The sequence below is a fragment of the Varroa jacobsoni genome, unplaced genomic scaffold, assembly GCF_002532875.2.
Source record: "Varroa jacobsoni isolate VJ856 unplaced genomic scaffold, vjacob_1.0 scaffold_1111, whole genome shotgun sequence".
In the NCBI taxonomy this organism is placed as follows: Eukaryota; Metazoa; Arthropoda; class Arachnida; order Mesostigmata; family Varroidae; genus Varroa; species Varroa jacobsoni.
Window position 1 is genome coordinate 97,262 of NW_019214013.1, and position 144,179 is coordinate 241,440.

The window sequence follows — 144,179 nt, forward strand, 5'->3', positions numbered from 1 at the left end:
ATTAGTTGGCAAGATAGAATGTAAATCATACCAGTAATTTCAAATCATAAAATGAGTAAACATATTCACCCGATGACTATTCCAGTGCTAAATATCCTTAGGACGCAGGTCAATCAATGCCTGTGTTTTGGATCCTAACCAGAATCCATTAGTAATCATTCAATTCCAAAAAAAGAATAGGCAGACTATGGCAGCACCGTCTTCTTCGACGGTCGTAACTTCTTTCCTCGACGGCCGATATTTTTCAGATAGTTTGTTGTCACTTGGACGTAAATTAGGACATCTTTGAAATGCATTAACGTAGCTTCCTCGCTCAAGGATGCATTATAATTCAACTCAATCTCCCTTCGATCCTCGATCTCACCTGAAAATTGGTAGGGCTTTTTTCAGTATGTCATTTGGTGGAACTTACAAGGCTTGGCTACACCGTTGACACCGATACCGCTATAGTCACCGTAACTTGTTCCCGATACACGTTCAAATTAGGTTATTAATCAATTATAACGTTTTCTTTCACGCTTGACGGCAGTCGACTCGTCGTTACGTTATAATTATTTGGGGCAACTCTACATATAGTTAGCCTTTTCACGTTCATCCCCCACACGCCTTCAACCCCTCACACAGCCTGTTTCCAGGGCTTCATTTCCAAATACCGTTATAGTTCACCCTATTGTCGTCATCGGGGAGAAAGGATAAGTGCACAGCGCCGCTCGCTGCTGCAGTCGCCATCGCTGCTGCTGCTACTGTTGGTGCTTTTGCATCGTGCATTGCACGACTGTTCGACGCCGTGTACGACTGATAGGGACTGACTGCAGTCATCTTGCGCTCCTGCTCGACGTAACTCGCCGCTCAATGCCCGCCTGTCCCAGTTCTCGACCGGCTGCGCACGGACGCATGCAAAAGCACTCTTTCCACTCTGTTAGATGCAGCTTGTTCTCTCTGCGTACCGCCATCTCTGGCATGGCCGCCACGTCTAGCAGACTAATCGCATTACATGGTTCGTGCACAATGGCACGCCAGTCTACCCCAATCCAGTAGCTAGCTTATGAAAAAGCGACGCCGTCGTGCTACGCCGCCCGCTTTCTCGCCGATGACGTGCGTTGCCCTTCGGACGCAGTCAGCTCAAGTGGACTGCGGCAGACGGCCGAGAACCTCTGTGTCCTAGAATACATACACAGATCGTATATGCGACGAAGAGAGAAAAAACAGGATAGCCACTACTGTTACAGACATAGAACGATACAGGCAGCCGAACAGCGTCGCTTTCACATGCACTCAAAGGCTCAACCCTCGAAAGCCTCCGGAACCATCTTCTCTTGACGGTTTCTTCATAAGAAAGCAAGCGCAAGGAAGTCGACCTTAGTCAACATTTTGCCTCATGTGTCCGGTCGTTTTAGTAAACGTCATGCGATGAAGTTTACGATGAAACGGAGTGTCATTGTACGACGCACGGCACCCCTTTGAAGGCGGCTCATAGCCAGATCCGCCGAAAGCAGCTGTGGAGGGAGGAGCTGAAATAACCGCTGAAGCCGAGATGGAATCCGATAAGGAAGAGAAGAACATATGTAGCAATGATCGGTGGCCATCCTAATCCTGTTACTTTCTTCTCTAGTGTAGGCGCCGTTGACTTCGCGATTCACAGAAGTAGTTACCTCGTTTTTCCTTAACTTCGAGGATGGTGCAACAGAAAGGAGCAGGTATTAGCCATTTGAATAAAATTCAGGATTCTTAAAATATGAGCTACATGCAATTCATAAAAGTTTACGTTGCCGTAGAAGCCTCTTCTGCTACGTGTAGCAAAAGTTTATGCTCCGTGTAGGCTTGAACAATCCTGTAGTCGTGATCTTCGCTACTACCGGGATTAGGACTAGTAACAATTTCGAAAGGAAACGCCTATTGTTACTTCTTGAATGTACGTCATTCAGAAGCGATTCAAAAGTCCATATCACAATGTTTAGAGCGTACGTCAGTGTATAGTAAATAAAGCCTGTATTATTTGCATTTTATGCCATTTATGTAACAACGGTGTCATTAACAAGCACGTTATTGAAATACTTAGAAATATGTGAGTTTTTCTTTTGTCTATAGCGCACCCCTGGGCGGCATTGAGTTTGTTGAATTGTATGTGCAGTCAAAATAATTTCGAAGCAATCCTATATTTTTTTCACACTCCTATATTTTCTACGATGGTAGAATCGACGCACGCAGTCTTACTGCTTGTCCTTCACATGTTAAAACGATTCATTGATAGCGGTCGTATAGTGTGTAGTCGATATCGAAGATCCGAAAAATTCCTGAAACGAATGCTATATAAGATAATCAAAACATGGGTCAACATCAATAGTATCGCTTATATATGGTACACGAAGTGTGCGACGAGATATAGTTTGGTTACCCCCCAACCTATGAAAAGCCTAACAATACACAATGACCAAATGGGTCTTGCCAAGCAAAGCTAGAAAAGTATAAATGGCCATCAAACAGCGACCAACATCGCTGTAATACATCTTCTCTCTTTTATGTGCGACACTTATTTCAGCTGTATATATTGGCTAAACTCTTCCCCCACCAAAACGCGAGTCAATTGAGACGGCAAAGAAGTCGTTTAATAATATTTGCCCAGCCGTATCGCTGCGTGTGAGAACGGGCAGGAAAATGCTGCGTGTCTATGGTCGGCATGCAGTTTGTCGGCTATTCGGGGGGATATATGGGGTGTAGGGATAGGTGGAAAGCAGTCGGACTCCGCTGGTGAACAAAGGATGGAAAGAGAGGAAAATGAGGAAAGGAAGTGGGTGCTCCAGGGCTTGAAGCGGCACTCGGTCCAGCCGTACGCCCGTGAAAAGTTGGCGGTGGCAACAAGAAAGGAAAAGTTTGGCTTGCCTTGCGAATCCCCGATACGCCTTCCCCTAACCCCTACCGCCCCCAACCGGGCTGCCAGCCGGCCAGTCCGCTGGCTTCGATGCGGCGCGCCAGTCATTCAAAGTTGTTCAAGGGATTCCCCAAGGCACCAAATTGTTTCTCCTGTCGCGAACGTTCCTCGGGTGCGGCGCATTCTTGCTTTGCCCACACTGTATTTGTCCAAGCGAGTTTGAAGTCCCTTTCGCCAGCACCAGAGCTGACATTCCGCTTAGCCTGCCGGCCCGCAGGCGGGCAGCACGGCCGCTAAGACGCTGGGTCCACAAAGCGACTCAATTTGTCTCGGTTTACTAAAGCACCACCAAGACAAGCAGAACGAGGACGACGAGCAGGAGGAGGACAACGGAGGAGGTGGAGAACGAGTTGCCTTGTCGTATGTCGTCCTTAGCTTCTGGCCTCGGCCGTAGCATGAGCAAAGAGTCGGGCGGGTTCTATATAAACCAACTGTTCGAAAAGGTCTTTCCCGATTTTCAGCTGTGCCTATTTTTTCATACTGAAAAGGGCATCTACCATCCTCCTACATATATTCCATCTCCTACAACAAGTATGGCATTTCTTTTCTACGTTACTAGTAGAAGGAAGCGAAGAGGAAAGATAGTTACAAACTGCTGGAACGAAAATCGTGGAGGATATCTAAGCTATAGCTATCAGCTAAGAGTGGTCCATTATGTTGAGCTAGAAACAAACTGCGAAAACATTTACATTGATATCTGAACTAGGTTACTCTTCAAATATGCAAAAATGGTCGAGCAGTTTGCACTCTTCTAGGCAATCGAAGTAATACGAGTGATTTATTCAGTAAACACTGACAGAACAATTGGCAATGTTTATTATGCCGCAGATTCAATGAACTTTTCAACCCAAACTGTACATTCGATTCTTTAGACCAGCAGCCTTCGGTTTAGCCCAACAAATCTTATAGGTGACTCCCATCTGATAGCCACTTGGCGAAACAGAGCAGAGAAAATAAAAAAAAAATATGAAAGAATTGTATTTTATAGGCTCCATGATATTACTAGACATTATGTACCGATTTTTGTTTTGGCCATATTGTCGGCAATAGAGCAAACGTGTGGTAGACGGTCGAATGTGTCTCACGAATCGAGAGGTCTCTATCGTCAACGGGTTATATCGTATAGCTAAATGTCCGTAAGTAAACGACGTTGCTTTCGGATGCATTCCTAACGATCTTCATTTCCTAGACCTGGGTGCTTCACAATGTAATTCATTTGTTTCAGCATCGAACATAAAGCTTTTCTAGGCGTCGGTGTCTCCCGTTCCATCAGCCATATAATCAGTATCAGCTAAGTCACGTCTTCGTTTCTGAAGAAATAGCTGATTTGACAGAGGCAAAATTTGCCCACGCAAATAGTCAGAGAAGTGATGAAGTACAATTCCCTAACTTCGGGTGTGGATAGTGTTTGTGAGATCAAAGCGTACAGATGGGCTGCTGAAAAAACAGGAAGTGACCAACCCAATGGTCTATAGATCATCCGTGAATAGTTAATCCACATAAGTCGGCGGACAGAGTTATGAAGTTCAGTGCCGTAACAAGAAAGTTATCGTTAGCATTCTAAGTGATTGTTTGGCCTTGTTGAATTTATCCGAAATATTTTATATTTAATTATAATATAATAAACAGCTTGATGCTCTATCGACCAGAATGCTAAGCGATCGTAAATATGTTAAAATACTCGAAAATTTAGACTTTCTTGAAAATACGTAGAGTTTGTGGCATCGTATGCTAGCCAGTGACGACAATGAATTTCTACAAAGATTTTCTCAATAAGAGATGATAGCGTATTTAAAAAAAAGGTCTTACTTTTTCCCAATTTTTTTTATGAAATATGAAATCAGTCAGAGCCGCTTCTGTTGCTTTCCTAAAATGGAAAAATATTATAGTTATAGAAAAAAGAATTGCACTGATTTAGTCGTAAATTTTCTGAAGTTTGTAACGCAATAGGCTAGGACGCTAATTAACGAACTTCAGGTCAAGGTTGTTAAGTGGCACAAAGTTAGAAAACAGTTTGTATCCCTGTCACTAAGAGGATCAGCTTTCTTGGTATCCAGTAATTTGCTGCATCAAAGTATTAGGCAGGCTATTATTATTCGCAAAGCAAAATTAGAAACAAATACGGGAAAGGGATATGCGGGGCCTCTAACTACTATTCAGATCCATACGACGATATGTTTAGTTAGAACGTAAAAAAGCAATAAACTTTAAGTAATTAGTTGGCTTGCGTCATTAACTAACTTAGATATAAGGTTTATACAACAGTCGATAATGTCAGCGTGTTTTTTTTTTCTCGTAACAAAGTTACCTCGTATTTTTCGCCTAGTTCGAAATAGTGCTATATGCTTATTTTGAAATTCCTATTCAAGAAGCGCCTTCTACTGTCCTATAGCTGGCCTAATAGCTGGTATACAATTAGCGACTGCTGTCGTGGTTTGTTAAAATTTACCAAATGTCTCATTTTTCAGCAGTGCTTATAATAATCAAACAGACACTATATTCACTCGACTGTGTATACGGACGAACAAGCAGACAGCTTTGGTACTAACGCCAAGGCGCAAAGCTGTTTCTGGCGTAAACAATGCCGGTGGTTGTAGCTAACTGTAACTGAAACTATTGCCGCGATCCGTTCGACAGTAGTGTTCGGATCTGAAATAAGCTACAAACAATTCACTGTGATTTATTTATTAGTTATGCGTAACAACTATGGATAAGTTTCCGTAGATTGCAGCCTCCCAGCAGCGATTCCTGGAATCAGCCGAACGTCGCTGGCGAGGACCCTACGCCGAATCTGCCCTAGCTAATTAAACCGCTGCTTATAAACGTCGGCTGTCTGCATTAAGAGATCAAGTCTGCTGTTGTTCTATACAGATCCACTTTAATTATCGAGTATTGTCGTAGTTCGTTCATACGTTTATACGTTCTTCATATGCTAGTAGGTTTTTTTTTCAGTAGAAAAGCTGCTAGGCAGGAATTGCGTACATAAGGCTAGTTCAGCCGCAAGAGTTGCGGTAATATCTTCTTATTAGAAAACGTATTCTTGTCCGACGGCGTAACTGCTAAGCAAACTGTTTCTACGAATACTTCGGACCATTTAGGAAGCCTTTTTTTAGTGACCAGCGATTGTTTAGAGGTCATAGCGCGACCCTTTCATTTTACGCAGGATATACGGTAGGTACGATACATTGGACGCACGAAAAGGTTACGGATCAAGGGGAAAACAGAAACTGCAGAGAAAAACAATCACAAGCTGTACAGTCGTAAGTTACTGCAACGGCACACTGCTGTTTCAACGGTTTTAAAGACGTAACTCTGAATCTGATTGATCGCATTCGTGGCACGAAATGCTGAGCGGGGGAATGGAGGTATATTATACGAACGTTGCCAGGTCATCCGGTTGATTCATTTAAAGAAATAAACACTGGTGAATCTAATTGACGTGGACTTTTTCGTTGTACATCGGGGCCTGTTTACATGTTCCCTTTTTTTATTTATGTGCGCCTGCTAGTGAACTTCGTTTCTCTCCCTTTGCATATGATTGCGTTCTTTGGCTGTGTATGTAAAGTTTTGCTTACGCATTACACTATATGCGCCAATAAGACGGTTGGTGTCCTTAAAGTGTTGTTTTGGATTATCTTAGGTGAACTCGGCTTCATCTTCAAGTTTAAGGACAAATGTTGACTCTTAGCGATGCGCATACGTTACCAGGGCTGCGACGTTTCCTACAAGGATTAGCGATGTGATGTACATACCCGGGTCTATAAAGTGCATTAACTCTCAGATTGGGCCATGGATATCATTTGGTAAAGGCATGCTTGCTGTGTGCCTAGGTTTATAGGCGAGAATAGAGGGACATTTAGTTAATGCCTTCAGATAACGCCCTGTGTAATGATGACACGCATAGTGGTAATTGGCAGTAGCGGGACTGGGTCGTAAAAGTACTTAAGTGGACGCTTTAATTGGTAATTATAAGACACTAAGACGGATCGACTTGTTTCGGCCGGTTAGAAAACGCAAGCTAGTATAGGCTGTAGCCGAGCGTCAGCGTATTGCACTAGACGCTAGCGGATCTTTTATTTAATCCACGTTTCCTATGTAATAGATAGCCAGCTTTAGTGAAAGCCATTTTGCCTATCGTTTCTCGACTGTCTGCGCAGGGAGCAAGCAACAATATGCATAAGAAGTATACAGGGCCAGTCATCGCTGCAAAGCGCCGTCCAGTGACGTTCATTCAAATAGAACAACTAGATCTTCAGAAAGATCACTCTCTTACGACGACAGGCTGATTGAGAGGCAAGGATATTTTGACATTGCCCTTCTTAGCCTTCATTGATTTGCGACCGAGCATGTGGCCAGTGTGGCTGATAAAAATGGAAGGCTAAAGCTATTGGGTGAACGCTTACTACCGCTATACAACTGTAGCTAGAGGTAAATATTTAGCATTGCTAGATTGGTGAGCTAGATATGCTGCGGTTTCAGTTGGCTATATTTACACGAAGGACGATATATTCACAAAAAATCCATTTGTATTATTATATTACTGCATGCTATTGAAGACTGATATATTTCGTCATACTGTGTTATTAGTATGACGAAATACACCAGTCATACATATTAATATATAATAAGGCAGAACGTATGCAACGGGCTAAAATACTATTTCTTTGATACAGTTTCTGATCGAAATCAGCCTGCCTACTGATCCGCCTTGCATCAGGTCGCCTCGATACGTACCTCTGTGGATGAAACTTTGTGTTTTGCGGATCAACCAACAGTTGCTTTTAGAAAATCGAATTAGAATAGTACAATTAATGTAGAGGATATTAAAGAAGAAAGAAAAAAAAAAGCAGCTAATATGAGGAAGAGTCAACACAATTCCTGTTGCTTAGGGTGACGAGAAAACGCCAGGAATATAAGATAATTATTTCGAACCCAATATGTTTCTATATGAATATAATAGCAGAATATCTCCGCTGGTTAAATGCGACTTGCTTCAAAAATGATGCCGCAAAAATCTCGGAAGCAAGCGCGCAAAAGGTCGAGAAAGGTAAAGACATCGCGTTACATACAAAATGTAATTCTAGGATCCCGAAAGGTCTACCACAGAACGATCGGTCTTTCACATCTAGCAAAAGGAAGTGGGGCTTGAGGAGATCATTTTTGCATTCACCATGATCTATAATACTCGAAGCAGCTGCAGAACCGAGTGACAGCTTAACGGAAGCATTAGGCTGGCTACAAATGCTCGCTGAAAAAATAATCATGTATTTTGAAAAAATCCAAACGACTCTGCTTGTATAAAAGTGTCTTTCGGCCATCTTTGTAACTCGGTGGTGCTATGAGTGATGATACGCTTCATGCCATTCCATAAAGTTAACTGCAACCGATCTCAAATGATTATTTGTTTAGCCCGTTTAGATAATCATAGAAACGAAACGAAGAATCGACTGGGAGACAAAAGGGGTTTGAAGTCATTCATCATAAGGTGCGGTCATTGTTAGAGGAAAACCGCCCCTACTTCACGAAGAGTATGTTTGTAACGTAACGACCAACCAAATTTTTTCATACTGGTATTATATTAAATGGTTTCGTGCTCAGTATATAAATACCCTGTTAGTTGGCAAAATCTTGCTAGCCCCTATGTTATTACAAACTGGATTGTGTTTGTAGCTTTATCATCGTAAGTGCTAAATGATAAAGGATGTGAGGGAGAAAATAGTTTATAATGGCGCCACTTTTAAATTAACAAATATAACACAGGTTAGATAATGATAGTATCTATAAAATTTCAAGTATAATGCTTAAATACGCCACGGACGTAACGTCTAATAAATATATATATATATATAAACACATATGTAAACATGGGAACTTCGATTTACAGGGGGAGTTAAAAGAACTTATACCTACACGAACAGATGCACGGGTGTATAGGCGTACCGTTGATGAATGTCTACCTCAATTCAATTTCGGTCAGGTTGTATAGTTTACATGTGTACCTTGTAAATAGTTCCTTCTAAATTTTTCCTTGCACTGGCCACTTCGTATTTACTCAGAGTCCAATTCGACGTACACTTTATTGGAATACATAGAAAATGTATGAATAGAAATACCGAAATCTTTCCGAAGCCGTGCCTTATGAAATGGGACCAGACAGCGTGCGTCATCAAAGATCAGAACTTGGATTTTAGAATGTTCTCGCTGCTAACGTGAGCGTTTGAAGAAGGCCGCAGAATGAGCCGGTGTTGAAAGCAGGTATCTGCTCGAATGACACCTAATGGGTAGTTTATTTCTATCAATAGCTGAACTGTAACCTAGAACAAAAAGAATTGCCATGAGTCTATCTTGAATGAAGTTACGCGGCCCCAAGCTGTCGTAACGTTTGAGCTGAGCTAGTGACAGTTACTCAAGTTTAATTCCTAGATAGTCACCAGGGGGTTAACACTTTAGAAGTTGTCAAAAACTGCACAACTTAAATCATATTATAAGGTTTTGTATACTTTCTATCTTTTATTTGCACAATCTTATTTTAGTCAGTTTACCATTAGGTCACACTTTAGCAAACTGAGCTAGACATTGTCGCCCTAAAATAACCTCAAAGTCACCGTTACTCTCAATCGCCTTACTGATCTGCATTAATCATCATAAATGCTCTGCATAGGCTCCATCTCGCGGGCTTGATGGGAACCGCGATTTCCATAATATATGTTTGCTATAGCTTTTATGAACTGAGCGGAACCTCAGCTCGTCGGTTTTCTCGGCCGGTTCACAACTCGGCCACACCGATATCCCTTGTGAATATTAATTATTTTTGTAGCCCAAAATCCAGCTCTTCTCAGGCTGTGCGGTCCTTACCTAGACATCCCACTGCTCGATCGTAAACTAAACTTTTCATCCGTTGGAAAACTCTACTGACGTTACCTTGTACCTAAGCACTTAGCCCTAATTACGGGGTAGATTTTCTATAGACGTCGAAATTTAAAATCTAACATATTAGTAAATTATTCCTAGGGTGCCGCTTCCGTAAGATTTTAGACTTCAATATACTATCAGCCGAGTATTTTGAGCTACGTAGCAAGTGAAAAGGACGGAAACCCCCTATTACCCCTTCTAAGTCACGTTATATGTCTGCGAGGCGAACGTGGAGAGCGCTCCGGCTAAATAGGTTTAACCACTGGTTCTAGTGAGTCATATGAACTACAATCACTGGCCAAATGAACCTATGTTCGAATAACGGGAGTAATATATAGACGGGTACGCTCTGCGACCATGGATGCAAGCGGCAAAACGTTCTTAATTTGCATACGCACGGATATATCAAAAGGACATCATAACAGATCCTTGGTATTCTATTTTAGTATTCTGCTTTTATCAAATGGACCTACCAAATTATTTGCCGTATTCAATTTTCAAGACTGTGCACATCAGACTGTTTCACAATTGCTTCGATATAGGAACGCTGCATGATGCCGTAACTTAGATTTAGTTTGGCCAAACTCGACGACAATTTTTCTTTATCTAACTTGAAGTGACTTTCTGTACTAGCAGAAGGAACTTACCCCTTGACTTGGCTGTTGAGTAATGAGATATCAGGCCATCAATACGATGTGTTAAAAAAAAGTATCGAATATGAGACTAAATTATGTGATTTCGAGTAGTTCGTGATAGACTTTAAGTAAAACACTCATTGTCGGTATGAACTGTGAAAAATTTAAATAGGACAATATGAATTTTTATTACGCCAATGTTTATTAATTAGTTCTGTTTCTACTCGCAATACTGGATACTTGTAAATATCTGAAGGCAGATAGGAGTACACATAATGAGGAGTTCCATTAGGTGTCCGTGGTCCAATTGTCCATTAAGGGGCCATTTAATCCCTGATTCAATTAACGCTGAATGTAATTACCAATCGTGATATGTAAATCACTCCCAAGTAAACGACTTTGAATGGCCCAAAAGTAACTCAAAGTCTACGATAGAGAAGTCCTAATAGGACTTCTCCTTTTTGTTAGTTGTTTTTAACAGGGTTTCGACACTCACGATATGCGTTGTTGCGACACTGGTGTATGACACATTTCTCGTACAACAGGAACATTGAAGGAGATACTGAATATTTTACGTTAATCAGTGCTCGTAGCATTTATAAGAAAACTGATTGCTTCAATAATCGAATGGAAATCTCTATAAACACAAATGATGACAACGATGGATTAGTAGTAATGCGTGTCTTGAAACATTCGATGCGGTAGGATACACCGGGATTTTCAATTATCTGCAATCCCCACGGCATATCGTTTACAATTGTTCATTAAACTAGAAGTTATCATCCAACAAACAATCTCGCTCACAGTAAACATGACTGTAAAAGTTCGACTGGATGTGGTCCTATCATAGCCACATCCCGCTCAAGTTGAATTCGTCAAAGTTTATCCAATGCAGACAAGTACTGTTATGTAACCTTATAGAACCTAGTTCCTCGAATCAGGCAAGTGCAAACGAAAGCAACGCCTTAGAAAGCCAAGGGTTTTGTCCGCTACGTCGCGAAAACGAGTAAATTAAGAAGACTGCAATAATGTGCTAAACGGTTCCTGATAGTATCCTGACGAGGTTCAGCCTGATCAGGCCCATAATAGCCACATATATATATTTGTATATACACAGAGGTTAGCCATATTCTCGTTGAGCAATTGAAATTTCTTACGCTAGTTTAAGAAAAACTGTAACATTCTATGGTTTTATTAGACATTACAATTTTGATCATTTTCCGGTAACATAAATCAGCTTACCTTGAGAGGTCAGCTTATTCAGCTTTTAGGCTCGTCAGAAACAGGAAGACCAAGAACCCGTGAAGAAAAAAAATGCCTGATGTCAGGGTAACACATTCGTTGGGCCGCACCTTGCAGTTCACGTGTCCTTTCAGCTGTTTTTCGCTGAAGTGCTTTAAGGCACAAGGTTCAGTAAATTTTCGAGCCTAACTCCATAGTAGATTTTTAAAGGGTAATTCGAGTACCATGTTCGGTGAGACTTGATATAAATATTTGCCAAATTTTATTTTCTATTGGTACGTAGTTTGAGAGCAATTTAGCGTTTTTTTTTTTTAATCAAAAGTATATACTATATCTATATTCGGAATATTACACCGTTACCGAAGTTACCATCAGAAACGAAGATGTCCAATGAATCGAAATTAACTTGGCCAATGATCGCAACATTTTCCTTAATTATGCATTGTTAAAAGAGTCGTCCTCTTGCGACTCCAACTGGTGGGACAAGGCTCCAAAGGTCAAACTTTTCCTCCTACAACATTAAAAAATGGCAGTTGAATTAACTTGGCCTCATTTCCTTTTTCTGCCTTCATCGTCTGTGAACAATTGGCGCGTGATTTGTGAGTAGTTGCTTTTAAACAAACATTACCACCATAAAGACCAGTAGAATCACTCGGACTTACGGAGGGAAGTGTCTTAGAATATCAGCCGCTTTGCCACGTAGGGGAACGTTGCCATTGTGAACCCCCATTTCCGCTTTTGTCGTATCGCTGTATGCCACTTCGATATGGATTACAAGGTAATTTTTTAAGCTTTCGAGGATATGACGCAAAAAGTCTCATTACGAGTAGCCCAACGACTTTGTAATAGGCCCTCCATGAAGCCCACTCGCAGCAAAGCTGGTTTCTGTCTCCTTGATGTCACACGTTTAACGTACACTTATTGAGGGATATGTACACAATGACATGTAGCGTTTATATTTATCATATTGTTGATTATATGTACTCCGTATAGATGATAATAGTGTGAACGTAAATATGGAGTAATTCAAAGACTAATCCTTTCGATTTTTTGACAGGACTTCTTTTTCTATTCTCCTTGCAGAAGAGTACAAAAAAAATCTGATAATCTATGGTGGCTTGTTACACAAGTAGCTGAGACTGCCCTTGATTTCAAAGAAAATCCGTTAAAATCTTTTGCGATTCAACTTTTCCCACGATTATAAGTAGACCTAAGAGACCAGGCGATGCGAGTAAAAACAAAAAATGTCTTTTAGCATTCGCAGAACCCTGCCTAAATTTCAACTGCATATGCTAAGGATATACGAAGGCACCCATTGAGAAAAAGACCTCATCGAGCCTCAAAGTACAAAGTTTTTGTAAATAAAACAGGAAGAAGATATTGCCGAAAGAAACCGCCTGCAAAACGGTTTCGCGGCAAATAGGGAGGCAAAAGGCGAACAGAAGAAAAGGCTCAAGCGTACACACAAAGTACAGTTGTAGAATGTGAACGTGTTAGCTTTAAAGGTCTAACCCTGTGAAACCACTCAATATTACCGAAATATATACAATACAAGAACTTTATCTATATGTATCTTGGTATTGGCTTATAACCACAGGCGTTCTGCTAATTATACTTGGAAAGCACGAACGTTTAAAGAAGATCTGAAGCAGTCCAACAATTTAAACCGAAGTTATTGCCAAAACGTGTTTGAGATTTTATGATTTAGCAAAGCATATGACCCCCATTTCTCGTCGAAAATCATATTCATACTGAGATTTGGTAATTCTCCTTTCAAGTTAGTCTCGAATAGGCCACTGTTTATGGAGTACAGTAAAAAACAATGAGACATTTTCTATAATAAACACTTCGACATTATTTCCAAAACTTTTCGGTAATTTTTGAGCTGCGCTTGATGGCAAGGTCAAATCGACCTCCAGTACAAGTTCTTGCGACATTCAAGTTATAACTAAATTATTCAATCAAAAGACGATCGGCGAGACTGCGCTGAATTTTAGATTATTCATAAACATGATATATATATATATATATATTTTTTTTTTTTTACTATAGTTTCCACTGAATATTAAAAGACCTGAATAAATTGGCCACAACTCTATAGATCATCTCGGATCAAAGAGAGCTTTTATGAGCAATATATAAAAATGCACTTCATGTTCTCTTAAATCTGAGTCCGAGAGAAAGGTAATAGCTAATCCAGTTAGTTTTTATAAAACCATAAAACTCGAGATTTGTTCCAGCGTTAAGTGTTTTTAGAGAATTTTTAGGATAATTTTAAAAAATGCTTTTCGTTAGCAATAGTCGGTCGTAGCGGTGTGAGAATTCGTCGTCGTCCTCTATTTCAACAACAAATAGCTACATTCGCGTTCACGGACGATGGCGGCAACGAGAATGATGGCAAGTGCGTTGTCGATTGAAAACGTTGGTAGACTTTCGAAAAATCCTCTGTACGTGTTGAAAATATTTAGTTTTACGCTTCTGAAGCTGAAAGGATTTTACCTAGGAGAACAATAATGCCTCTGGCGAGCGGATCGAGATATGTATGTATAGCTGAAGTAGAGGCCAGCACAGTCTCGTCGAGTGAATCAAGTCAGACGGCGGAATAGTGCTGAAGGACACCCCATACTTTACTCAGCTCTCCTAGACACCCGTTTACGTTTTGCACGCTCGCGCGAAACAAGCGTCTCCTAACAGCTCTTGATTTTTTTGAGACTTGCATATAGGAATATAAAACAAAGCTCCAAGTGTGTATACTCGCCTTAGAGATGAACGAAGCATCACAAGACTCTACAAAAAGGGAGAGTCCATAGATAGAAGGCCTATATTTTCTTTCACTTGTCTCCATTCTTCCTTTTTCTAGAGAATCGGAGAAAAAAAAACGTTGCAGCGAAGCGTAACGATCGATTTAATCAAATGGTGTCTTTTCGACATCATGAAGGAGCGAATATTTGTCGTTAGTACATTTTTATATCAGGCGTTGTTTTTAGTAAACGCAGATAAATTTGCAGATAAACTGAACGGCAAATGCTAACACAGAGAAGGTAATTTTATTATTTTTTTTTTTTTAAGTTTTGAATGTGCTTCCGAACATGAAGCATGACAAAGCAATTGGCTGCAAAATGTTTGTTGACACTTTTTTCTATTTTCAATAAAGCGGTAATAAATTACTCAGTGAGCATTTCTGGAAGGTTATGGTCAATATGAAATGTTGTTATTGTTATTTAATCCAGACTTGTGCCTTTTTTTGTTCATGGTGTTATTGGCCGTCCGACTTCGCTATGGCTCAGAACGACAGAGTCAAGCAAAGGATAACGTTGCACCGCCCACCTTTGTATATCCTGCTGCTGTATTTTTGCTCCTTTTTTTGATTTACTCTTTGTTGCTTTTTCCCCCATGTCGCTATTCGTCGTAGCGTGTCGAAGTCATTCTCCCTTCTTTGTTATGTCAGCCTTTTCGATATCTTTCTATGTCCTAAAGCGGTCCTCCTGCTTGACGCTTTCCGATGTTGGGAACGAGACTCGAGTGTGGATCTCTGATAGACCAACCTAGAGCCTCGCTGAGAGCAGTTGCTAAATTGATTTGAGGCTCTCCTCTTTCGATCGTCTTGGGCTCCAACACGATTGCGATCTGTGTCCTTTCGAGCTTTTGTCTGCCCGATACGATTTATTTCTGTCTACCTCACAAGTAAGTCGACTCGAATATTGCCCTACCGCTGGCAAACAGCGCATGTCTACCACAACACTGTTACAATGACTAGTTTTCGTACACTGCCTAAATGCGCCACCTTCCGAGGTTCTGAAGATTTCTGTAGACGAACCGCTGACAGCAACGGTTGCCCCAACTGCTACACTAGGTTCAGTAGCCTCTCGCTTCATCGACGCTGCGTGAATTGCGCACTGTGATAAGGGCAGCAGGCCATTGTGTGCCATTAAGAGAGAAGCGCGAGGATAGAAGGACTTAGAAGAAGGGAGTTGTGTTGGGTGGCAGCTGCAATTCACAGTCAATGATTTCGGGTCTCGTTTCCTTTCCGAATCTTTGGCGCTCCGGGCGCGCTGTTTCCGTGCTTGCAGAGAGCCGACAGTGTGATAGGGGTTGAAGACCCAACGTGGATAAGCCTACTGGCATCTTTCGTTCTCTACCCTACGTCGTGGCCGCCAACGTCAACGTTTCTATCGTGCTTAGTCTCCAGTGGATGATGCCAGCTAGCTGTCTGTTCTAACGATGGCTGTAGTCATGGTGACGACAGCATAAGTGAAGTGCTTTGTCTTTTGCTGCCTAACTGTCACTTCCGGCGGTGTGAATTTTACTTCCGCGTGACTGACAGCAAACGGAGGTTCCTGCAGGAAACCTTTTTTCGAGGGCGCTTCTTGGGGGGGGGACAGTCAATGCTTGTCCGTGGGTCGTTTCTCTTACCGGCCCAGAGGCGCCAAAAGAATGTATTTTTTTCGCCGTTTGGAAGATAAAGTGTGGTGGGCAAAAGGGAACTTAAAAAGGGGTCGCTCAGATTGTCTCGTCAACATCGCGATTCGTCTTGATTAGATTGTCATCGATGTTCAACCGAATGTCGTTGAATGCCAGCTGCCTGAACTCAAGCAGGCAGCAGTAGTGTCCGGCAGTATTGGCAGTCCGGCATTCGATGAAGCAGACCCCACTTCTTTCTGTAGAGAAGAAAAGCCTCCACTCAGTAGTGGGAACACCGAGGGGATTCGATATTGATGTTGATCTTATCAGACACTCCTTGAAAATACCAGACCCGCGATAATATCATACTTAGCCAATGGTCATCATTATAAACTCTGATAGCGATGGTATTATACTATATTATGGTACCAAGGCAGTGGTAAAAGACCAAAGTGGGCGCTAGTCTAAATGGCCAGAGATTGTAGAAGTGAATCGCCTGATCGAATTGGGCCTTAACAGTATTAAATTACCGGTTTTCAGAATATAGAGCAGAGAAATGAAAGATCGTGTAGATACCGAATCTGATCTGATAATAATTGGCTAGTAGACTTGGAGAGGTTTAAACGCGTTGAATTCAGATTAATTTGTATGCACTCAACGGAGCAGGTTTAGCATGTTTAGAACACCTTTTGATGGACTAGATGATTCAATTAAAGTTGATCACCATCAGTCAGCGACCATAAAAGCGTTTTCTACATGCTTCAGTTAGGAAGATATCTTAGGTAAACGTCTGCATGCGGCGCAAAGATAGTATTTGCTGATAGACAACGACACTCTGCCGATTTCTCTTGGAGTGATTACGCCTCACCACTCTCTCAGTATAGCTGGAAGCCTCCTGTTACGAAGAAACAAGAATTCCTTGTTAGTTTCCGGTTCTGGGTTGCGAGACCCGTATACACTGCCCATTTACTTGTGTGGGAACAAGGCGGCAATTCTGTTGACATGTTCGATTAAGTGAAACCATTTGCTGGGCCATATTTATGTCTGACATAAACATTAGATGTATATATATATATATATATGTTCCCGGTCGATTTAAATCAGATATATTGAAATGCTTTTTACCGCAAAGGGGTATCATCACTTGGGTTCAACTCTATACTATGCATAAAGTTATAAAACTGAAATGGTTGTTGGTACTTTGTTACAATTCGGTAATTTGCGATTTACAGCATAACGTCGTATAGATTATCTCTTGATGAAACTTCTATAGCTGACCTGTTTACTAAAAATAGGAATATTGGAGACACATCGCACACATCGTCCGTGACAGGAGTACGCCAGTACCTAAGGTAGTACTTAGGAACGGTGCCGGACCTACACGCTAGAACCATTTAGTTAGAGCCTTAGCAGCGCTGTGTAGAGTTAGCCAAAAAGTGAACTCGCAATAATGGAATGTATAGGGCTTCATAAAGGAGATGTTATAGGCCATGTGCCTCTTTCACTTTACACATCTTGTGTTGCACAGATCGACGACGCAGCTTAAGCAGACAACTTAAATGAAAGTTTCTGTTAGCTTTTCTTAACACCCCGACCTATCTAGAACAAAAAAAACACAATCAAGTGATTTATTAGTGACGATTGCATAACAAAATGTTAATGAGTAGAGAGAAAAACATTCAACTATAATCATGTGCCTATTTTTATTTTTTCGAAACCCAGTAACATCCCGTCACGAAGTAGAGCATTATGGTACACGATATCTCCAATAACACATACGAGGAATTGTAAACTGCGTTTGAAAAACACATTTACACAACAGCAGCAGCATTACTATCAGTCAACAATGAATTGTTTAGGCCATCGATACTTGTCCTAACACATCATCAAATATGGTTCGGATGAATAGTTGGGAAATGATAGGTTTCCTGATGAAAATTCAAGTGAATGGTCAATCAGACGACGTTGATCAGGAAGACTACGGATAGAACTGCCACTATAAGTTGGACGTGTATAAATAGCATTAGTGAGAAAGCTTCTTCTAAGTATAGCCTTAATACGTTGAATGCTCTATGGTACAATAAACTGTAGCTACGCAGACATTAGATATGCAAATGCTCTCATTGCACATAAGGATATCTACCCGGACGACAACTTCAAAGAAATACAACAAGCCTTATTTTAAATAGCTCTGCCCTGCTGGTTACGTAGATAAAATTTTAGATTATAGAAATATATGCCGCCTCCAGCTCCCTACCCCTGGGCCTGATCTTCACGGTGTAACGACCAGTACTATATAGCTCCATCATAGCCGACCTCTTTTGTAAAAAAATTTAGTGACGACGTCGCGCTGCGTCAGTCTAAAGCCGCAATCTGATCAAAAATGTAGATGCCGGTATTGCTAACGATTACTACTTCCCCCTCTATCACACACAAGCTCTCTCTCTCTCTCTTTCTATATATATATAATTGTTATTATGTCATGCAATAGTTATTTTTTTTGTCATATCTATGTCAAGAATAAATGTCTGTGGACTGCGTAAGTATTTCAACATATGACTAACCTTAAAAGCGAAAGAGGTATGATTTATACTAAGGTTCACATGGCCTTTGGTTCGGTAGACACGGACGCATTGGCACTGCATTATCGCTGCGATCAAATCCATACTAAAGTATCACTTTAGAAGCTCATTTCTCAACTTTGTCCTTTACTTCTGCACAGTTTGTCTTCTAGTGCCGTCTGCACGGATAGGAAGAGGCGTAACTTAGCAATACAAGATATGAGCTATAATTTTAGCGCAAGAGGATTTTTGTTTAAGCTTTCCGCGTCGCCAGCACGGGACGGTGCGGCAGGTAACTCTATACATGGCTTCACAGAGAATCGTTAGGTGAAATAGGTCAAGCTAAACAAACTGTCTGTTACGCGCACCAAAATCTGAAGTTCACAGTGACTCACTATGTTCGGCCATCCAGAGCGTGAATAGCCATTCGGATAATAAAAACAGCTACCTTTAGCTCTAAACGATTGAAGTGAGCATCAGCAAAGACTATTTAATACTGGCTATATCTTTTCAGCCATAATCATTTACGCCAGTTACAATCATTGCCAGATGGGAAATAACGACGGGGACAAACGTAGATCTCAGTGTAGATCTTATGATTTATTCCTGCTCGGAACACTGCTACTGACGCAGTCGGACAAAGTCTGAGCAGTTTCGCAAGCATAATATCGTTTAGGCAAAGACCTTACGGAGTTGAAGACGAAACGGGTAAATATACAGACAGCGAAGTGACCGAAGTTCGTTATATCAACGAGTTTATCGAAATTTCCAAAAATAGCATAGGGATACTAAATACGAAAATTTTTACTCGCTAGAATTAACCGATAATAACAGATGACGGTTGATAAGAATATAGAATATCCTGGTTATTTTTTAACTCGGTTTTGTTTGCACGAAGTTCAATGGCATTGGTTAGTTTTTACAACGCTTATCCGTCTTCTCCCAAAGTTTTTATATTAAGTAAGAAGGCATGAAAAATAATTCTGGGGATAAAACGTATACACATTTATTTTGACGGTATTTTCTATTAAAAGAAAAACACCCGTAATTCTATAAGAAGTTGCATTTGTCATAAACACTCAGCGAGTCAATAGAGATAAGCAAAAGTTTTAATAAAGATCAAAGGTTATAATAAAAAGTGCTTGTTTTAAAAAGCCAATGAAAGCTTGTGCAAAAATCGAATTATTCCGCCACCAATGGCTCAATGGGGAGCTCACCCCTTAAGTTTATCGTATGGATATTCGATGGTATTTAAGTTTGCAAATCTTTTTGGTTTGAACATTGCAACAGAACTGGCCATTTTTTTTACTCTCTGGGCAGTAATATTAACGCTAGTAATGCAATTACAGCCCTTAGCGAGTATACTGGGGGTACTTATATATCACAAAGATCCTACATCATACATCGTGTGCATGACGAATAGACGTATCGTGCACTAGTTAGCCCTGCTGGTTCAATATGCTTAATTCAAGTACATCAACTTGCACTTTCTCTTCATAACTTAATTCTACTTTTATAACTTCTACACTCAACGGCAGCGAGCTAAAAGGTTATCCCAACTATTATCTATCGATTGATTATGAGAATGTTTTTTTTTTCTATGTTATTTCGTTACAATTGCCGCCTATTAAACATGTCTGGTCCCTTCCTCAGTATCGTTGTATGCTGGTTTACAATGAACAGGTCGCAATGTTTCGCGAGCCTAAAACCTTGGATTGTTTTGGCTATGACTAACGTATGGAACTCCTTCCACACGCGAAAGTCACCTCGTGAACAGCTGTCATTAATTCAGTTCCTATTTATAAGCTGGATTTTATTTAGGTTCATTTGAGGCGTGCCTGTTGTCTTGAACCCTTTTAGGAGAACAATACCTGGCTTGATTTCTCTCTTTTTTTTTTTTTTTTTATATAATTCCCTTCCTCGATCTGGTATACCAATACTAATACCATTAAAACTGCTCGAGCCGTTGCGGACGATGCGCGTGCACTCGCTAAGATCAATAAATATTTTGTGGCCCCAAATCTCAAATAAATGAACTCGATCACGTACATAGGTTGTCTTTAAACGTCTCTAAAGTCATAGTGATATTACATGGTCCATATTTCTGATTTATTATTACTCTGAGATCGACCTTCGCAGTGCGAAAGAGTTTTGCTCAATGCTCTACTTCAGCCTAAACTATTCTCTACTTAAAGGTGTACTAGTTCCACCTTACAAATTCTTCATGACGCATGCAAATCTTTATTTGTGTTTAGCATATCTCGCTGAATTACGGTGGGGTGGGGGTGGGGGGGAACAGGACAACTATTCTTCCACATGGGCGCCCGCGGGGAATGATATCTTGTATAGAATATTCAGTATCTATTAGTAGGCGTCAGCACTATTCCTTTCCTGATATCCAGCGTCCTAAATGCAGGTTCTCTCTTATAGCATTTTATAATATAACGTTGATAAATGTGAGCCTCCTGCCCACTTTCCTAAGTCTAGGACAAATAGTATTTTGCGATTCATAAATTATAGGCAAGTAACGTCTGCGAGAATATGCCGAAACTTCCAGTTATTCCGCATTCGGAACTTCCAGGCCGAATCGCTGAGTCGTATTGAGAAAGCTACTCTTTATTCAAAGCAATTCCCCTTTCCGTTTCTCTTATGGTTCAATTGGTTCGGTACTTAGCCTAGTTCATCACTTTATACCAGCGTTAACACAGATGTCGATAAATGTAATGGCTTCAGACGCCATGCCTTAGACAATCTGCATATCGATCCATATCTCCCTATTGTATCTATATTAACAGAGAAAATTGTACGAAGCGAGGCTAAGAAACTACGGAGATTCCTCTAGAGCGACTGATTCATGCTAAATTTAGATGGTCGTACTGTATGGGTAATGAGGGTAAGAAACACCTTTAAACGGATCGTTATCCCCAAGACGCCGTACGCCCTACGAACATACAGCTAAAGTAACGATTTTTCCAATGCTTATAATTATTGTTTCTGGATTGCTTCGGTGCGATAGTAGTTTGAAGCACTGTAAAAGAACATACGAAGCAGCACTAAGCTGTTCCAAAACCTATTATTAGGCTTTTCTGAACCTTCTTAGACAAAACGGCTTCCTTAGGTAAGGTTGTTGAGTTCGCTTGAAATGGCTGAGTTACTTATGATTGTTTAGTTGTATGCCTACCGTTACATAATGTACTACACTATAACATCTAACTTTTCCAAGTCGACATATACAGGTCTACGATCTGTAACTGCCAAAAGTTTGAAGTTGAATTCTTGAAAGGTAATTCTGTTAGTGTTGTTATTTATGGCTCTTAAACGCTGTACAGATGAATAACCTGTGGTAATCGTACAACACGATCCAAGTATAACGTATAATTTGGATGGATACTACATAACCCCTGGGTGCTGCTCTGGAAAATTTAAATGCAGATTTGAACAGTGAAAATTTGTAAGTCGAGATTTAGCACCCATTCCGGGCCTTACAAGGATTAATCGAAACAAACGGATCTCCATTGTCAGAGTCGTTCCACGAATGCACAGTCTGCTCAGCCCGTTTTATCGACTGGGAAACGCCTACATCCATATATTACATACGTACGCAGTATCCTATAATACTCTCTTTTCGGTCTCGTATCCTGAACTGACGCACCCTTCACAACATTAGTAGACATTATTTCATAGATTCTATTTCAATGCACTTCCTGATATTGTATAATAATACGAGAATATCTTGAGCATGTTTTACCTCCTAACATCACTAATGAGTATCGTTGTTCTAAGACGTCTTTCTGGAATTAAAGCCATCTACTGGAACCTACTGAGCTGACGACTACAACGGTATAGTACTATTGAAGTAAGCAACCTACTATTTGCCGCTTCTTACTCGTAGCCGATATTATTCATATATATCTGTAATCTTGCCGATACAGCAGACGACGCCTTCGGGTTACGCTGAATAGGGGTTTGCCAAGATGACACTATTGTTGATTGGTCGCGAAAGGTGAGTTGACCTAGGGTGGAAGGCGTGAGATGTGAGGTGAAAATATAGGTCCAAATTGCTTTTTCTTCACGTTGATATAACAGCCACAAACAGGATCGTTGAACCGCCAAAGTACTCGTAACATTTTCACCGTCATCGCTTCATTGTGTGGGTACGTTATACAAAACCAGGTATTATATCAGAGCTCTGGCAAAACGGAGTGAAACGAGCCGGAACAGAAAAAGATGGAGACAGATCTCGCGGCTAGAAGCCGTTGAGATAGAACAAGGCAGATACGAGCTGTGTAAGAGAGGGGCTTCTGCAACCGCCTGCCGTACGTTGCAGTGTGCGGAAGTGGGTGTCGAACACCGCGGTTGGTAAATGCGGGCCCGGGGGGCACAATCTCAGCCACGGAGCATGTCTCGACCACCGTGCTAGCCTTGGTTGACTGTAGGCTCGCTTGATCGGTTCGGTTGGGCCTTACTTAGCCTTGCCTTTGGCGTCGGCATCAATTCTGTATGCTGAATGGTTCCGTGTGTGTATGTTCCACCAGTCACCGGTCCTTTAACCATCCTTCCGGTAAGTAGCATCCAATCATCGCAAATCCCTAGTGGCCTTTGGATCGCAAATGTATCCCTTAGCCAGGTAACGAGCCGGCAGCCTGCACATCTTCCAGCATGACCCGCGTTTTCTCACCAGTCAACTAATCCTCGTGGCGATTCTCCCTTCTCCTCGTCGCTTGCTGGCGTCAGTTGTACTGGGTTACACGCGAGAGACGGTATGAGCACAATTCTATTCCATCGTGGTCCCTCTTTCACTACTCAGTCCTAGTTACTCACCCGTAGCTTTGAAAACCCAGGCTTTTCTGCAGAACTCATTAGAGAGAAGGGGGTATAGAAGATCTTTGCGGCTCGGGCAGTCCTTTCTGCAATTGTAGCCTCCGCCGCGCTGATCCATCGAGCCATAGCCTAGACGCGCACGGCCTTTGAGACGGTGATATGACCCGCCAAAGCCTGTAAGTCACCTTAGTGGTCCAAGCGAAACTGTGTCTCTGTCGCTCGCTGTCATTTCTATCGGTGTCGGACCAATAGGAATTTCAGTGTGAAGATACATCGTTTTTGCTGCCCTCGGCTTCATTGACACATATTGTATTTCTTACGTCCCATGCCGCATGGCGTACACACTTGCGTAGGAGTATAACCCGCATCGACGCGGCGATGGTCGCAACGACGACATCAACGCCAAATAGGCACAATAACTAGCTACCTTCCATATTGTCAAAAGTATAAAATTCTAGTATAATCGATCTGCAGTACTAAATTGATGTAAACGGCAATAGGATGGAAAAATATGCACTAGTCTGTCCGCCTCCCTATGGATCTGTCTACTTTTAAAGGCTAACAATTCACTGGCTTCTTGTTATATAAGACACCATCGATCAAATGTATGTTCTTTTTTTTTTTGCACAGATATGTTGCAAATCAATTGGAAGGTGCCTGTCTAGTGTTCGTTCTCTGTATGAGCATGTAAAATTAGATTAAAGAACGACAAGTCGTCGTTTGGCACCTGGACAAATACACTAAAACCCTCCTAGCACCCCCTCCCCGCTACTTCTAGAACAGTTCAAAGTCGAAAGTGGAATTAACACTATATACTGTGGAAAGAATAGTTGATACCTACGATCTGAGATTTCCATTAAGCGTACGAATAAATGGTGGGCGATATAGATACATGCTTTATCCGTTCTATTCTAGAGAATCGTCTACATTGATTGGCGAAACCACTGCTCCTAAAATCCGCATAGCTCATTTGAGACAGCGTTGAATAGGGTTAGTTGAAAAATACGTCATCCCAACTGGCTTTTGCTTTCAGTAAGCTGGGCGGCCTTTACTGTATTTGAGCAAATGTAATAATGATAGCAGAGCGTAAATGATGTCATCTTTTATCTGCTATTTTTCTCACGCTGTTATCGTATTCTACTGGTGGCAGAAAAGGCCGGGTCCTACTTTCAATCCTGTACATAATACTAATGAACGCAGTAGTTGTATTAGAGAATTTAGCAAAGCTTGTTAGAGTAAACATTGTTAATGCTTCAGACTTGTTTTGAAAAAGGTGGACCTCAGACATCTTTGACAACGAAAGCGTTTATCAAAAAAAGAAGTTTCAGCATACTTTCTATGAAAAAAACGAATGCCGACGTTAGTCTTCAGCTTCGTGGTATTACCAAATAGGGAATACGAAAAATTCACGATTAAAAGTTAGTAAACTTCAGTGGCGTAGACGCGCGATCCCTAAATCTATTTTCCCGCCTTTTCTCAACTGTCAAACGCAGCAAATACCCCCTAGTTTCCATTCAGTGACGTACCGTAGCTACCCTGCTAGTGTCGCATAGAACCATGCTTTGAGGGCATTAGCACCAGTTTTTTCATTTATGTGTCCTCGATCAAACAAAGGAGTGGCTGGAGCAGCAACACGAGAGAGCAGGAAGCTTTGCCTGTTTGCTTCCCGGCGTGTCTTGACTGTCGGGCTGTATATGTACATGTATTTTAGTTATTGGTTTGCCAGGCTGCTGACCGGGTAGCGTAGCGCGTTGGCCAATAGAGGGCAACGCTTTGTGCAAGAAGAAAGAACAACAGAGCGCCCTCGCACTCTCGTCTTTTTCTGGGAGACTCAGTCAAATTGCCGCTTGCTCATTCTCGGCTTAAGGGGTTCGTCAGGCGTATGTAGCAACGGTAGTAGCCAGTAAGTAGGGGAGGCGAGAAGAAGGACGAGCTGAGAGGAGGTTCAATTTAACCCCACAAGGCGAATGGTAAACGACCGGAGGAGAGACAAACAACCGTGAGAGAGAACGGAAACAAGGGCAGCGAGGCAAAGCAAACTGAAGGCAGCTTTCTTTTACTGTATGGTCTAGCGGCCGTGCGACGGCCAGCTCGATAAGCGAAATCCCACTTTAGACAAACGACTTCGAAAGGTCGAAGAAGCTGCCGTGCTTTTGCTGCTACCGTTGCTGCAATTACAGCCATCGCCGCCGCAGGCGGACTCTGCTCTCGACGAGCCACCAGGGAGGCTTTCGGCAGTCAGCCGCTCGCTGGCCAATACCTTAATACTTCTGCTTTTGGCTGGTCCTGCCGTCCCCAAGATTCTCTGTTCCTGTCGAATCTCGCTTTCTGCTTTACCCCTGAAACATCCGCTCATCCCAACTTGCGCGTTCCTTGGCTCCGTTTTCTCGGCTTTTGCTACTTTCCCGCCCGCCATCGGCGCCGCCGCCGCCGCCGTCATCTTGTCGTCTTACTAGGAGGCACCGACGACCACCGCTGCGACCGTTACTGTTCGCTCGTATATTATGATTTGGCAAGATGACGTTTCCTCGAAGGACAGTCGCTTTGTCGCTTGGTCATCGCAACTACCCAAGCATCAGCAGTTCGTAGATAGCTTGATTCGTTGGTTGCTCGCTCGGGGGCAGGTGTACAGAGTGTGGGGCGCCTGGACACCAAAAGGCCAAGCCAAGATCCAAAGGGAGCCAGCCTGGCCATTTAACGAGATCGGAAAACCTCCAGATCCCTCGGTTACTTTAGACAGCAGTGGACAGAACAGATGCTCCTGCGGAGCTTCGGTGCTTTTCCTATAATTCGACGTTCATTGGCATCGCTTACTGCGTTGACATCGCTCGTCTCTTGACGGTAGCAGTGACCTGTGCCCGAAAGAGACAAAGAACAAGTGGGTAGCAAACTAAAGGAATGCGATTGGGGAGACATTATAGACATGTATGCTCCATTTCGGTGTCTTTGTGCATTATGTTGTATGGACGCGCGTAACGTGGCGTTCCTCAGGGAGTAGCCATGACAACGGCCACGAAGTGAGCGAGGCGCGAATGAACAGCTGAACGCACGCACATCGATCTCAATTAAAAGAAAGATTCGCCGTATCGCTGCGTGTTGTCAAATCTTTACCCCTTTGCTCGACTCTCATAGGCCTATAGTACGACCAGATGTAATTAGCAGAATACTTAGTATACCTATCTGATGACTCGAGCGGAGCCAAAATGCGTCCCGTTGACGGCCGAACCGAGGTGGGCCAAATGCGCAGATTTACAGGCCCCTTAGGAGCTTCTAGATAAACGAATAGACCGGAGATTTTTCCTAGTCATGGACAAGCACGGCCGTCACTGTGTTTTGCGGTAGGTTCGCTGGACGCTGCCAACGTTGTTGACGACTCAAGAGCGTGCTCCAATTTTCTCCTTATCCTTGCCTATCTGCTACCTTCAACATCGAAACATAGCATTAAGCAAGTCACAATTTATCTCGAGGCAGGCCAATGCAGCCAGAGACCTGAAGGACAAAATCGACAATACATCTTTCATTTTTGTTTGGAATATTCATAAATCACATATAAGTACGTGTATCGGTGGACAAGTATAGATGATGATAAATATTTGCTAGTAATTGAAGTTTCAGATCGGTCTGTGGCTAACTGAATGAAGAACGTCCTAATGAAGGATCGAAGACCACTCGAAAGCAGCACGGACATGAAAAATTCTAGGTAAAAAATAGGTAAAATTTGTCTGTAAGCTGCATTCATTAACATCCTACTCATACATATAGATCTATTGGTTCCCAGTGCTGTAGTAGAAACGCTCGTCATGCTTCATTACGTTTTAGAATTCTAATGTTTTTCTTAGCAATTTATACTTTTGATTTAGCACGCTACTTAGAACGTTTGCAATTCGCGGCTGTTGAGTGCGGGAACAACTTCTTTTCATATAAACAAGTATATTATTACGTTCACTATAGCAAAAAAATAAAAAAAAAAAAAAAAACATAGGCTGAAATGGTCAGGAGATCAAGACATTTCACATAGAATACGTTATTTGATTTTGTGGAGGTCGACGGCCCCCGTATTTGAAAACAAATTGCATGCACTAATGTTTACTGGTGATATTCAATTAATCAATGGTAAAATACTGCATAGCCAAACAGTAGATCGGTGAACATTATTTCGATTTATCGAGTATAAACTACGGCAAAGGTTCATCTGTTGGTAACAAGCCACAACTGGAGCCCATCGGCAGCGGCAGAAAAGGACATCGTTCCCACACAGCAAGATTGCCAGGTAATTTTTCTTCGACTAGTAGATATGACTGAGAAGGCTCCTGGACGAATGCGCTCGACCCTTGAGTGTTTAGGACACTCTTGTGCAATATGAAATTCTGCAATAGGAAAATAGTTGCTTTGTTTTCCTGTTACAGAACAGTGTTCAATGCCATAAAAACAGGTCCATATTCTATTCAACTGATCGAGTGGAAAAGAGGGCAAGCAACGAATTCCTAGTGTCAATCTCAACAATCGTCTGTGGCGCTTAGTAGTCTGCTGGCTAATAGGGTGTAGCCGAGTACATCTAGGGATTTTCCGAGACGAAGCCAAATATATGGAAACGACATGTTGGGTAAGCGGCTCATAGGAACAAACTCGCTACCCAGCTTCTTGTACATCAGTAGCATCGTGTCGTCCTTGACGTAAAACGATTTCGCCTTGACAACAGACCAAATCGAAGCCTAGCTACCATGATCGTATTAAGCACACAATTATCATACTAGCAACTAGTAAACGCTACACTTGGTTGGGATCGATGGAAGTTTACCTAGTACGGGCAGACTAAGTGGTTGCCATGATGGCGCAGTGTGGTTGCCTACGATATTTAAGCACGTCTGGAATGGCCCTTAAGTACATCTGGAAAACCAAGCGTAGACATACTTTGTCCCCTGCTGTAATTTTCTACAGGATCGAACGTAGACGTAAGGAAAAAGCAGGCTAAACAAGACCGGCATATTGTAACGTAGGTGGCGTCCATAGCTCCATGAAACGATCAACTCAAGTGTTCGTTAGCATAGTACATTCTTTGTGATATAGACGCCAGAATTCGCAACTTACTTACGCAGTCGATGATTGAACTTACAATAGGCAAAAGGAAAGCAGGCGAGTTTTTTTTGACGTATTTGAAAAAAAAAATTATCCGTAACTACGATAACCTGTTGGCTTTGAACTTCATGGAATCGTTGTAATTACATGTTTTTATTACTCCTTATCAATTACTTAGCTTGGTCCTGTTGACGAATGGACAACTTGTTGTCAGTCGATATTGCGCGACGACAACAGATTATGTATAAAATGATTATTTTTAAAGTAACCCTGTTCAGTCTGCTGTTTGCGTGCGTTTGTTTCTCTATCGCCGCTTTTTTTGTTCGTTCACTTTTTTGAGTTATGTTTAGAATTAGGACTCGGCGAAATTTTTTGAACGGAACACAACAGGCTTATCAGCGTCCGAAACGAAACCAGCCCCAATAGCAGATAGTAGCATGTTGCAAGCGTTTGCTCGCCGATTCAGTAGCACTCGAAAATAGCGTCTAGCTATTATCCGATAACGATTTCCTCTCCAGGTTCTCGTTCCTTGCTTCTAGCCGTATCGTTCGTCCACTCCAAAAGTCCCACTTCTTCGAACATGTTACAATAGAGGTAAACTGGTTTGCTTTTTCTGTGACTGCTGTGGCCAAACTAACGAAAAATGCTAGTATGGCATGTTGGATGGTCGTGGGGGTATGGTGGTTTTAAATAATTACGGCGGTACGGAAAACCCCGACGGAACTTAAGGCACAATATGTGTAAGTACCTGTGTTCTATAAACACCGTATATCCTCTGCGGCAAACCCATTACCAATGAAACCGAGCAGGATGAATTCGCGCCTGGTGACCTCCATTGGGTATTACAGCATTAGAGGATCAGCGGTATTGATAACGACAAAACGGTAACGTATTTTCTAGGTGTATTGGCTGGAACGGACGAATCGCGAAAAAAGAAACCAGCAAGCTGAAAAGCTACGTTCGAACGCTGACCTGTCGTCGGAATATGATCGGACGCCGACCTCGATATCCTGCGGACACTGCGATAAACTATAGTTTCACATTAAAGCTATAATATGCGTTTACTTATCAAAACTTCTATAACCACGGTTTGAACCTACATTACTTTGTCGGCAAAAGCGGAAAAAGAGAGCGGAACGTAAAGCTAAATTGAGCAAATGTTCTCAGGGCCCGCCACAGTACCACGCCAGTTAACTTATTTTAAAGGGCTTGTAATCTTATCAAGCAGACAGCGGGCGATGGTAGTGCATACAACAAAACACTTAATCGGATTTTCTCAGTCTTCAGTCAGCACCTTTTCAGTGAAGCTTTACCAAACGTTAACAAATGCCGGGGAGGCTAGTTTTAACTTGGCGACCTCTGTCAGTTCCACAAAAGTTCTGTCGTACCTATTCTCCTACACGATCATGTTACTGAGCTAAGCAACTTAGTCTATATACAGAAACAGGCATTATATAATACGTTTTCCTAGCGAGCGTTTCTCCCTATTCCTACGTCAATGTTCAATCATGCGGTAGGTAAAATGTTTCAAAATGTCTTTTATGGGCCATTTCGTAAATGCATTAATAAGCATCCCTGTTCTACAGCACAAAAGTTAAGGCCTTATCGATGAGCTTGTCAGCCAATCGATTCGAGTTCCTCAATCCACTGCCTGCAAATATAATAACTAAAAATGAAACGGCACAGCCTCTCGTGTATTGGACGCGACACAATGGGTAGTTTGCGCCACGCGTGATTTAGCTGTCCCGTTGTCGCATGAAGCGATCGAACTAACCGCTTATATCTGACCGACCGTTTATATGCTGTCATTCTTGTACAATGATACGCAAGGATGGTTCGTGTAGACTAGCCACAGCGGAATCTATGACGTGCTGGGTCGTCTATAGTTTTCACGTCCTTCTTTGTGATAGAAACAGTGGATCCTAGGCAAAGAGACCAACTTTCCGTCGCGTCCTGCTTTCACTTCCCAATGCTTTCTTCTTCCGTCCTCGCGTTACAAGGCAGCCAGACCGTTGGAGCAACGCATGTACCTAGTACCTAGTAGCGGTACCTAGTCGCGGAACGGCGGCGCGGGGGGCTACGTTTCGCAAAAGGGGTTCTTACGCCCTCTTTCCAAATTGCCGTAGCATTGTCTTGAGCGGTTTACTCACCTGGAAAGAGCGGCCCGCAAATGGTTCCACCCAAAGGTATAAATGACGGGAAGGCTAACGAACGACACAAACGGAGATGGACGCTGTACGTATTTCTGGTAGAGACTAGCGGGCTAGCTTTTATAATGTTCGAGGATTGTGGAATGGGTTTTCGACTGATGGATGACGGGGACAGGAGAGCGACTGAAAGGGAAGTAATGCAAGGGGAACACAGTTAGTCCTGCCGGAGGTAGTAGTAATGGTGTACAGCCGGAGTGGAGGTGGGGTTCATGGCTCGCTTCATCAATCAGTGACAAAGGATGCTACGCCGAGTCAAGGCGGTGTCCAAGGTCACGCAGAGAGGCGAAAAACGACGGAGACGTTGGCGCTAGGGACGGAGGTGGCTGGCCTGGCCACCGCAGAGAGTGCCTTAGTGAGAAGTGAGTTCCTTTATGTCATTGCAGGCGCCGCCGTGGCTCTTTCCTTCGATTTCGCTTAAACTGTTCACCTGGATCCAAAGGAAGAAGGAGACAACGGCTAAAATGAAAAGCAAGCAGCGGCAGTAAGGGAAGCGGCTGAGGCACACCGCTTCCAACTTTACACAGAGCGACGTGAACCAGGAACAAAATAGCTAGGTCCAAAGGTCTGACCTGACGACCAGCTAGTCATCATCATCATCGTCAACAAGCGGCGGCGGCGGCGGCGGCGGCAACAACAACAACAACAACAGCAGCAGCAGCAGCAGCAGGCTTTGACTCGAGGCTTTTTTATGCCGTTGCCTAAAGTCTACTCCTGTGTACTTGCTTTTTTGTTATCGTGCCATACACAAAGGATGGAGGAGTCGAACATCCAAGATGAAATGATGATAATCACTGTCATCATCACCGTGATAGTGCTGATGATGGAATTTCTCAGTTTCGTCGCAAACCACAAGAACTACTCGACACATCGGAGGGGCTGGGGATAGCGGAAAAGAAACGTCTTCGTCCACTTTATATTAGCGTCGGCATAACCCTTCCAGGGCTGCGCTGACGACAATGCAAAGAAATGCTGAGATTGATAGTAGATCACGATAATGGTATGATTAATGATAGGCGGCGGCTGCAGAGGCATGCCGGTGTACGTAGTATATGATGTCCTTCGACCCTCATTTTGGTGGAAAGCATGGCCTATCTCGATCCAGTTAACTGCCGCGTAGAAAGAAACAATATATTTGAGCACTACCAAACGCCATGTGTTGTGTAGTTAGCGCAAGCTGACTCTATATTGCGAGTTTTATGTCCGTCAGATGGTTGGCTCTCAGCACGAGGCAAAGTGTATCTATGCCGGGGTTCGAACCTAGACCACAATGTGTCCCTAAGATTAGCAGGCAAACGCGTTACTCATTAAGCTATTACTTTATAAAGAAAACTTCTATAAAAAGATTCCTGTATTGGGAAGCTAATACTTGCGAGCACATTAATGGTAAGAGACCTTAAAATACTGATCGCTCAGGGGTTAATCAACATCGCTAGCGCTAGAGTTACCTATATAAATAGCGGTCCAATAGAATCCTGTGAGCAGAAATTACCTGTTTATTTCCTAGTTGAAACAATTTAATGGCATTTGAGTTTGCAGACTCAGGTTTCCTTTTCTGAACATCGTTCTCAGAAGTCAGAGATGCGCTAAGGAACCAGGTTCGCCCGCAGTAAAGGATCTCATGCAGAAGAGCGATAATTCTTCGAATGTATATATCTACACACATGTGTTGCACCACTGTGAAATTGAATTTACTCCGATATCTACTCTTTACTAGCCAAAACAGGCATCCCAAAATGAATCCACCTATTTATCCAAATATCTAATTATACTATTTACACTATTTAATCCAAATATTTCACCATCTTTAAAGAAATATATTTTAGTTCTTATGAATTCTTTACTATTTTGTTCATCCTTATTATAAGGTTATCTAACGCATTCCATAAGCTCTACGTAAATTATTTATGGTAAATAGGCTTATTTATTAAAAATTATTATATAGCTATTATTATAAAATAGGATAAAATTCTTTATGACAGGCAAATTTTGATAGTAAGCTCGATAATATTTCCCATAATATTTCTTCATTTTATCTATATAGTACTGTAGACTTTATAATAGACAAGGAAGCAAAATAAGCATCCAGGATTCATAAAGAGCCTTACATCTTGCCATTATTCCATTTATTATACCATTCCTCTACAATCCCAAACAAACCTTTGACATTTACTTGTTCTTACTTTTTAAAGTAAATATATGTATATAGAGTTCCCTTCTAAACTACCAAACTTTCGTTAATCTCTTAGGATTGCACAAGTTTCTAAATTTCTGTGTCTTGCAAATGCCTATAGCGTTTAAAAACGATATAAGTTCGTGCACGCAGTCAGGGGTTTTAAGCTTATCAAGCTTCTTTTGTAAACTTAAACTTGTGGTAAATTTAAAAATATTTTTTTCATGCCTTACTGAGACGATTCCTGTATAGTTAACGGACACTTCACTCATTGCAGGAGTGTCAATAAACTTTACATTAAGTATCAAACAGACCTAGGCACAGTATACGTAGACAAATAATATATTCAGTGTGTTCTACTGATAATAGAAATTAACCAAGTGTTTACAACGCGCGGATATAAATATATCTATGTTTTTATTTGCTGACACACAATCCTGTCCTTACTACCACTTGCCGTATATTTAAGTTTGTAAACATACAACCTTAGCATTAATCCGATAGTAATGGCAGTAACGTTACTGTTCTCCTTGGATGTGGCTTAACCGACTGGGCACCCGGCAACCCAAAAAGATGGGCCTGCTTGCCTCCAGGCCGACATCGCCGTTACATCATACAGGTAACCCTATCTGTGCAGTATGATCCCACAGCGCTCGTTGCTAGTGCTCACTGCTCCTAAATATGTCGTCCACAAGAAGATGCAATGGCTGCCCCGGAGCCAGGGTTGACTACGGCGCTGGACCTATCATCGTAGTACCACCTATCGCTTGCCGCATGGGGCATAGATGATGCCGCCAACCTTCAGCCAATTCATCTTTTGGCCCCTATTTCAGTCGAAATAACTGGTCGACAGTGCGAGAGGAAACTCGCGATTGAAGCAAATAAAGGAACACGTCTTATGCATAATAAGCCCACACTCTTCCAATAACAGTTTAACTACACTCTTTACTAATTATTATATGCTTGCAAGAATTGGGATTCTGCCGCTGCCATATAATAATCGTCCTTTACTTTTTCGTTCATAAAGTAAAAAAATGGTCATCATATACAAGAACTGGGGTGTGTCAGCGGCCGGTCATATGACTGCCCGTATATGTAAGTCGTCTAGATCGTTCAACCGCTCGCCGTAGGGAATCATCCACTGGCACTAAATAATCCTCACAGATGACTTCCTCATCGAGGTTTCGTATGCGAGAAACAGGGGCAGAAAGCAAGTACAGAAATATGGCCGCTATTTCACTGAATTAGCGGAATCTCTTATATTCTGTTATACTACAGAGTAGAAAATTCATACGTTAATAATATATATCTTGATTTTAGTGAGTCAAAATTTACGCTGCTTCAGAGAGATAACGTGCAGTATATATAATACGCGCGCTTCTGGGTCAATTAAGATGAGCAGTTACTATTAAACAACTACGGATACGGGTCTTATTTTATTAAACGATAACGATTATATTCCAAAATTGTGACCTGTAGCTATCCCAGCTACGATGAGCTATGGGTTGATGTACCTTACCTTGTAAGTTAAAAAGTTCATTGAGCCGTTCAAAGTCATTAGCAATGAAGGTCCAAAGCCTATATTGGTCAGATAAAGCATCCATAGAAAGTGTTGTATAGAGATAGTTTCCGCTGGACACCGAGAGTCGAGGGTCGTTTCCTAAATGAATCGCTTAACCCGTGCCTATTGAAGAGCGGACTTAATGATGCACGATCCTAAAAAGGTAAGTCTCACCCCCCAATGCACAATTCCTGAGTAGGGTAAGTTGAAATCTTCAAAGCGGTATCTCAGATGTCATTTATCAAAGAGACGAACAACAAGTTAAGAGGTTAATTAACTGAAGTAGCTTCTAAGTAGTTATTATTTTAACTTTCATGTAATGAATAGTGCGTTGTAGTTTGTGAAGGCCATTTTCCATATCGCAATTAGTGTAAATAATATTGTAATCGAGGAATATCTATTATTCCACGAAATCCTAATTTTTTTTCTTGAAGTCGACAGATTTCAGACGAGGGTAAAAAAAGTTTTTCAAAAGGCAAAAAAGGGATTTCACAACAGGCTATAACTTAACTGCAACATTATAATTGCTTTCATGCGCACAAGAACTTTATGACGAAAGAGAACAAAAACAAACGCGACGTTGCGACAATAATGATGGCAATCTATGGGTAACAGTCGAAAGAGCATCTGCCTGGGATTACGACGGGTGGCGCCTTTTACAAGCAACTGTCGTTGAAATTTTACGGCAATAGCAACACCACAAGTAGAGACATTATTGCGAGCCATATAGCACCGTATCTACCACGTGCGCTGTTGTTGTTGTTGTTGTTGCCACCACCGCGAACTTCCTGTGTAATCTTTTCGAGTCTATACATACGCGTATAGCCGTATAACAAATGGTAACTAGCCACGGCTCATCTCGCTCTTTTTACACTAGCCTCCAAGATCTCGTAGAGACGAAGCGAGGCGCATCATCCCGTAGTTGATGCTCGAGAAGGCGCTACCGCCGTCGACATGGGCGGCCCGCCTGGGGCGGCCACCAAGCTATCGCTACTACGTCGACGCCGTGTTGCCTCTACAACAAGATGAAGGGGGCAGAGGAGCAAAGATCTCTTTCAACAAAAGGATGGCTGTAAAAGGAATAAGAAAGGGAAAAAATGAATAAAAATGGCTGTATCCTTTCCTGCTTATTCTCTCTGGCTGAAGGAACGCGATGCAGGGGTGAAGGCAGATGTGTGAGAAGGAAGCAAAGCACTGAAAATAGGCTAAAGCAAGCTTAGACCAAACATACATGAAGCAGTAGGTTGTGACCCACGATGCTGCAGAATATGATAAACTTGCGAGTCGAGAAACTGCTGGATGCGTAAATTGGGCCAAAAAGGGGATAGCGGGCAAACGACGACGAAATTACTGCAACTGGGAAAGTACTAGGGCTCGACCCGGGTTTGACGCAGTGAGAAACGAATAAGTTTCAATGTATTGCCAGCGCCTGAAAAATTACGGACGCAGCGTGGCAGACAGCTAGGCCAATTGGTAGTACGAATACTCCACGGGCGAAGAACGCCTTGAAAGATTAAGCCAGACGGGGGGATGCTATGAAGCTTACAGTCTGAATCACCGGTTTAGAATGGAGTACAAGGAAAAGAAAACAGTCAATAAACTCGAAATGCTGCAGTGTACTTGTTATAGAGGAACCTTGCGTGATAGTCCTTCCAGAATAAGGCTAAACAGTCTAGCCAGGCGCCTGGTTAGTTGACGCCGTGTTCTGTGTATAGTCCATTAAGGTAACACGCGCAGATCATTAGAATGGGTATCAATATAAACCGAAACGCCTCGTATACAAGTTACTACTTTGTAACGTGTAAGGAAAGAAATAATGCCGTTTTTATTCTCCTCAGCTTTCTACGTATCCGAACGAGGGTATAAATGAACTATGTAAAGGCTACCCGGTAAAAGGCACGCACAGCGAGGCGCGTAAAAGATCGCTGTCCGCACGTTATTTCAGAGGACATTTTTGTTGAAACCAGCAGACTATTCAGCTGTATTAATAGCTCTGTCGTATGACTTCGAATCAACAGTATGGCACACTAAGGCAGAGAAAGAGAACATTATTCTGGTCGAATAGCGTTGAAAAGAAGATTACTTAAACTTCAGTTGTTTAAACTCCCAAAAACTCTGAGGTATTTTAAGGCGTAAAGTCTGCTCCATCCTGTTCAATCATAGTCGTGTCTACGGTTGAAGCGGTACTGCAATGCGCCTTGTCGATGGACGGCCTTTGCAACTCGAATGATTTAGGTAGTCGTCAAATTTCTTTTCCTCTATTATAGACGCTCTAGGGGGTATGTAAAATATATTCAACATCTTAAACATTAAGCAATAAAAGAGGTCTGTGTTTTGCAGCATTGACGATTTGTTCCGCTTAGATGGTTGGAGGCCCATAACATGATACTGCGATATAAGGCTCAAATGTACGAAGGGGTTGGATTGTTAAGCAGAATGATATGCAATATCTGTGCCCGATATTGCACTAATAATTTATCAATTGAAGTATCTGCTAGCAGCGTGAATGTATCACTTAGCCCGTTGAGCCCAATGAGCTCAATTCCTGGCCTTGGTTCTGGGCATCCTGAGCATGTCGGACTACCTCTGTGAACCCGACCGCCAATTGTGTCTATAATTTAGACATTAAACTACATAAACGATTACGTGGTAGCGGAATTGTGGATGAGGAATGTCTCCTGGCTTCCGCACCTGTGTACCTTTCAATTCAAATACCGCTTAGCACTATCTACAAAAAAAAAGTTTCGGTATGACCAAGTGGCAGTATTTCGAAGGACCTGAAGGAGTGAGTAATTAGATACAAGCGTTTTGCAGGGGCAGATTGGCAATAGGAAGCACAATACTACAAATGTGTCAATGTCCTGTTTGGGACCTAGACTACCCCATTAATCTAAGTTTGACGAGTTTCATCATAGCAACTAAATGCTGCCTATTCTCGCTCGAAGTTCCTCGGTTCAAACACGCAAGAACATATATGACCCAATGCAGGTATTGGACAGGCATATTAATGAACTATGGTTTATCAACATTTTGTAACTGAACCAGTACGCTTTTGATCCAACTCAGCGCCTTGCTACAATTTAGTGCAGGCCCTATAAAGCAATATGATTATACCTAGAAGAAGCAAAGGGATTAGAGTGATGACACGTGTATTGCCGGATACCAAATAATACGTTTACGGAATACAAAACGGGCCTGTTCTGTAAAGCGATACACGAATTCAACGAAGAATTGAAGAGTGACCAGATACCTTCATTCAGAAGTGTTCATGGTGCGTTTAGGAAAATTAATGGGAGCTGTTTGTTGAACGGATATGCGTTAATCCGCTACTCCTAGTACCAGACAAGGGCCGGTTGTTTCTAGAGCAGAACAACAAACAGCAGTTGATCGTTCTTCAATCAGAGCAAAGGTAACCTATTAAGGATTTTCTTCTATGCTAATAAATGTTCAGTTTCAGCATGTTTTTATGCAACGGCTACTTGTCATGTAGCGGCAATAACACTCCAATATTGAAATACTATCCACCGCTAGACCAGAGTAAGCTAACAGAGTGCTCGGGTCGAGAGGTGTGGGCGATTGAGCTACCGTGCCCATCGCGCCGCAGTTGACGAGATAAAAACATAGCAAGACGCCATGGCTGATAGTGGTGGTAACAGGGGGTGGTTGAGTAAAAAGGTCTCTTACAGGGAAGACGCCGTGGCGTTGCTGGCGACAGGAACAACAATGAAGACTGCGTGCGACCTTAAGGGCATGCAAGGCGATCTGTTGATTCGAGTGTTGCCCATTGAATCTCTGAAATTTTCTAGCCTTATATTAACTCATCGGAGTACACGTGCTTGTGACTTTGAAAATATTACGCAATGTCTTGTTTTTATCAAATAAATACTACTAGAAGCACTAATGGGACTTTAGCCGAAATTTTTCTAAAATATATATATCTGTGCAAAGTTTTGTCGGTTAGGTTCACAGAGTAAACATGTGGTGATTTTTTAGCTTTGGTGAAAAAAAATCAAACATGTGTTTACCTAGAAATAAAATATATTTGATCCTTATATAAAACAGAAAAACTTAGGTAAAAGGTATAGGAGCTATTGTGAAGCGACCTATACAGTGATTAAGGGAAAGATAATATCATTTTTACACAAAGTGAAGCCACGACCTGCCCGGCCGATATCTATAGGAGTATATTATAGCGGTAAAAGACTACATTATTCATCATTCCCGCTTACTCTGCACTATTTCAGAGTCTTTCCGCCATGAAACGCTTGAATCGATAGACGAAGTGACTGAGCGAATTGTGGATGTTAGAAAATCGTAAGTAAGCAATATATTATCGAAGTATTCGATCAATCGTATTATATACCACCCATAGCAGCAGAAGCTTATAACAATAAGCGGTTGCGCGTATCGTTTTGGCGTTTCTGTAGTTGGGGTGCCGTAGCTTTGAAGCTATCCGTCACGAAAATTTCTATGAAATATAACAAAGCTACACTCCTTTGAGAGATATAATAAAGCTTTTGCACCAAGTCCGCAAACTGAAGAAGACCGAACGATCTATTTTTCCTACAATTTACCGATTGTGTTTTAACGCAGCTGTTACTGGGCCATGTTGCCCCCAAAGCTCTACAGTCGCTTTGGAAAACAATCGATCGGATTCGAAATCTACGAAACGACAGTCCATCTGAGCTAAGGCCCTGGACAAAGCTTTGTACAACTAGAAAGAAAGGAAGTTGACATTTTTCGTGTTTACGTCCAGTTTAAGCTGTCAGGCATCATTTGAGACGGCCGGCTCCTTGTACAAAATGAAGTGCATCTCCGAACGTAAAATAAGCGCTACGTAGCGTTTCATGCTGATCGTTAAGCCGAAACGATAATGTCAAACAGTTTGATGCGATGGTTTCACTCGAACAAATACTTCCGCACCACTACCAGCGTGCATAGTCTGATGCGTAAGTATTTAGATAGCAATGTAAAAAACAGCTCAAACATAGTATAGGTCGGTAACCATCTTGCGACTGACGACGTGCTTAGCTAATCGTAGATACTCATCTGTTCGTGTGCGCCGATAAATACTGAAAGCATCATGGCGGGCCATTCGTCTGAAATTTTTGCCGCTTTCTTACGATACGTTGGCCGTGTAGCGGTGTCGATCCGCCCTGAGCTGTTGTTGTAAATTTAGCTTCACTAACTTCTACACTACGGGACCATATCAATGCAGCGGCTTGACGCTCAACCACAACGTCTCCTTCGGTAAATGTGAACATACCAATGAAGTCTATTAAAAATTCGTCGCTTACTGTGCTTTCCTCTGTCGATACCCTCGGCTTATAAGCGCTCCTATTACGACGGCGCCGTATCCGGTTTGTTCTCTCGTGAGGTGCTGTGAAGCTGACGTCCCAGAAAAGACTGACGACACATATACGGTGAACTACCGTCCACTATCCCCACTAGTACCCGGCTGCCCGCGTAATTTAAAAATAATTGCTTCAATCTCGGCGGCAATGAAAAGTTTCGCCATTGCATTAGTTGAAATATTATGAAAAAACTAAGCATTTGCCATGCAACGAAGACTATTAAAGCTTCGAATAAAGTTTATACAAAGTAGATGCGTGGAACCAGTGAAGCCATTAGAGAAGTTCAAATAGAAACAAGCTACATACAGCTATGATGCTTTTGAGCAAAGAAAGACCATTTAAACTGTTAGTCTATAAAGGCAACCTATATTGGGAATACAGTGAATCATCCTTCAAACGTAGATGAAGAGTTCAATCGACGTTTGGAAAAACTTCCTACCATTCCACTACCTATCCACCTACCATCCACTAACTACCTACCTACCTACCTACCTATCCATTGTTGAAAAAACGACCCAAGACTATATGTCAAAAATGGACGATTCATTCCTTTTTATTTCATATAATATACATTCATTGATAAGACTTGGCTCTTTGTAAATACTTCCCGAAAAATTACAGCCTTGAATGAAGTGTTGATTTCCCAATGAGCCAAATAGAGGCTTATCTCTTTGAGCTGCGTTTTAATCGTACCGTTGGCTTTCTATTAACCATTACCAAAAATAGGTAGCTTGTTACCGAAGTGCAAAACCGAAGATAGATCATTTTGTAAAACGCCTTGGTATTGTAGCAGTTTGAGTGTGATAACCGCTATTGTCGAGAGGCGAGTTCGGTGGGTGAAAGTGAAGTCGTCATAGGTCCTAGCGTAGGAGCATATGTCTGGGTCAGCCATGCACGTTCTGTTTCGACACATGATCACGAATCCGGTCAGTCGGCCTAGGCTCTGTATGGCGATAGATAACGCGCTGCAGTAGTTATTTGCGAACAGGTCGTATCGTGTTAGGAAGAAATTCTTTCTGTTTCTAACTGGTCTCACTGATAACCAAAATCGATGACATAGTCGCGTGAGTTGAGTCTTTCGTGACGAACGTGTTTAACTTCGTCCCACGATACAAGAGTAATCGTGGAAGTTAGTAGAACGTACAGGAAAGTACCTGTGCTGCCTTTCCAGAGACCGCTAAAGCCCTCATTATGAATTATTTGACGTGCGCAATCCCATATACCTGAACATCAAATCAATATGGCCGCGTATAATATTGATAGAAGGCTTACACCAAGTAATCTATCCAATTAACTATCTAGTTGATTGTAGAGTGTGTATATGAAATCAGACATGGCGAACACTTGCGTGCGTCATCCTTATACTCTCATTCGTTAGTAGTAAAGGTACATAGTAGTTACGGAAGAACCCAGGAAAGCGATACATTTACTATACGCTAGGGAGCACCAGCCCTTCAGGACCCTAATCGAGCTCTGAGGCGTCAAATTGTCATAGATCATTTCCCTCGTTTTGAAACACAGCGCTATACAAGTATTCCAGAAAGAAAAAAAAACTATTACATACCTTCTAAGCCATGAAATTTCGTGTATTTCGAGATTGGGTATGCAGGCTACAAATACAAATTTTAGTTAGCTTTTAAATTTACTGAATCGTTCAATATAAGGTGGCAGGATCAATAATCTCGGATTTCAGGATGGTGCTATTTTATAGTGACGCAATATTATGCCACGCTTTCCTTTGTTTCTGAGACTCCCTGGTAGCCTTGAGAATGTGATGCCATTCGCTTGGATATTGTCATTTGGGCTTTTAGTGGGCGAGTTACAGCAGACGATAGAGAAGGAGGGAAATACGAGGCCCATTTTACAACAGAGACGGCGGTGACAGTTCGCCCCACATGCATTATATTCGATGAAGGCTCTACTTCTTCGATGTAGCTACTACTACGCAACTCGAGAAGGGAAATCTTGTGGAGTCTTATACGAAGCTCCTCGTAAAGGGGAATGACAAAGTGTTGAGAGGTTTGATAGAGGCCAAATGAGCCCAAGACACACGGACGATAGTTCTCCCATTTGGTGTGCATAAATATTCCACACTTATTAGTTTCGGTCAAATAAATAAGCTAAATAGGCGCCGCTTGAGTTAAACGAGGACCAAAAACGTATTTTGTACGAATACGAATTGTAATTTGTGAAGAAAAAATAGGTCCTCTACGATAATGGCGGACGGTCACAGCGTGGGTCGGTGCCGCTGAACCGGCGGGGCTAGAGTTACCATAGTTCATGATGTTCATTTAATTACGTAATACAGGTTTTAACCACTAGTGCTAGACGTTTATTAATTAGGGCTAAAATGTATTATCAATGACTGGAAGAGATGATAAACTTCACTCTAAACAGTCAGGGCAGACGATTTAGACAACAACGTTCGACGTCAAAAATCACAGCCGCGCTCATCAGGCACTACTTTTGCAGGCTATCATTTTTTTTTTTTTTTTTTGCAAAAGCTCGTTAAGTTCTGCAAATCTCAATTTAATATCAAAACTGTCTTTAGAGACTTCATCGACTCGTACAGAGACAGAGCTAGGCTTGTGAAAAAACTTCAATGACTAGCCTTCGTTGTATTGTCCTTTATACTAAATGATTTAATATGTGAAAGTTTATTGAAAAGTTTAAAATAGGTCATGCCAGAGGTAGAATTTTCTCTCTACAAAGCTCATTATGAACTTTAGTCGTCAATTATGTGACAAGCCATGCTTTGATTTGCTGTTGTTTTTACTGATTTAAGTAAAAATATTTATAACTAATAGTTGTCCTACCTTTGTAGTAGGCGCCCCGACCATTGTGTTGAATTGGTTGCACGTAAATACGCGCCCGTATCAGGTCTAAAGACGCAATAATTGGTGAGGTAATCAATGACGATACGAAGGCCGCAAGTAGCGTATTAAACAGTAAATATCTGACAATTAGAACAAGAGAAACGTACAGGTATATGTCTCATGTTCGTTGATCCACGATCCAGTGAAATCACCAGAACAATCAGCATAAATCTTTGACTTTCAGGAGCCAACTAAAAGAGTCCTGTTTTTTCTCGCTAAAAAAAATCATCATAAAGACTAACTTGAGCTCAATTGTTTCACTTGTCAATTTGTTCAACATGTCGGTAGTAGTATTGTCTGCTATAAAAAAAAATCGATTCCTGACTACTAGCTTCAAATTGACTTGAAATAAAAACAAAAATGCCTTTATGTTGCTAAATGATGGGTTATAGAGTTATTTTTATAAGTATTTGAAAAAAACTCGTCACAAAAGTTCGCTTTCACATGTCGTATATAGACTCTATGCTTGAACTACATTGTAATGTTTCAACCCAACAATGCACCTTTTATGGTGAAAGGACCTACGGAAATCCAGTGATGAACAGCACATAGTTATACAATTTAGGCATCGTATGGTCTAGCCATACTTTCAGCGTTACCTTTCATTGTAGTCGACCGACAGAAAAAGTAGATCTTTCATCCCGACATAGGTGCTAAGTTGGAGCGATGAACCCACGGCGATTCGAAGCACATTTGAAACAGTGCCTCGCCAGAGGCCTACTCGTAGGCGATGTGTTCCATAGATATCCCGAAGGGCATGCATTGTTCCCTAGAGGAAAGTTTATTCAAGAGTTCCGTAAACCTGCGTAATGTTTGCCTAGGCATCAAGATAATACATAGAGTTAGATCTGCACGCGTCTGCTGTCATACCGTCTAACGGCCGTTTCGGGCTCAAAATCCGCAACACAAGACTCGGATATGTATATATAGTATCTATTTACAGATCATTCTTTGAAAACGCGAAGACACAATTCCTTGAACTCGAAACTGCTTTAGTAACTGATTAGTTGGGTATCTCAAGCAAGTGCATGTTATCAAACATAGTATACGCAAAAAATTTACCGCCTAATAGCCTGTAATGTCAAGTTAATCCTTAATAATTTTCTTTTCTAAATAAGCTGTGAGAGATGGAATTATGAGAATGATTATCAACCTTAAACGAGCAGGCCATATGTCACTTACCTTACAAGGCATTAGCAAACACATTTGAATTTACTATGGAGCATGTCAACTTTGAGACCTGCAATGGAATGAAACTGGCCTTCCTGAGCTGACTACCTGCAAGGCCGCCATTCCTATTGGACCGTAGACGGGAACCTATATGCCTCGCAGTTAACGTTTCTTAGTTATGACACACAACACCTGATTTTCGACCTAGCGTCTCAATAATGGTATACGTAAAGCGGTGTTTTTCCAATACATAACAGCTAGGAACCGAAAAAGGACAAACCTTTATTATCCTAAATACCTATGGCTATATATCCATTACGCAAATGCCTCAAACTTGTAAGCGAACTTCTATATTTATAAATAATCGCGGCGTCTTGGCTGGCTGAACCAAACAAACCGCCATGGCCCAATAGACCAAGGTAGGATCCACTATTTTCAGGATAATTGCGCACAGAAGGAACACGCCACTAATTTTTTCGCCGTGCTCTATGCTTGGCTGCAGCACTAGGTCCTGCTTTTAGGCCCTCTGTTCGACACGAGTCGAGTGCTACACAGGATATCTATACCGTTGTGGATAGACGTGGCTAGTACTCGGTTCACAAAGATATCATTAGTAAACTTCGGGGAACTAGTAAAGCGAAAAACAGGCATCGGGCAGCCCATAACGTCTGCTAACAAACATCTGTGTCGCACTTGTTCAAATGGCTGTACCATTTTTGTAGGACTTAATTGTTTGACTTATAAGTCATCACCCCAGTCAGCCCAATTGCCGATCCACGAAGCATTTTTATGCCGAAAAAGGACTAGTGTAAAAAGCGTTCTACGCTGTCGACTATTTTTAGCTAGACGTGTGCCGCTCTGTATATGCGTGTGTGTGGCACCGATATCCGGCGGTGGGACACGCTATTGTAAGCATACGCAGCGTGCAAGCTGCTGTCAACGGATTTGATCAGAGCATAAGGATTTTTGCCTAAAATCGTCTCTACGATTACAATGTACAACTATAATGAATGTTAAGACGCACCCTGGAAATCGTGATTGTTCCTCGAAAAATCAGTTCACACCGGGTTATTCTCAGCTGGCCATCTCTGGATCATTTGCCTATTTTGGCCAAGCCAGTAAGCCTTCTAGACAACAAATTTCGCTTACGGAATCTCATTGTACGACACACTAATACAATCATAAAAAGTAACGTAACAAGTTATAAGTATGTATTCCTGAACCACAGCTGGACATCTGTTCATCCGGCGGATGTTTCCTATACCGAGACTTAGAGAAATTTTACATTTTTTTTTAGGGGAGATAAGCCTTTCTTGTTAGCTTCTAACTAAATGTTAGGTTGTTTTTGAACTGATCAGTACACACTTTACTAGCAAACCGCTAGTGGACGGGGTGTCAGGGAACATAGTAGTAGTAAAGGCCAAGTTTTTTAAATATCTGTTCTTATGAATCAACTACGCTCAGTCTTCAGACGAACCGAACGGACTACTCAAAGCATTTTGTGACAATTTTCAAAGTATTCAGCCACAATATAGTTGATGCTATCTATTCGGGTTAGTGACAGGTTGGCAATACAACCCTTAACCCATTCACTAGTATGCGCACTAAATACGCAAAAATACAATCCTAGTCTGAAGGAAACGTCAGCAGATTTTAAAGGATATCTTGCGAGCGGGTCAGGAAATCCGACCTAAGATAGAGCCCGCTCATAGGACCTGAAATTCTCAACCTCGATTATAGGTTAAGGCAAAAATAGATGTTTGTAATGAGCGGACAGGAAATGCACAGGTATTAAGTACATATGGCGTGTCGGCTGTGCACTTAGATTGATCCACACAAACGATGCTATAAAAGTACGACTTACGAACAAGCCGCTCTGCGGTGTACGCTACAGGGGTAAAATGATCAAATAATATCCACTAATGAAATGGGCCGAGTCCTTCGAAGGGAGGCCGTTTATGAATTTTTCCGACCCGCAAATAAAGTTGCTTTGATTTAGGCTTACGGTCTGAAAAACAAGCGGTCGCAGGAAATGCCCCATTACGAGAACTAGTTGTTCCGTCAAATAAATCATGTATATAGCGGACAGTTTATTTTGGCAGCATAATGCCACCCATACGGCATCTGGCATAAACGGTCCGTGAAAACGCTGAGTGATGACAAAAGCCGCGTCCAAGCATATAAATGCACCGCAGCCATATATGAAATAAGCTAAACAAATTCAATGATGAGCAATTCAGTTAAAACAAACCGTTAACGAAACATTTCGTACTTCTAAAGCTACAGTGAAATGTGGAAATTATAGGTAACAAATACGAAGCAAATTACGGCTTCATCTCTTGGCTCCATCTGCCATCAAGCATTGGTCCAGACGGCTCGCTTCTAGTACAGGCGTAAGTGTTCCCGCTTTCAGACCTAGACCACTCCATGTACCAAGACGAAGGTTGATTTGACTCAATTTGTCCGGTTCATGGGCACCTGTGTCATTGAAGAGCGTTGTTCAGTTTGTTTTAGGATTATACACTCAGAGAAGCTACAATCGTCTCTATCGAACAACGGTCGATAGGCCTATCCAAGGTTTTAGGGTATTGATGTATATATATATATATATATATATATATATATATATGTGTACACTCTGCGTCAGCTTTCTTCTATAACTAAATGAAAAACTAATTTCCAATATTCCGGCTGAGCTAATTTGCCCTGTTACATAACCCAAAACTAGACTTTCGGGCGTGAAATCGAATGATCGGCTGTGTAACATGTCTAGTCTTGAGCAGCGATAATAATAGTTCTAATAATGTATATTCCGCTCCCAAAAAAAGCGATTGTTGTGGGGTTCAGGTCCGTACTGTGTAGTTTCGCTGGTAGCCGACCGCAATCTTGCTGGCAGACCGTATCATCATGAGGCTTTTAACCATAAACAGGGGGCTGGCGATAAAGGCGCTTATTGCTCCACACGCAGCCCCAGACAGTGCTGACAGCGGTATCGATGATTCCATGTTTTCGTTCCTAGTTAAACCCAAATCTTCGATGGATTGGAAAAGTCCAAGACGGAGGCCCTGTGAGATCAGCTGATACCCTGCGGCTGGAAAAATACCCCGATATATCGCACGTATTCCGTCATACTTGATCACCTGGAAAGAGATGTAGAGAAATTGAAGGACACATTTTACTTTTTGATATTATTCTCCAATTTGTATAGGAGTCTTGAACTGTTGCGCTAATTGTTTTGAGATCTGGGTCCCACGTAGATTTCGCGCACGGACCTATGGCAGACGGTGTGATTTAGTTGACTGGAAAGAAGCGTCTTATGGAAAAGAGGCGTGGACCTGTGCCTATTTAACGCTAAGCTACCCGTCAATCTTTGTTATGATCGTTAATATAAAGCTATCGTTGTCACATGGTCACAGTAAAGAGTATCGACTGGTTCGCATTGCTTTGCGGTGATGAAGAATAGAAGCAGGTCAAACATATCCTAGTAAATAATAAGCGGAAAGTGTTTCTCCATTCATTTCCCAAAACATCTCCAAACAGCAGAATTATTTTTGCCAATCTGTATCTAAAGAAAATTCAATAAAAAATAAAATAAATTTAAAAAAAAAAATCTTATTAGCGTGTTTGTAAAACTCTATGGTGTTGAATTTCTAATGAAAACAATTTTCTATTGATTCTACCTGTTCAACAAATGACGCAATGAAACAATCTATAGGTTGAATTCCTTATTCAAAACTATATTGTATCAGAGAGGCAAATAGCTATAGCAGTAATCCTTGAGGAACATACTTCGGAGCTGAATTCTATAGTAGAAACGTTCGAAGTAGACTTATGTGAAGAGATTCTTCTCACGGTTGTAGTATTTGACAAAACGCGTAATTCACAAATAATATAGCCAATCCGCCGCTGTCACGACCTTCGAGAGTTTCGTACCACGAATCACACGAGCTTTTAGAGCAAGAGTTACTTTTTGAACTTACGCGTATACATGGTCAATCCGCTCTCGATCGGTAACATTGATTCAAAAGTACTGAAAGTTCATTCCAGTCGTTCCCAACTTTTAGAACTAAGAATAAGCCCAATGCGTTTTTCCACCATAACAAACAGAACAAAATTTTCAGTTTTCAGAGATGCTCATCCGAAAATGTGTCGGCCAGAGCGACAGTGTATAGCGCTTAAGTGCTAACTTACAACATGAGTAGCTATCAAAAATAGACTGCTAAATTTGGCCAGCTGTGCAAATGCGTATGCGCTCAGGTTGTACTTTTGACATTTGCCTCTGGTGTTCCTTTAGAAATAGGCAGAATTAGGAACAACAAAAAAGCCCCGCTCGCAGATGATTTATTATTTTTACGGATGCACGAAAAGCCTTCGTATTCGGAACGCAGGCCTACTATAAACAACTAGTTTGTAATTTTGGCCGTCGTTTATAACTTTACAATTAAGTTGATATTTTTAAATAACGTATATTTTCCAGCGAGCTTCTAGCGGGGTATCTGGTGATAGAACGAAACAATTTTGCACTTTAAGTATTAATGCAATGTCACCTAACACGCGAAGTTGTTACTTGTGAAACTAGGTAACATCGAATGCTCAAAGCAGGACAAGATCGGCCAGTTCAACGGTATACCATCTACGAATCGGTGCGGATTGAATCTGCCTTGTGGAAAAGTTAACAGTGGTACAATATGAAGACTAATCAGATGAAGTTACATTAAATGATGCGCTGGTGCATTTCAAGGAATTCTATCAGCACGGACTTTTCGTACAAAGATTCGTTTGAGGTACGCTTAAAAAACACTCTAGATAGGGATGATCACACAGGCCCTATCCTCTCATGTGGTTCTGGTCAGAGATCTAGCCAGCATCGTTTAGTAAGACCTCATTGGGACAATGCGACAAAAGCGACCAATAGGCCAACTGTTAGCGCAAGGCTGACACAGATATCAGGCCAGGACATTGTCGCACTGCTGGTGATTTGCTACTAGAATAGAGACGCATCGTCAGCTAACGAGATGAAGATTTACCTAAAGAGTCGAATCAGCGTGAGCAGGTTAGGATCGATATACAGATGTGTGCGACAAAACGAATTCCTTTCGTAATTGCCGGTGCTACAGGTTTGATTTTATGAATGAATAAACAGAATACCGAAACCAGATTTAAACTGTCTTTAGCAGGTGCTTGAACATTGTTTGTATGAGATTTTTATACGGCGCGTTCAATTCGACTAGGAACTGACGCAAAACGACAGGATAATCTTAATAAAGTAATAAACTGCGATCGAAGAACGAAATAATTAACGTGGACGATTGAGACAACAGCTGCAAGGTAACGGGGTGGGTAAAGTGTGACAGTAAAAGAGCGGACTCAGGACATTTATTAATCGTCGCAAAGTAGCAAAATCAATGGGGAACGTATCCGAATACGCCGTTGTCGCCGCAGCGTGGACGCCTGAACCCATCTCTGAAAGCACCAGATGTTACTGGTTCATTGCGAGTGAAACTGGGTAACACGATAACTGCAATAAAGTAACTATAATATGTATTCGACTAAAGGAAACTGGGCACACAATTATAAAAGGACGACAATAGTCACTGCAGCCCGGTGATGAGAGCCATAGGACTATTGCGATTAACTTCCATGAAAATTCGTATCGATAAGATCCGGATCAGAATTTAAATCATTAGTCGGAGTCGACTTGTTGTATCGCTTCCGATACACATGTCAGAAAGTGAGTAAGGTGCCTGACTCCAGTTGTTCATACTCTTTGACGAATCTCCGAACGCAGCGGGTGCGGGTTCTCATCGTCTATATTCACTGATTCACAGGCGTCGTTTCTACAATGTGGCGTAGTTGTGGCAACGTTTATTGTACTCGGCCTCGAGGTGACCGAGCAGAAGTATATGTACTTAATTAGCAGGTCCCTTAGGCGACAAGGATGCTGGATTTGTGAATTTTTACTGATAGTTCGCTAACCAGTCACTAAAACCTACCGAGTTATTTGACATCGTACATTGAGCGCACGCGGTTCGATTGAAGGGGCTCTTGGACAGAGCTCAGTTCATTTCGTCTGTTTTTGCCTGTCGCGCGCTTTTGCAGGGCTTGACCTTGAAATAAGTAAATTTTAGAGCCTTCGTAAAGAGACTTACGTAATTCTTGATATTAGGTAGTGGGTCGCAAAAGCTTTCGGCAGTTTTCTATATTTATTTCGATTAGCTCCCTGAGTAGAATCGTCCGTGATCCTTTTGCCATCATAAAAAAACTTTGCAAGCTTCGGCCGCTGGAAAATAGGCACAAGTTGAGTTAAACAGACAGTCGGAAAGCGAAGCGGATAGGACTGGTCTGTTTTCAATAATCTTACGTACGGGCGTACATTGCTAAAGAACACCTATCTCTGTTTCGGATTTATTTATTCATCCATATTAATATCATCAGTGAATCACAGCTACGATTTTATCCAATCGCGCAACTTACTTGTGTTATAGCGTGTGGTACACTGCGGTAATATACTTTGTATTGACCCCTTCTCTTGAGTTCACCTTGCATTTGAATCCGTATCTTGACAACATCAACCGGATGCACTACTACCGTAGCGATAATCGACGCGCAGGAGCCAATAACAATATCTGCCATTGTGTTTGTCTACATTATCTCAGTAGGCTCTCACATTTGATTAACATAGCAATATTCAATTTATAGCAGAAGGGCCATTTCGACTGATGATTTAATGCTAGTTGCAAGTTAAATAAGTTAATGAAAAACTAATCAACTTCCGCCATGTTTTCTAACCATGTCGCACTTGTTGCACACACGATCATCACATCGTTAACACCAATTTGATTAACTCCATTCAAATATTCCCTTTGTGAGGGCCTAGTTAGCTGCCGAGAGCAGTGATAAAAGCACGGGGCAATTTTACTTCTCCACCGATGGCCATCCTTAACCGGCCGTTGTCTAGCTTCGCTGTTGTTCGTACAAGTCTCTAAGCAAACGGCCATTTAAGCGTCGACCGTGTAACTGGAGGAAAGTTCATACTCATAGAACAAAACAATACTGTTATGGCAAGCTAGTGAACCAAAAAGCATACGCTCTAGAGAACGCGTCGAGAACGCCGATCAGCGTCCTATCCAGCGGCGCTGCCGGCTTTCTACTGGCTAACTGCTAACACAGCTGACGCGGCTTGCAGCTACATCGGCGGCCCGAAGTAGATCTCGTCCTGCCAGACAAACTTAAGGGCTAAGGACCTTATCGTGCACGGCGGGCACATCCGCGTTCAGTGCACAGGGCATCGGCCATATTACGGACCACAGTGCTCGTCCCTAGCCCAGGTAGCAGCCAGTGAGCTCGACAGCAAGCGACTGTGCAATGGCCAGGCGATCAATGAAGGCGCTAATGGCCATAAACTATTGTGGCGCTCAACGGTTGCTTTAGCGCTGTGTCTTTTTACCTATCCCGTTTTATATCTTACCGTGACTTCTTTGTTTTCATTCGCAGTAGAATCGTCGTAGGGCGAGGTAAGACTCTAAAAGTGACCTGTAGCAGGACGTTTATGGAAACTTTGTGAGAGGACCTTTACCTAGTGCCGAAGCGCTGTCCTTTACACCTAGAGCCAAGGTTGGCCGACGATCTATTTGGTGGGTTGACAGCAGTCGAAAATTAGTTTAATAACAAGATTCATATGTGTCCAATTCAACCTGCAGCTTTGTTTAAGACAGAAAACCAATTCATTCTTAGCAGTACCACATATAGATAGCTAAGGGCCATACGGGCTTTCAATCGAAATTTAAGGTATACATTATTACTGTGAAGATAGAGGCAAAATTAAAATAACAATGAAAAATGTCAACGACTATCGAACGTTACCATATAATACACGCACAGAATAACATGACAGCATACAAGATTAGGCTATTTCGGAACTGACTGAAATAATTCTAGCTTTTGTCGTCCACACGCGCCCACCCAATGATCGATAAGTGTGAACGCTGAGATAAAAACCAGGAAAAGTAAAAACCGACACAGCCACCCCGCGTCCAAAAGCTATCCAAAACAGACTGTATGGCTTTATCTACGGTATAGTAATTTTTACTGCTACACAATTGATACATACCTATTAGTTATGTGCGGACAATTCGTCATTTCACCAACATATCTCTTATAAAATTTGCGATATCGGCTTATGATACAACCCTTATAGAATGCAACATGTCAACTTTGAAGCCCTTCTTTAGACACCGTTTGATCTCAGTGGGGGGTACTAATTGACGGACTGATACAATAACTATTGTGGTTCAATGATCGTCAGAAAGACGTCTATCAGTACGATGACATACATATCACTCAACAAATCATACATATATATGCACTACACATTGTAGCTTTCAGGTCGAATTAGTGATGGGGGGCAACAGTGAAATAGGATTGTGACGAACCCATTTTGCAACAGGTCGCTAATTGAGGTTCATGCTCCTAGCAGCTAGTCCCCTTAATACGACTTCCGTGATTGTTAACAGCATTTTTATATGCTGCGAGAGCGGGGACGGATATATTAGTTGGCGGCTAACGCCACTCCACGTACTATTTTCTTCTTGTTTTTGTGTACGTTATTTTTTCCGTTTTTTCATTTTTCGTATTTTTTTGTTTAATACAATAGTGCGGTGATCGCTCTGCTTAACAGTAAGGTATAACCGCGCCTCAAAATAGTATTTTACCTCTATATACTTGAAGCATGCCACTCGAATTCCCTTCGACTCTGAGATATATTCTCAAACAAGCATCAATGGTTTTTTTTACGATAATAGCTAAAATGTCCCATAGTAACCACTATCGGGATATAAAGACCGACCCACAAACAGATGTGTCCCGTTTATGTTGTGTTTGCTTTGCACAGGAAAAAACAAGGCTGGAAATTCAGACGCATTTTAAATTAATGTTTAACTTGACCAAGCCAAGTTACACCATGGGAAGGAAAATTGATATTTTTTTCCACTTCGTTTTTTTCTGACCCTTACAGATATGCAGTATGATGTTGAATAGGTCCAATAAATGAAGAAAAAAAACGTAATGGTTTATGGCAGTATTTCACCCTGTAGGTCAATATAAATAAAGAAGAAATAAAGAATTACTGCTTTGGTAAAGGAACCATAAAGTGTGCTTGTTTTGACGTTAGAAGGAACGACATAGTAGACGTCTAGCTTAGCTGACTTATATTACGAGCTATTAATACCATGTTTTCCAATACTTCATTGTGATTCCTGTCGAAACCGTAGCATCTTAACTAGTCTAAAAATGCTTTCCGGAATTGTTTATAAAAAAATATATAAACGAAATGTTATTTTGTAATAGCCTTTTACATGTGACACACACATAAACATGTGGGCGCGCACACCTACGCATTGACATCTCGCCAAGGTGTCAGTACCTCTCCTTGGCAAACTGTCTATCCAGATTTTGCCTTATGACGCCTCATCTCGTCCACTTGCCTTGTCATTTCTCAATCGGGTCCTCCGTCTAGTCGAGTTATATTGATGACGCAGTCGGGGCGTATACGGTCGCCGTTTGCCATGCAGCCTCCTGTATTTAGACATATTAATAAGCGACAGTCTGGTTATAATCGCGACGCTAGCCTTGCCGCCTTTTTGAAGCTTTACGACGACCGTTCTCCTTTCTTTACCTCGCCTCCTGTTTCTTTCGCACTCGCCGCCGTTTTACCGTTATCCGATTCTCGCGCTCTGCTGCTTGGCCTTTGTGCGAATTGTGCTTGTATCCCTGCCCTTTCGTACGTTGCTAGATGCGCTAGGGCGTCCTAATACTGCTTTTTCCACGCACCTCGTTTCGTCTTCCAACACTCGTCGCTATGATTTTCGCTGAACATATGCTATTGTACGTGGTGCCTGAAACTTTCTGGTTGTATTTGTCTGCCTGTGTGCATATGTCTGTTTTTCTCTTTGGGGCCTCACCCGGCCCAGGGCTGCGAAAAGACGTGTCTCGAAATTTAAAGCGCATGCACATGTGCTCCTTATGCTGCTGTTAAGGAAGTTATACAGCAGCGCGATAGTGGATAGTATTATAATATTGCCACCATCAACAGTAGCAGGAAGGACAGTGGCGGCAGACGTGCGCTGGGCTGTTGTTAAGGTAAAAAAAACCCAAGATGAACGTAAATGGACGCTAGCATCACACGTGATGCCAGCCTACGTTAGGAACATGCATTTGCTGTCGTTGCGGTAATGGGCTTGCTTTTTTTCGCTTTTTGCCATTACTTGTAATAGGAACTATAATTTGATAAGATCATGTACCAGTATTCTTTGCCCCTGCACGCCCACATACACGTACGCCACATATACAGACACACGCACATACACATTTATATGTATATATATATATATATATGTATGTAGCTATACACATGTGGCGACCGGAAATGATCGCAGCCATGACATGTGGATGTGTATCTCAACACGGGGTTTCATTTTAACTTAGAGAAGTTAAAACGATTCTTTAGTTCTTGCTCAAACGACTAATTAGATGTCATTAGAAAAGTACAATTTAAGAAGAAGAAGAATGAACTGAAAGCCAGCTTGCATAATGTTAGTTGAGTGATAGATACTTGATGTACATACATTTCCTGTGATAGAAACATTTAAATATTTATTTAGTGCTATTTGAGCCATTCAGAGCTGTATCATTCTATAATTTTTGTTATTGTTATTCTTATTGGCGGGGATTTTTAACTTCAAATCTACTGTAATTAAAAGTACGAGTTAGCAGAAGCCTGTTTGCTTCTCTCCGATACAGGTCCGCCATATAACATTAGAAACCTTTTTCCACATTGGGAAAGTAAATAGTGCTACATCACCTCATTATATAGATCGTTTCTGCTAGCCAATAACAATAAAATTGTGTCTTACATAAATCCTTTGTAGAAGAACTAACAAAAAAACACCGCCTACGTTGTCATGCCCAACAAGTGTACTCCTATGGAATACAGGAGGTAACATTGCAATAAGTTAAGTCTGGCTGTACTCTGTTCCACGTAAAAGTGGGGAATATTTTGTTTCCGTTTATCCTTCTGCTACAACTGTTTCCATAGTCGTTCCTCGTTTTCTTCTAGGAAGCTTCGAAGTTTTCCGAGACTTGGTTTCTTAGGCTGCTTACGGACTTCCGCCTGCGCATCATTTTGGCAACGTCTTTTCGTCCTTTTACAACCCCGCAACGTTCCATATAGCTAGCCCTAGTCACTTTGCAAGCCTCTCGCTGAAAAAAGCTCGGGCTAAAAAGAAGCTCGGTTGGTGCGCGCAGATGTGAAACCAGCAAATCCTCAAGTCTCTCGTCGCATACGGAAGCACAATCAACTTTTCACTGCTCCCTCAATTTAGTCGACATCCAGCACGAAGGTATAGCTATACGAAACTGCAGCAGGGGCTGGTTCGGAGGCACAAGCCACCGCTTGGTCGTCAGAGCGAAAAAAATTGTGGACGATGGGTGGACGACTGCACGTATGAGCGACGACGTAAAGACAGACTGTGTTGGGTAACGAACGCAGTGAAAGAGGAACGATGTAGTATGAAGGCGTGCAACTATGCTAAGGCGTTGCGGGACATTTACCTCTAGCTGGTCTCCCACTTGGTACCCCCGCGTGCGATGCTGCTTCATCCGCTCAGTCTTTTCGATTCTTACCTTCCTTACTTTCGGCTCTTTGGGAGAGTGTACGAACCGCTTAAGGAAGGCAACTTTTTCATTTGTGTTAAAAGTCGGACGACTCTCAGCAGCTGATCAGTCGCTAGCAAGCTGAAGGACTAACTGTTGTGAAAGCTAAAGGATGTGGACACTTATCACACAGATACACACAGAAGGACAGACACTTGTATACAGAAGGACGCACGTATTGCTAGACAAGAAGACGGACCCTGATAGAAATAACCGCTAAGCAAACCACAGTGGTGGGATTTGCAAAACGATTTAGACCGTCTGCCCACAAGTTTTTGTCGACTCTGCTCCTTCCGCAACGTCATGCATGCATGAAAAAAGCACCCCAATATGTTTTTATGTGGGTACCGGGAGCCATCTTCGTGATGGCGCATGTCTCCATAGCAAAAACTTTTGCGGAGGGAAAGAAAACCAGCGTTCTAAAGGATTCGTTCTCACCTTGGTTTCATACTTTTATCCCATGAAGGTCTTCTTTACTTCTGTACAGCACTTTGTTTATGTTTTATACGCCTTTTTGCGTGCGTGACGCCCAACATCTTCAAATACTCTACCTTGCTAACACTTGTACGCTTGAGGGGTTTTAAATGTAACGTGTGATTTACGAAATTGTATTATACCTGTTGTTAGTTTTCAAAGCACCAAATCGATTGTACGATGAAATATGCAGTTTTCTGACACGTTGAAGATCAAGTCTTGAGACAGTCTTAATACTGTGAACACTAGTGTGGTGCTAAGCCCCGTATTAGGGCGAGATTCCGGCGAGGGCATTTATTTGCCTGAAGGAATATATTTTAACGAGAACTCGCCCGCCTCTGACAAATCCGTTATAATTACAGCATAAACGTTTCGAGCAGAAGTTTATTTTTTCTAAATAATTATACATCGACTACACAGATCACTTTCGCAAAAACAAACGTCACCTATCACCGTATACAGCCTCGTATATAGTCGTTTTCGATGTAGTGCTCCGAAAAAATGTTTGGGTTATTACATGGAGAACTATATGTAAACTAGCAAATCAGAGGTAGAATTGGCTTTAGTGTAGACAAAAAAAAATGAGGTAAAGGCATGGTCACTGTTTTATGCTAGAAAACTATCGTCGTCATCTTGTACATTTAGCCGTTATGTAGAGTTGATGCGCGTCCCCTGTCATTGGCGTCGTCTGCTGCAACTCATCAGCTTCGACAAGATATAACGAACAGCATAACTAGATGTTCGCGTCAATGTCTTTGACCAGCGTTGTAGCAGCGGCTATTGACGCCGTCGCCATTTCAACTAACAGTGCATATCCAAGTGAATCTCATTTTCTCCCGTCAGTTAAGGGTGCCAATATGCTGATTCGTTCTTTGTAAAAGCTGAGTACGCACCATAAGTCGCCACCAGCAACGCAGAGGGCCATTGCGTTATGATGCGCGTAGTAAATTACAATCCGGAAGCACAGCAACCGCTCGCGTTTCACCTAGTGTTATTCTAAAATAATGGTATGGGAAAGAGCAATGGAAAGATTAACTGCGTAACAGAAGTGGGCTAAGAGTCCAACGAGCTACTCTGTGTCCATCGGATGACCAGCAGGCTCGTCCGGATGGCGTCCCATTTGCGCGATGTCCTTAACCTCGACAATAGTGGGCGGCATCAACAGGAGACGCTCAACAGGCGCCAGCCAGAAAAGGGAAAATCACCCGCTGGAAGCGCATAGGATGGTGAACGAGCGTGAATAAAAGAAACCAAGGTTCAGGGAGGGCGTGGAAAATTTCCTTCTTCGTTGTAAGCCTTTGTTGCCTTGCCCTTCCGTTCCTCGCTTTCATCCTCGCATTTCTCTAAAGTCTTCATCTTGGCCTTCCTGTTCGCTTATTAATGCCGCGGTTGAATACATCTGTGGGCGTCTGTTTTTATGAAACAGCCGAACAGGCTCTAACTCTACCCACCGTTGCATACGTAGTGAGAGACCGTTTTTTTCTCTGTAGCACATAGAAGCCTTGATGTAGCTTAACGCTGTTACTGCGCTATTGTAAGGACCACGTGCTGAGAAAAACGTGCGACTCCCACTTCTTGCGCGGTCTCTGACATTATAATGCTGTTACTGCCGCTGCTACTGCCGTGGCTAAATTTGATGCGAGCCGCTATCATCAGTGGTTTCGTGAAAGCGGTTGGTAGGGCGGGGCAGAGTGGATTGTTGATCGTCGACATGTTGTTGCTGCAGTGACTTCGTTGAAGATATATAGAACGAGTAAGCCAAAGCGAACGTGAGTTCAGCGGGTGGATAGTGGGTGCAGGGCCCCATATCGCTAAACTCTGTTCGACAAGTTAGGCGAGCAGGCGGGCGGGCGGAAGATAGTGGCAGTAGCACAACGCCCATCTTTCTTTCGTTTTCTTTTTCCTCTGCTTTTTCTCCGTTCTCCTGAAGAGAAAGACTTGAATCGCAGATGGAGCCAGCTGCTGCCCCACCAGCGCTTGCCGTTGCTTCGGACCTTGCCGCAAAAATTGCGCAGAGCACGCCCAGGTGCACCAGCCGCTTCCCTATTTGATCCATCGCTGTTGTTGTTGCCGCCAGAACTAAACAACGCCAAACGGCGACTGGTCGGAAGAACGGAACAGTGCGGGCGTTCGGCTTGCGAATGCAACGTTGTGTGAGGAAGATCTTGTTCGCTCGTTTTGCTTCATACAGCCCTTGTTTTTCAGTCTCTCCTGAATCTAAGCGTTCATACGGTGCAGCAGGACGCGTGGCCTGCTGCAAAGAGAGCGTAGAATTTACCACTGATATTGGATATGGAGGAAAGCAGTCTGAAAAGAGGTGCAAGCCAAATCAAATCGATCACAACAATCAACTGATCGCCTACCTATTCGTAGTGGAAAGTTGAATTTAAAGGAAAAACGCCAATGAGAACGAGATCGCCGATGTAAAATGAAGTTAAAAACACTACGGGTTCACGCCAATAAATTTAACAAGAGTCTAATAGCAACAAACAGTATTAGTAATTTTGTCATTAACAATATTCCTCGTATTACCGTTTCTAAAACTATCTTTAACTCTACTTTCCCTCAGACTTGAATCGTATGCGCCGTCGCTTTGCTTGAATGCCTTTTTAATGCATTGGCTATCATGGTATAGGATTTTGGATTATGCCGTGTTGCAAGACTTGCTAAAGCCAAATCTAACGTATATACGCGATCGTTTGATTATGGAAAAACGAAGTGACCGATTGTGGCTAAAATAGCATCACGTTTTTCAGTTAAAACTTATGGCACTTCCGAATTTCCTTCTAGCAGACCCTATCTTCGACAATGGTACTTGCTAACAAAGTGAGTGAGAAAAATCGCCAAAAGCTCGAATAGTTCTCGCAGTAGCGTTAGTGATGGTGAGTAACTAAATATTCAACCGTGTTCTACTGGCCTGGTTATCATTATCTACTTACACCGTCATAAATATATGTGTGAGTGTATGTGCATATATATGCCGCCTGCTTTTCTGTTATACTAGTTTGCCTGGACCGCACTAGCCGCATTCACTTTTTTCTTTACTTAAGCATAGCTTTTGCTCCTTGCTGTCGTCCGGCCAACTAGGCCCATCCTGGCTTGTCCAGGCGGCAGCCACGTCCTTTATTCTAGAAAATGGGCACGCAAAAAGTTTAGCGGCATCCATCCAGCAGGCCAAGCAGGAAGGCACGCAGCTACATAGCTGTCCCGATGCGTCGCAGTCTCTTCCGTCGACCGACCGACCAACCGATCGATCGATCGACCGACCGACCGACCGGACTGGCAAACAGCCAGTTTTCTAGGCGGTTTACGGCAGCACTATACCGCTTAGTATAGTAGTTCATAGTGAGTGACACGATGATGATGTACGGATACGAGAGGCCGAAACGAACTGGGGAAAAGAAGTGAGAAAGTAAGCGCGGTAACGACAGCAGTCGCACCAAGATTATTTTTTCGTTGTGAGCTCGAAAGTAAAAAATGGAAAGTGGGTGAAAAAGCTAGGGCAGCAAAGGTTCTCCTCGAACTTGGCCCAGCACCGCTTTTCGTCCGGGTATCGTTTGAAGGAACCATGACGACAAGCGAGGCCTTTGCTGGTACACTTCGTGCTCTTTGCGCCTATGTGTTCCGCCATCTTTTATTCTTGTTTATCCGTCATCGTTGTTCGCGGATAATCATATCGGCAAGAGCAGTAGACCTGTAGCTATGCAAGACCAACCCACATCACCTGCCCCTGCGTCTTTTAACCGTAAGCCTCGGTTAATTTTTACGGGCAGTGGTTATGAGCCCCATAAGGACGCCGGGGATGCGGCGACGGCGGCCGTTGGCGTGAGCCACGCTTATATAAGTTGAAGCTATGCATTGCTCATGGTTACCATGCTCTACAGCGATCTAATGGAAGACTTTCGAGGACATGGGCGCACCTTGGCTGTGCAATGAGACTTAGGGTGACGCCACACGAGGAATGGGTGTCAAGGCATCATCCCGGTTTATTTTTTTGCTAAATCCTATCATCATTACTACCACTAGGAAAATCGCATCATGGTCATGACTGGGTTCGTCCGTCTAGTTGTTACTCATCGAACCTTAGACAGCTGATATTGGCAAAAATCAGAGTTAGTTTTGTGAGTTGCGTGGAATCGCTGGCTGCCTGTCTATCCGAACAGAACATGGAACGGGGGACGAGCGAATGAACAAGTATGGCCGCCGTTTGTCTTGTACGGACAGTTCCAGCCCAGCTCAGCGTTGCCACCGTCTGCAGCGATCCGTGAAATGTCTACTTGTCTGTAGCGTAGACTGCACAAGCAGCGGTAGCTTGGCAGCAGGTTGTGCCCTCGCTTCTCGTACTGTAGGGACGGGGGGCGAGAGAAGGTACTGGCTGCGTGGAAAAAAAATTTGCCTATATCTAACTCGATAGATCATAGTGCAGCAGAAAGAGCAGAGAAGCGCCATATCTGCCATAGGCACCGACGAACCGAACCACTATCTCGATCGTCGACACTCCATATGCTCTTGGCCCGCACTCTCTATGCACCCGCTGGCAGTTTATTAGAACGAAGATTATGAGCAGACTCGTCGTTTGCGCGAAACGAGATACACTGGAGACATGTATGGTATGCACTCTGCTTATGAAACAGCGAAAATATACCACGGAAAGAAAATGCTGTTTGGACGCTGACATATTGGTACCTCGATAAACTCAGTTATTAATCTGAGGGAGCAAAGTTACGGACCTTATAATTAGCATAGTATTTTCTTTTACTCAAGTAGACGAATCAGAAATTGCTTTTAAATTCACTGTCTCTATTATTACTTAACTTCACCTAAGTACGCACTTTAAGATGTGATTATATATTTATTATGTTCATATATACATAACACGTAATTTTTTTGTGAAATTTTGATTATTAATTCTAGTAAGTTTCTAAGTAAGAGCATAGTTACGGCAATTTTGTTCCATAGAATAATGGCGTGAAGCCTCCTTTTAATATTGCTAGGTCATTTTTACTACCTTGATGAGATCTCCTTTTATCAGCAGATCCTCAGGGTAGTAATAGATAAATTGCCTTGCGATATAAGACTCATTAAACACTGTGGTTTCTGCCCAAGGAAATCTACCCAAGGACCGAACGGATGTCGAAGGCCATCTTTTGCTTACCATAGTTCTGCCAATTCTGAGTGCACGTAATTTTCGAAGTTTTCATTTTTATCAAGAAGGGAATCATTTTTGAGGGACGCAATTTGAAGCAAATTTGCAATCCATAATTTCTACGTAATTTTATAATTATATAATGTTTATATGTATACACAATTGGTTAACGGGCTGCAAATTTTGGACACCAGGTACTATAAGGCTTATGATTTTTCATATTTACAAATTTCTTCAAATGCATAGTTTTTTTTTTTTTATAGGTTGAAAGATTCAAAGCTATTTTTCGTGCCTATTTGAATTTGCCGCTGTAAATTCCAAATCACCTATGGAAGCGAAATTTAAATAAATGCGCGATAAAATTATAGTTAAGCGTTTACATGATTGGTATGCAAGATGTGGTTTGCTGATGGCGCGTATTTCAAATGCCAAATTGCCCTGAGGCTAACTGCTTGGAACGGCATGTATTAGATAAGTAATAGCTATTTTTGTTTACCCTTTTCCTTTTGTGCTTTTTTTTTATAGCCAGATTTTCTAGACTGTCGGAAAGCTCTTTCTTTTTTCGCTCTGCAAAGCTACCGTTTCCGTTCTGATTTCATTGTTAGCTCGAATTTCAAAATGGGTCCGTCAAACGGAACATAAAATGAAAAAACAGCATTTTCATTCATCATTCGTCAAGGTCGAAACAACCCGGGATAAATATGGCGTGTACGATGAGGTCTTTACAGCTGAGGGGCATATTCAAAAATAGCTTGATGATGGCATTTTTCATTTAAATTTGTTCAGGACAAACCACTATAAAGTAGTCGCGAAGGCGCATTACTGTGACGCAGGTTTACGTTGTTTAGTTATAGTATTTTCTATAGTATAGCTATAGTAGAAAAAATACCTTGAGTGTGCCTCGAACGGTGTTTTTTTTTTGTTACCCTTTTCTATTTCTAATTTGAGCGTGAAGCATAAAGAGCCTGAACTGGGTAGCCTGGCGAAAGAAATTATAGCCAATAAAAGAAATCATCTACCAATGAGTTTAATGTCATATGTATGAGCTCACCTGACATTATTGTCCTTTGGGAAAGCTCAGCCTAGTGATCGTTAGGCAAACAGGATTAGGACGAGGAAAATGGAAAAATGCCTGACGTCGCTGTTTCACGTGTGGCAACGTAAAATTACTCGTTGAAGCTATGCATTGCTCATGGTTACCATACTCTACAGCGGTCTAATGGAAGACTTTCGAGGACATTGGGGAATTTAAGCTCCTTGGCAAAAATTTACCTGTTGCATCTTTTTTCTTAAAAAAGCAAAACTTATGTTAACTTAAAATACCCATTTACATGTCGAAATTATGCATTTCAATGTCGCTTACTCATAGACAACAGCGAGTGTTTAACATTTAGCTAGGTTGACCTAGAGCTAAGGAAAAACTCTAAAGCACTTTGTCTTTTTTTAGTATACTGTACATCGTATAACAGAATCAAGCTGAAAACAGTACGCCGTTTGGTAGAAGAACACTGACTTTTAAATTTGGCATGCACACAAAGATTGAATTACGCTCTACTAAGAAGATTCGCTGTGCAATGTAATGCTCCGTGTGGTCATGGCTGGGCATGAATATTCTCATATGGGTAAACATATAGCACGCTTCGTTGCCCTTCGGCGGCTAGAACTGCAGTCATCGTGTACACATCTGCCTAGTCACAATGACATTGGATAATTGATAGATCTCCTCGAATACCATCTATCAACTTCTGTTAAATTAGTAAATTCAGTCTCTTTTAACCGCACGTCGTGGCAAAACTTCAAGGTCTTATACCCGTGCCAGCTCAGAGTCGACGGGAGACTTGTCGCGGAAGTGCTCTTGAAATTAGAGTAATTCATTGTTTTAACCCAGCTTTTACCAGGAAGGGACGAGCTAACGTAGGAACAGAAGCTTTATAACGGACGCAATCTCAGTTTACGCAACATCCTGAATCAAGTTTGGTACTTCTCAGACAGCAAATCTATCAACTTTCTAAGAACCCTTGGAACTATTAGCGCTAGGCTTTTTCACTGAGAAGCTTGATCTTTGTTTGCGATACACAGTAATGGTTGATAGTAGGCAGCAGATGTACGGATAAGGCATCTGAAAAAAAAAATACCTATCAGCCGCCATTTTCGCTGTCAGGGCGTACACATAACCTGACCTTAGGTGGTTTTTTAGGCGATTTTTCCTCGTTTACATCTACGATGTGGAGAAAGTAGCGACGAGCTTTTCACTGTATTGTCAGACCACATTGTTATCTTACATGCGGTCTGTACACACCCATAGCAAGGTTTTTTAACCTTGTAATAATAATAACCAATTGCTAACTATTTTCACGTGTCTTCCCTGTGCTCATCGACACGAACTAGATTGTTAATTTTAAGTCAGAAAATTTCCGATCTATTTTTTCAAAATGAGCAGCCTTTATCAGAGATAATCGGTGAATACCATTATAATCCTCAGGGTTTCGATCATTGGACGTCTGTACACTTATTTTGGCTTTACTTAGGGCAGATCTACAACAAGCCCTCGATCTATAACAATCGCCTTTGTGGCATAACTGGTCGGTGTCCCTCTGCTCGTATTTGCTGAATGAAAACTTTTCAGGTATTTCGCTTCCTGAAGGGGGGTATTCGAAACCATAACAACTAGCTAACGATGTGCGGGCCGATGATTTTTATTGAGACGCACACAGTTTTGTGTGTGTATATAAATATATCTGCCCTTGGTTGTTCTCGCGGATCCTCCCGACCCGGGACGCTGCAAATGCAATCGCTCGGTGTCCTCATGGCAGTCTAGCGCTCTTATTTTTGCAGTGCCCCAGGGCTCCTTTGAGGGGCCTGGCAGGCTTTCTAGGCCATGCTACTCGGCTCGACACTTTTGCCAAGAGACTAAAGTGCGTAGTCGTCCGACCACAAGCCAATGCCAGAGCCACATCATACAGACTATATGAGCTTATTACATCCTTGCGCATTAATGCGCAGCAAGACAGTATACAAACGCCTATATTTGTGCGCTTGTGTGCGTTATTTCTCTCTATCTATGCGAAGAATGTAGTAACTTCTTTGTTCTCATTTTCGCACGATACATTTTGTTTGTCTCTGCAGCGCCTTCGGCCTTCGATCATCTCAAGGACAATGGGTCGATGGCGAGATATCTAAAGCCTAAAGATCCGTATAGTGTTCTGGAAGTAATCTAACGGTACGAAAAATCCGTGAAGAAAGCATGATACCGCAAGATACCTACTTCTAAGATACCTACCCTTCTACTGATACCTGAAAGGAGTCCGCTACTTGTTACTATGGTCAATATATGGATAATTCATATTTGCAAAAAATACTTGTCTAGATGCCTCTAGATTTGTGATTTTTACTAATTATACAGAACTTTAAATGCAAGCAGTGATTCGTTTGAACAAAAACTTATGGACTGCTGCAACGCGAAGCGACGTCCGTGTGAGTTGGACTTCTAACCCGTTTTCCGATATTTAGATGATACTGCTTGCAGACATGGATATGTTATGTTGAAACCACGGTTTCAAAACGATGTGTTAACCTGTGTAATTTATTTAGCACTTAGCTATCAGCAATAAAGGCAGATGTATTCACACAGAAAAAGTTCACTGTAGAGGAGTGGTTCCAGACCATTGAGGAAAGATGGTCTCCATGGCCATCCTGGTAGCCCCATCAACCCCAAGTGGTTTCCACGCGTCTGCAGATGGCCTATGCAAGATTTACTTGATATTTGTCTCGAATTAGTTTGTGCGCTCGTGACTATGATCTGTAGTGACCGGTGTAATTAATTAAGACATTTTCATACAGACCGTTCTATAGATAATTGTACATTCCTCAAAGCTTGTCGTATAAAGTCACCGAAAAACGTTTAAAATTTCAATTTTCAAAAGAAAATCAATAATCCAAACAGCTTATAATCATGCAATTCGAATACACTAATGATACATTTAATGGCATTTGGCATATTATAAGTCGTGGCGGTCCCTATAATTAAGGCATCGTAAATCAGTCATTGTAACAGGTGTAGTCAATCTGGATAAGCCTATTGTTATAGCTGATAAATTTCTACCGTGTAGTTAGGTAACCTCAGGCGACACTGTTGATACCTTTTGAATATTTCCTTCGATGACAAAAAAAAAAAAATGACAAAAAACTTAGTTAAGTAGAGGATAAAAATTCGACAAAATGAATCACGGAATTTAACGAAAGCCTATTCTTTACTCCATTTCGCTCGAACAGAAAGTGTCCTTTCTTGAGAAGGATCTCAGCGGAATGCGACGGGTATCGCCAGAACATGTTAGCATCGCCATTGTACGGAGCCAGCAAGAAGATGTCGGTCTGTAACAATGCCGGTTACTAGCCTACGCCCAGACAAGGCCAGGGATTGTCACAGATGTGTCTAAGAGGCGCCTGCGTCAGGAGGCAGTGCTGACAGAAATATGCGCTACAGGCGGACGAGGCCCAGCCGACACCTCATAGTCGTCCATTGTGCTCACGCGGCGAAGCCAATCAATCCAGCGAGATGATGTTTTGGCCTTGCACGTCTCAGTTGGACCACAGCCTGAGGCATCGCTCATAGGGAACACGAATAAGACCACAGCTGTGTGGCATAAAAAGATGTTGGCGAAAAGCAGAAGCTCGCTATCCAGCTGACTCAATAAACTTCGTTATATTCCCGTATACCTTACTTGCTCTCCTGTTATTCCCAGAGGTACATATGTGAAAAATCTGGGGGGGGGGGGGACATTACATGTTTGTGCACTTCCATCATGTTAAGGTATCAGTAGTACGTATGCTGTAGTATTGTTACAGGGATAAGAAGTACAACGCCAGTGTTAGGCACTTTCTATGAATAAAGTGATAAAGTTTAGAAAATGGAAGAATTACATTTGTATGTATATACGTACATAATTTGTTATTTTAATAAAGTAGTGGCCTTTTGGGATTAAATTAGGACGAAGTGTGAAAAAATTCATTTCTATGATGCCAGTTTGCGAATTTATAATATATTTGGGAGCAAATGACAATTGATGCAGGGAGCTAGCGCTGTTTTTATAAGAAAGAAAAAACCAAAGTTTTGACCGCAAAGCTCAATGGTTTTTATGCTAAAAACTCAGAGCTCTGAGACACAATGCAGGATTCGATGAAACTAAAGATGGTTTCAGCATCTTTACGTACCTTGAATGCTCTTTTCAGAATGTTGGCCATAGCCAGCTATGCAGCCTTGGATTTTTTGGGACTTGAATTGGAATTTTTTGACACGTCCTTCTAACACCATAACCAGGGAAAAAGGAGAAATCTGCATTGGGAGACACAGAAACCTTAGAGTGGGACTAAAAAATGTGCCTGCAATACGTTTAACTTAAACTTTCGCTTGTATTACTCTTCATTTAAGTGTTATTCGTTAATAACAGGAAATGTATATTCATGATAACGATACCTGAAAATAGAATGTGATGAGCTCAGTGGAGTCTCTAGAAAAAAAGAACGCTATTGATATAACGAGATTAGGGTAAGAATGCGAAAAGTAACTATTTAGGGAATTGGAAATCACAGACATCACTGTATGGATTCAATATCCATTGTATATTTCAAAAAGAAAGACATATGGGTATCCTTATTTATTAGCAAACATGATCCTAAAATTTTGTGTTGTTGTGTGCCAAGAGTAAAGGTACATTTGTATCAGAAATGCTATATAAAGTTGTTAGACTTACCTGGATGACACAGAAGGACATCTATTTACTGATACCAACGAAAAATCTTTTTGAGGATGATGTTTATAAAAAGATGTCTTTAAGCGAACAGATGCATCTTACTATAATGCGTAGTCGCACATACACGTGTTTAGCTAAACACCGTTGAATATTTATACGACGGTATCTATTTGTCCTGCAAACCTAACAGAGGACAAACTGTGAGCCCGAGCGTGAGTTCCATTTTTGGAACAATGCATCTTGCGTTAGGTCGGCCAAGAGACACTTCTAAAATCGATCTTATATTGATTGCTGCAGAACTCGATCGACATTGATTCGATCTATTGTACATACTAATATAATTATACAGGACTGTACTACACAACCCGTGTAAATAAATAATGAATCTTTTGTACTGTCGAAGCACACTCAGACATATTCTGCCATCCAAGAATGTTAATGATTGAATAACACAACCTTTGTCTACGTAAGACCTGAATCGTTATACCGAATTATAAGGACAAATTGTAGTTATATAGAAAGGCCTAACATGATCAAGATTCGTTTGAGTTCTTGTTATGTCTGAATGGACCTATAATGCCTAGAAGAACCTAGAATATTAGAGAAAGGCAAGTTAAATGGAAATATGCTTTGTTTTTTTTTAACACTTCCTGGCGTATTTTAACGATAAACAATGGAGAATTTTCTGTCTTTAAGTAAGAGGAACCATGTGGCCTTGTGGTCGATGCTTGAGGGAACGTGATGGTAATACGGTAGTCATATTTTTCTGGAAAATGCAGGTAACCGGCAAGTCGTATTGGCCATAGATGTAAGTAGTAGAAGTTGTGTTATATGAAAGTGAGGTTCTGCTGGCACTCTGTGGAGAGTAAAGCAATATGCCTCACTTATTTATGATTAGGTAGCTTATTCTGATGGCGAGGCGCACTTTCGTTTCAAGGTGGTCTCTCAGGGAATAGCGGGCGGGTGTTTGCTATGATCTTGAGGTTATCAGAACACTTCGATGCTCCATTACAGGAGAGAAACACGGCAAAATAAGCAGAAAAAAAAAGCGCTAGTTACCCATTCGTACCTCTGCTGACGTTGATAAACTAAAGGAAGTATTCCGTTTTGAATCAATTATTATCTCTCTCCGGTGGCACAGAATCTGGTAAAAAGTAGCAAAATCTTTGACTGTTTATCGTCGATGTTATTCATCGAAAATGCCGACAAAATATACATGAAAGCCTATAGATTATCAAAAAGTGCGGCCATATATGAAAAAATGGGCTTTATTATATGTTTAATTTCCGTATATTGCATTAGTAATAATCATGGCTGATACTAATAGCAGCAAATCCTAGGACGGACGGTTTGGCCGAGATTAAATTTTACGAAACCTCACAGATTACTGCCCGCTTCAACAATGGTCTGCAAACGAATTGAGTTTGCTCTCGTGCCATCTCTCTTTTAGCAGAGGCATAATGAGAAAATGATGCGGTTAGTAACAAACGGAGTGAAGGTTATAGAAATATAGTCACAAACAAAAAAGCAGCTGGCTTAATGATTTGGTAGTACCGTTTCGGCTTACAAGCGGTAAAAGCGCATGCGTCGAATTTCGGTACCAGACACAGTTCTACCGTGATGGGCTGGTAATCCTATCATCAAATGCCGGGACCAATCATCATTTGGGTCGAAATTCACAAAATGAAATTTTCTGAAAATCTGTAAAAATTTCGCATACTTGTGGAGGTTACCTTAACAATTGGCTTACTGTGCTTCACAGCTGTGCATATGCCTAACGTTGTGATACGGAGTAAATACTGTTTTCCGCCATATGGATATAGGGCAGATAACGAGAGCAGAACCTTTATATTCAAAGGGATCATAAAGAAAAATCCGTTGCATCGTGAAATCTGTATACACGTTCATAGCCGTAACTGGCCGCAAACTGTTCCTAGAACGGATTAACCGTGTATAGTGTTCAATTAGGTTAGCCGGTTCTATACATGTATGTTTGTATCTTCAAATAAAGATGCCTGTAGGCGGGGTTCTTCTACGTTCTTTTGCTCGGAAAGGCGACAGCTATTATTATTTATTAAAATTATTTATAAAATTGACCAGCATAGAAGTAATGCGGGATCAAAGCAGAATACGATCCCAGTCGACGCAGTCCCCCTAGCCGACAAAGTGGCTTGACTCATCCATCTTTAAATAGATAGGTTTGTCAGAAAGTTGTTGGCTATTTCTTCGATAACATTGCCAAGCAAATATTTTTGCTACGTTATAAAATAATATTATTAGGCTAAATATACACTACTTTGATCGATCACCTTTTGGTATAATCCTATCACTGTTGAAAAATCTGTAATTTCTGGGCGAAAAATGGTGACGAGTGATTTTTATACATTTTCATAGAAACGGAATGAACATTATTAAAGGAATTTTGCAGAAATGGAAACATGTGACAGTTTGATGATGCATGATCCGACCTATACGGAAGATGCGTTAAAATTTATTATCCATGTTGTCTTTAATTTTTGCCAGGTCCGTTGCGACGCGTGAAAGAAGACAAGCCTTTAAAATATGCTCACAAAGTTTTCCCCGCACCTGACGTAGTCGACGAGGAGACTTATGCCTAACCTCTAGTTTCGAGTTTACAGTACACCCTTCCTTCTGTCCCCGGAAGCGTAGGTCCTGGTTCAACTCTAGTCCACATTCTTGCTTGGGGGCCTCAGATGACCTTCAGGATTATAGTCGAATTACAATCCGAATTTTATTCTTCGGCTTTCATTTTAAAACAGTTTGTTGAGGAATAAGACCCGTTTGATGGTCGATTCAAAGAGTAAATTATAAAAGTGGCTAACGCACCGCGGAAATTTACCGATTTGCCCGATGAACCTCTTATCCTTTGCAAATCACTTCTCGGGGTTGTATGGGTTAAAGGATACGATACAACGTGCAGTACCCCTTTTACCGCAGCATGAGAAAAGGGGATCTCAATACAACGCGAAATCTTTCAGCAAGACTTTACGGTCCAGGAACTGTGCGATGACAAAGCCTCCGACCCAGATAGAGTCTGCAACGAGCATCTGAAATGCGCCGTCATCCTGGCACCGTTCTAGACGACACCATTTATTAAATGTTTACATGCTCGTACGCTCCCAGCCCAATGGTGAGATGCTACCGTTTTAGTGATCCCTAAAGGAAAGAACGACCCAACTGTGCTCTCATTATGACGGGGAATAGCGAGCAAAAAAGGTTTTATTATAAACAGCTCTAGCTTGGACTAAGAGACTGAAACAGCTACTTAGAAAGCGTACACGTCATCTCAGTGAGCCACATGGGTTCCGAAGGGAACGCTCCACAAAAACAGCGCGCAGGACTCTAACGCCCGACGTCAAGACAGTACTGGTCACGCCGCATAATCCGCTATACGTGGTATTCGTCGACCTCAAAATAGCCTTCGGCTCGGCGCCCAGGAACAAAATCATGCTTACGCTGACCAAAATAGCTGTCCCTATGGATGTGCTCAACCACCTCGCTGCTATTTTACAAAAGAAAAGAATAGCAATTGGCGACAGAGTGGCCAAACCCCCGTCCTTTACACAGATAATCGGCCTGGCTTAGGGAAACAACTTAAGCCCACCCTTATTCTTCATCTACTGCTAAAAGGCCTCAGTAACCAGGCAAAAAGGTTGAGGAAACCGGTCGAAATCATTTTGTATGCAAAGGATTAAGTGATATATGGTTCGAACGGAAGCCAAATCCAGCAAGCCCTGCTCTATGCGTCGGTGACAGATTTGGGACTGATCGTAAAACTGATCGAGATGGAAATGATAAGTTTAGAAGACGAGGAAAAACAGCGACCACTGACAGATACCGTGTACCCCTTGATCTCACCAGATCGTTTCTTGCCGGTTCCGAGTTTCCCTACACAGGTCACCGAAAGATGCAGGAAAGGCTGTGTTGGCTGGCTGGGCGATAAGACCATCTTGTCGCTTGTCCTCACACTAGTTCTAAGCTCCGATCGCAGCAACGTATGGGATATGTGTTGAGAAGATCTTACTGTAAAAATGTCGAAGCAAACTGCAACAGAGACTCCTTTTCTCGAAGAAAGCACTGAGACTATACATAGTGAGCCGAAATTGTCTTGCGTACGCCTTAGCCGACTTGTCGTTGTTGTTCGAGAGCGTACGTCATCGCTTTGAGCTTTCAGTAAACGAGGCCTTTAAGACGAACCTTAGGAATTGCGAGTCAAAAACAAGGAGATTGATAAAGGTTTCTTTGCCTCGAGTGCAATAGGGAACAATACATGGAAGGAGACGAACCGGTTGAACTTACAGCTTGTCATTCGCTTGGCCGTACATTGATTTCACACGAGACTCAGCAGGTAAGCAGGTTTCCACAAGGCTGACATTACATTCAGATACCTTAGATGAGGGGGAAATTGCGACAGATATTATGTCACCCGTTACCCCTCACCATCTGGCAAAACATCCGACAAATCCAATTTTATAAACTCAACGAAGCTCGTGTAACCCACATAACGCGTACTCTTTTAAATAGTTCTGTATACTCTCACTAATATTGGGACATTATGTGGTTGACCTGTGCTTACGAGTGCTTTGTGAAGTTTTTCACTACTAAAAGCAGAGGTAAACAAATAAAATGCGATTGAAAATTTTCTGCTAGGTAGCTAAAAATGCATGTAATCTGGTTATGTTATAGTGGGAGACTAGCTTCATAAATTTTCTGCTACCTAGTTCCGGTCGATTTTTTAATGGCTTGTTGTAATCTTGTTAGTTGTTGACAGTAGACAGGCACAAATCGATCGTTTTGACAAGGGGCAGCAACTCATAACGCACGAACCCTATCCAATATCACCAAATACGTAACATCGCCTTCTTTGGCGTCAGTCGGGCTTTGATACAGATGATGGAACACTTCCTTTATTATTATTTTTTTAAATTTACGCATCATGATCGTATGTGATCCACTTTTCATCATAGCGGTTAACCGCTTCGGAAATAAATTTGTTTCATTGTATTCCTGTTGAGCTTTATCCAAATATATAAAAAATGTTTGATAATAAATGTTTAGTTCCGTATCGACGCCATAGCTATCTACGAGTCCAGATTTCCTATCGAAATTTCCAGAACGAAAGGGGCCGAACCATCCTTGAGCTGTTTCTCTCGAAAGCTCACCTTGACCACAGATAACGCAGTTTTTTTTACGGGCTTGAACATCTTGCGCCTTTACCTTAGTCTACCTAAAAACAAACAGAATAAATTGTTATATATCGTGAATTTTTCTCATCTTTTTGTATTACGAGCTTAAATGAAGGCACTCCAACAGTGTTAACACACCTACTCCTGTCAAATATCAGGGGATGCTAACGACAACGCAATCCACACGACCTGAGATATGACCTTAATGAGATGTTTAACTATGGAAAGGCGGTCAGTGACTTTTTGACGACCTATTAAATACTAGCCGTCAAAATATACAATTAGAAACAAGTTAAATGGTTGTTCGCATCCTGAATTTAAAGTAGTTCCAGCAGCATGGCTCATTTGCTTAACTTAGCGTTCGTGGCCACTGTAGAACGCCCTCAATAGAGCACGAACTTCATGATATTGACATAATTCAACGAGAACCGTAAACAACATTGACATAAAATATTTAATTAGTCTGCACCTACGAACGGGGGTACGGTAACGGCGTCGTCTGATATAGAATTGGGAACTGTATGGTGCCAAAACGAATGTTTACGCACACCCAGGCAATTCAATTATATATATTATATTATACTATATAAATTCGGTAGATGTCGAAGAATCTTCCGCTTGCATAGTCTAGACTGAACATAAGATAAATTTGTAAAAAAAAAAAAGGTAAAAATATAGAAGACTCAATGCCGTACGCGCCATACTAGTGCAACACTAGACAGATAGCATCATGTTATTAACCTTAACGTTAAACATGTGTAGGTATAGGTCCACTAAACAGTGAGACAGCTAAAGATAGTTCATCCATTTAATGTGCATATAACTGGTTAGTAATTAACAGTACGATAAAAAAAAAAAGTAAATTTCTTGCTTGAAGTTTCTGCGGCCAGCTCTAGCCCAACGAAGTCTAGGAATTCTAACTGCTTTCGGTGTTTTTTTTTGTTACTGCCTCGTTGTGACAGCAACAGGAATTCACTGGATTCCCACCCATGCATTTTTGCCCACATACGTTGTTCATGAACTGAAGATTCTTATTCTGTTTCTATTCCCTATTCTGCTAGTCCGCAGCTGAATAGCTTCAGTGAAAAAAAAGACGAACTGCGAAGTTCCCGTAAAAGCGGAGCCACGCAGACGTTTGCTGTACGACTGTGTACTGCGGACGCTCGCCGCACGCACGCACGCACGATTCCATTAGATCTTCTAGCAGAAGGCAGCCCCTTTGCGTGTTTGACTGTTGCCGGCCGCTGCATCTAAGTCCTGATCCGGGCTTGACAAGCACGACTGTTGCTTCCGCCTTTGCCGCAGTGTATTATGACACTGATGATGATGGTGGTGGCGTTGTTGTGCATGCGTATGTTGTCCTTCGCGAGCGGCTGCGAACGGCTTTCACGAACAGGGTGGCGAGTGATGGCTGAGGGAAGGGGTCGTTTGTATAGTATGACCCCACTGCTGGCATTAGTACTTCGAAGGGTGTTGCTCCTGCCCTAATTAAATATGCAAGCGGTGTTATTCTCTGATTAAATCACTTCTCACGTCGTCTTCACCAGGAAAATTCCATCGTCCGACTTATGAGAAAAGGTTCATTACGAAGATTTGCAGGCTGTGGATTTGCTTACATGATACTACATCGCTTAATTACTATTTCAGCTCATGGTTGAACTATGTTAAAATGCTATGCCGCTGAGCGTCTCAAAATTCAAGTGTGTACAGGAAGATGGGCATCATCGCGCCATTCGTAAATAACGAAGTGCCACTTCTTTATGCTTCGAGATTTCAGTAGCATTTGAAGAGACGGCGAGAAGGCAAACAGACTTCAACATAGCACAATTTCCTAGTATTCTCTCTCGTAGTTATGTAGGCTATAATCGTCTGCTTTGGACTAATAGCAAACATGCTGATGCACGTGGATATTATTGCTTGCAAAGTAATGGCGTATGTGGAAGATCACTGTGCGTATACTACTTGCACGGGCTCTAGCATAGCCTCATTTAACCATATCTGTAGTTCTCATATTTTCAATTAGTCCGACAGCTGTATCTTGGGTCGAGAATTTGAATTTGGACATAATACAGGACGAGAAATGATGGAATTACGATGAAAACAAATTTTTGCCGCTAAGTGGTTTCAGTTACAAAGGTCCAATACAGAAAATACGAATTTGTGGTTTCAGCCACTTGATCACAAATTGAACTATATCTTAGAACTGGCAGCAAGCCTTTTATGGTATAAGTCTCTGGGAGCATTGTTATCAACAGGTAATATCACAAAATACCTTCTGCATCCCTGCAAAAACATCTATTTTGCCGCGTATTGCAATCCGATAGACGCATGCTCCGCTAAGATACATTGAAACGGGCAGACTATAAAAGAAAATTTGTTTTACAAATATTAAGGATTATAATATTGGACTATTCGCGCACACAGTTCTCAATAGGTTTCTGTCACTAGAATGGACATGAATACGTTAAGGGCATTACTTCAGAGAGATTCTTCTCAGCTTGCCTAGGTTTCCAACATCAGCGCCGAACGGGTTTATTACTGATAGAGTGAAAGTGACGAAAATACCATAAGAAAATAATCGATGTCCTTAAGCCTTCTCGTTTGCAGGAGACTGCCATTAGGTGACGTACCTATCACGCTGAGTCAAGTTCACAAGGCGACTTGTGCAAACAAAGACCTATGACTGACTACAATTTGCTATTAGATATACCGTATTGTAATTAAGAGGTTCGGCTTGAAAGCATTATCTTTTTTTCGGTCGAATAAACCGGCGTATACTTTTAGGCTCAGACTTATTTATAAAATACGAGAAAAGCCGTCTTTATTTCATCATCTAACATTCAAGCAATGAGACAGACCTTCAATGGTCGTTTTGACGAAGACTAAGTCCTTGATCCATCACATACCGACGGGTTTTATAATATTTAAGGAATTTTTGCTTTATAGATGTTTTATTTTTATCATCTGGGCAGTATGGTCAGTCAGGGTTTGAAAAGTGATATAAAAGCTGTGACTTAATGATCGGGCTTTAAGACAGCCTATTAGCAGACATGGTCGAAACTGCCGAGCTATTTTCCGTCTGCACGAGTATTATGTCGGTCATAAACACTCTGCCCCAACGGTTGTGTTATTTAGAGACACTTGAAAAGCCATCAGGCTTGAAAGGCTCGCCAAGCTGAGGGTTAACAAGAAGGAAAGATGCATCGCTGTCGAGCACGCAATACTGACATATTGCTAACTGTCGCTTGTATTTGGCCTAAAACTCGTAGCTATCGACAAAAGTCGAATCCTTCATAGAACCTGGTATTCACAAATGGCAGCCTGAAGCTTGTTATCTAATTTTCTCATACGCATAAGCTACCATCTGCAAACAGTTTACGTGTGGACTTAAATCTACTGCACTTCCAGCCAGAAAATGTTTGCTAAAGTGAACAAAATCTTCTATCATGTTTTGTATATGTGCGTGGTGTACCCTATGCAGCGACTTCATTGAATTACCGCCGGGTCGTTTGATGGAATCGATTTCGGCCTGCAACTTCATGTGGCGCGTCTTCTACCACCATTGTCCTTAATGACTATTAGTCATCAGTTACAAATTGAAATACAGTTCAACGTTTTACATTTCATTGTATGTTGTGTTGTATTTTACATTACTAGCTAAACTAACAATAATAAGCCTGACTCACAAGGCCTTGAATGAATGCACGAACGGTGTAGGACGTGATATCTGGAAATGCTCTCACGATAGGCACAAGTGTAGTACAGTGATCCAGTAGCAACTGATGGCAATACGAAAAATAAGCAAACGTTCATAATGAAAACAAGTCTTTAACAGCTAATAATGTTAAGGTAATACCTCTAAATACACCATCACCAAGTTAAGAGTATCGAATAAGTGTTACGATGAAGTGCTTGCGCAAAGTCAATCTTCACACGCTGCCAGCCTTCAGCCTTCAGAATTACGTTCAGATTGTTGCCGACCTTACCGCCGAGGAATATATTATAAAATACGGGTTTCCTCGAGTGTTTTCTACAAAACGTGTTCTGGTTCTGGGTCACTTTTAATAGCTTAATAACTCAGTTAGGGCTTTTCGCATTTTTCTATTGGGTATGTAGAAAGAAGTGTTACCCATTCTTGAGATACGCTGTACATGTAGTTTTTTAATTAATTAATATTAGTCGCAAGTTACAAGGCGATACTTTTTTACAGAAAAATTTACATGTTTATAGGCATGCTGTACCGCACAGCGATTAATTGATATTTATGGACACACGCATAAAAAAAAAAATGGAAAAAGTAAAATCATGACTATAAAGAACTCCGGATTGGTCGTGCCCACCTTACCTGGGTGATGACAAAAAGCCCCCCACACACACATGTATGAAATTAGCCTACATTTCTGCCCGTAAACTTATTCTTGTGCATAATCGGTACCGCACATACACGGCAGATACGAGCCAACTTGAATCCGCTCGTTCTCCTTACTTAATATAAAGCGAGTTCAAATCTACTGAGTCCGATTTCCGAACCTTAACTTGTTACAGTTATGATATCACCCTATAAGTTAAACTTGTTGGGTCCACTTTGCTGTCTTACTACAGTGTTCCGGTTGCACTTTTTTCCATCAACTTCTCCTTCGGTAAGTTCGCTCGTTTAGTAATACGGTTATCTCGCTGCTAGCGTCCAATTTTATTGATCCTGTGATCCTGTAACACCGTGTCAAGTGTCCCGCTCTTCTGCATCACTTGCTCCGTGCTTGCATTGCAAATAAGCAATGCATGTCTTATCGTTAGCCTGATACCCTTCTATGACGCTTCTGCTACCTCAAGGTGAGAAGTAAGTGAATCTTTAAAGTTCTATCCAATTATAAGTTGTTTGACATACCTATTGATTAAGGAACAATTTTTTTTCTCTCCCATTAAGCCAAACCTGGACCTAAAAATATGCAAAACTATTAGAATTAAATTTCGAAATGACCGCACATACATTTTTACTTAAGATAACAAATTTGTTGATCCTGTAATATGGCGGCTAAAGATTATAGGCCAATGAAAACAAAACACGAATATGTCAGTGAAATAATCAGAATAGCCGTTCTGCGCACCGAAGCGCAACGCATCTATGATGGAGGCTACGTGCGATAATTTGAAATATTTTTACAAAAATTTACTATCTCAAATAGGGAAAACAGAAAATGTGTACCACAACAGGTATCTGAGGGCTATTCGAAATACATGAGCGTAATGCGTTTCGCTTCCTGCTCAAAGTTTCAAGCTGTACTTTGAGCCTTGTACATGTAACCTGCCCGGTGACAAATAAGTGAGTTAACGGAACTTATCTTTGGAGGACGCATCGGACTTTGGTAGTAACTCAGACACCGAAGTTTCTTTCTATTGAGATATGAATCGCCACTTCACCATATGGGTAGCGCTTAAAAAACCGCGATTCGTAGCAATATGTGTACTCAGAAGTTATTAAACCCATTGATCTGAGGCGCGTTATTCTATATTGTTGTAAAGACTTTTATTAATGTGTCCCTCGAAAGAACATACTGACGGGCTCCAAGGCACATGTTTATAAGGGCTTCTGAAAGGTAGAAAAATGGAAATAAGCTAAAACGTTATTGTATCTGAATACTTGTTTCGACGGTTTGATAATGAAATATTGAAGGGTGCCATGTAACCACGGGTCCCGAATGGTGTCGTCGTAAACAATAGCACATTAATTTAGGGGGTATTAGAATGGAAAGCTGTTGTTAAAGCAGCTATTACCAGAGCCGATTTGTTTAGAGCTTCGTACCTCACACCAAATAGTAACGAGCATTTGCATTAATGCTTTCCTTTCATCTAATTCGCTATAACAGACTAAAAAAATTTTATGATTATATTTACATTGGGTGATCGATTATTTTTACCTTGGCAATGAAAATGACGTTATTTAAACTTGCGATATTGTTCAACCTAATTGGCCATAATTGGCCCAAACAGAACCACGACAGGACTCGAGTGCTTAGGACCCTGCGCATGATCAGATGTCAGCTCATTCTTAAGTGGCCGATCTGCAAGACGCCAACAGTAATCACTCTTGACGAAGCACATAATCTATAATTTATTTACCTTTTTGTCAAATAAAAGTCGTTACTCCTTTCCAGCAGTCCTTTTGAAGATCGTACGCATCACTCTGTGCACGTCGGAGTTCGTTGAGCAAGGCTATGCTCAGCAGCTTTACCTCTTTCCATGTTTCGGTCAGGAGTATCACCAGCTTTACCTAAACTGCCCTGAAGATCTAGACAGAGACTAGTACATCGTCGACTCAAAGGATGTCGAATGCAAGGTTGGTATTTTATGAGTTCGATAACTCTCACTGCATTCTACAGATAAGGACAATTTCTAAAAGTACGTATTTTTCTGTGAATCGGATAAAAAAAAAATACGCATCTATGTCTTTTATACTTACTTAAGAACAGTCCTTCTTTGTTTTTTCAATGACCTCTAAACAATTGTCTTATTTTTTAAATGATTCATTAACGCTGGACCGTGGTGCACTGACAACGATTGTACTCGGGCACAGGTATACCAAGTATACGGAATATGTCGACGGTAGAAAGGGGTAGTTATGAAAGTGCATACATTCAGAACTTTAAATGATAATACTCTTGTCTTCAACATAGATCTATTAAACATAAACTTTGGATTACCCGAAATTACTGATGAATGCGATACAATCCAAAAACCCTCGGCTCGGTGTAAATTTCGCTGAACGTCCGTGAGAATTTTTTTAACAGTTTGTATCAAATAGGATGCAACGCGCTTGAACGACCTACCCAAACCATTACGGATATTATAACCTAGGTCGTATTTAGAACCACGGGCTACGGGAGTCAATTTTATGACGCAAATCGATATCTAACATTTTGCATAGTCAAGTATATTCTATGAATTGAGTTGTCATTTTAAAGTCTTCACCTTCAATTGAAATGGTACAAATATCTAGGTTCAGCGTTTGTAATATCCTAATCTAAAAAGAGGGTAGTGTATCAAAAAACTATGACTGTGGCTCACTTTATGCATAATTTAGCCTATATCGCGTACGTTAAAGTGTTAATTTTGTGTAAACTTTCTGTTTTCCGCCACATCATTCAAAATATAGGACGTTTTACGGCAGATTATTTTCCAGTGTAAAGTAGGTTTAGGGCGAAAATCTGAAATTGTAAAATCCTTGCCTCGAATCTTCTAGGGGCATGTGCGTATCGGAGATTTTTATACCGTTGTATTTTCAGATTTGACGTATAAATTATGGTTATTACGATTTTAGTCCTTCTAGAAGAACCATCGGTTTTTATGCGGAACGTATTCGATAGCGACGTTTCCGGAAAAAGTAATAATATTTGGTTTCAAAGGCTTATAATTTCTTTATGAGGTTAACATTGACTGCAGGAGAATCTACAAATAAATGCTGAGTTTAGACAAAGGAAAAGCATTCGAAATTTTTCAACAAGGACGAAAACTTTTCGATGCCGATATATCTGCAGGGCGTCATCTCTATGCCATTTCTGCCAATCTATATATATATATATATATATAATATCTATAAAATATCCGGAGTGGAGAGCATAATCATTATTTTTTCTCGTTCTTTGTTGACCATCGGCCTAAAGTGGTTCACAACTTCCAGCTTTTGGAATCATTGGTGTTCTGTTAGCCTCATAGTTGCGCAATGTTTCATGGCTAAAACATTAGTACACCGTAAGCTGAAAATAAAAACGCTAAGTCATTTTAAACAATCATTGAATTTCTGTTGAAAATATAGCTAGAGACGTTATCGTTTTGAGTCCGCGCCATACTCACCTTGCCACTGCAGCAGCCGAACTCCTACCTCAATGTTCCTATCCCTTGAAACTGAAGTAGCCTATACCTTTCGAAGTAGAGAAGAAAAGGCGATCAGACAGGAACAGAAGTCGATAGAAAATTTATCAGAACAAACGATGCTATCCGATTGTTAGGTTCCTCCATGGCTTCAATTTTCGACCTTTCGCAAACTGAAATTTTGTAAATGAAAAGCGATACGAAGCGTATTCGCCTTAATCAAACAGCGAAAGACTCTAAACTTGCTTGTTCAGCGTTAGCCAAGTAGCCAGAGCAGTCTATAAAAAGTGGACAGGTTTTTCCTGTCGACCTCATTAGGGACAACAACCATTGATTACTTACTCATTAGTTGACGGATGCGTTTAATGGCATGGTGGTGTCAGACAAGTTCGATCTCTGACAATATTGAAATTGAATATTTCGTTATGCAACAAATGTATTTGGCTATTTCGGAAATATTGGCGTCGAATGTTTTCGAACTCCTTGCCAAAAATGAATCTTTAGTACTTCTTCTACGAGGCGTCTATGTAAAGCTTTAGCAATCGAACAGATTTCCATCGAAATTTGCATTAACTCTTTTTATATCATATTCTGTTGCAGACGATCAGACTATTTATCTTGGACGAAACACAATTAATTTTAATGCGTGCATCTATAAACTGAGCTGTCTGCTATGTAATTGATAATTATTTATCACTGAATCACGAATCTGTTAGACACTGAGTTACTCCATCATAAGCACGACGGAGCGGTACTTCGAAAATTTAGTGGACAAGTGTGAAGCTTTTTCGACTCCCCGACATGTACAGTTAATTGTTATATATATATATATATATAAATTAAAATAGTCTGGGTAAATATTATTATATATACTTTTCAAACATGTTCAAGGACACATATACATATAGTCTATGTTTAACGTTTGACGTTTAAACCGCTTGCGTCATAAAATTGTGGATTATCAATCATAGCTTTGTTATCTACAATGGCTGTAAAATTGATCGAATTTAAATGGAGAAAGAGAAAAGTGCAGTCTACCTTACAGTGGTTTAACGCAGAAAGCTGTACTCTAGGACTCGGTTAACAATTAACATAACATTTTTATTCTAGTCGAAATGTCCAACCGATTGGCCATTCTCGTAGGTCGTACCGAGTCACGACAACTTCACAACGGGCTTACAGGCATTTTTCTAGTATATATTTTCTTATAGCCTTTAAAACACTTCGTTGTAGCCATATCGATAACACAAACACTCGCCAGCTTTTTTTACAAATGAATATGCTCGCATAGATCGGCAACGAACTGAGTCAAGCGTCAATAGCCTTAAAGCTATGACCTAGAGATCTAAAAATTCGCTTCATGAAATACAGAAAATCTAACTACAGGAAAGTGTCTCAATTTATTCATTTCGCCTTAGGCTGAGTGACGTTTCTCCTCCGCATGCTTACACAACCTGGCGACGTAACAGATGAGCTTTCGTGGATCTATTCTGGTCGTAAATTCATTTTTTTTTTTTTTTTTTTGCAGAACTTCATTAGTGCGCCTGTTTTATCCGGGTTGGGGACGGTTCTGGATTGAGTGCCTTATGGTCGCTTAGATACGCTAACTTTTCTGCTTTCGTTGCATTTAGCGAAGCTGAAGATGGTAGCACTCGGCGCGATAGATAATACGATTTCAAGAATTTAGCCAATCGGCCAAAAACTCTTTTGTGGCTAGATGTAGAATACTACTGGGACTTTTGTGTTAAAAGCTTCGGCAGGATAAAATGAAGAAACCAATATTTCCGCGGCAAGAGAAGACTGTTTAATCTACCAGTTCGGATGAAGTCCGACGGAGGATGACCCTGTTACACCCTCATATGAGATTTTATAACTAAGGTAATTGGTCGATGGCAATCTCAAGTCACTTTATTGTTTTACCATTACCTGTTTGACAAGACTATATATTACCGTGAAAAAGAGTGCATCTAGCCTCAAGGATCGTACAACTTAGACAAGCCAATACGGGTTCATGATCTGGATTAAGCAACAAAGCTACTCCGGCATAATTTTTCTCCGACAGATGAACCTTCTCTAACTCGTTGCAGAATATAATATGGCTCTAAACAAACAGACTCGAAGGCGATACTTGTAGAAGAATGCAAATATCGTCTTTTTTTTTATTATATTGCAAAAATTCTTTTTAATATTTTATGCCACCCGAATGTATAGCACGTACCTAGAGCCAAAATGAACGTTCGTTTTCACCGATAAATTTTACCACTTGTGCACCATAAAACTTCGCTATAATCACCGATGCTAGAACTTATTCGGAAGTATGCAATCAACAATTGAGCCGGTAATGTTGTCCCGAAAAAATGATTCGTCTGCTTCTCTTATGTAGTAGCATTTCTGACCGCCGACGGGATACAAAGCCCTGAGGCAAGCTACATAGCATGTGGCGGTCTGATCAACAACCTATTTCTTCCGGAAATCGATGTCAACAACAAAGCTAAAGCTGCGGTTGACATTTTGTTGAGTCGTTCACCGATGAACGGTGGAATTATTCTACTGAACCCCTATAATAACTAGATGTGCAAACGGTGTAAGCCCGTAGTTGGTTGCAGATAGCAAGAAGAACGACGCCACAAGTGATTAGGCTTAAACAATGCTTAGGCTATAACTTGAATATGATTTTCCAAGCCTCAGCTAGCTCAAGAGAATCATCTTTATTCTAGCCGAACTGTGACGTGTGCGTTACGCAATAACAGCAAGAACAAATGGGCGCAGCAACGAATTGCTGCGCGTCCGTGAACTTCCGGTTCGTGGACCATAGGCAAGTAACCTCAATTGGTGTCGGTATTGAAAGGCCAGCAATAGTAGCAACAATGGCAGTCAAGGACGGCAGTTTTGGAATTTCGCTCGCCGGTTATAAGGCTCGATCGTACGCCGTACCGGGATATTAAAAGAAGGTTATAGCCGGCTGCGAGCAAGAGGCGGTAACACCGAATGAGTGAAGTGATAACCGTTTGGGTAGAACTCGGTCGTCGGTAACAATGGGTCAAGTATTTGTTGAAGAACTGCCAATATGTAGAAGTGAGTAGTTAAGCTTCGACACTGAATTGGTCGTCATCTAGGTCGCCAGGACATCTGCAATGTTGTTTTCCGAATATTTCCGACGCCGCGGGCGTTCCTAGTGGCAAGGCCTGGCATACATGCGGACGCGTAATGTAATGATTATATAAGCAATGAATATCTATGCATTTGGCGGCTACAAGGTGTACATATATATAGTCTCGCATAGGGCTGCCATGTAAAGAAACTTCGGGTCGATGACGTTGTTTTTTCATGATATGTTTTGGCTAAGAAGAAAATACGATAGAGGATAAGTTAAATACTTCGACGCTCTGAAAGAACTTACAGATCATATTCGTCTAAATACAATTGGCAGTATACTTTTTGATTTGGAATACACACTACACGGCCTGGATTATTTCGACTAACCAGGCCATAAAGGAGAATCTATTAAAAACCTTGTTTATTTACCCACATCGTGTAATATCTATGTGTTACTGGTGGGAGATGACGTAACGATTTTTAGCTTCTTTCAACTAAAAGATTAATTGAACAAGCCACCCACAAAGATATTTAAATTACTAAATCACACTCATTCAATTTAAAATTACTAAATATCTAATATCCGGATGCTATTCTTGAAAAATCTTCAGGAAGAATCACGTAAATCGATTGGACATCGACTTTTCACCACGCCCCATCGAAAATCACATGATGATGGTTTGCGCTCTGGCAAGCGACGATTCATTCACTCTGCCTCTCCTTTTTTTTGAGGTTACTAATGATATGACCATAGTCTCAATGGTCGAACGCACGGGCTCCTTTCGAGAATTCGAAAGAAGTCTTCGATGGCACAATAGTTCGCTGAAATAAAAACAATTGTGACCGATTCATTTGAATAACACTTTGCTAATTACATACTTCTTTTTGATCCTGGACTTTGTTGACGCCTAAGCGACAGGGTGGGCCGGAGCCGTGGAGCACAATGCTTTTCCTCATGCACATTAGTTGTTTCTAGAGGTGCTACCCTTCTCCACCCCACCCCCCCGCCCGCACCATGGATATCGGCCAACCGCCCCGTAAAACTGAATCCTTTTAACCATCTCCAATGGTACGACTATTATTGCCCTCTTTCGAGTATGACTACTGCCCAAAACACGTTTCGGTCGCATTAGCGAAGTTCCTTAGAAGAGAGAAGAGTACTTTCGAATGTAATCATGCATAGTCACAAGGTATTACTGATTATCTTCATTTTTAGGCTAGTGAGCGAAAATTTGTTAATGCTTTTTTATTTGGCCCGGAGTGAACAGCACACGATTCCGCTAGTAAAACAAGCAAAACAGTAGGGCGTCGTTTTAAATATCAGTTGTTCGTTGTTGCCGCATCTCGTGTCTGTATGTTTGTGTTTTACATATTCAAGGATGTATACATACATATCCAGGGACATAGTTACTTCGCCTTCGAAGGGCATATGAAAATGGACGCAACACGATGATCACTAATTGATTGATAACATGACAGCCGAACAAGCCGTACCAACTGTGATTATCGTTGATTGCAAAAAGGAAAACTTTGTTTATCAATCTGTCTTGTCTGGCCCATTAGGTGGGAAGCTTGACTCAGATAGTTGAATTCTTAATACATGGATAATCAAAATGGATAAATGTGAACTTTATAAGAACTGGAACATTTTCTAAAAAAAATTACGAATTCCTCTTCCTATATATTGAAGAATAACAGGGCAGTGTGCACATAGTAAACCCAAAAAAATGAGTAGAAGGAAGAATTTTGATGAAAGATGTTTAGAGTAACTCAGAGGCCAAACACGTATGCTTTTTTATTTTGAGATTACTTAAATTTGAGATAAATCAATTGAAGCTATACTAAATATATAACATTTCATAGTATCAGTAAGTCGTGTAAGTTGTCTGCTCAATGGAAGAAATGAACAGTGCCGTTAGAAGGCTGAAGAACATTCATCAGAACTTCCTAGCTGTTATCTGTTTAGGGACAGATGGTCTTGAGCCAACACTGCAGAATTTGTGCATACACTATGTGCGAAAGTCTTTCATTTGTCCCATTTCTAAACAGAACATTCAAAGGTCGCACAGAGGCTCATACGAAGCGTGGTCGCATGTTTATCTCTTACGCTCTCCTTAGCTTCTCTGACGCTCACACAGAAGTCTCCATGTTACACGGAAAGCACACAAGTTTCAGGCTGAGTTCCTTCGTTTGTATTACGACTGGAGCACAGAGTCGTGTTTTTTCAATAGATTTAACACACATCTCAGACACAAACAGTGCAACATCCGCCTGCTAAGCGGATTAGGTATTTTTATCTCTACGAATATCGTCCTGATGCTAGCTTATTTACTGTTATAAAAAAATATCGTTTAAGATTTTGAAAATAACAAAATGCACTATAGTCGACGTTCGGACCCATTGGAAATGGATACTGATATTACCTGCAGCAGTTATTTCACGGAATTATTAATTTTCGCTTATATAGTAAATTTTGCCCTTAAATTTAGAAACACATCAAATAAACGAACATTAATTGTTTTAATAGCTAAAGAGTAACTAGGAAAAGTTAATCCCACTGTTGATGCTCCTCTCTGGAATTACACCGCTTACTTGTTTTTCACCGCCTGCACGATATCAATAAACTTGTTTGCTTTAGTGCATAAGGTTTTAGTAACAAGGCATATTTATTCATCACCATCTTCGTCAAATAAATATATTATCGTCATTTTATGTCCTACTCGACACGTACACGCGCTCTTTCGTTAACGTTCACAAATATTCCTCTTCTAGAATTTTCCTTTGCTTTATTCAAAGTATACTCATACGTACACGTATTCATTCGTGACAGTTGCCAGATAAGACGTGCAGGCCAGTCACAATTGCCGTGCAAATCTTCTCCATTCAAAAGTTCCTTGTGTTCCTGATTGCACCTGTCTGTATGGGTTTGTATGGCGTATTTTAGACGGTCGTCGGCATCCAATCGTTAAAAGGAACCGCCAGAAGAGCGAGTGTCTTGGTAAAGCTTACGAGGCAACAGCGATACTTCTTGTCAGACTAAACTTTTCAAGTTGTTCCTAGGAGCGCATTGCCCTTTTCTCACATTCATACATACGTACAAATACTCAAAATGCTATACTCTGGCTGCTGTACCGGAGGTTTTGAGGAGACGATGCCCCATTCCACTCTTCACCCTCAGTCCTGCTACATCGGGACGATACTATTTCTTGCCCAAGAAAAAAGCTCCATTGTTCCTTCTTCGCTCGAAGCAACGAAGCCCCCACTCGTTTGACTGCAGCCGCTGTCCCATACCGCCACTCATCGACAAAGCAACGGTCAAGCGGTTACCGGCTTCTCCCTGAAGGACAAGCGGTGCCTCCGGTAGGTAGCCACAACAACACAATGAATGAGCCACCAAAAGGTTTTTCCTGTTCTATCTCTTTCAAACACCGTCCGCCTCCACGGCAAACCTAGTGTCTTTCCATTGCAGCTGCCGAAAGAAGAGTTGTACAATACTAGAGAAGTAATTGCGGATCCGGCGGCACCGAGCAGAAGCAGTTCGGTTACTTGGCGTACTGCAGACTGCTGACACCAGGAGTGGTTGGATGGCAAGCAGATTCGTTCACTGGCCAGCTGTGTGTATATTGGTACCGTTCGTTATTTTTTACTCTATCTTACTAGCTGTGGTGCTGTTTCAATTTGATCAAAAGGATTCAAGGAAAATGCCCCCTTAACCTCAGCAGCACCGCCTTTACCTCTTTGGCTTCCGAAGCCCTAAGCGGCAAGCACCCGCAGACTACACACGAACATGTGCAGCCGTACAGATTGACCCAACCAGGACGGCGTGAGGAACGTCTCTTCAAAGGATCTTCATTGAAACGCTTAGTAATTGGATCAACGCTCGACAGAGGAAGCGAAGCAGGCAGGCTGGGATCTTTGAGGCTGAAGGGGAGAACTCCGCACGTAGCTGCTGGAACAACGTGCGGGTGGTTGGTGGCAAAGTAATTGTCTGCGAGGAACTATTCGCTTGCTTGCGTGAAGTCGCGGTCCCTCATCCTCGGTCCAATATTCAGACGCCACAACGGAAGCCAGCTGTAAATTTTGTTAGAATAACAAATATGAATAAACAGAATGCTCCTCTACAAGCTGAAAGGAGTACCTTTTCATACAGATTATCAAAGTCTATGTTGTGCAATCTGGCTACAATAAAGGAGAAGTGTTATTCCTCGCATAAGCAGAGATGATGGAAGTGCTTAAGAAAGCACGCCATACTGAACATAGAGTAACGGCGATCCTTCTATCACTACTTAATCGTGTATCCTATTCCTGGTTTTCCTGAATCGTAAATATCTGTCTATTCTGGCTTTCTGTAATTGTGTTCTAGCAGATCGGGGTGAAGCAGGCGCCATCGCACCAACAAATCATCATTGGGGGTGGATACTGGCTAACTTCAGTAAGACTTAAAAGTTAAAGGCAGCATAAGTGCTTTCTATGAAAAAAATTATGGTTTTAAAGAAACATACTTTATATACTTTAGGTAAACTGACTGACTTTGACTTTAAAAGAAATCGTAAACTTGAATACCTACCTACTGGTACTTACAGACGTTGTCTCGAAAAGGGCATAGACTTCAGTGCCAATAATTTAGTTGAAGTTAACGCGTTTCCCCCCTAAATTGGATACATAAAATCAATAAATCGATTGGCGATGAAAAAAGATTTAATAAGTAACGGATGTATACTAGTTACTGTTCCTAGAATCGACATTTTCTTGTAAACAAAACATTAAAGAGCTATTATGCCTTTCACTCTTTAATTGGACTGAATTTACGTAAACTGGCTTAAAATCTCAATAACAATTGAATATTTAGTTTTTTTAGATGAGCAATCGCGGATGGCCCCGGTAAGATCAAAATTGTCTTGATCAGGCTTAACCAAAAAGTTGTTTTTTTCAAAAATAGAATGGTTGTAGGTAGACACCTTTAAAAAGTGTCTACATATATATAAAAAAAGCCATATGCTTCACATTATCGTGAGCGTCATATACCAAGCCTACAATAGGTTTTGATATGAAAATGTTACGTACATGATCGCTTTTCTTTTTATGAGTTAATGTTTTAGATTTTTTAGGGCACTACTGAAAACAACGTCATAATTCGGCTCTGATAGGACTGAACGGGCTGGTGGCGTACGGTATGAGGCATATCTCGGTTTTCGAAATTGGCAGTAGCTGAAGTCGGCGGATTTTACACATTTTAAAATAAACGAATGGACTTTTGTACAAAATGATCCGTGCCAATTCAGATACAGGTTAAACCAACTAAACTCAAGAGCATTATTTTTTTGTGAAAAGTAGGATTTCACGTAGTTGGAGATTAGCTAACAAATCAGACAAGTAAAGAAGGACAATAACAATACATTTTGTTCGATACACACAAAAGCAAACAGAACGTGAACGTTATATTGGATTATAACGCATGTCACGTCTTCTTATTTGAATGGACAGGACATTTCAGCAGGTATCATTAAGGTGAAAAAGGTTTTCCTATTGTATCAGTTTTACACATAGGCCGTACCTGTTCTATACTTAGTCCTATTATCCAGCTACCTGCTGGAGTCGTGAACCAAGCTGTTCACTAGATTGCTGCGGGGTGTTTAGGAAGGGTTCTAGTTTTAGCAATGATATGGAGGCGGGGCCTGTAGTGTGTGTGCGATGAGGCTAGTTGGGTATTAATGGACTGTTTGATGGTTCAAACGGTGAATTGAACTAGTCAGTTTCCAGTGAACACGGTTTCACCAGCAGTAAAACTGGCTTTGGTTTTGCAGATGTAAATGCTTTACGTCCTCACTTCAATTCATCTAAGTCTATTAGTTGCAGTCCAAGGAAAGGCGTGGGGGCAAGTCGAGGAACAAGTCGCCCTATCGTGGCTCCGATTGGAGAGTAGACTGCTATGACCCACGGGCACAAGAAGGCTGTGTCCAGGCAACAGGAAACGCGAAGATAAGACGAAACGCGGCACATGGTTGGCCTTCTCTGCTTTTGTGCCGTTCATGCTGCTTTAGGGGATCGTTGTATGGGGTTTGTTACTAGGGGCTTCTAGAAATCGAAGAAAGCTGTCAGTTTCTCTATTCGCGGCGCCTGTTTTCCCATCAAATATCGGGAGTTTCCGGCGGCGCGGATCGTCCTCTACCCACGCTCTTCCGGTCAGCGGGTGCATCTTCCTTACCAAAAGAAGTCTCCATCGAATTTATACAATTTTTCGTCAATTATACTCTGTTTTGTCCTTGACCAAATGGGGGCTGTGGTCTTGTCGGGCGTCTCCACATACACGCATTACGAAAGCATCCGGTATGTGGCCAACATTACCAGCAGTCGATATCACAAGACGGAAGCTGCAAGTGACAAGGAAGAGAACAGAAGCGTCGGTACGCTTTTATCAGAGAAGAACGCGTGAAATGGAGCATGTTTTGGATATTGGTGCTTGTCACTCACCTCTCGAGGTTGTAGGCAGGAGAACAAGACTAGAGTTGGAACTATCTGTATGTTCCTTCCGTTCGATAAACAGTAACTCTGGAGGTAACAGAGAAAGGTATAACTGTTAGCCAACGCACTTTAGAGGAGTTTGACTGGGTACACGAAGCCCCTCAGGCAAGGCTCTAGAAATATTATATTTCTTGAGTTTCACTCAATCAGAATAAAAGCTGTGAGGCATAGACAACTTTCACACACTCAAGGTTAGCGAAACGTGTCAAATATTTTGCCAATGATATTATACCTGATGTTGCTTCAGATATTATAGATTATAACTACAGTTAACTAGACTCATCATGAGTCAGAAAACATACGTCGGCGCAATGGCTCGTTGACAGAAAAGCTAGGAATAGCACATTTAAAGTTCACCGTCGATAGGTACGCATAGGTATGCACCGTGGGCCTAAACAAAGTTCATAAAACGCATGATACACATTTCCGTCGGAGATTACATCGAAGCTAGAGAATTTGTAGGGTAAATAAAAATAAGTCACCGACTCTGCGAAATTACTACGGCTATAGAGGCAATACTGTCCAGTTCTGGCCAACTTTATTGAATTATTATACGTTTATTCAAAACGCAGAAGTGCAGAAACTGAGCTGCTTGGAATTTCTTCCTATTCAGGTGAAGATTTTGAAATCGTAGAGTTTTCGTAGTAACCTCACAAGACATAAACAATATACATCCTGCAGAATGCACTTATGCGATCTGAAACTTTTTTCTTTTAGATTTTACAATGGAGGGATTAACTTATCAAAAAGCCAAAATTGACAAGTTATAAACGCTGATGTAGATGGAAAACTAAGAAAGCAGCGTCACGTTTGAGAAAGTCTACCACGTAACGACAGTATCGTGCATATAAATGTAACTCAAGCCTTTATTTTATTGCACGCTGGAGGTATGCGTTTAGCTTTTTTATCACCGATACAAACCAGTTCACCTTCTTTAAACCGCTAACGGCCAATTCGAATACATAACACTCACATATATTTGTTGAGTTACTCCCTTTGTTGATCCTTACATACTTACGCGAAAATGAGCTGTATGAGTAAAATCTGTTAACCTCGTTGCAAATGTAAACATTGTCAACGGAGGCAATCTATCAATAGAGCGCTAATTCAAGGTTGTAAGACGACCTAACCTTTGGACCTTTTTGGCTTGGGCCGGTTGATTGCTAGGGACGCTTATAAATCTATGCATACATAAAATAGACAGACTTACAAAGCCAATCCAAACGCCTTCTAAGGCTCTTGTCTGTAATGGCGGCTGACCACTGCATCATTTGCATTGAGATTTATTTTTTACTTGTGATTCAACTCACCTAGATACATTAACGTATAAACGTAGCTTTTGTGGTACACGGCTGGTTACGAACATTTGAAATCTGTCCATCGGAATTTATATATCAAGGCCGCAGTTAGTATTATGATTCTTACTGAGTGTGCAGGGAATAAGTTAATTTGATTTAAGTCGTACCTAATGAGAAGTTTCAGTATAGCTTGTTGTTACAAAGCTATAATGCTGCAGACAATGGTCCTCCATAGGCACTGAAACTTGGTTCGATCCTGAACAATAGCTGTAGGTTGTGTTTCAGACCTGGGCATCGAATAGTGGCCATTTTCCAGATATAATCCATTTTTATAGACCACCAATGAAATGTGTTGCATGTAAACCTTCAATATGCAACGAGGCATATATAACCACCATGTGCAAAAAACACCATATATCATTATAACTGCCAGAAGAGGGCCTGTAGGTGAAAACCTGCACTAGAAGCAGATTAAAGGGAATCGGGGGGATGTATAGAGTGTACTCTTTTTTCGAACACGATGATGACCGAAAATGACGAAAAAAGGAACCTAACGTTTTGTCAAACAGAAATAGGGATTTAAGAATAATAGTACCGTCGTAAAAAATCTGTACATTCGAACTGATGTGGATTTTCTCCTCTATTATCTATTTCTATAATCTTTAAAAACTTTGTCCGTTGGCAATCTGTTCTGTCACATTAGTACTGCTGAGTACAAACAAAAAAAAAAACGTCCTATCCTATTTGTTTAGTATATAGTATTCCACAATAGACTTCAGCGGATCGCTATCTAAGTTTACAACGGAAAAAAACACCCAGTTCTCATTGCTAGCACCTTCCTATTCAATGTCTTACAATAGGTACAGCACTGGCATGATCCCATCCATCGATCTCGTCCAAGTGATTGGACCCCGATTGTTATTGACGTCTTTTCTAAACCACAATAGAAAAAGTTGCATGGATTGAAATTTAGATTATTGAACAGAAATAACTCCACGAATGAACCGTAACAATTTTAATATTTTTGACATATCTCAAAAAAAAACAACTGTAGAAATTATTTTTTCTTAATGCTACAGGATTTTGTAATTGTAAAAACTTCTCGAAAGCGTGTCTATTTAAGTTCGTTTAGTCAAACTGTACAGGATACATTTTTTTTTTTTTTTTTTTTTGTCTATATTCATGTAACTTATGTTTCGAGTTTGTATGTCGTTGGCAAGACTGGAAGCAGCAACCGCTGGTCTCTGTGGTCTCCCTTAAAAGGAGTCTTGTATCCTGAAAGCGGTACCAGATCATGACAATAGACAGATAGATCCGTATATGCCACTGACGGCTTTCACACATCTGGCTAGGAGATCGTAACGATCAAAGCTGCTCAGAATCTGCGGAGATTCGAAGTTGGCGTGCTGCCCAAGGTTAGCCCACAGCTCTCAAAAGCTATTCAATAATAAGTAAAAAAAAAACTGATAAATACTGTCTACTACTAGTCATCAATACAACTGGACACACCTAACTGCTACGAAAAAAGCATCGATAGCTTACTAAAACGTAATACTCATCTGCATAGACGACAGACAAGTGCTCATCCAGAAAACAAACGTACCATTTCGATCGATTTAGTCAAAACTGAAAGCACTTACTAACTTAGTTCTAAAACGGAAGCTCTGAAAATTCAAAGCGATGGTCATTACCTTGTACTACGGCACTAAGAAAACGCGTATTTTTATCTATGACGCTTAATATATTACGACAGCTGCACACGGCAAACAATTAATTGTACAAAAGCATTGCCCTACCAGCGAAAATCACAGATGAAGGGTTGTTCTTCTTGAAGCGACACGCAAGTATCGCTTAGCCACTCTCTCCTTTAAAATAGAGAACGAGGAGCTCGTCAAACCTGGCAGAATCGTCTGAATGGCATCGCGAGAACACCGCGTGTTCACGACGGTAGGAACATATCTAGCACCAGCCTCATACAATCAGGTGTTGACATTTGTTCGTCGCTTTGTTACACTGTTGTCAAGCCGGACTAACCTCCATGGACACTTTCTTTCATAATCTACACTGTAATCAATCAATTTATTATAAGTATATATGATGAATAAATACGTACACAAACGTACAAGCGTATAGCGAATTGCTATAAAGTGTTCATTCCTGTCACTCGACAACAAAACTAAACCAGTCTGCTTTATTGCCATGGCAACGATAAATTGGCTGGCTAGATGGAGACGTTGGTAAACCGATTCATCGAATGCTTGGGTCACTGGACGACGTCGCTAGAATTGGCGTTTGATGAACCCCGACCGGAGAAATGGATCGATGTATGGGGATTGCGGCTGAGCGACCGCCCAGAGAACACCGAAAGCACGGAAATACCTGCAAAGGATATCCTGAGTATGATTCGACTCGCGTACATGGGAAATGACTGCGTGGGATGAATTCGGGCACGAACTACACGAGTGTTTCCTTTCAGAGGAAGCCGACTTGCCTGAATCGTTATTTGCCGCTACAGGAGAAACGAGGAGACGCTTGTGTGTGCTACACGAGAATTGCTACATGAGTTGGAGATCAATTGCGAATTTAGTATTTTCCTGGCTAACGTTCGAAAAGCTGCAAACTACTCGGCTAGTTTCGCTAACCTTGTCGCAGTGGCAGAAGTCAATTATGCTGAAATAGTTCGATTGGTGTGAAACGGCAGGCCAAAGAAGTTCGACACTTGCTCCCGGAAGTTCACCCAGCAAAGAGAAAACACCCGTCGCTGTTCCAAGAAAAGGCGTAATGCTCGGCGTTTGCAGGTTGCATTTGTCAAGACGCGACAAAACAGATGCGTGGCAGGCCTCAACTTCGTTGATATTGTGAGACTCGAAGACCGCACTGCGGGTTTGCCAGCCCATACGTGCACCACCAAAAATACCCCTCTTAGGGCTTTAATGAAGGCGCAAAGCTAGCCAGTCTTTGGTGGGCAGCGGATTGATTTGCCTTTCTGAAAGGATGGGCGGTCAATGCGTTCATTCTCAACGATATCATACTCTGTCGGACTAATTCTAGATGATATGACGAAAATCTAGTTTTTCGGCCATAAATTGTTAGTGATTAGTTAACAGGTTTTAGAGAGCCATATTGGGAAGCTAATCTCGAGCCATCTGCGAGTAAGCAAAATTTCTATGTTCTGTTTCAATTAACCTTGATAGATGATAGGGAAGATGAATTGTTCTTGAAAATAGATGGATAAAAAAAGTCTCAAATGTCAAAAAGAACGAAAAAAAATATTATTGCGATTACGGCATATACCATCCAACATATCCGCCAAACGATAAATGAAGATTGCTGCATTAGGATTAATGCCAATATGGCATTTTCTTAATGGGGATTTTCACTGTTGCCTATGTAAAATAGGTAAAAGTCCTCTCTATGAATACCGAAAGTAAATGTAGCTTTAGAAATTTGCAGCATCACTTGGACTATGTTTCACCTCAAAGTCGACTCCTGCAGGTCTTTCTTGGTTTGGTCTAATAACGGCTATTCTTATGTGTCATTCATTGGCAGTGGCATTTTAGAAACGAATTTATCAGACGTCAAGCGTAAATAAACCTACGTAAAATTCAATGTGTACAGGATAGACTTTGGCAATAACAAAGAAAAATTGTACTTGCTGCGTGATTTAAATATATTTGTGAAGTGGGCCATCCATTTTTGGACTGTGAGTAGCCCAGCTTCTAGGATAAGACATAGCACGGGACAAAAAAAGCCGGTCGGTAGTATTCTTGATGTTTGTGAAGCCCAGCACATTTATGCCTATTTTGCGACAAAGTGCGTGCGTGGCGTACAGCATGGCCTTGTATATGTGTGATAGTTATTGACACAACACTCCGCCTTTCATTTCTGTGCTTACTCATTGCGAAGCTTTCTCTTTTTGGCACGGAGACCGTAGGCCTATTCGGGCCTTACTAGGGTTTTGGCAATGCTGGTGGCCTAAAATGCTTACTAAGCTTACCGGCAGAGATGTCTCCTTTCTACTGGAAGCTATTATCTCGCAGGGGCTTTACTGAAGCAGCCCACCGCCTCCCCACGAGATTCATCAGCTATCTAGCTCTTGTTTCTCCGTTGTGTTTATACGGACTATTCCTTTCGGGTTCCTTCCTTAAAGGCCTAAGAAGAGAAGAGCGTTCGGCAACTCCTCTAACGGCAACGATCAGTTTCTGTTCCCTCTCTGTCCAGCCCATGACGGTGAGCACTGTCTCACTGTATTTGTCCATCCAGTCGGCAGGGTTCCTTTCACGGTATCATCATGGCTCGTTCGCTAGCTGACTTTCTCCCTCACTGTCTGTGTAGTTCTGGGTCTCGTTCGCTACCTTGTTGACGTATCTTTTGCCCACTGTCGGCAACCCATGCTCAAGCCACAAGCCCGCTTGCTGCTCGCTGCTTGTTGTTGTGACAGAAGAAAAAGAAGTAGAAGCTGGCTCATCCGATGCGCTGGAACGGTAAGCGAACAAGCCAGACTAACGAGCCAGGCCGCCCTTACGCTTTGCCAGGCTATGCGTCTCACGTACGCGCGTCGTACCGTTCACCTGCCGACATCTTCTCCTGCTGCTACCAGCATCAGTGCCTCTTTTCCGTGCCAGCGCTCTTCACATCATCTTCCTTCTGGTTTTTCTCGCAAACTTCCCCCGCATTTCCCGTCCAAACGTGGACTTACCCTGGGCGCTCGGTTGCCCCTGGATAACATTTGCTTTTACTCCTACGTCTGAAGCATCACATCTGAGAGGAGCACACTGGCTACTGTATACTACACGACGGAAAAGCCGACAGCAAACAAAAAGTGCCGCCGCATATATTATGTTGACAGCCATTGAGCATAGTGAGCTATATATAAGCTTATATATCGCCTTAGGGCGTTGTGAGCATTTTATAAAAATAAGTGAATATGTCTTTTTTGCTGACGGGGTGATGCCCCCTGGTTAAGGATACGTAGTCAGACATGTGAGCTAATCTCCACATTAAGATATATTGTGGAATGCATACACGTTTCGATATTGCTATAAGCAATGGTCTATAATAGATTATACCTAACTTTCAAATATATCATTAAAATCTATAAACTACATATATACAGCTACAAAAGTTGTTTCCATTGAGCAAAGCCTATTGAACAAAGACTCGAAATTCACGTTTCATTCAGTAGGTCCTATGTCTATCATAAGAAAATATTCGTATGGAGATTTACCTTACAATATATTTAGCAGCTCGATCGATATTTGGACGCGCTAAAAGACCGTGGAAACAAATGGACCGGCATCTATTTCCAGTCATCCAGCGCCAAAACAAAACTGATTTTTAAAACATATGTACGCTCAGGCTCTCACTGTTGGTGAGATATTCAGAAAGGTCAAAGAACAAAGGTAAGAATAGCGGCTAATCCGGGTGGTACCGTCAGGCGTTGCTATAATTCAAAAGAATAGAGCGTTACTATAGTTTTTTTTGTTTTTTCTCAGAAAACTCGGCGGAGACGGAATTAGGCTGCACCGAAGCTCAGAACACTCCTTTTCATCTTAAAGACCCTGCCATTTCAGGATTTTTCTGCCATCTCTCCTGCTCTTTTCCCTCAGAGTTTCACTTCTCCCATCTTGGAGTCGAAGAATTTCTACGTTCAGAAGCAAGCAACGTAACCCCTTATATAGATCCCCATGCTACGGGGACGCTTCAGAAGTGCGGCGTTAGGTTCCTGCTGTCGGATGGCGTTGCTCTTGCCGTTCCGGTAGCTGGTGGCGGTACCATCCAACTGCAAATTTACCACTCTCACTTCATCGCCTCCAAGTCGCGCGCCATCGGAAATATCAGACAGAAAGCGGGGGCATATGGGGGACAGAGGCTGCTGGCACCACCTATTCAGCACCACTTACACTAGCACCGCCACCATCAGCAATAGTAGTTGTAGTAGTAGTCAGCGGCTGAGGCTCCCGGAAAGAGTAGGCGGCAGCAACCGAGGCAATGTCGGCGAATCTTTGGGTGAGCGGGCGTTTGTTCGTCCGAACGCAACGATCCAATGCTCAGCGTTCGGAGTAAACGGACGGGAAAAACGAAATAAAGAACCGAAGAGAGGTGTAGCTATCCGGCGGAAAAGAGATGGAGAATAAGAAAGAAGAACAACTAACCGAACACCGCGAAAAGCGACGCGCACAAGAATTCATTTAAGATCTGCGATAATGATGATGATGATTGCATAGCTGACGGGAAAGGCCATGGAGGATTGGAAAATGGGGCTGCGATGCCACGAGGGCAGGAAGATGAGTCGCAGTGACGACGAAATAGGGCGAGATAGAGAGCAAGGCAGCGTGCGACCTCAGGAGAACTTGGATTGGCACTTGACTGTGGGGTGGGAAAGAGCCTGAACACGTGTAGATGGTGGAATGGAAAGGCTGGACAAGTAGAAGCGCTGCCAAGGCGTTTTATGATGATTTCCGCCAACGAAACGACTCGATCTGCCTGAGGCTGGATCCATTAGCGCCAGCCACGGGCGCGCCTACCCTAGTAACGGGGCGAAAGACAGCCAGTGAGAGAAAGGCGTGGAGACGCATCAGAGATGTGCGTTTGCACCGCAGAACGCGCTTTGCGACGATCGCTAGTGATGATCCAACCAAGAAAGTCTTCGTCGTTCTCGATTAGGATTTAGCCACACCTTTCCAAATCAAAAACTTTTAAAGGGCCTTCACTGGAACTCGATAAGATCTAAGATTGCGAGTATCCTGCGGCGACGACGACGATAGCGGCCACAAATGACCCTCGCGACGGCTTGTTCTGGATTTGATTTAGCTTGCTACTCAGTGGTCTCTCACTCCAATGAGTGATACGCTCCTCTATGTACTTCTTAAACAGGCAAAAGAACACACAGAATAGCGCTCCTGTGACTGATAATACTATTATAATGTTATTAACTTATATATAACAGTAAAAAATAATTAACAGAGTATTTGATGGGATTATATCCTATTGAACAAGAACGGCCTCAATATGTATTCAGTATGTAGGCACTAAAAAATGAGTTAATCCCAAAAATAAGTCCGTAAATGATGATAGATAGTAGTAATACGTAATAAAGAGCCTAAATATTCGCTCCTAATACGGTATGTTTCATTGCCATCAAAACATAACTAGAATTCGGCCGACTTTATTATAAGAAAAAACCTATGGACTATTGAAACCAATTACGGCTACGTCTGCGAAGTTTCGGTCGTATTGAAAGAAAAATTAGCTAAAAATATATCTTTGCTGTGGAATTCCTAATTCTCTTTTTAAATCTTTGATGTACATTTCTCAATATCTAGTTGAAATCTAAACAAATTTTAAAAACAGCTTTTTTTTTTTGTCAAATCATGTGACTTATAGCGTAGACTTCTAAGGGCCATTACATGGTGAGCGTCGACTCCTTGATGAAGTCCACTCTGAGGCTTTAGTTGGAGTTAATATTTCTCATGAGCTGTGAATCAGATCTACGAAAGCCATTCTCAATCGAATTCAACCATGTCTATTCTGCTTAGGTCCAAATAATAATAATAATAATAATAATAATAATAATAAATCCAAATAATCTGATAACGCTAGTTGCTCTTTCGCTAAAAAATATGGTTTCAGATACCCCGCAATTGTTGTCTTCTCCATGTGAATGAGGGAAAAGCAGGTTCTTGCCAAAATATTAATGATTGGCCTTCTCTACGCCATTCTTCTATTAGTTTATTGAAAAAATTCAAGATTAGTTATGAGACTATGCTTCAATGGACGGTGAAATGATACCTAGCGCTCTAATCTTCCGTAGGATTTTAATGCTTTTTGAAAAGTAGTGAGCACTCCAGGGCTTCCAGCTTGTGTTCTCCCTGACACAAGACGACCGTGTCCCATTTGAGCCTTATACTGAAAACAACGGGTTCCAAGGTGGTCAGAATCATCGATTTTTAGCTCTTTTAATTCGTTGTATTGCCCCGTTCTCGAAGCGTACACAACCTGCAGGACTTATCACCCAGAAACACTTACAGCCAAGCGTGGACTCAGCAATTACATTTTGCCGAAGTAGAAAGTTAAAATTAACGCAATAATTATAGAGCTACCGCTCAAAAAGCATCCCAGTATCTTAGACCCAAGATCTTTAAATAAATGTACAGCTCAAGTGGTATTAGCTTATTTTATTTGCAGGTCCAAAGGAAGATCGGAGCATAATATTTAATGATAGTCCTAATCGTTACCTATGATAGTATAGAATAAATTTGCTTAAAGAACGTAAAGGCTTTAAAAGTTTTATGTCTGGTAGGATAGGTATCGCTGTAGACCGCAGAGTTGCCCTGGACCTAGATTTCAAACCTAGATTGTTTTACTGATGGTCTGATGACTCAAACGCACTGTTATGGATCATCCAGCGTGACTTGATTTCACAACAGGCATTACATAATTCACAAGCCGAACTTCCAACAAGTCTTTATTATAATAAAATGCATTAGCTAATAAATACATTCTCATTGTTTAAGGTAACTTAATTCATTTACTAAATTTTATTTATGGTTCTTAAATCTTGTAGGCTTTTGATGAATTTGATGGTTTAGACCAGTGCCTAAAAGCAGGACATCTCCTATAGACAATACTTATTTATGGTACCTTATTTTGTTTGCATTATTTAGTCGTCGTGATATCCGTTTAACTGATTAATCGACGACTGGTTGCAAACCGAATTTCCTAGGGTTATGCGTTGAGCCAACAAAACGGCAGCCATAATAGTAGTAATAATAATAATGACCGACGTAAATATTTATAGAGTGATATTGTTGTACATTCCGTCATCTGTGGCTAATCTAACGTTTTTGTCTAAAATGAAAGCTGAAGATGAACTCCATGCACGTTCAGGGTGTTTTTTTTTTCCTAAACATATTTGTCATAGTGAAATACACGGATTCACTTATTCACACAGTTGCAATGGTTACAAATAATAATCATCATCATCATCATCATCGTCATCATCATCATCATCATCATCATCATCATCATCATCACCACTTGTGTGATAGCTGCAATATAACAGTTTGTTTTTCCTTTTTTTTCCTATTAATATACTGACACGCACCGTTTCGGCATCTATAGTGGTAACTATGTCACTATTGGCGTGGCAACTTTCTCTGACGTGCAAATCAGTTCTCAATTCCAATTCTTTCTTGTTTAATTTTCAACTAAGTTATCATGTTGCGGTCGTATTTTACCAGTTATTTGTTATAGCTGATATCTCTAATTTTCTTGATATGATAATAACGAAATTATGAAATATTTGATCTCTTAATTCTTTACAGGTAAAGATAACTAAGTATTCTGGAATTTCGATTTCGTAGTTACGCCATGCTTAGGATGGAGGCGAAACTCTTAACAATAACCTCATACCGGTTCGGATCCTGAGTCAACATGACCAATTGCTGTACAGATCCGAAGAAACTAAAATCTGATCTTACTGGGCCGATGTTCAAGGAAAATTTTCTTAAATCTAGCTGTTCATATTACTTATAAGAACACGAAATAAATAAGTGGCTTGGTGCAGAAAAAAGCGGTGAATAGTTGTATTGACTCAGATCCTTTTACAAAGCATTGAAAACGATCAACGAAATATTTCATCAATAGTCTTATCGTCGATTGATTTCTCTGCTCGTACTGCAAAATCCACTGCAAAAAAGAGCCAATTTTACGGCTTCGTTATGCTTAGTCCTTTTTTGCTACGGCACTTGCTAGAGCGTATAGTCCACTCTGGCATTGGACAACGAAAGGCCTCGTACAAGATTGTGTTCAGGATCTAATCTAGGTCCTCTTTTCGATTCCGTGAAGCCCACAATTTCTATCCTCACTATATTCCAAAAAAAAATTCTATCGTTACGAAAACTTTGTGCAGTGCCGATAATAACCGAAAACGTCTGAGTAATAATATTGATATATTATATAATGGTAAAATATGGCAACTTTCAGATGATTGCAGCTCAAAATTCAAGCAGACCCCATGAGATAGCCATCGTTCACTGAATGCACAAGATGAAGTCAGTCACATTTTTCACCGCCAGTCCTATCTGGGTTATCTATTCTAGTAATGTCATCCCATTGTTTGTTATCATTTATTCCACCTGTCTAAAACGGGCTGTTGCACATCATTGAGCCATTGTTATTGATGGGTGAAGATCGTGTTGACCACTTTCTTAACCGGATTCGATGAGTCAGTCAAGTAGCAGAGTCAGACGACCTAACGGGAGATTGCGTAGGCACAACCCGACTAACATTGATCTCGTTATCCCATCAACATCTCTCTCTTTCTCGTTCTCTCTCAGCGCGACGGTCCGTCCAATAAATCTACATCTATACCTAGAGATATATCAACCGATCAGAGAGAGAGCATCGCTGTGTAAACACGGTTGGTGTATTAGATTTGCATATGGTAGCGGGTTCAAATAATGCTACAAATTAATTCGTCAGTCATATCAGAGTCGCCTCCTTAGTCTACGTTTTATCCCGTAGCATGAAGGCAAACGTTCACGCCTGTCTTGTAATGAAGTGTACAGTGCAGGATAGAAAGCATACATACAACCCGTCTATGCTTGTTTCAGGAGTTTCTCCTTTTTAATGGACTTCGTTTCGACATAGATCCAATATATCGAATTCAACGGACCAGTACTAAAGTTAGACGAATTTTCAGTACATTAGTTTAGTTTAATTTCTCTTTTTAACAAAGGTCAACATTTTGGGCACTCAGATATCAAACATTGTCACCTCATCTTTCGACCTGTATCATGAAGATGTCACGTCAGCTGACAGACGACTAGTTTATCCGCAATTTTCCAAATAGTCGTCCTTGAAAACATTAAGACATAGTTGTTCTTCTCTAAGAATACGCGTTGGTATGCCCGAAATAACTCTAGAAGCGTACACTTTCTTTTCTTGGCTTTACCATCTCTTTGAGACTTCATTAGCAGAGTTGTAACTGTAAACCATTTGTTGCTTTATAGAAGATGCCATCACCAACCTCAAGTCAACATCTTCACACATATTCATGGCATTATTATAGGCGAATATATATGCCTAGCATAATTTTCATCCTTTACGCATTAGCTTAAAGGACCCCTACGCCAACCGGCCGCTCTAACACGACTAACAGGATAGGAAACTTTGGTTGTTAACCCATTCGCCGGCTTGGCTATCAGCGTTTATCGAATGATTTACTTGGCCAAGTGGCTGCTGTTGGACTGACTGAAGCATTTGGCCTCCACCAGCGGGCACCTGGCGATGATCCTGGGCAGATAGGGTATCCGCATGGCTTGTCAGGCCTGAGCCAGCAGCAGGCTTTACCAACCGTTCGAGTGTATCCCTCTCGGCAACGGCCTGATGTGCGCTCTGCAACAGACTCTGCATGAGGGCATGAAGCTCGCTATCCTCACTTTGCAAATCTTTTATGTGTTGGACTAACGACTGCTTCTGACGTACGGCCTTCCGATAGCCCTGATTAAGTTGGTCTCTCTCGGCACGCAGTGACGCGACCTCTTCCTCGAGTTGCGACACACTTGCCTGTCGCAAAATACATATCAGAACAAGTGAAGAGCGGCAGTCAACGAGAGTTTAAGTAAATATAGATCAAGAAATGCATATCGTACCTTCTAATTAAGTCAATTTTATTGAACGATAAGAGAGCAGCATACATGAACTCTCTGCATGATATCACCCTTCATTTTAGAAAGATTTTCTTTCATTTATTTGATTTGTTACCTTCATGTTCACTTTATCCCGTTCAGCAGCCTCCACTCGAAGCAATAGAGCTTCCTTGTCGTTTTGATACTTATTTTTAAGTTCTTCCAGAAGTCTCTTTACTTCAAGCATGGCCTAAAAATAAAAAAGATATTGTAACAAAACGTCAGTGTCTACAAAGTCGCTACGCTCGCGTATGTCCTGATTGAGCCTATATAGGATATGCTTTGAAGAAAGAATTAACGTATTCAAATAGTCAACACTTGATATGATTATGAATGTTCCTTGTAACCTACCAATATTGTACTGCATTTTAGGTATTTTTTGACGTGTCCCTTCACTGCTCGAGATATTTTGACCGCAGATTCAAAGCTAAGCAAAATCATAAATCATCAGACAAAAGATCCTACCTGTGAATGGTATTGAAATGATACTGAGTTTTGAGATGAAATCATGAGACAATCATGCTCCTCTTGAAGTTTTGCTAACGAACACTCGAGGTCGTTACGTTCCCCATCGAGAATCGCCACCTGAATAAGCCACATTGTAGCCAAATTTAGATCGTAAATTTTGCATATAATGAACTTTTTGCTCTATGCGGCAATTGTTGTTATAGTATTTCATGTTAGTATATGATATTTTCTTTCACAGTCTATACAATTTAAAGACTACAACAGGTGTTGCTTTTCAAGAAAGAAAAAAAAGAGGTTTAAACTATTTCTGTCCAGGTCAACGGCAGCTAAGGTAGGCCCATAATACAAATGGATGCGAAAATTCATCCTTGCCTCTCAGAAAGAGCTTAGGTTTGTCGGTTGAAATTGCTCCTTATGACTTCGATTTAAAGCTTTTAATAAGTAAGCACCGGTCATGAATACCGAGCCTCACTTCTGGGCATTTGCATTTGCATAGTAGTGTCTCTGCTTAATTTGCAGCTTCCTCTGAATCGGTACTTGTTTCAATATTAATTCCCTTTTTTATTCAGTGCAAGATGGGAGGCTGTATTTCCTCCTTGTGTCCTGCTTGCTCCTATTTGTTTCTACGCTACGCATTTACAGATTACTGCCGAGCTCACGTCACCTTGAAGAACTCAGCCACCATATTTTTCCTTCGACTTTTTCGTTTTAAAGGACGTGCAGTGCTCCAACGTGTGAAACATGTCGTAGCCCATTCCAGCGCTGCACATAGGGCTCGTGTCATCAGGCAGCTTTTCCTCAAGAAGGACGCACTTTGCACCAGTGGTCAGTGAAAGTTTCGGTAAGCTAGCAGGCCATTTCCTCAAGTTCTACTCTTTGATTCCTAGTATCAACGAAATTCAGATAGCAATCCTTATCATGCTTACCTACTGCAGCCTTTCGAGGGTATCATCCTTAGCCTCCTCTCGGATAAGCGTCTGAAGAATTATACAATTCTTTACGCTCCCCAACCATGATGCACCATGGTTACACCATACACACTACCCTGGCGGCTAGGGTAATTCGATGTAGTCTACTTATGTATATTCCGGTTACCGGTGTGCGATTTTTCATAACCTTTATTTCTCGTCGCCTAGAGCCCCGATTTTGGATTATATATCGCATTGATGGCCTATTTGAAATATTGTAAAAGTTATTCAGCAGAGAACTAGGCTGATAATATCCTTACGGAAATTTTTACCAACCACTACTTATAAAGGTTAACAACGATGCCATTCCCGATTAACCCTTTATGACTCTGGTGAAACGAAATTACCTAATTAAGGCTCCGTAACCTTAAACATTGACGTTAAAAGCTTACTACCCTTACAGTTAAATGGCAGCGGTGCTTTTGAAATAGCTTTCTGAAGAAGATATTCTGAGCTATCGTTAAAATGTTTCCATGGAAAAACTAACCTGCGAGCTGAGTTGGTCCACGTCGAGTTTGTACTGACGCTGCGCTTCTTTAAGTTGTTCCTGCGCTTCGCGGTGCTCTCGTTCGAAGCATCGTAACCGCGCATTCTCCTGACTAACTTTATCTACCTTTAATCCAAACAGTTCGAAATGAATTGTCGTATTTAGTTAGTGTATGACAAGTACTACGTATACTAAACCGTTCGGTTTCGATACTGCCAGACTTATATTAGCGACAATCCTTGCAAGTACACCCCTAACATAGTTTATCATTTCTTAGTTAAGCGATAGATCAGCTTCCGAATTAAAAGAAGTGTTGTTAGAGCAATATTAATATTCATCTGTAACGACATATCTCTTAGGGCAGTGGTTAGGAAGGATAGTAATCACGTGCTAATTAGAAGCATCAATCATTTTAATTGGCTCTTAGCCGTAGAAATTGTCGACCTTCATTGATGTACTTTTTTTTTTTTTTTTTTACCTTTCCCTGAAGTTCTTCTACTATAGCTGAAATTCCGTCGAATTGCTCGAGTTTCATTGCCAGTGCTTTCATCCGTTCTCGATAGGCCAAAATTTCCTAAAATTTAAAATTAAATGAGTAAATCGTAAAGGCCTGTTTGCTACGCTGCTGCATCAGTATGCTAGAGTAATCAAAACCTCCGAACTTATAATTAGGGAAAAACATACAGCAATATTTAACGTAGATAAAATAACTAAATGGTCACTGTACTGAAATACATCGGTTTTAAATGTCAGATGCATTACCTAACATCACCTAAGTAGAAATAAAAATAGTTTTGCCTTTGACTCCTATACAGAGTTTCGAACTTCATGCAGGTTCTAAGGCTTTGGAAGACAAAAAATACATTTTCCGCGGATTATTATTTTTTTTTATACACGCCGAAAATTTCGTAGTTAACAATATTGCTGATATCGCGCCGGGACTAATTTCGATTTCCGGTATCACTTCATTCACCGTTCAGCTAACTCAAAACGCCCGAATTGTGCCGAGGTCTTATATTATTATGGCAGTTCGTAAGGCCCAATAATACAAACTGTAATCATGATTAAAAAATGAGGCACTAACGCTTTTTCAATTAGTGTAAATATGTTTCAGTCACCAAAAGATACCATTTCAACAAAGTGTGAAATACGACTTGCTTCAATGTCCTGAATTTACCAGATGACGTCGTTTGTGCATTATTATTCCTAGAAGCTGTTTGTCAAGGAGTTGGCATCTATGTAATTTGATGGGGCTTGTCTCAAAAAGAGAAGTGGTGGTGGCCGCTTACATCCTTAAGTTAATTCATTTCCCTCGTATCAACATCGTACAAAAAAAATACATAGTTTGTTTTACGCGCGAGGGGATATCGCCTGTAGAGTCGTACAACTACATAGAGGCAAGCTCTCTTGGACCTTCCCTTCGGGTTCGAGTCTGTTTTCAGCCGAAGCAACAACAGTAGTTCGACTATCGATCGAGTCGATATCTAATTGATGTGTACAGGCAGAAGCGACACTCGGTTGACGTCAAACATGTGTACGATACTTCAAAAACCGGATTTATTTTCGAACAGAAATACGGATAGACATCAGCAACGGTAACCAATATATTAGACATTACAATAGTCAGTTCAATACATATCGTGCCTCTCTAAGTTTCAAGTTTTACGTCCGACATAGCCGTAAGACGTTTCGTTACATGGCTGGCTCCCAGCGCAAAACAAAGCGTGTCTATACCCGGAATCGAACCTACACCACAAGATTAGAAGGCAGATACGTCACCCACTAATCTATCAACGGGGCAATATACAATGCATCTACATTTCCTAAACTGGTGTTTATTTTGAACGTGCATCGTGCCTGCATGCATTCAGTTGTACCTGCTTCAGTGCATAGTTTTCCTGTTGGAGATCTCGCGTGTCCGACGAGGAGGTACCAGAACCGGACGAATCCTTATTTGGTGAAGGGGGCACGTTCTCGCGGCTTTTGTAGATTTTCAACGCAGCTCCCCCGTTCGATTTGGGGAACACCTTTACACATGACGAAAACCGTAAATAACATGGCTATAGTTCCAAAATGAAAGTGATATTCGTGAACCGTTTGAATTTTTTAATTTTCCGCGGCTAAAGTTATGACCGCTAATATCCAGGCGAACGACCTTAAATTTTAAGAAATTCAAATGCATTTCGACAACCGAAAAAAAAGTGTAACTGAATGTTGCACCGCTATAAAATAGCGCCATGCTAAAATGTGAGAGAACGATTTATAACATTTCGTATTTTGTAATATAATTTGACGCGAAATGATTCGATACCCTAAAATCCTAAAATTATTTTCTTCACAACAATACTTCGAAACATTAAAAAAAAAATTATAGCCGTTTTAACTAACCAAACTATTAACTAACCAAACACTTCCACAAACGACCTGTTCCTGAATTTCGGAAAATAATAAATCATAGCGAAAAAAACGTATAGGTTATGTAAATCTGCATGCAACTCCGAAGTGACACGTTAGCTTCTGGTTTATTACCTTAGTAGGTTTTGTATAAAGAACCTCCATCTGTTTAGGAGGGACCGGTGGTGGGCACTCGTCTGGACATTCGTATACCCGCTCAGAAACATCACCAATCGTCGTATACCTTTGTCGCAATAGGCAACATCAATAACGTTAAAACTGACGCCACTTCAGTAAATGCATTCACAGCATTTTCCGACTGTAGGAGATGAACATGCAAATATTCTGGTACCGCTAAATAATCCGATATTATCTAATTGGCTTAAGTAAATACTTGTATAATTTATCCAGTCGATTTCGTATTATTAAAAAATAGTAATCGTATTATTGTTATTAAACTTGTTTCCTTCGATATAGATCCCAGGGGGATAAGCGGGCTTTGAAAAGCCTATGAGCACGTATATATCATTTATGTTTTATAGATAGTAGCTGTTTATGGAATAAAGCATTGGTACTTTGTTATTTCAAACACAAAAAGCACGTACTGCGTGTGAGGAAACTGAATTTCTACTTACAGGGAATCCTGACCCATCGGGTTTGCGACGATGTGAACGGGGGGACCAGATAAACACATACCGCCGCCGTTACCATTCGCATGGATGAGACCTGGTAGTGGTCCGTTTTGTGGTAAAATTCCACCTTGTTGCGCATTTGTAATGCTGCCTGTCGATTGACTTTGCAGATGCTGCAGGTGCGGAGCGGTTACCTGCATCTGACCCAGCTGGTTCAAATGGGCCATTGAAATCATCTCAAATGGGTCAAGAGTGATTATACTTTCATAAACGGCTTCACCGCTTGCACTGCCAGCACTACGACGGCCCTTCTAGAAAAACAAAGGGGACATAGAAAAAGCAATGACTATTATATGTTTGAAAACCATCCCTTATACGTTGGCCAAGGCAAATCCTTTACTCAATTGAGAAAAATCAAGGTTTAGTGACCCGAACGTTTTGATGCAAAGTAAATGAATGGGTTTGAATATACGCCACTTCGAAATACTATTGCCATGTTTTCGCCCCTAATTGCATGCGAAGCAAAGAGAGATAAGGAAAGCTCGCGAATACTTCGATGCATTTGTAAAGAAGCGAACACATAAGTTGGCCGTCATTAAACGACCCCATAATCACCAATATATAACCTCATACAAATGTGCTATGGGAAACGTTGCCATAAAAGTTATTATAATCGGCCTTTCATAAGAAAATACGCAAGATGTGCTTCTCGATGCTTGAGGAGCTATGAGTAACAATCGATACATATGAAAAAAGATACGCTACCTTGTCAACACTTAGATCGTTCTCGTTATGGCGGTTCTCACGGGCCGGCTTCGAAACTCGCGAGTAGATTGATTCTTTGGCGAGCTGCTTCTCGCTGAGCGGATATCCGATGTTACCCTCAATGATGTTTGCCGACTCTTGCGATTGAAGGAAGACACCCTAAAAATAACACGCGTGTCTCGTCACAGTTAATGATTAATAAATTACATTTTTGTACGCGTACATAATACATAATTTAGAGATTTCTAGCTAGAATTTTTCTCGGATCCATTTTTAACAATATTCTGTTCGATTCAAATGTACCATTATTAGAGGGCAGATATGATTTATTACATTATAAAATCACAGACAATAATTCGTGGTTATCGTTTAGTTACTGCCAGTGCTCTAATAGACGCGATAGGAAGGTCATAGATAGCGCTCCTAAGAACGTTCCCTATCAAGCTGTCCCCTCATAAAATAAAGTTGTTCATTTTTATGAGGATGATTATTATCAGTATTATTATTATTATGACACGGAGAAACAAAAAAAAAATAGTTCCTTTTCATTCTTGTGACCATTTCAAAGATACTATATTAAAACATTTCGAATCCTCACTTTATTTTAAATGGTACGCAGTAACTCAGGTTAGACATTATGATGTTTGATATTACTAGATATAAGGAAAATTCGTATACAACTGTATAGTATACGATTTGTGCTGTATGAAATCTCTAGTTCTTTTCCCGTCAGCAAAAGGCCCTAGAGGCGTTTCGATTTTGAGCCTATTAAGCGCTGGCGTTAGTTTTCGCTTATTTGACTAACAGAGTAACAAAGCACCAATATTTCATGCATATATTAGTGTTGCTATTTTTATCTTAATTTTAACCGTTGCTTAATAAATAACTGGTCGAATAGAAAATAAGCGACAAAAAGATACTAATAATGTAAGTACGAAAAGCAGATAATTCCAATGTCTCCCTACCCGGATACTCGTGTGCCTAAAAACAATTTATCCTATTATTTCTAAGAGTTTTCTCGAGTATTGACCTTCATCACGTATGTTTACTGATTTGATGTGAGTTTTAATAAAATCGCAGTGAAGGAATTGTTTCGTGCTTCAAATTCAGCATCGTCATGCGTCATTCCTACTATGGCTATATAACGTTACCGAAAAACAGAATTTTTCTTGGGTATGGATACTTAGCATGTCATCGACTGTGCCTTTGTTGCCCCCTCACGGTTAAATAGTTGTTGCCCTTTAAAATAAAACAAAATCAATGCGTCCAATTGGTTTTGTATGGAATCTTAATTCTGCAGTTGATTTGGAACGGAAGCTGACTGCCAGTCTAGGCAATACGATGACCGTAAACAGAATCTATGATACACTAATGTGACAACGAATAGCTCGCATTTTCGAAGAAGAAGGTTTGCCTACCACTAGGAAGACGATGACGCCAATAGATTTCCTCTGCTTAGGACTTGTAGAGACAGACACTTCATGGATTGCCTTTGACAAAGCGGCTGTCGTTGCATAGGGTTTGTAAGATGTTCATATTTGACCTTTTTATATAGTGGGATAAGATCATCTAAGGGAGTGTCCAATATGTTATACATAGAAAAAAAATGCCTTATTAAGAGCTGTCACTGTGGGGTTGATGTTACTGTGTGGAGGACACAATGGAGAGTTATTGCGTCTTTTTATAATAAAAATATTCGATACTCTCTAAATTTACATCGAATTACACCAGGAATTAGAGATTCCGCTGTCCGGGTTATATTTTTGGCAATATTCGGGTATGCAGTACATCTGGTGGATTGCCTTTCTATCCGCATGACGTTTCTAACATATTCCAGATGTCGATACCTTTGATATCTAATAACGGCGACACAAGTACAAGATTATCATAAACAAGACGATTTCCATCGAGTCGAAACGCTGTCTCTACTGCAGTTAAGTGATTATTGACGTCTGTATCAGGAATTGCAGTACCGCCCAGCCCTCAACGCCGTTGTGCCCCCAGTGTAACGTGTGTGTGTGTGTGTGTGTGTGTGTGTGTGTGTCTGTGTGTGTGTGTTTCGCATTGTCACAGTAGGCACCTTCAGTTCGGCCAATCGCGAAGTCTGCAAGCCGCCGCAGGTTTTACCCCAATCGATCGTCTTAACGTTCTCCCCGTAGGCCTGCTGCTGTTGCTGATGTTTCTGCAATTGTGGTTCGACAGTCTGGAGCTGACTGCAATCGGGTTGCGAGGTGCGGGAGTCCCTGCGCAGCGCGGGCAATTTGCCTGACAGACTCGAAAGGCTCCAGCACCAAAGCAATGCATTCTCAGGCATGTCCTCGCCCACCGCCACTGTACTCCGTCATCGGCGCCTCCGTAACAACTACAACCACAATCGACCGTTGATTCGATTTTATCCAGCCGTTGTTTTTTCGTTATTGAACCTTGACTATATTAGCGCACAATAAAACTACACCTTGCACTTTACTGTAGCCAGCGTCGTCTCGAGTCCGTTTCAGCTGATAACCGTTAGCTTGCACTATTTTTATTCTGATTTCGCACACTCATCGGCGGGATACACGCGCATTCGCTTTCACCACAATCCCCTCTTCTCTGTCGACCTGTTCGAAGTATTTATACAAACACACGTCGACACCGACGGCTCACGTTCCGATAACTGAAAGGCGCGTTGATCCGCCAGCTTGCGTCGATTGTTCGGACAAGACACGGAAAACACGCTCGTGAGGAACTAGTGCTTGGGTGAGGCACTGTCCGCTCTCTACAGCAGCTCTATAGAGGTCTCCGTGCTGTTGCTTGCCACTGCATTGACCGACTCATGGTTGAAACGCTGAGCTTGGCACCTGGATTGCGAGCAGAAAGCGACAGCCATCAGGGGGGGAGGGGGTTGTCTGCTTCTCCCAGCTGCAGTCAGTAAATGTTGTCGAGAGTGGACGAGAGCTCGGCAAACAGGAGTGCGCATGCGCCCTCTACAACGACACTCGTTCAACAGCGCGGTCTGCCTGCGCGACCAAGACAGAGAGAGGAGCTATCCAACAAAAATAATCTATCTAATAGAAGCAATAAAAGCTCCCCTCAAACGCAACCCGAAGAATCATTGTATTCAAGCTGAAAAATCATAGTATATTGAATATACCATAATAACAAAACAAGTTCTTTGAATTTGCGAATTCGTTATACAGAAGAATTATTGTGGCGGAAGAAGGCCACAATAAACTTACTTATCGATATTAAACAACGTGAAACGAAAAGGATGACACATTTCTTTGAAATTAACTAGGTTGACTTTATTAGACTTTCGAGTCGAGGCTTGAAGAGAAACACACATGAAAAGAATTGATTTTGGCCAAGTTTACGAAAAGTTTATCGGAAAGAGAATTAAGCAGAGGAATTAATTACTAATAGTTGAATTATGTACCGTAAGAATCTGCGGTAACCCTGCTCTACCGATAAAGTACGGTATCTATTTGAGAAGTAGAAATATATATTTTATCGTTTTTAAAATATTCACGTGTTGAGATAACCCTGCAGCTTCGACACACGTGTGCGTTAGGGGGGCCTGGAAGACCGATGTTAGCGTCACAGTATGCACGTACATACGTTCTGTTGACCGAATTGTAGATCGGAGGGACTATAAAGTAACGGATAATTTCAACGATTCTCTCCTTCTTGATACGCGGGGCATAATTCACCGTAATGATTAATATCTGTTACAATACAGGGCGGTGCGAATGAAGAAACGTGTACGTAAAACTTGATCTTAGCATCTCACGCACCCCAGGCAGGCACGTTAAGACGACAGCAGCACCCTCAATGGACCCGATTCCGCATGTTGCCAGGTAATATTTTCGTTGAAATTGTGTATTCCAGTAAAGTTCTGTATTTGGTCAAAACGGACGTTCTACTTTACCGTGAGATAACGAGAGGTGTACCAGTTTAGGCTTTTACGATCCTGAAGCAGTTTTCAGCAGCAGTAGCTATCTGTAACCATGCTTCGAGATAAACGAAATGTTCACAGTTGCTATACATCTGAAAGCGATCCTCTTTTCTTACAAAGATATTCATCGATCGCGCGAGGCGACATGTGGTAGTAACTATATCTGTTAAAGGCTCCAATAGTTTGCGCCTATAATTTACCGAATCTCCACTGTTAGCAATAGCGTGACAGAAAATGAATGCCTTAATACAGTGGCCTCGACTAGAGCATTTTTGGATATCCTAAAACAGGCTATACCAATCTCCTATACATAAACTAAGTGTCACATACGGATTACATGGTGCTGTTGAGCAGGGAGGCTTTTTTTCAGTCGCAAAGGGTTCGAACCAGGTTGTGAAAGTTAGGGATTTTTGAAAATTTCGGAATATAAATGCACGATATGTAACTTTTCCCATTTAATTTTCTAACACTATAGCAGGAGGAAGAAGCGATAATTTCGAGTAAAAATAAATATTGCTACGATAGGCTAAACAATTCTAGCTAACGTTAAATAGAATGTCTTTTTTTTTTTGTTAATAAGATAAGACTCGTAATTTTCACATAAAACTATAGCTTGATAGATTATTAGCGCTGGCGCTGATACTGTATTAGTTTAGGTTGAGCCTGAGGCCTTCTGCAGTAAACATCTTGTGCGCGATAAGGCTGAGGACAAATATGCGTCATTTACTATACGATAGGGCAAGTAGGACATCATCGAAAACACTCGTCCGATATTGCATCTTGTCAATTTCATATGTATTGATCGCTTTGTATATTTTACAATAAATAGACTCCATCATCACTCGCATTTGTCGCTTGCATCACACACTTGTATGTGTGTATTGCGTTATTAACACAAATGAAAAAAAAAATAGCTCGTATTAATGGTAATATGATTTCATCTGAATATCAATTCGGTACTCGGTAGCATTTCTCCTACATGCTCACTGCACGATGGATACGCCGATCAAAAGAGGCTGATATTTGCGGAACCTCTTTTGCAACTGATGGCAGGTACGGTGCGTATATTTGTAACAACCTCTAATAATCTATGGTGTAGTATATTATTACATGGCGGAATTATAACAGAACTAATAGTACTATATCACCTTGCGCGTTTCTATCTTAGTATACATTTCAATAGAAGGAAAGTTGACATTGTGCCTTAACGACCGATTTCTTCATCTATATATTGTAATGACATAGAGAAGACATATTGGGTCAAAGGCAGTACTGCCAATTCCTATCAGCGTTCGATCTTACTCGCAGAGACCCTACTTTGTTGAGATATGGCCCAATTAACTATGAATCATCGAATATTTCAACTGATAACTGTCTTTGCCGCGCCCTGTATCATTGGTTTAGCTGCACATAAATTAAAGCAACTATCCCCTTTTCTGCGTATTTTTCGTCTTGAAAAAACCTCGGATAGAGGAACTCGATCGGACCGGAAAACAAGTCTGCTGGGTATATCTGCATCCCCTAGCTGTGTAATGGATGCACCGAATGGCTGGGAGGGATAAACAGAAGAATAAAATGAGATAATTAAGGAAAAGCCCCGTTATTCTATCATCTTGTTTGTTTTGTATCTATCTGTCGGACGCCCTTCTCTCTCGGATTCGCTCACTCTGCGGGTAAGTTTATCATCGCGATCGTTATTTAGTCGGGAGTGCCGGTCTAGTTATTACTGGGGTGGAAGGCCCGAGTTGGCCTCTGCCACCCGCCAGCCTGGCCATAGTACGGGTCGAGGGGTTTGTTGCGTGCAGACTCAGTATTGCCGAACACCTCGCCCTTATCCATCGACAGGCAGCCCGCGCCTCCACCGAAACCGACTCCTGAAAATTTCAAAATGACCCAAGATATTGGGGATAGTAAACGATCTTTGAAATACACCACACAATTAGAGTTTTACGTTTTTTAGTATTTTACGATTGAACGATAATAATACCGGAAAGCGAAACTCTACCTAGGTTACCTTCTAGAGGAAGGTGTAGGAAACGAGCGATCTAGACATACAGAGATACGATACATTGATGAACAAAAACAATGAAGTTTTAATGTAGCGTTACAAAGCTATTACATTAGGAAAACCTATTGGTAGTTGTTTCCACAAATGGACGCGTATAGGTTTGCAGAGGATCGAATGCTGAAATTGCTTGTAAAGTAATTGTTGGAAAATAGAGTAAAATGCGTTTATATAATTCTGTATTAAAATAACTGTTACCTAAGTTGCCTTTTCATGTGTCGAATTAAATAACTATGAGCTTTTTCTTTTGACGTAACAAAGCTAGTCTTAATTGATAAGTAGACGCTGGTAAAAATTAGGTTTCCATTAATGTGAACTATTCAAAGAGGACTCCTCAATTGCACAATGAATATTATGTCCTAAAAATCTACTAGTTGCTAATATGGACCACCTTAGTTCATGTTCATGCATCATTTGAAGGCTTCCTTCAAAAGGAGCGTAGTCACAGAGCGCCAGAAAAATTATTTTCAACTCGCTACTGAATACTTCCTCAGTATAAATTCCGGGAATTTGGTCCGGACCAGGAAACTGGTCCGAAAAAAAATATTTGAACATGTTTCAACTGCATATATCTTGCGTATTGATATTATATCATTGTAAAAGCGTGTAGTTTAGAGACTAACCTTTAGGACCAAATTTTCGTCCGTAACATTGCCTGCAGTAGACTTCTCCTTCGTGCTCAGTGGAACAGGTCGAGTCGAGTCGCTTCAGGCAGAGGCCGCAATAGAAGCAGATTTTATGCCATTTTTGGCCGCCAGCGAGAATCTCCTCGGCGTGGTAAACCACTTTGGCGCACTTCGGGCACCTGGACTGCTCCATTGTGGGATGGAAAGGCATCTACGACAATACGACAGAGCTCTTATGATCTAAGTGTTAGGAAACGGAGACTTCGCACTGTCAAAAGCGCGTACGATTTTGAGCGATCTGTTTCATTGAAGACGTACATCCATTTATCGTATCATCACATTATTGTCAGTTTTCCAATTGTTAAATTTTGTCTACCAATGTACAGCATCCACCTCTCTATAAAATGGCTTAAGGCACAAACGAAATGTCTAAATAAAATCAGCCACTGGTACAGGTTATTCGCGTATAAGTAAGGACATCTGAATGGCCTAAAGAGGCTATGAGACGCAATAGCTGATAGTGGAAAACGCTAAACTACATAACTACCATAGCCAAATATACCCTTTGAACAGCTGTAACCTATTCAAGTGAGAGTGTAACTTGAAAACAAAAGAGAAAGCTTTGATTTGAACAAGTGCGAGAATTATATTCACAATACAGGACTGTCTAGTTCTGTTAATGACTGATTATGGACTACTTTAGAAACGGTCGGCGTTACAAATTCACCAACAGCAGAATACACAGGCACTCGGGTTAAAAGCACTGTCCTGCACGATACTCTTCTATCCACTTGCGTATCTCCTTTGGCGTTTGCAGAGTCATCGCACGAGATAATCCATTTGATGAAGCTAGCCTCGTGCACAACTCACCCTGCCACACTTTGAGCTTATACATCTGGTAGTTTACTATGATGAACGTACAACTAAGCATACCTACTAGATGCGTCTGTTAAAGTAGTAACTCTGCGGAAGCATTGGGATAGAATGCACGTACTTTTTTCTGTCGCTTAGAAGTTTTTGGGATGTTGTTGAGGAGAAATCCGAAAGTAAATAGATGGAAGTGCTGCTGCTAGAGCTGAAGGTTTTCCGCAGTGCGTTACAGCTTTCTACGCGCTCCGCTGCCGAGTGTACGGCCCGGTCGGTAAGTGGCCGACTTTAAAGGGTGCCGGAGAACAAGCCGAGTTCAGGCCGGGTTTCGCCACCACCATCTCCACTCCCACGCGAGCTGTGCCCTCTGCCAGGCCACCGTACGGCCGTGGGAGAGGCACGATGCCTGCCAGGGAGAAAACCGGGGCAAACTTGGAAGAAGCAGCGATGGAAAGGTAAGAAATGTATAGAAAGACTACCAAAATTGCTGCTGGGAGAGAAATAAGAGGTTTACCATGCGAAATGTACATAATACTCGATGGGACCTCGCTATGTGTTGCCATAATGCATATACTGATAGACCGTGGGTGAGTCATATGTTGAACATTCAGAAGACTCGTCAACATCGTATACGATTCGATCCTTTTTTGCCAACCGCACGGAGCCTTTATTCAAACTTATTCGGCAATGTACATTTAATAATCTGATAATAAGATTACGAGCCTGTACATTTTTATTAAGTCCACAAAAGCTCGTCCAGAAAGCAGAAATGATTTTCGTGAACGGGAATTGACTATATGTGTAGTGTCGTCGACACTTCGTTTAGAAGGAAACATTTTCGGGAATATTACGTAAGTCTTTGCCAGCTAGATGGCTGTACAGCTGAAAAAAATATTTAGATTTACTTTTTGGAAGAACAAGACAAACATCGTTCGTTGACGACTGTTCAAAAAGGGGTGTACATAGCCTACTCTAGATTTGTGTGTGTCTAATCTTGCAATCTGGTCTATATCAGCAGTTTCATTTCCTACATTTTGTAGATATTTTGAGTACTTTAATATATAGGTATTTGTGTTATGGCGCGAATTTTTAAATTCGTTAGATACGCCTACAGGCCTAATCAGATACCACAGCATTTGTCCGATAAGATTAGGGAAGCTGCAAGTTTACAGTAGAAAAGGTAGAACATAATATTCATCAGCGCTTAAAAAATGGTCTTAACTCGATTTGCGACTAATTCTGATGTAAACAGCAAACAAGTAAAAAAAAAAATATATATATAATATTTTAAGAAAAAAGCACCAGAAGACATTTTATACATTTATATCCCACTATAACAGTTTATGAAGCATTCGAAATAATGTATTCCACGGTCCAATATTTTCTCCCGTTTGCAGATAAATATTTCTTGCAAGACAATCAGTACACCATTTCGACTGGATCTCGTGTATTTCGTGTATGAAATGGAACGCATTTCTAGTTTAGAGTCTATCTCTGAAGATCGGTCCGACGAATTTGTTCGTCGGACCAATCTTCAGAGATAGACCCATTGGATATTAGCAAAAATGTAACGACTTCATTTTTTGACGATCTTTCACAATAGTAGTCCTTGAACAAGGATATGATCCAAGGATGGGTATAAACTATGCTAATGGTGGGCTGACAATTTCGGATTTTCAATACGACCATAATCTTTGGGATTAAGGAAATAAATGTTTATGTGTTTTTCACCCTTAAAGGTCTGGTAGTTATGATGGAAAAATAGAGATACACGCTTTTCATGAACCATTTTGTGCAAATGCATCGTTTGCTTTGTTCAAACATAAAAACCCAGACACCTCATCGATGATGGTTCTTACAGGTATTATTTCAAAAAATCGCGGTTTTCATCTTCAATTTATTCTGCAGCGCCGGTGTAAAGCGTTTTCCATCCTGCCAACGACGCATATATATCACACAATTTGTGTAAGCAAGCAACGCTGTGAACGTTAAGGAATAAAAAGTGTAGGCATATTTCAGTCAACAACTTGTCAAAAAAACTGCTGAATTTCATTTCACCTTTCAACCATTTTTGTTATCTGCAGAAGCGCCTGTGTAAGTAGCTAGATTCGTTAACGATAATCGACATCTGTTTTATTAACTTACATTGTTTCGTATTTCGAAATTAAACGTTTCACTGCGTTTGGTCTCCTTCGGCCACGCAAGCTCCTGCGAACAAAATGATTTTCATATATTTTCAATGAACGACAACTGTGCAGTTGCATAATAACTATTTTTCATCGGAAGCGCCCTCTCGGTGCGACAACTGAGATCTGACTGAAGTCGAATAGAGGTGAATGAAGCACCTAGTTCAGCTTCGTAAATCTACGTTCATTAGTGATACCGATCAACGTTACTTCTGCGAGAACAATCATCCCGTGGGAGCCCGCTTTGCAGTGTCTGAGCAGAGTTATACAGAGAAAAACGTTCCGTCTGATCTGCTCAGAAAATACCCTCGGTGCGAATATCCTTCACGCTGAGGATGTGGGAGTAAGCGTATAATGACGCCGTCGGCATCCGCTCTTGGTCGATTGCGAAAGAAGTACCTTTGACGATTGACTTTACCTTGACCCGCCAGATTGCCTCTACCTAGGCTCTAAGAAGACCGGCTGGCATCACACGTGACACACGGCCCTGTTCAGAGCGTTAGCTGGTTGTCAAAACGTCTCTGTTGAAAAGGTTCTTTGCCTAAAAGGCACATTTGCCTAGGTAAACGACTTAAATGAAAAAACGCCCATTTAGTTAGAGGCAAAACATGAACACTTCAGTAAACCATTGTTAATAACAAGTTTAGGCTGAATTAAGAGCGTAAGGCCCCTGTCAAACTTATATTGCTATTTACTGCACAAAGTTAATTCTACATCCACTGGAATGATATGAATATATTGCCGTTGTTACCCTCGTAGAAGATTTTCTCTCCATTCATTCTCTCCATCCATAATTGAAATAATTTCAAAGAGTTCAGTCAGCAAATTGAGATAGGCCTTAGGTTTGTAAGCGGTGTAATCGCAGAGATAATACTATTTGAAAATAATGACTTCTCATCTTATTCATTGCCAAAATAATAACAGAAATAAATTCAAGTAACACTTTTGTATTTGTTTCTTTTTGTTTGATGTCACTGATAAATAAACTTCATTCCGTGCAGCATGCCAGACGTCCAAAGTGAGCTATATGCTCTTGGCTAAGAAAGCTCTAATTCCAATTGATTATCCGCTGTGTTCTGTCATAGCCATTGTGTAAGCCAGCAAGCTCGGGCTAAGCCGACGGTGACCAATGTTGCGGCTCGTTCTTGGCCCTTTCCGCAGCCAGACGCGTCTGCCCCTTCTCAGTGCTTGCCCATACAAACACACACACGCACGCACACACAGTTTCGACCGTTCGATGGCGGCAGTACCGTCGAGTTGTCGAAGAAGAGTAGGAAGTAGTGGTTTAGAAGCAATCAAAACATGGGCAGCTTTTCGTCACCTCTTTCGGGCTTGTCGACCCTATCCTGTTATCTGTCCTGCCCCGCTTAATACTAACAGGAACGTTGCCACCGTTTTTACTTAAGAAATTCACCACTTTCCACCAGTGTCTGTGCGCACAGTGGCATAGCCCAACAGCGGCGATGGCTCTGCTCTAGGTTTTTGGCTCGTTGACCTTCAAGGCGGCGACCACAGCAGCAGAAGCTGCCACCGCCCCTGCCACCGTTGTCTGTGGCCTGCATTTGCTATGCGTCAGTAGTGATGCTTCCCACCCAGCTAGAGAACGACAACAACGGAGAATAGGAAACACCAAAAGAATGAGACATCGCCAAAAACTTGCCACACGGTTCAATTATGTCAGGATGGCGACTCTCGTGAGTCACTGCTCCCCTGGGTAGGGCGGTCAGTACTCGATACTATTGATGCCCCCTATTTACTAAACATATCTTCAGAACGGTATTTTTACAGCGGGCCATAATATTCTCATCCCTTCGTTGCCGTCCTGCAAGTGTCATGCCTCCCGCAGCTCGCTTCAACGCTCGTACGTCTCGTACGTGATTCATGCGAGAGCAAAGCTTATGGCCATTTTCAGAAATGTTATTGGGATTTGTCTCTCATTTTGTTTCTGCTATACTAAACGCTGTAGAATAGGCTCTGCGCTGGTAAAAAATAAGTGCTCTTAACATGCACAATAGGCCTAAAATACATAAGAAAATGGTAAAGCATGAAATAGCTGCTTTCGTTAGAGACAAATCAGCTTTTTCGTGGCGGGTAAATAACAAGCAAGAAAGACGAAAGTAGCGGTCCTAGTTGGTTTTTTAGGTGCTTTTTATTTATTATCATTAGTATTCTTATAACATCGTAATAGTTTACTGACGTTATTACAATCTTTCTGTTTCGGGTGTCTTAACATTACGCAGTTCTGGCATTTTACTTATTTATATTGGGTCCTACTTATGCGTTGGACACCTAAATTCTTTTTAACTATTTATAATAGTGTTCTCTGGATTCAGTATCGTTTTGTGAAAGGCTTACCTACTTCTATCTGTATACTTTAGTAGACTTTGCATGTCGGCCATTCCGAACGCCAGCCGTCAAAATGTTCCTTTATTAGATAATCCGTCACTTCATTCCTTCAAATTATGTTACTGCCTTTGTTGTCGTCTACCTGTGCTGCCATTACTTCTGAACGATCGCTATTATCAATTGTTACCGACAATTGGTCTCCAATGGAGCTTTCAGTTTAAGATTAAAGGAAAAAACGAAGTATTTTGGTGGCGTTAATGAAATATATATCACACAATACGCATTTATAGTGAACATTTAGACCTTCGAAAATCACCATTCCGGATACTCCATATTCTCAATGATGGTACCACTTACAGGCAAGGAAAGCTTTTTCGTATTGATTACCTTACTAGATTGCAAATAACGTTCCTATAGGCAGAAATAGTGAGTCTTCCACTAACTTTATATAGTTCTATTAAATAAACTCAGTAATTATACGAGATAGTATAATATGGTGATGATGATAATGATGATCCCAATGCTATTTGTTACAATTATCATAAAATTAAAATTTATCAAAGCGTTCCTTATTTCCAGATACAAAATATCAACGTACGATTCAAAAGTCTGGGTGCGAACATCGAACGCTGAAGAGGCCAGTGCTATGTAGTAAAACTTCGGGACGGTAATATACTTGCTCTGCCTTGGCGTTACGACCATTGATCTCTGCCTTTAATGATATATTGTCTTCTATATAAAACGGATACTTCTAAACCATATTTGACACTTCTTAAGTAATTTTTTTTTGCCTCTCTTCTGCTTCTCAAACGTTTTAGGACCAATTAGAGACCCTACTAGATCTGCTTAGTTCAGCAGGGCTGTTCTGCTTTACGAAGTGCTTCTTTTGATTTGGAAAATGTCCGATTTAAAGAAGTACGTTATAGTGATGCCTATTTTGATATTGGCAAGCATTCGTACCTAATCCTTATACACATTTTTCAATGAATCCTGACGTTGGTTAATAATCATGGTGGGATAAATGTTCTCATTGAATTTATACTACGAAAGAGGTGATTTGTTCGATGCGCTTCGGCGACATTTCCTCTGTTACTCGTTCTATTCCCTAATGTTTCGTAATAATGCACACATGATGAGCGTATGGTATTCGTAAATCGGCATTTCATTATAACTAAATCCTTGTTCATTTATTTCTAAGTATATATATATATATATATATACGGTCAAATCCCTGTGCGTTTATCGGGCACGCCATGTGTGTGAGGGTGTATTATTTACGTAGGGACAATGATACTGATTAGAATATTGATAGGTAGTAATTTTACGGCACGTCCTGAAAGAATGCTATCGGCACTCCCCACTAAGATATGCCCCTTGCATGGAAGGCAAACAAGATCCTCGACAAAAGCACGTGGGAGGGGAGATATTTTTAAACTTACACATCTTCCGCGCCTATAACGTACATGCGAAGCTGGCTTTTGACTGATTGTCGTAATTCGGACATTCGTAATTTATGCTGTTGGTATCATTTCATTGAATAGCGTTAGAAAATAGGCCAAATGAAAGAAAAAGGACGTTACTTTGTCTGTGTCTGGTCACTTCTCTTTCCCGACAGGGCGAGTCTTATAGGGAAGATATTTTGAATCGATACATTAACACAGTGGTAAAGGTTGACAAGCGAATTGTGCCAATGCAAGCAATAACATTTACCAGCGAATAGGAAGTTTCAGGCATTGAGGCACATATGGTTTGACCCCGTCATAGCTTGGTGGGTGACGCGTTTGCCCGCTAGTTAATCTAAATCTGGAGCCGGGAGCCAACCATCCGATAGAACACCTCGGAAGCTCGGAAATATAGAAGCACCTATGGTTTAGGCGCTGTACCGGTAAACGTTTCGGACGCTAGTCTAGCCGTTCGCCGTCATTGCGACACTACCACGTACAATCACATCACAGCAATAACTACCCTATTACCTTAAGGTCTTAAGAGGTCTTACCCTATTACCTTAAGAGTCTGACAGCTCTTTGCTTACTCCGTAATTTATTGATCATTTAGTTCATTTGCTCTGGCGAGCATTTCGAAGACCTTCTAGTCGTACACACGCAGGTAAGGCACTCAAGCGGATGGTGCATAGGGGGTACCCGACCGGTCCGCTGATTGAGTAAGGCACAGCGCGTGATGCCAACATCGAGTGACGCTGTCTATACATTTATACTATCGAAGGTAGAAACATAACAAAAGCCATAATTTCAGATATTTTTATGATTGAATGGTATTATTCTGTACTTTTTATCAACATAACACTTAATATCGAACAGCGTTCGACCGATTCCAATCATCGGTAGTATAGTGGTTCGGCGTGAATCTGTTTTGCTTGTATATGCTAACATCCGCTGAGGTTCATGGAATAGTCACAAAATAATATATTCATGATTTATATATTATATATATATATATAGATAATATGATTATATAGATATGGTGCGGCTTTTTTGTATCGCATCGATTGTTCGTTTTGCTGAAATGTATAAAGGCATAATCATAAAGTAACTTTCGAAAATAGATGTAGTTCAGGATTTTAATTCATGTCTTAGCTCCGGCAATCGATCGTAGAAATAGCTAAGAGCTTCACAGCGGGCGTGTCGAACTCACAGATCCTGAATAGCTGCTTCGTATTTAACAGAACTTCAAGGTGAACAGAGGAGTTCTATGGCGGGAAAATTTGAGTTTATCAACCTTCTAGACTACTCAAAATCGATGTGACGGCCGCAATAATCGTTGATGAATACAAGGAATAGCCAAACACAACGCATACATTATGTATTGACTTTATTTTTTTCCTACATTAGCGAAAAATGAAGCGTAAACGGCTTAATGTGTTTTTCCATTGATAAGCACAAAGTCGAGAAGCGTACACTTTTTTACGAATTACACGATATAAATGTGAGAAGTGACTCTTTCTTTACGATTTCATAGCAAACTGAGATGTTTAGCGTCTGTGCTCAAACCTCAGTTACAGTTAAGCAGAAATGATATCTTTCGGTTCAGAGAATGATTTGCTACCTCGTCATGTACTACCACAATAGGAAACGGTGAAACACGAAAAAAGGCCAACTACAAGTTCGAAAAAAACAAATGCAATTTATATATTTATATGGTGCTAACATAATTAAGTGATGCACAGCTTTAAATGTTCGGGAAACCATAACCATACTTTTCATAATAAATGCAAAGATTTCCACAACCCAGGACGTGGTTCATACATCGAAAGTTTTTCGAAGATATCGATTGAAATAAACACGCCCAATCGTTGACAGGGAGACAATATACACCGCGAAACGCGCAGTTAACGTTTGTAGAGGTTCGTAACTAGCTTTGACCGAGATAATTATGAATCGTTTCAGGATTCGGCAAGAAAACCATGATTCAAACTCGCTACTATGAGAGGCCATTTACCTTGATGTTTCGAAAACGAGAGCGCACGTAGACCTTATCATATTTGTGTGCGTGTATGTGTTTGTGTGTACGTGTATGATTGTTGTTGCATTGTCACGCATCATACGTGATAACTAGTAAATCAATGACGCAAACTTTGTGATGAAAGTCATCAATTGTCACCAGCCGCTACCATCAGTAATACTAACAATAGCCGTTTCATGCCAGTCCAAAGTACTTTTTCATTAATTCACTGACGGTTAGATCGTTATGCAATACGTACCCGTAAAAGACCTTTCAAGAGATGTCCACTACCTGCAATTTATACGCGCAGGTGGAACAACTGGTAGTAAAAAAATATTTGGATTTAGTTATGGAAAAGAGTTCCGTTTAGCGTACTCGAAGGGGACCGCATTGAATAGTATAGCTAAGGAAGTCTCGATCTGACTTAATCTCAGACATACGAGCTGTTTGATTCTGGTCCTAGAAATAGACTGGTTTAGGTGATAACAGTATTATGCTTTTGAAAAATAAAAATAAAGTCTAGACATTGTGAAGTTGACACAGCTAATATAATAAAGTGTAACACAGTGACTGAGTTTTAATAGAAACCTCTTTTCGACTAGGAATCATCATTGTTCTATCTGAGTACCAGGCATTTCCGGCTATCTGGCAATCCGAAATTTTGGCAAAAAAACATACTTCGTAAGTGTTTGCCTTACTACCAGGTTTGCCGAATTCTGCCTAAATTCGACGACATTAACTTGTCTGTTCACGAGTTTTTATGTCTATGTGAACTGGTGATCATCGTTGTATCGACATATTTACAGACAAATAGGTCCTAAAAAACTAGAAAATATCACGGGTTGTGCTACTTTAAGGCTATGCTGTAGCACGCGACACAAAAAATTATAGCTTCGCCGAAAAGAGCCAGGTGTCAGGACGCGGTGTCAGGACGCGGCGTCAGTAACAGCTTTTTCGTATGGTCCCTCTCAGCTCTAACTCGAACCGAGTCATTGTAAGAAATCAATCAGGTCACTCTTCTTGTTTCCTCATATTGCCACCTCGGCTGTCAACGGCATTCTTCTATAAAAGTGAACTTACCCCTTTCCATCTACGTCACACCTCACTACCGACGAATACAAACGTTCGAAGTATTATAGTGACTCTTCCTGGAGGAGAATTTGCGTTTTTCGCGTAAGTAATCTGGAGAGAGTCTGTTTCCGTTCTGCTATACAGTAGCCGCCTGACGCCTGCACACGCAGGTCCACTAACCCACAGGTTAATGCATACATTCCTAATTCTCGTTTTTTTCGGGAATGTTTACTATGCAAAGACGATCATTCCTTCCAATCCCCGTAGAGCCTCTTATGTGGATGCCTTGACGGCTTCTTGCTCAGCTGCGCCTCCAGGGCCCATTTCTATAACGTCATGCTCATACACTCTACCACCATTGCTTCCATTGTTGCTGCTGTTGTTGCTATTGTTGTTGTTGTTATTGTTGTCATCGCTATCCAGGGTGTGCTCCGACCGAAAGTGTGACTGTAGAACAGCCGACTCCACAGGCTGAAGGCACACGAAGCATCGTGGACCTCCGTCACCTTCGGTGACTTCGGCAGAAGTAGAAACTGTGTGTAGGACATGTAGATCGTGGACGCGACGGACATGTTGAACGCATTCTTGTGCCTCTTTGAAGAGTTTACAACATATCACACAACGAAACGGTTTCCCTCGCTGACGAAGATGTTCCGTAAGCGAATCTTCGCTACGGAACGATCTGGAACAGCATGGACAAGGTACACGTAATCGGTGGCTTGGAACGTTCACAACCTTGTTACCGTTAGAAGTTGATGCACGAGTGGCCATTAGCACGCTTCCCCGTGCACGGGTAGCTTTGCCAAGTTTGTCGTGCTTACGCAACAGGTGGCGCTCACAGTTCGATTTAGTTGTGAAATAAATCGGACAATGCGGACATTTAAATGGTTTCTGTCCCGTATGAGTTAGCAAATGACGGCGCAAAGAACTTGTCCAAGGAAATTTTCGGCGGCAATATTTGCACGACACGGAGTTTGGTGAATCTTTACGGCTCTGAAAGATGGACACAGGAAACATGATCTACGATATTAAGGAGGCATGGGATTGACAAACCTGGTGACAGAATATGCTGAATGAAGAATGATTATGCGTGTAAAGGACTTACCCCATTATTATGTTCGGCCATTTCAGTGGTACCCTTTTTCGGTGTGATCTCGGGGTCCGTTCGACTAACCTTCACTGCCGTCATTTCTTTCTCATTTTCCCCAATCATATGTTGTAGCATAAGATGCGAGTTCGCTGCATTTAGCAAAGCCGAAACTGACGCCAAATCTTGCTGCTCCTGTTCATCAAAGCGCTCATCGGATTTTTTAGCATTCACGAGAATCTTTAACGCTGTTCGAGTTTTCTCAGAGAGAATGAATGTCTTTGTGAATGGAACACCTATTTTTTTCCTAACTGGCTCATTCGTGACCTTTGGAAAAACGACTTCATTTACAGGGGACGTCGTCGGTGTTTCAGGGACGTACTTTGCCGCTGTAAGAATGGCATCAATGAAGTTATTCTTTGGTGTACAGGGCACGGGCTTCGGGCGTTGGGCATCGTCCTTACGACTGAGATCGAGAGCGTGGACGGCGAGATCAAGCGGCTCGTCTTGTGGAGGAGGGGGCAGCTCGATCTTGCCAGGATGTTGCTCCTTAACCTTCTGATGAGCTGCCGGAATCACAGTGACCTTGGCCTCTGGTGTCGCGAAAGTTTTCTTGACCTCGACTTCAGCGGTTTTCACCGTCGTAAGTACGACAGGTGTAACGGACTTGACCACATCAATAGCGGCTGGGGACATCGTTACTTTATGTAGCGTTCCGATAACTTGATTCACCGGACCGAGGATCACAGCGGTCGGTTTCAATACTTCGGGCTTTGGGATCGTCTTTGCTTGACCTTTGTGCTGCTCGATACGTGGAACAATGTGGTCTGAGTTATGATCATCGTCCAAATCATCGACTTCAATATCGTTTTGCTCGTTAACAAGATCACTGTCGTTGTCGAATGTCAATGGTACAGGAGGGTCCTGACCACTAGCCTCGTCCATCGGTAGTGGCTTGGAGCTCACCGCTTCAGAAAGTTTATGCTGAAATTCTGGGTGCTGCTTAAGCACATGACGAATACAATTATTCTTTGTAGAGAAGCCCAGTTTGCACACGATGCAACAAAAAGGTTTCCTACTGCATGAATTATTCAAAGAGCGTAGATGGTGTCGAAGAACGCGATTAAATTTGAAGTCCTTATTGCAATATTTGCATACGGTGCTTCCCGAATCGCTGTGTGCCGAGAAAGTGGGAGATAACCGTTGGCTCTGCATATGCGGATTGTATTGCATAGCGGACCGGATTTCAGCCTGGAACAGTGGAAAAAAACCATTCTAGCAAGTCGCCATTCATCGTTTGAGGACCAATTGAATGTACCGGGATTAGATCTGCAATAGTAAATACCGTACTAGAAATAGGCTGATGATAATACGAGTATCGAAAGAGTCACTGACCTTGGTCTGTTTGTTGTGTCGTTTACGTACATGCCGTTCACAATTTGCCTTTGTAGTAAAGGCATATTTGCATATTGCACACTGAAATGGCCGTTCACCGTTGTGCGTTCGAAGATGGCGTACTAGAGTGCTCTTATCAGTGCTAACATACGGGCAAAGCGTACACGCGAATGGCGCATTTACGTGTATCTGCAGGTGGCGTTTGAGCAACTGGACGTTCTTAAATACCGTTCCACACATGGTGCATGTTGAATCGTCGGTGTCGCCCGCTCCAAAGCCCAGAACAGTCGAATCCGTGAACGAATCACACGAGTTCTCTGATGTCGGCTCTCCGACACTAGATGTTGACTTTACAGCCGGTATTGTATTAGCTAAACTAAGAAGTGTTTGGACGTCACTTAGATCATGTCGTGGAGTTGTGTTCGTTGCATGAAGGTGCAAGGCTGCCATCAAGCGCGCTTTGTCGTCAACAAGCTCCCGATGGAGTTCTGCCTGATGATTCTGTAGATCAACGCTTGATACATAGGAAGTTCGGCAGGCAACGCAGAACGTCTGGCGTTCGTCGTGTCGTTGTTTGTGGATGTCCAGGGCATCCTTCGATGGAAATGAACGGGCGCATCGCTCACAATCATGCTTACCAGCGATTGAAGGACAACGGCGGGGTCGACTGTCACATTCTACAGCGCAGATGAGGCTAAACTTACTGCAGGAAAAGTCGACATGGGTAAGATCTTCGAAGCTCAAATTTTCGGAGCCCTCCGTCTGTTCGATGCATGTGTGTAGGCCATTGATGAGTCCAGAGTACGAGACGCAGCGAGCGAAACACTTTGGACAAGATACTGGGGCGTCATCATGAGCCGTATGTGCATGCTTTTCCAAAGCTGTTTTGCTCAAAAAAAGACGTCCACAAATTAGACAGCGAAAATCCTGGGGCGCAAGCTGTCCATGAGAAGGCTGAGTAGTAGAGGTTGGTGAGCCGTGAACAGATGGATGCACCTGTAACAATTGGCCATGCACGTGCAACTGGCTAATAAGAGGCCCAATCAAAGGAGCACCGCTATGCGTGCGCATGTGACGATGCATGTTGCCATTTGTGGTAAAAGCCATCCCGCAGATCTTACCTGAAAATAGATAATAGGAGCGTAATGGACATACACTTTAGAAATTTTTGTTAACATCGATTTATTTCGCACTGTGAGCACATATGTGAGATTTGATCTAAACCTAACCAGATGACTTTCAATAGCTTGATCTTATAAATTTCCTAAAATTCTACTATTGTGGACGGTGAAATCATTGACTGGGAGGGAGTCAGCCGTAGGGATCGCTAGTTCAAGCTCTGCCATCGGCATGTGTCTCTTACATTTGAATGGACGCTCGCCAGAATGCACAAGCATGTGACGATCGAGGCTGCTGGCTGATGAAAGGCTTTTTCCGCACTGCTTGCAAGTATGCTGAGTTGGGTTGAGTTGTGAACTTGTGCACGAAATAACATCGTGCACTCTGCGTAGGTGGAGCGACAGGCCGTGGGCGGAGGCGGCCGCTTCACCGCAGAGATGACAGCGATTTATCGAAAGCGCCGGCGCTGCTGATGCTGCCCTGGTAGATGGTCCTGAGGAACATCCAGCTGGACTACGTTCTGGCTCTTCATTACTGACAGTCCCATAGTCCGTATCTAGGAAACGCATGGACGCACCTTCGTGTATATATATAGTTCTTTTATAGTATAAAAATGATACAGTACACTGCTGGGTCTATTGGGGTGACTGTACGGTAACCGAAGAACTCGTTGGGACAGTCCTCTCTTATTGGCCACTGAGTATTATTTCTATATGCGTACGCTTATTTGAGTACAAAAAGCATTTGGCTTGATTTCGTTTAGGATAGCAGTAGATGAATAGGCATTAGTATCACTTTTATTATGAAACTAACTTTTTGTGAAGTAATCAGCCGGCGTTAGTATTAGTTTTATAGGTTTTCGTCACGCGGTTGTAATTATTAACGGCGATACTTCAACACACTGATAATTTTACTGCCATAACATTATATATCCTATTATATATATATATATATATATTGACATAAGAAGTAGATGGGGCATAAACTCGTATATACTCGTGGTTGCTTTGAGTAACTTTGGGACATTTGCGGATTTCGTTGTTTCTTTAATTGACTCATCATCGTGGCGCGTTAACTACAAGCATAAACGAAGTATCCAAGCGTATCGAAAGTATAGCAAAGGAGCCCTTGCGTGAGCTCAGCCCCGTCAAAGCAATATATATAAACGCTTTTTGAGAAAGGCATTCATTTAGAAGATCTGCCTTATACCCTCACAAGCGCTTAATTAGATGTAACTACAACTGTTAAAAATAAATGTACCTTCTCCTTTACATTTAGGGATCTACATTAGTAGATCCGAGTATCACAGTCTACTAGATGTACAAACGTCAAGTTCTAAACCATTTTAATTTTTTCCCATAGGGTTAGCTCTTGAGGCTTGTGTATTACTTCTGAGGTACATCTGAGGTAAGATAAAAATATTGTGTGGTGGCTTTTTAAAAATAAGCCTGCCCACAGGATGCTGAACGAACCTGGATCCCAGATTGAACGGTTCCAGCAATATGATTGATATTTCCATTTTATATCTAGGTCGACTATGCAAAGGTGAAGTATAACGTTAAAAAATAAACAGTCTGAAAAATCATTGACTATCTATGTGGCTCCGGTGATCAATACTTTAAAGAGAATCAATCCACTCAATCAATCCAGAGATCAATACACTTTAAAGAGAATATATATATAATTCCTGCTACGCATTTTTGTCACGTTTGTTCGTTACAGAGTACAGGTAATTCCATGGTATCGGGTTGGTTACCGACGGTTACAGAATTAATTTAAAAACTAAAAAAAAAGTATTGGACTTATAGCGGGCTATATTAGAAAAAATAGCTAATTTTGCACATCGCATGACTAGGCAAAAAAAAACGTAGTGTAGGTGACATTTAATCTATAGGATGAGCAGGAATCTATAAAGTGGGTGATTCTTCAATCTATGTCTACCCTTTCACAAAATAATCTCGATCTTTTTAACTTGCCTATTTCAAGTAATTTAGCTTGGGTATTTTTTAACGAACCGCTGGGCCAAATCGAAAGAAAACCCAAAAAACCGATAGTCTTTAACGAAAATGAAGTTGCTTCCTTATTGAAATAATGCCGTGGACGATAGCTTCGGCTTCAAGTGCAAATAAGCCTTCCACTCCATGATGTTTATTAGGTATAACGATCACAGAATAATAGGTTTTTCCTTTCCGAGCTGTGAAATAAATGCTTGTCATTGTTTTGCTTTCAGGTGTTTATCCATAGCAACGGGCAGGAAGACACTCATCAAAACATCCTAATATGTCACGGGCACTTACACGTTTGACGCTTACACTCATCTACCACATTTTAAAGTCCTTTCAGATATGATGCAATTCCATTATATACGCTTAATCTCTTACACCGAACCCTATGTTCGTTGACCTTTCAGACCTTGCACACTCTAAATCCATAAGCGGTCTGTTACACACATAAAATTTTAAACTAAATTATGAACACAAAGAAGTAATTGCACACGAATTATTTGCGCCAATAAAAATGATATACGGCTTTTCCAGTACTCTTCGAAAAAGGCGAATTTCTGGAAGACGGTAGCGGTGATAGCGGGCACATTTATCATCCATCATGTTACTTCAACGAATACCTGTTGCTATTCTTGGTACTCACCGGTGATAGTAAGCCTCATGTCATCATCATCTGATTCGTGGCCTTCGAATGGGGAGCCAGGTCCGGTTCGGGTGGCCTGGGCGCGTTCTGTCGTTGCTGCCATCCCGGCTTGTAGCCACAGTCGCTCCGACGACCGAAGCTCAACCGTTCTCTCCTAGGACCGCCGAGTGCGCTCTATGCGAGATTTAGAGTTCAATCCTTAGCTTCTGCTGCCGTTGCTGCTGGAGTTGATCCCAGCTCTCAAGGAACAACGACGAGCGCCCTTTCCGACCAGGAGACACTGCGCAACAACGGCCCGAAGCCACTCCTTTTCCTCCTCCTATAAACACAGGCCAAACACAGCACCCGCACTGAGTGTCAAGAGAAAGACACAAATGAAAGCAAGTAAATATAAGAAGACAATGGGGAAAAGACGTAAAGGAGCAACCGCACTTTCGTCACAGAGAGGAGACATTGATAGGTCGGTCCTCCGCTCGGCCTCAAAAGACAAAGCAATCTTGTGACTCATTTTTTGAAGATGGCAATGGCAGTATAAGCCAAATGAAAAAACGAAACGGGGCCGGACGTGTAGAAAGACGATCTCTTTCCTTTCTTTGCCTGCTTTCATCTGTCTTAGGTATCAACTAGTGAATATAAGCTCCATTACTTCAGGCCTCATTGTAGATGTCTTGCCTGGGCGCTCCGAAAGATCCAAGTGAGTTCTGGGATATAACGATGTCGAAGTATCCGCACTGCAGTACTTACGTTAGAAATTTCGACAGCAACAACTGTATTGCATAATAAATAACAACTGTTACATGTGAGCAGATAGCCTACGTTTGTTTGCTTGACAGAGTCGTTTCTGGCCGGATGAGTTGATGGTAAACTGCTCCGAATCTTCGCTGTCGTTCGTTGCTTGACGAAAGTTCAAAAGATACTCATAAGGATGGAGAGCGGCTACCTTGATCTCTAACGGCGGGAACTTTAAACAGCAACGATGCTACCAAACTTTGACCCGTCATAAAAAGCTGGCACTGTTTCAGGTAGATTCAACTATTCACTGTAACTTTACTTTAAATGGGTTCCCACAAAAACACCATGGCCTCACAGGTTCAGTCTGAATACGATATATTAGAGATGGGGACGGGTCGAAACCTACACGTGCTATAATGCGCAAACGCAAATCAGCAAATTAAACGGGGTAGAGACAATTACTGTTAACCTGATACTTTGCTTATGCCTCTTTCAGTAACGTATATGCCTAATATATACGTAAAGTCCACTGACGTTGGCTTGCCAAATATAGCTTCGGCTTACACCATCGTGATTCCATAGTCATCCAGCTGTAACCTCTAACGGGTTCTGACTTTGATAAAAACGAGGTTAATCTGTTCCTTTGGGCGATACTGGGTAGGAAGGGGGCAGGTATTTTCGGCCTTATGGAACCTCTTTTATTTAAACGCCCTATTAAAGAAAATCATAATTACACATTAGAAGCAAGTATTAGCATAAACACGATCAGTTATTGTAATTGGTTATGTTTGTCGAACGCCCGACACGACCGGAAGTTTTAACCGGCTTCGTCTTCCTCACTATTTTATATGAATAATCCAAAATATAGCACTAAACACGAAAATATAATAGGACCAAGATCATACTTCGTCTTCTAAATTTTTTCAAAGTAGGCCGAAATGGTTTGTGTCTCTATGCGGCGCTATGTTGGTTTGAGAGGGCCAAAAGTTTCAATACGGTTCAATAATGAAACTGACATGTTTGATCAACAGCTGCCTACTTGCTACGACTATTAGTAAGGAATATCCTATAAAGTGGCCCATTTGCTTTGATAGCCCCATGGACTTGTGTACAACGTGTTCGTGGACCCGTCACAACGACAAGCGGATTACGTGTTAACGAAATACTGTCGTTTTATGTTGGCAAGGCGGAAATTATTAGATATGCCGTACCTGACCAAACAAACAGGCCCGAGCATAAATGGCCATGCGTCATTTCAATGATGGCTTTTGTTTAAGTATTGCAGATAATGTGTTGAAGGCCTGATAAGTAGACTGATCATGCAATCCACTAGAAGAAATAATCTGTTTAGGGTGATAATTTCGCTCTATGCCTGTACGGCCACGATTGACTGTAGTCCTTCTGGGCTTGCCACTGTGACGATGAGGCACGACGTCGTCCCCCAAGAACACCACATCTTGTTTATTATTACACAAATTATATCAACTGTAGCTTGCAAAACCGGCGCCGTTTCTTAAATTGCCAGTGATTCTTCGGTCCACCCAGATACTACTCTCGATTACATAAGCGCTCACTTAACAGAGAGAGAGTGCGAGACGTAATGCTGTTATGTGGTCCCGCGATTCGATAAATTTATTCGATCTTAACAACCTGTCATCGCCAATAATGGGGACGCTTGCTTGTTACCTAGAGTATTATCTCGCCTTCCAAAGTGGCCTAATACCTCTTAGAGGTAGTGCGGAACTTTCTACCAAAGGCCTCCCCTTTTCATAACACGCTTGACTCTCTCCCTTGACAGCGGAGATATTTGTCCTCTGCCATTCTGGTTTCTACTGACAATTGATTTCGTGGTAACTGGAGGACGTAGTGCATCTTGAGATGAACAAACAATAACTGAAAGAAATTACTATCATTGGCCTGAAAGGACCCTTAAGGAGACGCCCCCACGTCTCTGCCTCTTCCAAACGGAGTAGGCACAGATAGGCTGCTACTAGAAACATACGCCAAGAGAACGCCCGAATCCAGGCAACCTGAATCGCACCGCATCTCATCTATTGATAAATGTAGCCGTATAAATAATACACAGTGTAGCTATTGAGATGACGCTATAGGATAAAAGAAATGTCTGGCGAAGAGACAAAAGAGCGTCGGTATTGACGCATGGCATTAGGATATAGGCGTTTTTATTCATTTAGGACAGGAATGGAGGGTTGTGATCTAAATAGGACACTTTCAACAAATAGATGGCATTGATAGTACTTTGTTTTTTAGATATTCCGTAAACACATTCAATTTTTGTTGAAGAGTATGGTGGTGAGTGTCTTAAGGAAAGCTGTCCGCACGAAGCACACAAACTTCCGATTATTGAAAAAAAAGATAGATAACAAGAAATATTACATGTACACTCGTATTGTATGTATAATACGATATGTATATGTGTCTGTATTATCTAAAGTCGTAAAAGTTTTCAACTTTTATCACTACGACCAAGTTATCAATGAGGCGAATAAGCTGTTAATAATAGTTCACGCGGTTGCGTAATAAAATAGACACGTAAGTTAATGAAATTAATGCTTTTATGGCAGCTAATTGAAAATGCCCTCCTGAAAAACTGATTTCGACTTAATCAAAATACACAAAGTAAAAATCTTTAGATACTGTCGGTTGGCCAAAAAGTAAGTTCCGTTTTGTTTGTTGGCGTGTATCTAGAAACTACTTATTACTGTCTCTGTTTTATATCGGCATAGAGACAGATCCCAACCGTTTTCTATTTCGTACGCTGATCGAAATGGGATGTATCTCCCACATCCAGGATGTTATATTTGGTTTATATTTGGTGAAAGCACATTTAAGCTATTCTGTTAACTATAAAGTCTACCTCGTAGACAACACGAATAATCCAGGCTATTTCGGAAAATTATTGATTCCAGAAAATGTGGAACAAAATAATAAAAGTACGAAGAACGTCCATCCTTGCAATCTCAACTCGAAACGAACTTTCGCAAACGCAATATATATATATATATATATATACCGCGGGTTTATGCGGAAGAGAGGGTGCTTTCGAATGGTATTTACAAACAAAGAAAAAACAGTGGGTACATAAAATAGAAAAAAAAAAAACAGCTTTAAAAAAGCCGACATGATCTTTCGACCCCAACACAGTTTCGTATTAGATCGGTCGACCTATTCTTTCACTGTTCACTTTATAAACTCACCGAAGGCTCAACTTTTACTCTTCGAATTATAAAGTATATTTCCTTTTTCACGAAGCTTCTCTTCTAATGACTGTATATTGCTAATTCAATATAGTTGAAATCCATTCATTTTACCTATATAGTAGCATATTTTTCTATTTGCTCTTCTGCTAGAGAAAATCCGCTTGGGCCATACCCCCTGCAGCGCTGATAAATGTTCTTGAGAAGTCATCATAGATCAACATAGCCAATTTAAATTTCAAAAGCAGCGTCAAATTAGCATCACCGGGCCGTTGTGGCCAACGAACTAGTCACAATTGATGTTTTAACGATTCGGTTATGACTAGCAGCTGTCAGCTCGGAATCCGTTCGGCATCTTATGGAGGTCGGTAGGCACATGGCAACGAACGATCATGAGGTGGCCAGGGGGAACAGCTGCAAAACGATACCAATGCTCCTCCTGGAAGCACACTGCTCCCCGTAGCCTGTTACGCAGCGAGTAAACAGTCATTCGATCGCACTACGGCAGTCTCGGTCGAGACAACCAAGGCCCTTAAGACAACCCACGAGCGGTTTGCTTGCCAAATGGGTAGAAACCCGCGAAACAAACCTCTGCAGTAGGCTATGGAGTGATCGACGGAACAAGCCAAGAGCGACGACAAGCCACCAAACCCAGATTGCCGATTGGTCATCTATAATAGACAATCAAATCAGGATAAGTTATGAAAAGGGATAGCAGAGCAGGCGGGCTTACATAGCTTCCTATAGATACTGGTGCTATGCTATAGCTTCAAGCCAATTGTTTGCATGTCGACACAATGCAGTACGGCTGTGGTTTAATAGATTGAAATTCCTATTCAAAATGGCAGCAGTCCTTGATTTTTCATCGATATGAGATACTTTTAATTGTAAAATTAAGCAATAAATCTATACGATATACTTGCGCTCCGAGAATAAAGCAGTACTCACATTTACTTCATGGCTATTATCAATCGTCAATACGAAACAATATCCTAGTGTGTATAATTACTGCCGATGTTTGGTAATTTAAGCTTCTGTTTGTTGGGTCTATTTTGTGTCTAGTCTTACTTGAACCAACATAGTAAAAAGCAGGTTGAAACCCGTCAAAAAACGGAATACGTATTTGCTTATGAATACCTTACGATATATTGAATAAATAAGCAATTTGTATCGAGGAAACGCTAAGGATCGTAAGCTAGGTGGCATGCAATGTTCGTATTGTACCAGCAACTTCGGAGTAGAGCATCATCTAGATGGTGGATGACCTGCGATCCATAGACATGCCCACATATATCAATTTACCTGTAGACAGGGAGGCATTCAGAGGCTGCTCCGGAGTAGCTCCGTAGGGGTCAGGTAGTTCTGAACCGGCGGCGTTGTTATGGCAACCTTGTGGCAAACAGTTGTCGACTGCCCCCGGGCTCCGAACGGAGCAACGGGAGTGCTGCTGCTGCTGCTGTTGCTTTGAGAACTCCTTTCAAAATGGCACCAGTAAAATTATCTTAACCTCCTCCGGCCTCACTACGGCTCTCGGGAAGCTAGATGGAAAAAAAAATCACATAGAGCCATATAACAGAATTCCTATCTAGATCGACTGAGACGACCGGCATCAAATGAAGGTCGCGTAATTTTTTACGGACTAAGGAAACCTCGTGTTAATAGGCTAAGGCTATTGTTTTCGTTTTTTAATTAACGCTGCCCGTTTTTGCTTTATCAGTGAGTAATGCTTCATGCTGGAAAAGCAACAGGAACGGGAAAGGCCATTCTAGTTCTCATTCTAACTGCGCAACCTTGTTCTTTGATGACTTTCGTCCAAGTTAGCTGGCCGACCAAGTTAACTTATCCTGACGCCTCTACTAACTAACTCAGATATAGTTTATCGTCCATATGAAACCTCGTTCGGAAGCTACTCCTATTTTACTGGACTGTGTCCCGACATCAAGAGGCGCTCCGATGCGTGTGGAAACCTAGTTATCAATTTCAATTCACCAAACGTTCATAAAATCAATAAATATATGTAAATAACTCAAAACATTCAGTAATACTTGGCTAAATCAATCAATTAAATTTTTTTATCGAGGATATGCTAAACCAAATTAGCGAATTCAATAACAAAATTGATCTTAACCGAATAATAATTATATAATAATAATTTTAATTTAATTATTTAAATTAATGCCTTACTCGAAAATTTACTACGAAATCGCAAAATAATAGTGTTATAACTGTCACTTAAAACGGTACAAAATGGAGTCTGCTAATTACAGATAAAGCCGGCTTGTTATGCCAATTTTTTTCATTTCCGCTTTTTACGGCGAATTGTCGTCTCGCCAGTGGAACCGAACGGACGGCACCTGCTTCGATCAATAGGCAGATCAGCTCGCACCATTCGTACGGTATACACGGCTAAAAAGACCCATATCTGAGAGTCACATAAAACGCAACTAATAACAATAGAATAAAAGAACAAATAAAAAAAGACGTCCATTATTAGACTAATACCGCGTCCTTAACATATGACCTACTGCACAACAGATTCGAGCCACGTAACGAATTTCAGAAACTCAGACGTTACGGTAGCCGTTACACCGATAAGATAGCGGTCTCACAAGGGTAATCGTCTAACGATAACCTAATAACTATCAGCCAGTTAAAATTGCATGCCATCTTCTAGATTGGGTCTATGTAATGGCAGCGGGTTACCAACTGGGACTCACCATTCGATGTCCTAAGGTTTAATTTGTGGCATTTTCGCATTCGCCATAAGGGACTACGAGTAAACTTTTAAGATAATTTGAATTTACTCTCTATTTTACTGCAATCAATTATTCTACGGCTCTGAAATGGTTTCTCTATTGTAGTCAGTGTTACACGCAGTCTCTGCAACAACAAGCAAAACACCTCTGAAATCGAGGTGTTTTGCTTGTTCTTACGATATGTATTTGCACAACTGGATATAACAAACTCGATTTTCAGTTCTAAGATACTCGATTTTTTTTTCATTCCATTTCGAGGTAAATTTTTGAAAAGTTGCTTCAAAATCTGAATAGTAAGCCACGGAGATGGGATCACGGAGTTAGAAATACTGCCCTAGCTCGTTTTTGATTATCGGTAATTCAGGTCCAACGAACAGCGGGATGGAATGTTAGAGCCAATGCTACTAGTCAGGCAACACAAACTATTCACAGCTGTTTGCAGAAAACGATGTCGTATTCTTCAAATAGAAGAAGAATTATCCCTAATAATCACTTAGGGAGGTAATAGGTCTTCGTCAGTTAGTTTCGGTACTAGCATTAATTATACTAGGTTGGCCTTCTACATAGTGTAGCTTAAGCCCTATGTCTTATAAAGCTTAAGCCGCCTAATGGTTGTAGATGGTCCTCGAAGGCCAGCCTCAATTATATGCCTGTTGAGACCTCGTAACGATGCACTTACAGGTAGCGCATTACATTGGGCAAGACCCAAATAGGGGCACAGATAGATCAGCAGTTATTCCACGGTGTGTAACTAATATATTTTTCTTTTGAAGCTCGAGCTTGGCTCAAGCGCACCTAAACATCATCGTCTGTAAGCATAATATATTATGATTCGAGTAGCGCACATGGATGATTATTTCTTACCCATCAATAAACCAACTGATTTATAGCCATACTCTTCCTCGCTATCCTTAAGCGCTTTCTTTTACGTAGTACATTCGGTTCGTACCGTCATAAAATCTTTAAGGCGGTGATTTGAAAGCTCGTGAGCCTTTCTTATCCGTCATGTCTATGTTCTAAGGGAGCTTACTTTGGAAAAGCCTCGGAGTTAAGCTTCGGTATAGCGAAGTTCCTGTTAACAGATGAGGTGGACGTCGCAGAGACGCCTACGTCTGCGGGCACAGTACGAGAGACACGGAGATAATTCGACTTTTACGTTTGCTAATACATCTGTATGCAGCGCTTCTCGTAAACAGCTAATCCACAGAACACAACAAAAAAAAATAATAAGAAACTGCCGTAAGGCCGATAAGGCGGTCGGAAGGAAAGGTCCCATTTTTAACATAATAATGCTTCAATGTAATCAGTTTTCGTACCCACGGTCGCCTGGCTTTAGGTACAAAACTATCAATATCTATAGAGAAATAACATTTTCGCAGGTTAAAGTCAACAGAACAATACCATCGGCCAAAGGTTTTTAATTAACAGATGGGCCAATAGCCGGCAAACGTTATAGATTCGGCTCGCTACGTGTTAAAATATAGAGTAATATCGGCCGGTTGCTTGCCGGTATCCAACAAGCGGTCTTATGCAATCGCATCTGGCAATATGGACGAAAGCTTTCATGCAAAGATATATAGTGCCCGAGATTAGATACAAAGACGAAATGCACCCATTCGGAAGACCAGTAACGCTTGAATCCCACATAACACATTAACAAATCAGCTCAGTCATATTCGGTTCGGTTTTTTTTTTTTTTTTTTTATCAAATGAGCGTTTATGAAAAATTGCCTGAAAAGCAAAGGACTAAGATCGTGAAGTAAGGCAGTCATTCTTCCGCAAGCAGTATTCAAGTGTTAAAGAAAAGACCAAAGGAACAAGCGTATAACAATATTAGCTTTAAGAGGCTTAGTCATTACTAGAATTCTGTAAAATGCTTTAACAAACACAAATTTAAGAAAACGTTTAAAATCATCTCTAGTACGTTTACATTTGTCTTCGGCATCTTGCAAATGGCGGCAATTTGTCGCGAAATTTGCCGCGGGGTAATGTTTCAATTCAGTGCGTAACGCATGAGCAGGTCTCGCCTTCGTACCTTTTTCTATATCTAAAACCTATTTTTACCGTGTGTCCGTTGTCTTAAGGGTGTTTTTTTGAGTCTACGGAGACCTTTAAAACACTTTGAGCTTTGCATACTAACGTAGGTAGGTAATGTGTCGGTCGCCTATTCCGTCATCTTTAAGGCTTTTGTTTAGTCGTCTGATGTCGCCGGAGTTGACACCGTATCGATCAGCGCGGCGAGCAGACTCCTGTCCGAAGACCTGCGCGCGCTGCCCGCTCGTAGAGAACGGGGACAGCAGCTGATGTAGTGGTCCTAGTAGTCGTAGCTGTAGTACTAGTGCCTGTAGGCGCAGGAGCGACAACACCTAGTGGAACCTCGCGGTTGGTAGAACAGCAATAAGCAGTCCAGCAATCTGAACAAAGTATGAACCGCTCGTTGGCAGGCACCAACAGCAGCTCAGAATTGCTCACTACTATCCATGGGCCATGATTAGGACAGGCCACCGTTTCGGCCAAAGAAGTAAGTCAGGCCTACTCAGGCCTTAGGCTCGACCTCAACCTCACCCGCTTGTTCGCTCTGACGGTTGCTGTCTCTTCGTCTTCCAAGCGCTTGTGGCTGCTGCTGTTGCCAACGTGGAGTGAGCGGGCAAGTCAGCCAACTCACGTTGAATCAGTTCTCATTTTATGTATCTTACTGAAGGTATCGCTATATTATATATAAAACAGCTTGTATTTCTGACCTTCTGATTACAACTGCTTAAGCTAACCTGGTATATATATATATATATATACATATATATATATATATGCAGATTTGTGTATACATGCATGCTCATAACTTTTCAAGTTTATTTTGAAAAAGAAGTAATAGGTTATATATTTATATAATATTGTTATATGTGTAGAGTAGGTTACGTGTCCTTTCTTATCGATGTTACCGTGAAAGAATCAACGGATGCAGTAAACTTTTCCCACAGATGTAACATAGATTAGCGAACGCTGCTATTTCCTTAAATGAAAGACACATCATAAACGCTACGCCCTTCATACTGAACCCTCTGCGACTATGTTTCACGCACTGATTAAAACAACGTAATTTTTTTTAACGTTCTGAGAGCCGTAATATTTAATTTCGGCTCACAGATAAGAAAAAAGTAGTACCAAAACAACCTTGTAAAATGTCCCAGACAAGCGAATTTTTGACCAATGTATTGGCTAAGGACTGCGTCATAATCGATATCTCGGCTTAGCAATCAATCTTTTGAAAACAATTGATACTGTTCAATCAGTTGAAATCTCAGAGGCATCTTTCATAAGTATGTCACCCTTCCTGTTAGGGAGATTTTTGTATCTGTATTTTAAATCTGTAGATATTACTATATATTTTTACACACTGATATTCCACCTGGCTACTCATTACATACGAAAATAGGCAAAGTAATCACGTACAACGCAACTGAAAGGTTTAAAATGCTGCTAAGGCCTTTGTAAAATATACTACAACTTACCGCGCACGATGTCCATGAGGTTGTGATGTTTCCTTATGGAGAAAGTTTTTTACTTCAGAACTTCGCAGTCCGCCCGCAAACAAATAAGTTCGAAGGTAATATACTTTTGGGGGAGTGATAGCCTTTCAAGCAGTCGTAGGGGAAGTATCAGGTAGACACGGGATCTTCCGCTTGCCAGCGGCCTTATGTAAAACCCATAGCGTATCTCTTCATTATCTTTTCTTCATGTTTCCTGTATCACATGAACAATCAGTCAGCCTATTCGTCGCCGTCGTTAACCTGTGACTGCACAGATTTTGCCTCCAAATGGAAGATTGCAATGGTTTCTCACCGACTCCAATTGTCGACAGATAGCCGGTTTGAGCCGTCGTGGCCAGTACCTTTACAGCACTACGATTGAAGATGACGGGCTCGATAACTCGTTTTGACCGTCCTTGCTGCTGCTGTACGGGCTCTGTCTTTTTGGCTGATCAGAGATCCTGTGCTGAATCCAACTGGCGGCAGGCAGCAAACGGCCTCCCGGATTCTGCCTCCTTCCTGACTCCTGTCTCGCTCCTGGCCTCGGATGTGAGCCTGCTTTCTCGGCCGTCATATTGAAAGAGGAGGCTAGCTGGGCTCTCCCTCCGTGTTTTCACGATCTCCATGGCAACCAGCGGGACTCCACCGAGAGGATGGTACGGAGCAAACTCACGACTACTCCAGCGGCAGCAGTGGCGCCGCTCGGTAGCGGCGGCGCCGTCGACCCGACTACCCCACCCCCTCGCATCTCCTGTTCCCCCAAATCTCCAGGCCACTGCTCCGATAGCCGCCCTAGACTAACCTACCAGAGTCCTGACTAGTCCACTCTCCCTCGGCAGCCAACGGCAGCAGTGTCCGCCTGAGGCATTAAGTCTTAGGCTGCTTCCGCCGCTGCTACTGGCCCTTCCTTGCCTGTCGTGCACCCAACTTAGGCTTTAGTCGGTGCGAGTCACAACCCCAGACTCTAAAGCGGCGTTGGCCGCCATTACAGCCATAGAGGCCACCCAGCAATCGTCGGTCCATCGGTGTTGTCTCTCGTCTTGCCTCCGTTGTCCTGCGGCTTGCAGGCGGCTGGGGAGCCTGCGAGTCCTTTCGCCGCCCGAGCGGTCCCCCACCCCTAGATGCCGCCCCTGCGCGCTCACGGCACAACCCCTTCCCTATGATACCACCCACAGCCCCTACCTACTGTTCGGTTCAGCTTTGCTTCACTTCGTTATGTTTCTCTGCGTAGCGGCAGCTACCCAACAGATATCGTTAACGTTTCTATCATTCAGTCAGGATAACACACGGCCGCTCAGGCGGCTTTCTCTTGCGGCAGCTACAGCCTGCGAGCTCCGAGGACCACAGCATTGTATATGTCATTGTCCATAATAGCGCGAGTGCCCACAACAAATGCAGCATCTCGTGTCGTCGGATAAAGCTGATATGGCCATAGATAGAACGAGAGCACCGACGACAACGATAGCAACAGCGTACGACGGCTTGTTAAAGCCAGAGCCCGCCATAATTCTGATTTTGTCCACTTTGCATGCCATCAGCTAGCCACCTCCAGTTGCGCTATTTATTTGAGGCTCGCTAAGCTGCACTTGAAGCTAAATTGATATTCAATGATTACTTTTTTTTTATTACCCAGGGTATTTGCATACACTAATTTTTAAAACTCTAAAAAACAACTTCTAGAATAAAGTATAGCTGCTATTGAGGTTCAACAGAGCAGCACGCTTCCTATACATCGCAAACCATGAATGTGGCAGGAGCGGATTGTATCGAGACTAGGATAGTCAAATATAGGGATCTTCTCTATAAGATTGTCGTTAATATATAAAAGTTTACGAATGTTGTCGGAAGCATATATGAAACTTTTATATCCACATATTTATGCTCTGTGCAGTTAGTTGAGTGGTAAAGACCGTGCTCCTTTCCACGCTACGTTACATGTCTGATCCTAGCACACAACACCTATCGGCGTGAACATTAGTTAGATTTAAAGGGTTGCACATATTTACGGCCTGTTAATGTCTTTTTTGCGTAATTATATAATAGCGAACTAATTATTACTAATTATACGCAACGGCAACACTAGATCGTGAAACAAACACATGCATGTGCAACTGTCCAGAAGTACTGGCTACACGTCTACGCCTTGTTTGGGCATTGCATCATAAATACCAACAAAGGCTCCTAATCTGATAACTTGATGCTAGTTTTCGAAATATCTACGGTTCACTACGATATGGTGACTTTTAGAAGTTACTTAAGTGCTTTATACGAGCTTGCCATTTAGCTCTGCTAGAGACGCGTAATACGCATTCGATCCATAGTATGTCAGAACTGTTCTCCACCCTCTTAAGGCGAGGGGTTTTTACTCTGATAGTACCGCTCTAGTATTGGCTGTAAACAAGGGTATACCTAACAAAGAGAAAAAGCTTTTTCGACCTAATGTGGGGCATATTGATGGGGTTATTCGGGGGCTCCGGTAATCTTGAACGTGAATATTAAATAATGCGAGCAGGCACATCGAAGCTGACACTGGACCGATCATCCGTACAGCGGCATTTATTATTTATCCATTTAAGAAAGTGAGCAAAAAAATAATTTGTTTAATATGAATGTTTAAATTATAGTAACAATAATTCTTCTGTCATAATCAAACGAGATCGATCAGGCTATTTTCAATTTTTTTTATAAAGCGTGTACGACGATTTTTTTTCCGACACAGCATCAACCAGTGGACCCATAACCAACAAAGTCT

The 144,179-nt window shown here is 41.5% G+C and overlaps 5 protein-coding genes and 3 long non-coding RNA genes across 10 annotated transcripts; 1 reads left to right on the plus strand and 7 right to left on the minus strand.

Annotated features, from left to right (window-relative positions):
• Positions 1–14,763: 14,763 nt before the first annotated feature.
• On the minus strand, positions 14,764–17,708 carry LOC147752635 (uncharacterized). Its single transcript, XR_015313547.1, has 2 exons — positions 17,398–17,708; positions 14,764–17,014 (listed from the first exon to the last, which is right to left on the minus strand). It is a non-coding gene; the product is annotated as an uncharacterized LOC147752635 (long non-coding RNA).
• Positions 17,709–40,394: 22,686 nt separating this feature from the next.
• LOC111266730 (solute carrier family 25 member 35) lies at positions 40,395–50,992 on the minus strand. Its single transcript, XM_022844455.2, has 5 exons — positions 50,393–50,992; positions 46,774–47,058; positions 43,348–43,517; positions 42,689–42,828; positions 40,395–41,095 (listed from the first exon to the last, which is right to left on the minus strand). Exons 1-5 carry the CDS (start codon positions 50,549–50,551, stop codon positions 40,905–40,907), a joined length of 945 nt encoding a protein of 314 aa, XP_022700190.1. The 5' UTR covers positions 50,552–50,992; the 3' UTR covers positions 40,395–40,904.
• Positions 50,993–53,709: 2,717 nt separating this feature from the next.
• Positions 53,710–65,960, plus strand: LOC111266731 (uncharacterized). The gene is made up of 2 exons (XR_002684246.2): positions 53,710–54,055; positions 65,520–65,960. It is a non-coding gene; the product is annotated as an uncharacterized LOC111266731 (long non-coding RNA).
• A 2,289-nt stretch (positions 65,961–68,249) lies between these two features.
• On the minus strand, positions 68,250–80,739 carry LOC111266732 (uncharacterized). 2 transcript variants are annotated; one of them, XR_002684247.2, is made up of 4 exons: positions 80,413–80,739; positions 80,053–80,243; positions 78,322–79,955; positions 68,250–72,245 (listed from the first exon to the last, which is right to left on the minus strand). It is a non-coding gene; the product is annotated as an uncharacterized LOC111266732 (long non-coding RNA). The 2 variants fall into 2 exon arrangements; XR_015313546.1 differs by having other exon boundaries at positions 78,322–79,970.
• A 4,200-nt stretch (positions 80,740–84,939) lies between these two features.
• Positions 84,940–94,160, minus strand: LOC111266733 (uncharacterized). 2 transcript variants are annotated; one of them, XM_086971046.1, is made up of 5 exons: positions 93,629–94,160; positions 89,638–89,715; positions 88,721–89,537; positions 87,748–87,815; positions 84,940–87,237 (listed from the first exon to the last, which is right to left on the minus strand). In XM_086971046.1, exons 1-3 carry the CDS (start codon positions 93,881–93,883, stop codon positions 89,508–89,510), a joined length of 363 nt encoding a protein of 120 aa, XP_086827172.1. In that variant the 5' UTR covers positions 93,884–94,160; the 3' UTR covers positions 84,940–87,237; positions 87,748–87,815; positions 88,721–89,507. The 2 variants fall into 2 exon arrangements, with proteins under 2 accessions (XP_086827172.1, XP_086827173.1); XM_086971047.1 differs by having other exon boundaries at positions 87,734–87,815.
• Positions 94,161–99,418: 5,258 nt separating this feature from the next.
• On the minus strand, positions 99,419–111,226 carry LOC111266736 (uncharacterized). Its single transcript, XM_022844458.1, has 10 exons — positions 110,474–111,226; positions 108,394–108,552; positions 107,632–107,939; positions 107,132–107,240; positions 106,480–106,629; positions 105,081–105,176; positions 104,603–104,728; positions 103,145–103,264; positions 102,756–102,869; positions 99,419–102,557 (listed from the first exon to the last, which is right to left on the minus strand). Exons 1-10 carry the CDS (start codon positions 110,705–110,707, stop codon positions 102,144–102,146), a joined length of 1,830 nt encoding a protein of 609 aa, XP_022700193.1. The 5' UTR covers positions 110,708–111,226; the 3' UTR covers positions 99,419–102,143.
• Positions 111,227–113,098: 1,872 nt separating this feature from the next.
• Positions 113,099–116,168, minus strand: LOC111266735 (muscle LIM protein 1). Its single transcript, XM_022844457.2, has 3 exons — positions 116,013–116,168; positions 115,016–115,229; positions 113,099–114,201 (listed from the first exon to the last, which is right to left on the minus strand). The coding sequence occupies exons 2-3, from the start codon at positions 115,227–115,229 to the stop codon at positions 114,044–114,046; spliced, it is 372 nt and encodes a 123-aa protein (XP_022700192.1). The 5' UTR covers positions 116,013–116,168; the 3' UTR covers positions 113,099–114,043.
• A 4,027-nt stretch (positions 116,169–120,195) lies between these two features.
• LOC111266734 (uncharacterized) lies at positions 120,196–141,626 on the minus strand. The gene is made up of 6 exons (XM_022844456.2): positions 141,410–141,626; positions 131,195–131,513; positions 128,793–129,104; positions 127,430–128,550; positions 126,053–127,285; positions 120,196–125,940 (listed from the first exon to the last, which is right to left on the minus strand). Exons 2-6 carry the CDS (start codon positions 131,295–131,297, stop codon positions 125,221–125,223), a joined length of 3,489 nt encoding a protein of 1,162 aa, XP_022700191.2. The 5' UTR covers positions 131,298–131,513; positions 141,410–141,626; the 3' UTR covers positions 120,196–125,220.
• Positions 141,627–144,179: the final 2,553 nt, after the last annotated feature.

What these genes read in the sequence shown, in the direction of transcription:
- LOC111266730 (XM_022844455.2), bottom strand. Translation starts at nt 50,551, where the DNA reads ATGGCAGATATTGTTATTGGCTCCTGCGCGTCGATTATCGCTACGGTA. An exon ending in TCGGTCGACTACAATGAAAG is followed by an intron (nt 42,829 to 43,347) that starts GTAACGCTGAAA and finishes TCTAATTGTCAG; the next exon opens with ATATTTACTGTTTAATACGC. An exon ending in TCGGGGCGCCTACTACAAAG is followed by an intron (nt 41,096 to 42,688) that starts GTAGGACAACTA and finishes TTTGATGTTCAG; the next exon opens with GTATATGGGATTGCGCACGT.
- LOC111266733 (XM_086971046.1), bottom strand. Translation starts at nt 93,883, where the DNA reads ATGGGCTGGCAAACCCGCAGTGCGGTCTTCGAGTCTCACAATATCAAC. An exon ending in ACTTCTGCCACTGCGACAAG is followed by an intron (nt 89,716 to 93,628) that starts GTTAGCGAAACT and finishes TGTTACCTCCAG; the next exon opens with AGTTACTGTTTATCGAACGG. An exon ending in CCTGCCTACAACCTCGAGAG is followed by an intron (nt 89,538 to 89,637) that starts GTGAGTGACAAG and finishes TGTCACTTGCAG; the next exon opens with CTTCCGTCTTGTGATATCGA.
- LOC111266736 (XM_022844458.1), bottom strand. Translation starts at nt 110,707, where the DNA reads ATGCCTGAGAATGCATTGCTTTGGTGCTGGAGCCTTTCGAGTCTGTCA. An exon ending in CGCGATTGGCCGAACTGAAG is followed by an intron (nt 108,553 to 110,473) that starts GTGCCTACTGTG and finishes TGTTATTTTTAG; the next exon opens with GGTGTCTTCCTTCAATCGCA. An exon ending in TTTATACAAAACCTACTAAG is followed by an intron (nt 106,630 to 107,131) that starts GTAATAAACCAG and finishes TCATGTGTAAAG; the next exon opens with GTGTTCCCCAAATCGAACGG.
- LOC111266735 (XM_022844457.2), bottom strand. Translation starts at nt 115,229, where the DNA reads ATGCCTTTCCATCCCACAATGGAGCAGTCCAGGTGCCCGAAGTGCGCC. An exon ending in ACGAAAATTTGGTCCTAAAG is followed by an intron (nt 114,202 to 115,015) that starts GTTAGTCTCTAA and finishes TGAAATTTTCAG; the next exon opens with GAGTCGGTTTCGGTGGAGGC.
- LOC111266734 (XM_022844456.2), bottom strand. Translation starts at nt 131,297, where the DNA reads ATGGCAGCAACGACAGAACGCGCCCAGGCCACCCGAACCGGACCTGGC. An exon ending in CATGAGGCTTACTATCACCG is followed by an intron (nt 129,105 to 131,194) that starts GTGAGTACCAAG and finishes TGCGTTTCCTAG; the next exon opens with ATACGGACTATGGGACTGTC. An exon ending in GACACAACAAACAGACCAAG is followed by an intron (nt 127,286 to 127,429) that starts GTCAGTGACTCT and finishes CCACTGTTCCAG; the next exon opens with GCTGAAATCCGGTCCGCTAT.